Source organism: Amia ocellicauda, chromosome 17, assembly GCF_036373705.1.
Source record: "Amia ocellicauda isolate fAmiCal2 chromosome 17, fAmiCal2.hap1, whole genome shotgun sequence".
Taxonomy (NCBI): Eukaryota; Metazoa; Chordata; class Actinopteri; order Amiiformes; family Amiidae; genus Amia; species Amia ocellicauda.
In genome coordinates, this window is record NC_089866.1 from 4,386,202 (window position 1) to 4,522,346 (window position 136,145).

Genomic DNA, 136,145 nt, shown 5'->3' on the forward strand with positions numbered 1-136,145 from the left:
CAATCTCGGGGCTGTGCTGCCCACAGACTGCTTGCAACAGTAAATAAGCAATACTGATCAAAGGTGCTTTGGGTTTCTGGTCTGATGTGCAGCCAAATGGAGTTGAGGTGAGGTAAGGCAACTCAGTCTCTCGATGGAACCACACGGAGGGTTCTGGCTGATTTCTATGTAAAACACGTCATGGAGAAGAAATAAATATCCAAACATATGCACATGACGGAGATGGCTTGTTACTATTCACTCCCAAACCCCTTGTAGGTTTAATTACAAGCTTAAACCTGGAGATCCATGGTTTATGAGGGATGCGCGGCAGGAAGGCCATTACAACCCTGAATTTCTCACAGCGCCTTTGTGTAATTGGGAAGGAAAAGGATAACTGGGAATCGCCAGACCACAGACATCTCGTTCATTTAAACAGGGCCCCAGAGATATCTATGATGAGTGCCGGGCGAGAGTGTTTGTACGGTAAAGAATGACAAACAGGAAGGAGAGTGGGGGGGAGGTGTAGAGTGTCGGTCTCCGATACATATATTTTTAATAACAAGAGGCAATTAGATGTTCCTCAATCTCCATCGATAGGGGTCTCCTCGCAGTCAGACGTGTGAGGAGAGAGTGTTTCCCACAGACGGAAGAGCGCGGCGGTGTTCAGCGAGATGATCTGTATTAATTAAGCGATATACATTCCGATGAGTCAGCCTCACTCGATCAAGACTTTAAAAGCTCACGTCCAGGCTGCTGTAACAGACCAGTGGTCAGCAATAAGTATTCATAACATACTCGCGACTCAACGATCGGCATGGGGGAGGGGGTTGGCTTCTGCGTGTTCGAGAGAGGACAGATAACGGGGGTGCTTTGAAAATTCAAATACAGGCCCGGATGTAATGAGGCCTTGCGATTGCAGCGGGCGAGAGACGGAGCGGGAACAGAGGTGGTTTTCTCGGCAGATCCGCAGGTGACTAACTGGCTGTGTCTCTGCCGGCCGCCGATGGGAGACTGTGTGTATAATTGGGTGCGTGTGGAACGGTGAATTTAAGGGGCGAAGCCTGGATTTCAGAGTGATTAATGCTACAATTATTATCTCCTCCGCTGCTGCTGCTGCTGCCGCTATGACTCCTACTACGGCTAACAATTAAATCAATTTAGCCGACATAGAAATCCCTGCTGTATTAAAACGAGCCCAGAACAGAGACACCCTCTGCTTTACAGTGTATGAGCTGCTCATCGTGAGGTCCATGGTAATTATACAGACGATTTCAGCCTGCGAGAACGTGTTTCTGAATCCCGGCCTGTCACTAATTGCACGAGCAGCCTGTTTCTAAGCTTCGTTCGGGGGTGGATGGCCAGGGAACAGGAGAAGAGACTAAACACTTCTGATGCCAAGGTGAGACACTAAATCAGCGGGCCAGTAACTGCAGGTGAAAACTGATTTGCTCTCCCTGGATTGAGTTAAGAGGACAGGGGGAAAAGGCATCCCAAACATCGCCATGCTCACACAGACATGGCTGCTTCGGTGACAAGGAGCACAGTACAGACAGGAAACCTGACGGACAGGCCCACCTCACACTATTGCCTTTCTGTAAACAGACACAGATGAACACTTTACCCACATGCCTTTCCGTTGGCCAAATGCAGAAAAGGACAGCTTACTAGTTATATGCTGCCATCTGCGGGCCCGGTCACTGCTGGGTTGATGGCACGCATCGGCACAGAAACAAGGCAAAAGATTTACTCTGCATTTCTCCATGTAAAACATGTCGGGAGGGCTATAAACCTACAAGCATTCAAGATAGTGTCAGGTGAAGTATTTATGAAATGAATCACAGCTAATAAAAACATATCAGCGGAGCATCGAGAAAAAGTAAATACATAATAAATAAATAAATTCACACTTGTGCTGGAATTCCTTTGAAATCTATGACAGAATAATAAAACAAACCAAATCTCAGTGGATGTGGATGCTTTAAAGCATATCAGTATCCATACGCAGCCATAGAGGGATGACCACAGTCTGGTGGAAATGACCGCTGAGAGAAGAGGGTCACAGACAAAGTTTCAGTGAGATTGCCCAGATGCCAGTGAGAGAGATTGTCCCAGCACCCCCCATACAGCAGGGCCATATTGGCGGGACCTCTTGCCCCTCATAAACACCAATCTGTCCAGTTTTGTTGGTGCAATTATTGTATAGCTGTTTGGGGTTAGACATCAAGACCTATCCGTCTGGATTGATTGATCAAGAGACAGCTGGGCTTCCCTGCACACCGTGCACTGTCAGGGCCCTCTGAAATTGCGCTCATATTGCTTCAATATTGCAGCAATAACATGAAGTGACACTGGCCTGGTGAATTGGACCACGGCACAGCAGTTCTCCAGCAGGGGTGAGGAGCAGTGAATTATGGGAACAGCCAAGCCCCCTCAATCGCCCCTTCATGCCATCCAGCCCAACTCGACCTTCTCTGAGCAAACTGTGAACTACAACGCCACTGCAACACAAAACACAAGTTTGTGGGGGTGGGGGCAAGGAGCCGGCGGATATTTGTACTTCATGAACGATTCCCTGGCTTTAAACTATTGCAACATGCTCTAAACTTACCGCTGTTGTTTACTGAAGACATTGAAAGAAGCCTCTTAATAAGTAACTGTAAGTGCGTTCTGTTGGCCTAGAAAATGTAAAAGAGATTTCATTCATCCTTAACCCAGGCTGTTCCCACTTTTTTCCCCCTAGAGGTGTGTGCACCACAGCCTCTGTATTATCTAAATCCTTGAGTGATTAACATGCAATTCCTTCGACCACGCAAAATGAAACCCACACATGCACTTGTGCCGAGCCTCCTGGGGGACTGGACAGTTCATACCATATGCTAGTGTGTCAACTGATCTTGCCAAAATCATTGCTTCTCTGAATTATTGCACTCTACACAGCGCAGATTTAAAAATGAATATATCTCTGGAGAGGCACAATATATATTAATAATGAAAACCAAAAATTAAAAAAGGAGGCAGTGTTTGAAGTGAAATACTGCCTGGGAAGCCACCGGCATTCGGTTTTAAATAATTAGGAAAGAATGCAAGAGACATCGATGTCTCAGTCTGAGCTAGAGAGATCTCATTCTGTCCTCCTGAACTCATTTTACTGGGTCACTTTCAAACCGCCCGATTCATTCCCGTGGTGTATGAATAGTTTGGTGGGTATTACATCAAAAATATATGGAGATAAATAAATAAAGAGCTTTTAAATAAATCCCTTTGTGGTTTCAACACCTTGGCCAAAAGCACCTGTTGTTGATGAAATGAGAATTAATTTTGGTGGGGCTTTAGTACAGCAGTCTGCCTGGTTCCTCCTCCTTGAAGTGATGCTGCCCACTGCTGGCAGTAACCAGTCATTGTCAGCCATGAGTTTGTGCGAGCCAACCGGAGACCCGGCTGCTACTTCAGGGAAGAGAATGAGTCTTGACAGGCGCCCGTTATTTGGGAACGTAATATCCGTAGCAAACCGGTTCTACCGCAAGCAAAGCTCTCGCACCACAGAAGAAGAATCAAACAGGCGATTTGTTATGGATATAACTTCCCCAGATACCACCCTGCAAACTGAGTCAACAGCTTCACAGTTCGAGCTTCGGGGCCCGAGCCCTCCTGCTGACACGCTCTCCCACATTAGACAGTGTTGTCACGAAGCGCTGAGGTACCGGTTTCTCGTCTTATGCAGATCGTACCCCACCTGTGGCTCCGCCAGTCAGCAGAATCAGAGCTGACCGATTCAGCAGGCAGCAGGCCGGCGCAGAAGCATCGCTTACAAACAGTTCTTATGATGCATCTATGTTTTTTATTTTAGCCTTTTGTCTATCATTTCCCCTCCGTCAGAGTAACTTCCCGTTTCAAACACCAACAGCTGCTCGATCTCATTGGGACTTCAGCATACTGGTTGAGAGTCAGAGACTGACATTTGCATTACATTGCAATCAAGGCTAATTGTCGGCATAACGGCAAAAATTATTTACCCTATGAACGAAACGCAGATTTCCTTTTCACTATGGTCTCCTTTCCTCAAATCAGTGCAGGAACACATCAGCACAAACTTCCCTCTGCCTCCAACCACCCTTCCCCCCTTTTTATTGGAAATAAATTAACTGTTGTGCCCCAGAGTGCCGCCTACGAGACGATTGTGAGCGGCAGCACAATGGTCAGTTATCCTGGGACAGCAGTCTCGCAGCCAAGATGCCGGGCACCCCTTCCCTCTGAAACAGCTGTCCCGGCAGCTGCCCCTGCTTCCTGCACAGAGAGCTGGCTGTTTGAGTGACATCACACCAGGGACGTGGCAGCCTTCTGTGGCAGAGGGCACCGCAAAGATTAACCTCGAGGAGTCAGGTTTCAATGGGCCGTGTGGGCCCTGCACATCCTCTGGAGCAACTGTGAGAAACACCCCACCACACATGGGTGCCTGGCTGTTCTGACTTGACCAAGCCCAGTTTGCAGGACTGCTTAATTAACCATTGTAGCTTTGTGTATTGTACACGGCCCTCTTCCGCAAATATGACATCTGTTTGTACCTCGTGTCTTCCAGTGTACAAAGCTGTCCAGGGGGCGACTACTACTGAAAATGATCTTACAGTACAAATCATAAGTGCTCAAAAATAAATATATACTGTGTCTGTAGAATAAACCATAAACAGCAATCTGATCTCTCTGCCAGTGTCCTAGGGACACAGACAGAGAGCCACCATTCAACACAGTGTCTAAGGGTCACACTGTAAAGATTTGCTAATTTCCTGTGATTGCTTGGGTACAATCTCATGACCACATGCTCCTAAAGAAGACATGCTACCCTGTTGCTAAAGAGGTAACTCCCCGTTGGCAGATTTATAATCTACTGTAGTCTCTATATACGTAGACAAAACAAACCGAGAGGTGTTCCTCTTCAATCTATGAACAATTAAGTACTTTAGCTCATCTGCATTTTCCTGTCGTTTTTGTGTGTATTTTTCTTGTTCCAGATGTTATAATATTTGTTCCGTGCAATATAGTGCACTAATTGGTTTGATGGCTTCAGCCGAGTGTATGTTAATCTAATTTTAAATATCAAATGAATAGTTAATGAGTCATTACAAGACTAAACATCTACTTTACATTCAGATGAAAGCAGCAGCTATGCACCACAACAGTTAGAATTTATGCTGAAATTCATGTCTGTGAAAAAACGCATAGTTGAGTGCGACAAAAGGATTAAAATCATGTTGAATTAATGTCAACTGCAAAACAGGGCAGAAACCAATAAACATTTTGCAAATTCGGTAGAGAACCAAGTATTAGGACACTTCAGCATCTCAAATGCGACGTGCATTTTTGTAACCTCTCTGAAAGCTCTACATCAGGGTTGTGCCACTGGATTAAACTAGTTACAGAGACAGTCAGTAGGTCAGTAGAAAGAAAAGGAAAAGTGACCCTCATTTCAAATACCTCGTCATGCCCACCAATACCAGGCCTTGTCAACACACACAGACCCACTGTCTGAGGGGGGCAGGGAGTTGTCTATTCATGTCACAGGAGATCCTGGGGGGGCCCACAGACCTGACAGACAGGCCGCAGGTGCCGAAGAGACACAGACTGGTGTGACATGGGAGAACACAACAGCTGAGGCCGTTAAAATAGGTACCTGCTAATATCCACGGCACAACTTCACAAAGCACAAAAACCTCAGCTAACAAGTCCGCTCCAGCGATCTTAGCTACTCTCGAAGGGGAGCCACACACAGCGAATGGGTGTGAAATCCTGTGAAGTACTCCTGCTTGGCTGGGCCGCCCCCCCCCAACACACACACACACACACAGCGCTCATTGTTGGAGTACAGGAGCTGGCAGAGTTTCGCCAAAGTCAGCAGTGTCCTTGTCACCAGTCACCTGCCCACAAGAGGACACACACTGTGGGACTGACTGACGGACACACTACACCCGGGCCCCAGTCAACACCTGTTTTGTATTCTCTCTCATAGAGGGTAAATATATTGTATCACATTAACGAAATCATTCATATCAGTGGTTGCTTTGTTTGTTTGTTTGTTTGTTTCCTTTGAAACAATGGGGCGTTTGACAAGCTCAGCAACAATGACCCTGGCCCCGGTCAGGTCCTGTTCCAGAACACGACACAAAGGTCATCTCCCTCAGCTCAGCAAGCACACCTCGATTGTCCTTAGCTTTGAACTACTGCGCCAGGACTCAAATATCTCTCCAGCATGATGGAGGTTTCAATAATTTGTATGAATGTATTGCCATTTCCCTTTGCTAGACCAATTTGTAACCTTATTGAGTTTGGCAAATGTGAAAAGGGATAGAAATTAGCTTTAATCCTAATAGACTGAATGAGTGCTGGGGATTCAGAAATCCCCTTATTGGGTTACGTCATGACAAATCCTTATCCTGCACCATGCTTCACGCAGTGCTTCTCCCCCCCCACCAGTATCTTTATATCAGTAATTGGTAACCTATTAAGAGTGGTGTAGATAGCTATAGGGCAACAACAACCTATACAAGTAGTAGAGGCCAAACTGAAGCAAACGAGTCCTGAGATTTTTCTTTGCAGCGACACGGCGCAACGTACTGTATTAGTTGAAACAGTCCCGGTGCTGATGACATTAAAACAAAAGATCTAATTAAGACGTAATTCAATGAAGGCTTCAACAAATCGATAAACCCGAGTAATTAAAAGCTCAGTCGGAAGGAAAACACAGAGAGGCACGAGGGGCTTCTGTGAGGGATGACTGCAGTCCCCTCTGTATTTCATTTCAGCCGTACTGACTGGTGTGTAAAGCGACCTAGCCGCAGGTAACCGGGACACTTCCTCGTGTCCACATCTGCACACACACCCTCGGGGCAGTGGGGTGCTCCCAGTGGGACGCAGCACAAAGGTCACAGCATACACCGGTGCTCAGCGGTCACTGGGGAAGACAGGAGTCAAGGGAATGGGGGCTGGACAAGGACAGGTAGCTGAAGTCTCAGAGCCATGGCAGATAAACACTGTATATCCAAGAGCAAAGGAATGTCCTCACACATAAATCAGACACGTTTAAGATGAAGACACTTCTCGAAAGGAAAGATAAATACATTTTAAGTGCTGAAGGAGCTTTCTGCACTCTCCTCATAAGTGAACAACCAGAAACGTTTTACTGATTGAATGCCTTCATTGCTGTGTAATAGTTTGTTTGTTTGTTTATTTATTTATTTTAGAGGTTGTGAGTAGCTTCTTCGCAGATAACTCACTCATAAATCATTAAAAACATTTTGAGTAACTACGAATGACTGTAATTGGTGTCTCGTTAAGATAAAACCTATTGTGCTCCACTGCTTATTTACATAAAGAAAGCTTTCAGATAAATGCAGCAGCATAGTCACCTTGGATGCCAAAAACAGAGGCTCCCTGACAACATTCCCCTGGGTAAACAGACAGGCTATCAGCAGAAAGGGAGTCTTTCTTACCCCACACCATGAGTCACTCCTTAAGATGCAAACCAGACAGAAGCCACTCCATACTTAAAACCATGTCCTGACACCTGGCCTCAGGGCTCAACGGGGCACTGGAATGAATTTTACATAAAGGTGTGGGACGAGCGCAGGCAGCAGTGGATTTTATAAAAACGTCAGGGCAGGGGAGAGTCTCTCTTATGGGTGGTGTGTCCCTGATGGTATTCTGTCAGGCATTATGACACGGTGTTAAAGCGCATGATGTGAAGGGGTCTGTTCCCCAACCGGTCCTCGCATTCCCGCTGTCCTGGGACCTGAACACGGATTAGAAATAAGCCTGGGGTTTTGTGACCTGAGCGGGGTGGAAATGAACACCGCAGCATGAAAATGGAAGTGGCATCTCAGGATTTGCTTTAAACAAAACTATGTAATGGCTACTCGGCAGGAGGAGGCTTAAGAGACCCTGGAAAAGGGAAGGAAAAAATAAAGAAAATAAGAGAGAGAGAGAGAGAGAGAGACAGACACAATGTAATTGACAGCTACCAAGGATCTACATATGACCAGAATTTGTCACAAAGTGCTGAGTAACTTCCTCGGCTTCTTGCCCCTAAAGATTTGCCTGGGGATATTTCCTTATTTGTTTCGTGTGCCTGTCAATTACTCCCTCAGTATCGTGTTGTTTGTGGTCTCCTTTAATCACCTCGCCGTGGCCTGTAGGGCTGTTTTGACTGATATGGCGCTGCTTGAGGCCTGCAGTCAGAACGTGCTTACACCAATTAATGAAAAATTAACGGGTGTAAACGTGCCGTTGCTCAGTTCGTTATTTTCACATACGGCTACGTCAGGCTGGCAGTCAATTCCATTTCTGTTTTCCATGCTGTACTCAAATCTCACGTGAGAAATGTAATCTCACTTTGCATTGAACGGGATAATTACCCCTCTCTAGGTTTTATATCAGTGTCACATTTTGAATATTATTTACTGTTAACCAAACGCCTCCTTCACAATTCCACTGTGCTGACTATTAGCACATGTGAGCTAAAGGACACGTACCAAGAGATTGATCCCAAGAGAGCTGAGCTCAGACTGACAGGATCCCAGAGGACATGAGGAATGTCACAGCTGGGAGGGGGACATCTGGTCCATCTTGCTCAATTGATTGTTAAGAGCTTACTAAGTACAACAAACCCAAGACTATTTGAATACCCCTCATTTACATTTGTCCTGATGGTTTGTTCCAAACACTCATGGCCCACTCACGTATAATAAGTGCTAATAAATACATACATACATGAATAAATACATAAACCTTAAATCAGGTGTCCTCAGGGGCATTCATTTCAGAATTGGGGGGGACACTGTCAATATTGGGGGGGGTGCATCCTCTACATATATGGAGCCATGCAAACATTGCTGGGGGGGACAATTGAAAGTTCTCTGAACATTGGGGGAGATAGGTCCCCCTCTAAACCTACACCTGTGGGTGTCCTTGTTGTTTGGGTGGACAGACAGACAACTGTACCTGTCCTGCTGGAATCCCAGGCCTGTGTGAGGTCATAGTCAGTGAATCCTCTCATTCCATCCATCGGGATTGGCTGCTGAGCACTTTCACAGGTCGGTCCAGAACAGAACCGGTTTGCACAGGTGCACAGATCCACATGTCCACCGGGCCTTCCCAGATATGGTTCCCAACCCTCAGCACTCTGCAAAGCTCAGAGGAATGAATGATTAGCCAAGGAGAGAGGATTGCAGCGTTGTCCAACAAGAGAGATAATGGCCCTGTTTGGTGTTGCAGCTCTGGAGGTTTATATCTCTCTTCATTCTTACGCACGTCAACAGCATATACATGCACACTTTACCCCCTCGCCAAAAAGCAGGAGCTGAGTCCTGCAGATTAGAAAGCCTTTATTATTGGCACCATTTATTATTTCCGTCTTAACAATAAAAATATAGCCAGGCTTTTAGCTTAATTCTGAAAATGTTGGAATTGCAAAATTTCTCCCTCTCTCTGAACGAACTGCCTTGGAACATGCCGTAATGTATGAATTAAAATTAGCATACTGTGGAATATTTAGACTAGTGTGAGTGTCTTTTAAAATGCCTGATTATTTTTGGACCTTGCTTAATTACTCGCCTTACATAACACTAAACATGTGAAATTGTGTATTGTGTATTGACCATTTGTCCCATGCTTAGATTTCTAGAAACATTTTAAATAAGCATTATTCTAGTAATTAATTGCAACTTTACCGGTACCATTAACTGCTATAATATAATGTACTGGAAAAGGTCTCATGAAATCGTGGCATTTCCCCCGCCAAATATCACTTTTGAATCACTTACTGGAAATAAAATATCACCTGGCCTTTGAAGGCAAGTGTAATAACGGATACATACAATACAAGACATTACGCGTAGAGACAAAATACATAAAAGCAATGCAATTAATACACAAGTGTGTTGTGTATAGTGTGTTGTGTGTTGTATATAGTGTGTTGTGTATAGTGTGTGTGTGTATTGTGTGTGTGCGTGTGTGTGTATTGTGTGTGTTGTGTATAGTGTGTGTGCGTGTGTGTGTTGTGTATAGTGTGTTGTATATAGTGTGTTGTGTATAGTGTGTTGTGTGTTGTATATAGTGTGTTGTGTATAGTGTGTGTATAGTGTGTGTGCGTGTGTGTATTGTGTGTGTTGTGTATAGTGTGTTGTATATAGTGTGTTGTGTATAGTGTGTTGTGTGTTGTATATAGTGTGTTGTGTATAGTGTGTTGTGTGTTGTATATAGTGTGTTGTGTATAGTGTGTGTGTGTGTGTGTGTGTGTGTGTGTATTGTGTGTGTGTTTCTGAAGCTCGTGGTGTGTCGCTCTGGGGTCTAAAATTAACCGCCTTCTATTTTTGTCCTTTACTTCTTCAGTTTATTCCCCACTGCCCGCCATTGGTGCTCAGATACCGAGAGAAACGCTTAACAAAGTGCATTTGGTCAGATGGGGGTATCTGTCTTGGCAGTCCCCCTGTCGGCGGGCTGGGGTGTGTGTGTGTGTGTGTGTGTGTGTGTGGTGGGGGGTCCAGGTGCTGTTTTCAGCACCACACCACTGCAACCCAGCCGCCCCTCCGTGTGCGGGACTGGACCCGCGTCTCTCACGCTTCGTACTGCCGCTGCCCTGTGCTAATATATGTATTTAACCTTCAAAGATGCATCTAAACATTGCACGACAAACAGCATTAAAGCACAGTGACACACACTGCCCCTTTCATGAAAGATCATATTCCACAAGAGATGTTGTAGAGGCACAGTAGAACGATAATGCAGGATACCTACGTTAAAAACAAACTAGTATTATTATTAATAAAAAGGCGAATTCACTTGGATAATATACCAGTGAAACCATATATTAGTAGCTGTTATTTTGAGTGGTGTCATGTCTTCTTGATTCTAGGAATTAGTGAATCTACAGTGCAATTTAAGGCTCGTTTGCACAGTGCACGCAGAAATGTGCAAATGCTCATTAAAACGTTTTACGGATTTTTGCAAATGAAAGCAAATGCAAACAGTGTCAGTGGGATATAAACCTGTTTGCTCCCTGGAAGGAGGCGCCAGTTTTGACACGGTTAAAATTCCTCTTAAAGTCGGATCTCAAGTGGGGACAAAACAGCACAAAACAGCACAGACGCCCCAGAAGCACACAGCAATCTGCACCTCACTGAATACACAAAACACACCCAGATGATCAGAAACACTAACAAGAAGTGAAACAAAATCCATAATGTTACTGTCAGGATGAAGGGATCCAAGATGGCGTTTAGGGAGAAAATTGTCTCAGCTCTTTACATGTGAATTGAAAACAAACTTCTATCTAACGTCCGCTTTAACTACATAATCTTAAAAACGTGACTGGAAATGCATTGCAATGTGACTTTAAAGGTATGGGGACGTGTGGAGTGAAATAAGAAAGCTCGGGTTTATTTTGCAGTCGCTCCTCTTGCACAAGTTAGTGAACAAAAGGCTGTCATCAGTGCTTTCTATAATAAACCATGTGTGCAGTCCCCCAGTTAAGAGACCCCAGACGCACCAGTGCCTGCACCCCCTGAAACCAAGAGTCGCGTTTCTCCAGCACAGAGTGTCATCCTCACTGGTTTTACTGGTTGATTGAAAAATGTGATCTTTGAGGTGTTGGCAACTTTCCTAACAGCGGAGAAACCCCGACAGGAGCTCTGCCTGTGTTTGTGCAAATGACAAGTTTAGCTGTAAGGAACTGCAAAACAGCACACACGTCCGAGCACAGAATCGGGCGAAGATGCCCCACTATAAGGCATGTTTTCTCATTAACTTCATTTTTTTTCTCTTCTAATTTATAGTCCGTTTAATAGTAAATAATCCGAACCACGTCACTTAAAGTCAATGGCGGGGCTGTGTTAGTTAGCCAACTATATCGGTGCATTAAAAACAAAAAGCGGTTTTTTCTCCCCCGCACCCCGGTGCATCCGTGAGAGTATTGATTGCATTTGCCCGTGCTGGGGCCCGTCCCGTCCGGGGGTCCGTCCATTTGGGTCAAATTTGCCGGAATTGCGCAAAATTGAGCTCGGCGTGCTCGACTTCGGGGAGGTTTTCGGGGATTTAAAGTTTATCGGCGGCCGGAGGGATTCGCGACCCTGGTACGTCCGGGAAGCCCAAGGTGTCCACTTTCATGTGGGCCGGCTGTCCGGACCCCTGCGCGCCCGGACTCCCCGAATTCCGGCCAAGTTCGAGGGCGAAGAAACACAAACCGGACTGTGCGAGTTTCCCGGAGCCTGCTAGATCAGCTGCTGGCAGTTGGTGTTCTCAATCACGTCCGCGCCGAGGCTTGATAAACTCGCAGGAGCCGCTGGGCGAGCGAGACACATCCACAGTGGGACAGACGCGCTTGGACTTGTGGGACACGTCTCACTACAGGCAAAGTGGACCGTTTTGACAAGGAAGGGGGGTTCCGACAGTCCAAGACGGCGAGAGGAATACTTTGACACACAGTGTTGCTTTATACTGGGAACAAGAACAATTAATTAATTAATTTTTGTATTGCCTATATATATATTACATTTTGGGGGCAACTTTTTCAAACCCTGTTTTTCAAAAGGACACATTCGAAGAAGACAGACATTGTGTTTGGGGGATATTTAAAGTACTTTTTAGACTTGGCCATGGCAGAGACGGCGGCAGCAGCTCCAGCCCAGAAGGCGAAGAGGGCCAAAGCCCCCAAAAAGGCCTCCACGCACCCCAAGTACTCGGACATGATCGAGGCGGCCGTGCACGCCGAGAAGAGCCGCGGGGGGGCGTCCCGGCAGTCCATCCAGAAGTACATCAAGAGCCACTACAAGGTAGGGGACAACGCGGACTCCCAGATCAAGCAGTCCCTCAAGCGGCTGGTGCTCACCGGGGTGCTGTGCCACACCAAGGGCATCGGGGCGTCGGGCTCCTTCAAGCTCGCCAAGGCCGGCGACTCCAAGAAGGCGGTCAAAGCCAAGGTCCCCGAGAGGAAGGTGGTCAAGAAGAAGACCCCGGCCAGCAAGGCGGCCAAGCCCAAGAAGGTGGCCAAGCCCAAGAAGGTGACCAAGACCCCGGCCAAAGCCAAGAAGCCCAAGACGGCGGAGAAGAAGGTGAAGAAGACGCCGGAGAAGAAGAAGCCGGCGCCCAAGCCCAAGAAGCAGGAGAAGCCGAAAAAGGCCAAAGTGTCCAAAGCGGCCAAGACGAGCAAAGCCAAGAAAGCCAAGCCGACCAAGTCCAAAGCCAAGGCGAGCCCCAAGAAAGCGGCCAAGAAGAAGTAAAGACAGAGACTGTTGTTCGGCGCGGAAGAAAACACCTCAATGTAAATAGACTTCGCAGTTTTAAAACCATGTTCTCTTGTTTGCAGTATATGATGTTTTACTCGGACTTTACCCGACCTCTTTTCTAACTGCTCGCCCCTGCTGGTGCACTCTATACCCGGGACCCGGGCTGTGCGGGGACTGCTGTTTGTACATCTTTTACTGTTTTTCACTGTTCTTTAATATAAAAAAAGAAATAAGTTTACTCTGAACCTCTCTGGCGTCCGTGCTTTGTGACACTAATCTACAAGTGTAATTAATCAGCGGGGTGTGTGTGCTGTCAGTGCACATGACGGGCTTTGTGTGTAGCAGGGTGACGTCACAAAGCGCACACGGGTGAGACTCGGGTCAGCTGTCCGCAGTCCTGCGCGGCTCCACCAATAGGGTCGCATGAATCTGCAGATCTGCGCAGAACTGCGGACATCTGCGCTACACCAGCGCGACCTTATACTATTCCATTGAGGGGCGGGAGATCAAATGTACAAACCCTGACCTCGGGTAATTATATTTTTTCTTTTTTAAACGTAACTCCATTTTGTAAGAGATGCGCTTTCAAATGAATCACTTCTTGTAAAAACAAAAGGAATCTTCTTTATACAGCAAGCTAACAGTTTCTGAGCTTTATACCATTGTTTACCCCCCACCCCCCAAGTTGATATATTATGGGAGTATCTTAATAAACAACCGGTCCTTTGCTGTACATACATGGTTGAGTTGCTTTGTATTGGAAATTAACAAGCAATTAAAGAAATAAAGCGTATTTCTAAAAAAAATAAGTCTTGATTTCTTGAATTTAATGTTAGTAAATTATTGAGAGTAAGTGCGCCGTAAAGACACATTTTGTACAGTCTTCAGTGTATTTTAGTATGAGTGTAATGCACGGCTTTATTTATTAATTTAATATTAGACAGCTTCGTCACTCCGGCTCACTGATGGTATTTTCATCTTGCGGTGTCCGCGCCTGTCGCCCTCTTCAGGTGTTTGTCTGAACTGCATTGAAAGGATGGATGTTGACAGCAGCCGTCAGACTCAATTATAAAGGCATTGTAGTGCACATTTCCTTTGCATTTATTTTACCATGCAAGGTGCAGGACATATACACACACAAATCAGTGCAATCAGTGCACGATTTTCATGTTAACGTCATTAGGGGGTGAGAAAAGTCATTTCGATTTGAAGGTCAACATATTCACACACTTTTACAAGATATCCTACACGGAGAGGAGATGAAAGGATGTGGGTATAAACTACAGTAACAAATAGTTACTTATTTACTACAAATGCTGGTGACGTCATCCTAGCGCAACATCGGTAATGATTCATTAAATGGAAACCGCCTACAAACACGCCAATTACATCAATTCAAATGGGAAATAACAATTTAGTTACATTTACTGTGCAACAGATATAACCTCCCCGTCAAATTGCTCAATAAAATCAGTGTGATTGATGTGGAATAAATCTATATATTTTAGTTTTTTTTTTTTATTAAAAAGTACTTTGGATCACGTGAATCTACGTCATTGCTACGTCCTTGCCTTCAACCACGTGGCACAGCCGAGGCCCGCAACACCGCAGCGCATCCCGCAGCTCTGCGCGGCTCTCCACCAATGGGAGCGCTGGAATTCTGCAGACCTGCGACAGTCTGCGCTACAGGAACGTCAGGCCTCATCGGGTGACCGCAGCCCAGCCCGCTCGGAATAGAAAGAGCCGGTTCAGCGGATGGTTCAGTGTCCATCTCTCAGAGGCCATTCATGAAAGACACAAAATAACCACTTACATGTCCTAGTAACATTGACCCAAAACACAAACGTGCCCTTGCTATTGCCAGTTGTCCCAACGCGAGGGGGTTCTTCAAAACTAGTGTCCTCGAGTGAATCTATAAGCGGCCAGTCATTTAACTTTGCTTTATCGAGTTGTCCCTGCCCAACCATATATTTAACAGGCCTAAATATACACCAGTGGGATATCCCACTTACATGTGTCCCGCTTCAATTCACTGCAGAACAACTGTAAGTAACATTCAACTAACAGGTCTTGCTTTCGTGAATAAATATTTTGAGTAAATCAAATCTGACTTCATATTTAGGGATGTGGTTCCACTGGGCCCGAGCCCGTTAGCTTCATCAGAACTCACTGAGAATGATGTCATCATGAACACAAAACACGAACATCAGGTGGATTACTCTAAAACAGTCAGTATTGCACCTCCTCATGTGTAATTGCAGCGGTTACAGGTTATCTGTAGCATGTTCTTCGGATAATTGAAGTTCGTGAGGTGTATTTAATAAATACATAAAGAAAATATCTACCTCACTTTTTTTTTTTATCTTTGAGGGAAAATAAAAACCAAAACTCAAGCACAGGACCTGTAAACATGTTAGTTTATTTATTTTTAAAAAAGCTTCTCTTATCTAAAATATTATGGCTTCCACCTCATCACACAACCTTTTTGAAACCCACACTAGTACAAAGCAGGCTTTGTACACATACACAACAGGCGAAAAGGTTCAGGATATGTCATGGAGTGGGCTTGTGTAGAGGCCTGTCCGTGACCAACTACAGAAGGCAACCGATGGTACGACACACAAAGCAGGACATGTCTAACGGAGAAAGAAAATCCCTAGATGTGAACCCCATCGGACGCATTCATTAGGAGCAGACTGTAAGATCAGTAGAGCTGAGAAGCCAGTTGTAGAAAACAAAAATTACACAGTTTGTGAGCTCTGGGATTTGTTCTATTAGAATAAAAAAGAAAGAAAAACTAACAATAACATCCCCAACAATTGAGTGCTCTTGGAAAAAAAAGTACTAAACAGAGAGCTGGGGAGAGGTCCGGGTTGTGGCGTAGCAGGCCCAATCACAATGGTTTTTGATCCCTTGCACAGTGTGAGATGAAATTAACACACTCAGTGCGTCTTAGGCTGACGGCACCAAACCCTTTACCTCCGGGCCTATTCTGCTGTCACCACAGCACGCCTGCTCTCTGTGTACCATTTTGAACAAGGAAATAGATAAAGATACTCGGCATGTTCAACAGCATTCCTCACTGCACTCCACACAGCAGAACCCCCAACACTGGCCACGTGGTGCACAACAGGTAATGCAAACAAAAATCAATGTTAGACCTCCCATAAAACACACACAAAAAAAACTACAGAACTAGCAAGAAATATTAAAATCGAGAGCAATTGAAAGGCATTTTACGGTTAAAAAAGTGTTCACGCACACACACAAACACACAGAAGGATCTCTTTCCCCCTCAGTAGAGAAATAATGAGTCAAAATATTGTTTGTTGCCAGTTTTTAGTGGAAAAAAGGCAACATGAAGAAGCAGGGAAATTCTGTGCTGTAATGCAGAACACTGGTCAGAAAGCTGTAATAGAAAAAACAGACGGATCATGGCGGAGAGAGACAGACAGGACCGGTTTCATGATGACGCGCTGATCCAGGACCTCTTACAAAAGGGAGAACACATGGAGGTCACGAGAACAAGGCCGGTACATAATTATAACACCTTCACGGTCATTTGGCGAGAGTGTAGCTGGTTCAGACTGAAATGAAGACATATCCTGGTTATACCCTGTGGAAAATACATTTGACATTTTGTTTTTAAAAAACAAAACACAGATTTCTCAAAATCAAGCCATTCTTTTGTGGCTCGACTATGAGAAGTAAGTATTTAATAATATAGTAACTTGAACTTTAAACAATCTTCTGTGATGCCTCTATAATCTTTTTGTTCATGATTTTTACAGGAAAATGTACAGGAATGATTACAAATGATCTGTTCTTGTTGTTAACCAAGGCCCAGATTAAATCAAGATTAGCAACCCCCTGTGCTTGAAGGTGGCTTTCCTTTATCAGAGGCATCCTTGCACCCCCCTCTGGTGATCCACCTTCTCATACTGGGTTTTTAATTGGCCACTGGCAGGCGGGTTGATGTGTTGATGTTATCCGAGCCCGGCTGGATATTTAATCTACAGGCTGTGTGGTGTTCGTTCAATGGCTGTTGTATCGGCGTCTGTCCTTCGGTGTCACCACATCGGGCTCTGGTCGCTGGACGGAGAGTTCTGCTCACTTCACTGTTCATGCGGTGAAGCGGACAGAGACCTGAAACTGCTGGACTCCAGCTGCCAAGGCTACACAGAGTACGGAGGGGTCTGAATAAAAGTTTGATAATATCCCGTGGGGAGACCCTGCAGGTATCCGTCTCCCCCAGCCCTGTAGAGCAGGCAGAACAAGCTTGGATGTCTAGTCTGTGGGGCAACGGGAAGAGATGGGAGATAAAAAAAAAAAAAAAAAAAAAAAGTTCCTGGATTATGTTGCAAAAGGTCGGTTTGTTGAAATTCAGCTTCCACTTCCAGGCTGCAGAGAAGAACAGCCCACCAATCAAACACACAACGTGAAGCTCCTCTGAGTTAAACTGAGCGTTAGAACGGATGAACTAGGAAAAGAGGCAGGGGCCAGATTTGGAGAAGTGCGAGAGTGCTGAGGTCAAGGTGGAGTGAAGGCTTTAAAAATAATAATAAATAAACCAAAACAACACAGTCCAGGGTGTGCTTTGATCTGCCTGGTTGTTTTAGAAGTTCCTCGATCGTCAGGCTGCGGCTGAGAGGAAGACTAAGGAACAGGGGGCTTCCCAGTGTCTCCCGTCTCTGTGTTGACAAAGTCGCCATCGAGGTGGGCGAACTGAAGGCAACCATCGAGTAGTTTCCGATGCTCAGACCCTCGCGGATTCCTAGTCCCGGTCTTCCATCCATGTTTTTCTGCAGCTCGTCGATGAATGATTCCTGAACGCCGTGCAGTGTGGCTACTTTAACTCCTGTTGGGGGAGGAAACTGCCCTCACAGTCCTCTATATAGCACAGGCCGATTTCTGCACCACACCTACGTTCGAACGGCCTTTACCTGTAACACATCCGCGTTCTTTTGGCATTCCGGGAAACAAGGAGGAAAACATAAAATAAAAGAGGCAAAACGGTAAAAGCTGTACGAATCGTGGCTGTGCGGTTTCTGCATCGGACGGTACCCAACATGTCTAGGTTTGGCAAATTCCCGAGACTTGATATAAACTAAGGCTATGGGAGGGAAGAAACTCCTGCTCTGAAATGGGTTTTGCTTTGAAGCGGATCATGCCTTTCCGAGAATCCGTAGCTTAGTTCTGGCACTATTTATTATTACAGATATTTCTCTTTTCTCTCCCACACGACAGTCTATCCAGCTGCCAGACAAACCCCGGCATAGGTGTCAGTCTGGCCCGTCTCCGCGTCGCCGGCAGGGGGGGGTGCTATTTCTGCCTGTTGAAAGCTCTGTAGAGGGTGAAGCCCAGGACAGACACCACGGCTGCCCCCAGGGTCACGCGTAGCCAGAAGGAAGTGGCGCTCAGGTCCGAGCCGTTGAGGTGTCTGTGGGAAGACAACACGGAGGACAGTCACACAACAGACAAACCAACACTTATTTATCCCATCAGTCAGTCCTTTGTTTTGGCGATTTTTCACTTGAAGGAAGCCCCCCACCACCGCACTCACAAAAGGCAGCCATTCTGAGCTCAAGGTAGAGTTATTTTGTGTATTAATCGCACAGAAAATATCCCGACACTACCCTGGTTTAGACGTCACTAATTAGAAAAACGGAGGATTCTGTAAAATCCTTTGATTTCGTGGCACACTCGAGGCAATTACCAGCTTAGCTACCGCCGTCTCCCACAGGCTCAGAAATTAGTCTTCATTGGCTTCTGTGGGAAACGGCTTTCTAATCCAGACCAATTATTCAAATCTTTTATAAGGCTCTCATCTTAAATCAGTTCAGCGGACACAGGTGGACACAGGCGCGTAAATCACACGGAAATCCGAATTCGTGTCATTGGCGTCCGCCCCGGGAGGGAGATAATTGACGAATCTGTATACAGAACGATTCTCCTACAATCGAGGCCAGGAGGCACGTCCTTTACTCGTGTCCCCCTGAGAAACGGAACAAAATAAAACATTCCCAACTTCAACCCAGTCATTTCTGTGCCCCAGTTGACATGATCCCAATTCCAGCGCACTCACGGGAACATGGCAGCCCATGCCAGCTTGGAGTAGATGGCCGTCGTGGGGGCGTCCGGGCCGCTGCAGGAGAAGGGCATGGGCGGGGGCAGCCGGTGTTTGTAGCAGAACTCGGCGGGCGAGATGCCGTGCTGCTGCTTCTGCTCCTGGAGGTCCGCCTTGGATGCCACGACCACGCAGGGGATACGGCCATCCATGTAGTGTTGCTGTGGAGGACAGACAGTGTTTATTGACAGCCCGATTAAGCACAGAACCCTGGTCACACGTGTCAGGAGGAAATAACGTCACGTGTGACTGAGAAGCTGGGGGGCACGCTAGCAACTGTGTGGAGGGTGCTGTGCTAGAACAAAAATTCTAGCACACCACCCTCCACACAGTTGCTAAATTCACCGCAGCTCTGCCCCTGTAATCCCAGAAAAAATTAAGCTGCCGCCGACTAACCAACCGGAGGCGTTGAACTCCAGCAGGGACACAACCCACGATGCACGGGCCGGGGAGGGGAACAGGAGAATGCCACCCGCTCACCTTATAGATACTGGCACAGTAGTTGAAGGACTTGGAGTCGGTGACGTCGTACATAAGGCAGGCCACGTCGCAGGCGGCGTCCGAGGCTTTCAGGAACTCCGTGTCGACGTCCACCTCGTACAGCTGAGAAACACGGGCAGAGTCAACCAGAGGAAGGGGTCTCGGTCACGAGTAACGCGGCCGGAGCGTCACACGTTTCATTCCGGTTGACTGCTTCAGATAAACACTTTCCGAGGACACTGGTTTCATATTTGTCTGCACCAACACACACTTAATATTTGTATGAAAGTGCTTGATTACTTACAATTAAACTCTTTTCCTGGCTATTGACCTGCACCGTGTTGATGGTGTAGTAGGAGAACAGGCCTGTGGAGCTTTTCTGTTTCTGCAGGACAGAAAAATAACAGGACAAAACTATCAGAAACGTACAAATGAGCAGCTGTATCGAAGAGCAGGATTCAGGGAAATACACCATGACATGTCGCCACACCGTTCATATCCTGACACATTTATAGAGAAGTTATTAACTGACCGCACTCACTCTGTGGAAGTTTGTGTTTAGGAGACTTTAACTCATTATACTCCCAGCTACTGTTTCTGTTATTTTGCTGTTGATTTGTGTGTGTGTAGCTTCTTAAAAGTTTGTGCCATGTGCATTCATCTTACATCAAATGAAAGAAAAATGTGTGAACAGTCGTATTATAAAGAATTAATCAGCTGACCAAGAAAAAATTTAATAAACCACGAACATATACAAATTAGCCCCGTACACTCCGAAATGGCCGAAGGCACCCAGTCTCTATGAATGAGCCATGAATGTATTTACGGCATCTGTAGATTGTGTCATTTTAATAAAAATACAATTCATTTGATCCAAAAATAATAGGGATTGTAAAGGGTTAATAGAGAAAAGGGAATACAAATCAGAAACATGTGACGCAAGATGTTTGGTTAGTGGCAAAGCTGTGTGTCATATCAGATCCACACCCTGGACCCGTCCATCAACGCTGAATCACAATCATCTCTCAGGAACTGTTACTCACTACGGTTTCCTATTTCGTCATTTGTTTTACATTGTATTTCAGTTGTGCGACATCGCTATCCACAGGCACTGCCCCTCAGAGACGCCGATGCACCGGGAACAGGGAAGAGTAAAACACACCCGTGACTTCACGGCTTGTGCAGCGCGGCGGCGGGGTCTTACCGGCAGGCTCTTGCCGAGGAAGGCCTGCAGGAAGGCGGTCTTGCCTGTGCCGCGCGGCCCGATCACCTTGCAGAGAAACACGTTCCTCTGGGTCTGCCCCTTCTCCAGGTCCATGGTCTTCTCCCGCGTCACTGAGGACACAGCACACAAAAAGAGCACGCCCAGAGAATTAGCTACTTGATGTACACGCTCAGAGAATTAGCCATTTTATATACTCGCCCAGAGAATTAGCTGCCTCATCTAGCAGCAGTTTCCACTGTAAACCCCTCAGGTGAACACTTGTGAAAGAGGAGATGGTCTACAGGCTACAGGACTGAGGTCTTGGGTGTCTTAAAGGGATTTCACAGTGCTGGAGTCAGGTGTTTTGTACCAGCAACCATCAAAACACAGCCACTCGATGTCTCATATCAACACAGAACTGACTGAGGCCTGCGTTTGAGCCACGATGGTCCTTTTCACTTTGGCTTACAGACCAAAATAAAGATGCACCCGTGAAGTATGACTGAGTCTCCAAGGTATATGGCTAGAAAGCTCTGTTAAATGACTAACTATAATCCCCTCCTGCTCTGAAAGCGGCTCGTCCAATATTTTAATCCGAACGCACGGCTGAAAACTAAGCCTTGTTTGTTACCTCATTACGCATGGAATGAAAGCCTCACTCTCTCCCCAAGACAATGGCGGAGAACAGACGCTCCCGAACAGATGAGGCCGCAGAGCCCAGCCAGGCAGCCTGTTCGAGGGCCTGCAGCGATCGAGCAATTCATTCACTCCTCCCTCTTCATTAGAAACAGAAACAAAGTTTGCATTTACAGCAGCCGCTTGAGTTTTAAGCCCCTCTCACGACGTACGTTCAGCACGGGTCCCATGCGTGTGAAAGCTGAGGGCGGATGCGATTTCCATACAGCAGCGACTTTGTGATTGTTTTAATCTCCCCCTGTTCTGCTGTAATCCCCCCCATGATTGCGCCGCACGGAAAACAGGTTCTTTGATTTTGGACGTGATTTGAAAGATGTTTTTGAGCATTTGCGCACAGTCTGGGACATACGAGTGACCTGATTGGCTGCCGAGTGGCAAGGGAGCAGAGCCGCCCAATCACCTGTTATAGCTGCAGTCTGGGACTCCTGCTCTGTCAGGACAGGGTAGCCCAGGTAGCCCAGATACTCCAGACAGCGGTGGACATCCAGGTACGCCGTCAGCCTATTGGTGGAACATGGAAACATTAGGGCCAATCACAGGAGCAATACCAAACCCTAACCCTGCAATGTCACTAACTCACAAATCAGATATGCTAATAGTATTTTCCATAGGCAAAACCTCCAGGTTAAACTCTTAAACATTCTTCTGGAAGGAACCTGCAAAGGTAAAGGACAACTGCCACATTTAACGGCAGGTTCATTCATTTCTACAGCTGGAGCAGGCGAGGAGGGAGAGGGCCCACTCACGCCCACTGGCACAGGTAGCCGTGCAGGGATATGAAGCCGTCCGCACTGGTGCACACGGTGGTGTAGACGTCCGGGCCCCAGGGCTGGTAGGGGAACACGCTGAACAGATTCTTCAGCTCCGGTGGGGACAGCGCCGAGTCCTTGTCCTACAGAGAGATGGAGAGCCAGAGCGCGTTTCACAAACGGCCCCGTGAAAGCCCAATTAGAGCCTCAGTCCGACCCAGTCCTAGCGTTAACCCTAAACTAATCTCACAAAACAAAACCATCTGCCACAATCTGTAATTATAGTCATGTGACATTCTAACAGGAGAGCTATGCCTGAGCTCTACCCGTGCCAAACTACAAACGCCAGCAGCCGCAGTGAAGTTTCATTCATTTAACTTAATTCGACATCCAAGCGAGACCAAAACGGCTCGCGCACCAGATCACTGCGGCGAACCCGGATTGGAAACCGAACCCAGGCGGTTGGCGGCTGTCACTCACCACGTCATACTTCTCGAACAGCTTCTGCAGGAACTGGATGCCCAGGTGATTGAGCTCGGTGCTGCAGCTGGCTGGAACCCGCAGCCTGCGAAGGAGGGATGGGGGGGAGAGGGCAGAGTAGGTTCGTCAGTGTGCACGGCTCTCTATCTGTGTGCGTGCGTGTGTGTGTCGAGGCCCATTGAGCCGGCTGGCTGCAGAATAGCAACGCACTGAGGGTAGAGGTAGTCGTCTGTCAGCTCTAGCGAGTCGTCGTATCCAAACTTCCTCAGGATGGTCCAGGTGGTCTCGTGGCGGCCTCTCTGGATGAACAGGGTGTTGAGGAACAGGAAGCCTGGGGAGGGGGACAGAGAAGGACATCACTCTGGGCTCCATCACACCAGACCCGGGCCCCTTCCAGAGGGCAAGAGGTCCTGCCCCTGCCGGAGCAAGCTCCCCCCAAGCCCCCTGGAAGAGGGACCTCCATCAATCGCTTGCGGCTTTTCAGAAACAACCCCACACCCTCCCTCCCTCCTTCCCTCCACACCTCACTCTCCCCTCACCGTTGAGCGTGAGTCCGTTGTCCTGGACCCCGTCGCTGGTGTTCTTCCACACCACCGTCTTCACGTCCTCCAGGGCTTGCGGGGCAAGGGGGTTCCCGAAGCACGATTTCTGCCGGGAGAGAAGAGCGCATGAAGCCATGCTGACCACTGGCCCTCGAGTCTGGGTCTCACTGCCCGCTATGGAGGCTGGGGGTGCAGTGGGTTGAGGAATAATCATCAGAAAACCATGAAGCAAAAACGTACATCTGTGGGTTTCTTTCCTTGTCTTTGCTCACCTGGAAGCAGTTGAGCTCGTCATCGCTGAGGATGCCATCGTTGTCCTGGTCGGAGATGTTGAAGATCCTGCTCAGGGCTCGCACACACATGGTCCTCAGCTAAAACAGAAATAAATCAGAATTGCTGACTCCATTATTAAATCCGCCTATTCTGTATAAACCCGCGTTCACCACCACAAGTTACACCACTTCTGATCGACGGCACTCGACTGGGTGTCCAGTTTGCAGCCCGGGCACGACACCGGAGTGAAGACCGACCAGGACGGACTAAAGCACAGAACCTGATCTCTGAGTTGTTGTGAATAGAGCCGACGACAGCTTGCGGTTGTGAGGCGTGTGGAGCGGCCGGGGAGGTGCAAACCTGTTTGTCCTCTGGGTCATACAGAGGGGCGGTGGGGTGCAGCACGGCTTTCTGAGCGTAGTAGAAAAGCTCGGAGATGTTCTTCAGGTTCTTGGCTGAGCACTGCAGCGGAAAACAACATCTCAATGTGACGGAAAACACACTACAGAGCACCGCTTAGATGCTATCAATACGGGATGATGATAAACGAGCTGTGGGGTCAGCCTGGGGTCAGGTGATCGAGGATGGCTGAGCAGGGGGCCTCACCTCCACACACGTCTCGATCTCAGAGAACTGGTTCATGATGGGCAGGATGGACTCCATGGAGCTCCCAGACCGCAGGTCCGATTTGTTCCCCACCAGGATGACCGGGACCCTGCGGCAGGACAGAACACGGTCAACCCACAGCGAACGGACAGGGGCCTGGGCGGGGCAAGAGGCACACTCTGTGGTGGAGATGTCACTAGCAGGACACATACTCAAGAAGGCCCGGAAAGAGAGAACTATTCTGGGTGTGAATAAATGGACAAGCCCAGCAGCACAGCAGCCCTCGACACAGCCAGGGTACTGGGACCGCTTTAGCTGCCCGAAATAATGCACTACTGTACTGCAGGCCTCTCTGCTGCTGTTCAAGACTGTGTGCACTGTCAGTGAGCAAATAAATACATAAATAAAGGCCCCAGTCTAGTGTGTCCACTGCTATAAATACTGTTCTGTGCTATAAATAATGTCTTGTGCTGGACAGCTGCCACGCAGTGACTGGCTGCTTTATAATACGAGTGGCACGACTCCAGGAGGAGGGAAAGTGGCTTATTATCACTTCAACGTCATTTAAATAAAGCCTTCAGAGTTAATTAGAACATCCATAACATTAGAAGTAAGCAATAGTAAATCCAGGCCAGATTTAAAGTCAAATCCTTCCCCAGTGATGCTGTGACACGTACTTGCTTCCTTTCTCTGCCCCTCCGTTCACCAAGGGGATCCACTTGGTCCTGATCTAGGAAGACAAATACAGACACTGGTATAAAAGAAAGATAAATATATGTATAAACGAACGCTTTTACATTTGCAAAGCTATATGATACAGTATTAATATCAATGTAAACTGGAAATTGCATAGTATTAATAAAACAATAACCAAAAAGTACACAAAGAACTGAAATGTAATTTGGATACTACAGTGTAAAACGGTTTATAAGGGACAACACACATTTATACAGAAGATGATCCAAAGAGGGGGTCTGCTGCCCCTACTGGCGATGGACGTGATTTCGATTCCTCTGATTACCTTGTCAATGGTTTCCTCCTTGGTCACATCGTACACCACACAGACTACGTTGGCCTACAAGGGGACACAAGCAAACAGAGAGCCTATTAAACCTCCCGACTTTGGGGTATTTATAGTGAAATAATTACGGAGCGTGAATAATGAATGAAGCCACAGAGCTTTCAGAGTTATTGATTTATTTACAATCGGTTCAATCCACGAACAATTATGACACGAGGCAAAGGCAGCTCACAGTGACTCACACAGCTGGGATTCAGCTGAAGACACGCGGTGGAGAATTTGGGAGGGTGGCGGACAAACCTGAAGTGCTGTCGTTTTACAAAAAAGTGTCGGCGATCCACGCGCCCGACATTAAACTGCAGATGGAGGAGTCGTGTTGAAGTGCATTTTAAGCGTAATTACAGACGATCACTACTCTCCCACTGGACAACACTAATTTGCCATCTAACGGACTAACGGAGCGAATGATGCCAACCAATCTCCACCCACTTGACCGCAATTAACTGCACCATCTCTTTCCCGCTTCAAACAGAGGCACAAAAGCCAACCCATGGATGAAAGAAATACAGGGGAAAGGATTGTTGCAGGTACATATACACCTATATTTTAAGAACGCCAACAGATCCGAACATTGCATGTAGAAAGGTACGCTAGAGGTACAGCATTCCCTTCTGTTACCAAAGAAATGTTCATCCTACAAGCTGTCTTTTGCATTTGTTTCTTAAAGCCACACCAGCAGATGTGTCATCCGTATCCAGTGCACTGTGACAATGCCGGCGCAGCGCCAGACACACGCCTCCCCTCCAAGGCCTTTCACTCGTTTCGTTTAATTCCCGATAACCACATTACTCGAGCCAAGCGATCATCCACTTAAGACTTCCAGTGTGAAACCCGATCCCCAGGTCGATCTATCAGCCTGGCAGAGAGAGAGACAGCGGCCATGCAGGGCCCGAGACAGAGAGAGAAAGAGAGAGACTTTCTTTCATCAGTTCTTTCTGTCTGGAAGTCATAATAAATAAATCAATACATACATAAAAAGCCCCCAGTTTCCCTCGTTCCTGAAATATTAAGCACTTGAGTGTAAGGATTTTCCTCCCACCTGTGGGGGTCCAGGGACGCACACTGGATTACACCTCAGGCTAAAGACAATATCCCCATAAGCTAAACAGGCAGTTATAATCTTATTAGTCTGAAGATGAAGCGGAGACGGTGCCGTAGCTGTTATGCAGAGGTGTCAACAGGCCAGAGTAAAACACTCCTGACTGGCTTAAGAAGATAAGAGGAAATCATGAGGAGCACGATGGGATCTGAAGGGCTTATTTATCCAGGAAATCCACTGAGCTCCCAGCCGGCAGATTCCTCATGAGAGCCGGGCGAATCGGTTCCCTGTCTGTCTGTCAGCAGCACGAAAGGTTCAACTGGCCAGAGAGGGCAGGTCAGTCCCGGGGGCGTCTTACCTTGACGATCTCCTCGTGCAGGACCTCGTCCGTCTGCTCCGTCTCTGGAAGACAATGGAGAGGGATCAGGGCACAGAATGTCCCTCAGGCCGGCGCATTATCATCTCCTTCCACACCCGTTTGACATAGCACCATCAGTGGCGTTCGCATCGTTCTCTTCAGGGTGAGAGCACGGGTGTCTCAAAGAGGCCCAGTATGACGTCGCCTGGCCGGTTTAAGATCAGCTGCCAGGTCACAGAGGCTCAAGCCAACGAGACCGTTCACATTGTGCATGTCTGTGTAGCCGAGCCGTTCACAAGCATGAAGCATTTAAGCAAACGTTCTGCCCAGGCCAACAGACTCGGGAACTGCATCTGTTTCCCTATCTCGCAGTGCCATACCTGAGTAGTCCACAATGTGGGTGGGCACCTTCTCGGGCGTGACATCTGCAGGGATGGTGATCTCCTCAGCACGGGCAGGCACCTGCGCCAAGGAAGGAGCGAGAGAGACAGAGAGAGAGAGAGAGAGAGAAAGAGGGAACAGGGAGGTCATTCAACTGGTGCGTGTGCAGGAACGGCGATAGTGGGATCTGGATTCTGCTGTGAACACCTCTGAATACAGCCCAGGTTTTAAAAAGTAATCAGTCACATGACCCAGAGAGGTGGCGACTAACAGTTCCCTAGGCTGATCTTGGGACACAGACATCGGCGGGAAGCGTACGCACCTCTTCAGGAAACTCCTCCCCAACCAAAGACATGATCAGTGACGTCTTCCCCACCTTGGCTACGGAGAGAGAGAGGGACAAACTTCTGTATCGAGACATTCAATCAAGGCTGAGCAAAGACACCAGACAAATAAACTCAGCAAAAAAAGAAACACCCCTTTTTCAGGACACTATTTTAAAGATAATTTTGTAAAAATCCAAATAAGTTTACAGATCTTTATTGTAAAGGGTTTAAACAATGTTTTCCATGCTTGTTCATTGAACCATAAACAATTAATGAACATGCACCTGTGGAACGGCCGTTAAGACTCTAACAGCTTACAGACAGTAGACAATTAAGGTCACAGTTATAAAAACTTAGGACACTAAAGAGACCTTTCTACTGACTCTGAAAAACACCAAAAGAAAGATGCCCAGGGTCCCTGCTCATCTGCATGAACGTGCCTTATGCTGCAAGGAGGCATGAGGACTGCAGATGTGGCCTGGTCAATAAAGTGCAATGTCCGTACTGTGAGACGCCCAAGACAGCGCTACAGGAGACAGGAAGGACAGCTGATCGTCCTCGCAGTGGCATACCACGTGTAACAACACCTGCCCAGGATCGGTACATCCCAATATCACACCTGCGGGACAGGTACAGGACGGCAACAACAACTGCCCGAGTCACACCAGGAACGCACAATCCCTCCATCAGTGCTCAGACTGTGCGCAATCGGCTGAGAGAGGCTGGACTGAGGGCTTGCAGGCCTGTTGTAAGGCAGGTCCTCACCAGACATCACCGGCAACAGCGTCGCCTATGGGCACAAACCCACCTGCGCCAGCGAAGAGCCCAGATCTCAACCCCATTGAACACGTCTGGGACCTGTTGGATCGGAAATGTCCGGGAACTTGCAGGTGCCTTGGTGGGAGAGTTGGGTAGCATCTCACAGCACGAACTGGCACATCTGGGTCAGTCCATGAGGAGGAGATGCACTGCAGGACTTAATGCAGCTGGTTGCCACACAGATACTGACTGTTACTTTTGATTTTGACCCCCCCTTCGTTCAGGGACACATTATTCCATTTCTGTTAGTCACATGTCTGTGAAACTTGTTCAGTTTATGTCTTAGTTGTTGAATCTTTTTATGTTCATACAAATATGTATACATTAAGTTTGCTGAAAATAAATGCAGTTGAAATTGAGGGGACGTTTCTTTTTTTGCTGAGTATGTAACACAGACATGGAATAGCAAATACATAAAATAGGAAATAAGAAAAAATAATTCCATTAAAATGCCAATACAACGAAACTGAGAGAATGAAAACAAAAAAGGGGGAATGAGGTGAAGACAAGCAAAAGGGAGTGCCTAAGAAATGCTCAGTTAATATTTGAGCTTTGGAGGCCTTAGCTTAGGACAACACTAGTAACAAGAGCTTTGATCAGTGTTTGACTCATTCAGAGCTAATGCCAGCAGCCCCATAATGAAACACAAAAACTGAAATATAAGAGTTGCTTTATGTATTATCTTTTCACCCAGGAATGAATGGGTTAAAACTGCTTACAAGTAAAATGGCCAGATAGGTTATCTTGCCAGCTGGAGGCACAGGCCCCGCCCTGGGTGCCACCCTCCCCACGGGCGGAGGACGTGCCTGGGCTCAGGTGTGCGGCTCCACAGAGACGTGACCCTCGGCTTGCATTTCTTGGCTTAGAAGAACTTATTCATAGCAACTGGCCCAGGTGTTTCAGTGTACGCCACTAAACTACATGCATATCCAAGTCATGCACATGAGGTCAATGCACGCTTCCCTCATCTGAACGACTGGCTCTGCACAACTTCTAGTTATGTAATATGACAATTGGTGCGTGACATTTCAATATTGTGTGTGTGTTGCTCTGTATCTAAAGGGCTCTGGATCTCCTGCAGCACAAGCTAGGCTGGACGAGTATCTTGGTTTCAATGAATATATTTACTCAAACTGAAACTTCCTTCAGATGAAATCCCAACCCTCAATAAACAAGCAGCCCAGCTCAATCTGTGCCCTTCAAATAAGCATGCTCTCTCACAATACACATTGAATGCGTTATGCCATGCACACAAAAACACAAACGTGAATAACGTAGGCTAGACCCACATGTGGAAGACATGCACACTTAACGCTGCCCGATGCAAACACAAACACCAACACAGCGGCTTCAACTGGCCCAGCTAGACTGAGCACCAGTGCCGGGAGTTGGCGCTTGAATGAATTTGGGGGAACTGCTCTAACTTGCAAGGAAATTAAGAGTCTGGGGTCGTGTGCGTGTGGCGCCGACGTACGTAGGTCTGCGCGGCTCCACCAATGGGAGCGCTCGGATTGTGCAGATCTGCGCAGACCTGCGGACATCTGCGCTACAAGACCTCGACCCTCGTCTTCGCTCTGCAAGCTCCCGAGCAGCCCCGCGACGGGCAGATCCGCGCACACAGCCCCGCCGCGCCCCGGTCCGGCCCGGCCCGGTTTGTGGCCTCAGTGCGCTGTTTTAATCTCACACCGGCCCGGTTTCCTTTCGCAAAGTTTCCGCGCCGCACAGCCCGCAGTCACTCACGCTCCCCCAGCAGCAGGATCCGGACGTCTCGCTTCATGGCTGCCAGTCCCGCTCGCACCACAGCCCGGCGGTCCGATGAGCTGCTCGGTTCGGATGAGATGCAGAGGATTGATAATTGTTAAAAACACAGTAACTGGGTCTATTCAGGCTCTTGTGTGACCCATACCGCCTCCCTCCAAGGAGAAACGCGCAGAGCCGCTTCCGCTTCCTCGGGCCTGCTCGCTGCCGCCGCCTGCAGGCCGGACCGGGGAGCGCCTCTCCGCACCACCATCATCATCATTATTATTATTATTATTTTTATTTCTTGGCAGACGTCATTATCCAGGGCGACTTACAACATAAGTGCAAACAAAGTGCAAAAATACAGAGAAGTACAAGGCATCAATCATTACAAATTCAACTTGGCTAAAACATAGCAATTCAAAATAATACATTTTACAAATTACAATTACAATTTACACAAGTACAGTAAGTAAGTGCTGTCAAGATGTAGGGTTACAGACTAGGGCTACGGGAAAGGGAGCAAGGAGGAAAACAATCAGGAACGCGAGGAGCATAATAAGCTGAAGTGCTATCTAGCATGGATAGAGGACTAATATTACAAGTGCTGTCGGAAGAGATGTGTCTTGAGTAAGCGCCGGAATGAGGTCAAGGACTCGGCTGTTTTGACTTCGGTGGGCAGGTCGTTCCACCACTTAGGGGCCAGGGATGAGGAGGAGCGGCTCTGGAGGAAGGAGAGTGGAGAGGAGGCAGAGTTAGTCTTCCGGCACTGGAGGAGCGCAGTGGTCTGGAGGGGATGTATGGAGAGACAAGTGACTGAAGGTAGCTTGGTGCAGTGTGGTCGAGACAGCGGTAGGTGAGGGTCAGTGTCTTGAACTGAATGCGTGCCGCTATCGGGAGCCAGTGGAGGGAGCGGAGCAGTGGAGTAGCGTGTGCGAATCGTGGCAGAGAGAATACAGACGAGCCGCAGAGTTCTGGATGAGCTGGAGTGGCGGGTAGTGGATGCAGGCAGGCCGGCCAGGAGGGAGTTGCAGTATCCAGGCGGGAGAGGACCAGTGACTGGACGAGTAGCTGAGTTGAGTAGTCGGTGAGGAAGGGACGGATCCGGCGTATGTTGCTCAGGAAGAATCTGCATGTGCGTGTCAGCGTGGTGATGTGCTGGGAGAAGGAGAGCGCAGGATCGAGGGTGACTCCTAGATTTTTAGCGGAAGAAGAAGGAGAGAGTGTGGTGGATTGAGATGGGGAGGTCAGCAGAAGGTGAGGAAGAGTGGGGGAAAAAGAGGAGATCTGATTTGGAGAGGTTGAGCTTGAGGTGGTGCGAGTGCATCCAGGCAGAAATGGCAGACAAGCAGGAAGAGATGCGTGAGGGGATGAGAGGGTCAGAAGAGGGAAAAGACAGGAAGATCTGGGCATCATCAGCGTAGAAGTGGTAGGAGAAGCCATGGGAAGCGATCAGGGGGCCCAGGGAGCGAGTGTAGAGAGAGAACAGGAGCGGGCCCAGGACGGAGCCTTGGGGAATGCCTGTGAGGAGAGGTTGGGGGGTGGATGAGGAGCCTCGCCATGTCACTTGGTAGGACCGGTCACTGAGGTAATCTGGGGCTTATTACACTCCTGTTACAGACACACATTGTGCTCACTGTTGAGGAAGTTACTTTGATCAAATAGGATCTGCAAAAAGCACTCGAATACAGCAGCTGTCTAGGGTTACAAACATGACACAAAAGCATGCTCCACTCCATTTTCACAAACATTAAATTACACATATTACTCGATTTCTTTTTTGGAAACAACCCAGAAAAGCCCTTGAGAGCGTCAGAGCAGACGTGAGGTTTGACAGACAGTTGCCTAAATCCTACAACGCTCTTCCCACGCATGCCGTTTTACACCTGTCCCCGGTTTCATCTCCATATGATAGTAGCCGTGTCCAGCTGGGCTCCAGCTAGCTGGTCTGCTGCAGTTTCAGTGAAGGAACAATAAACACCAGGAAGTGATTTCTGTTTTCCATCATTTATTAGAAAGCATGTATTGTCTCTAATGTAAGGCACTGGAATACTGCAGTGTGTTTGGGGGGGGGTGGCGCAGTGTAAACACTTTGGTTGCTGATGGAATTTAATTTAAACAAATCAAGGTGTCCTTTGACAAACAAACACACGAGCAGCACATCATTTAAAACCGGTTTCTATTTTTAGATGCAGTTACCCTGCTTCTAAAGATAGACCCAGGCATGTTTTTCGTGAAAGCCTCAGGACTCCATGCCTCTCCTAACTGGACATGTAAACCAGGTAATGATTCAACAGGCACTGCACTCTCAGTTAGGAGAGGACAACGAGAAACCCCGAGTGTTGAAGTCTAAGATGGCTGGGGTTCTTCCATAACTAACCCCTGTAATTAAATGGAGGATTTTAAAAACACACAACATTTTGCAACAAAACCAGAGTAGCTGTACAACGGACGTACGGATTGTCTCTCCTGCCTCCCACAGGAGACGCACCAGGGTGGCTCGGTCCAGCTACGGGCAGGACAGAGCTGCTCGCGTGGCTTTGCTTCCAGAGCCAGCAGCCATCGCCCCAGGGAGAGGAGGCGTCGCGGCTCTTGAGTCCGCGACAAAATCTCGCTTCGGAGTTTGCAATGTGAAGATCTTTCAAGGTTTCGTCTCGATTCGTGCCGAGGCAGGGGCGGGAAGGTTTGGGTTACGCGGTTCAACCCGAGCCTCCCGCCCGTGGTGCGAGGGGGGCCGGGGGTCCCGCCGGCTACAAGCCCTGCACGTCCCACAGGAAGATCTCATTGTAGGCCGACGTGAAGAGGCGGTCCCCGGACGGGGCGAAGCCACACACGTGCACGGAGTCGCTGTGCGCCGGGAAGTCCTGGAACTTCCCGTTGGTGGACTTGATGAGCGTCAGGAGGCGCTCTAGGGAGGATAAGACAATGAAGAATTACATTATATAATGTCCTGAAATGTAATGTAAATAGTGTGATAAAGCAACTGTGTTTGAAATGAACGGAAGATGGACTGTTACCATTTGAACCAACTGCGAGGAGATGGCCTTTGGAAGAAACACTCAGACATGTCGCCCAGTGAGACAATGCAATCCTCTTGATGATCTGTGGCAATAAAAACACAGGCAGTAATTTACGGAAATGTGTAATTAGGCCCAAAGGAGACTGAGTAGTTTCTGTGCAGGTCTTTTTCAGTGAATGAGTGTCTTAACATCCACATCTAATTTCAGTTAAAATAGATATATTGTTTAGTCCACCGTGCTGCTGCGTCACCTGTTTGTGTGCCAGGCTGTAGAATGTGATCTCGCGCTCCACGCCGTACCCCACATAAAGCACCACGCCCGGCTCGGTGGGGGAGAAGGCAGCGAGGCTGGGCGGCAGGCTGTCTGCCTCCTGATGGGGAAGAGAACAAAGGCAGCCTGTCCATGATCCAGAATGAAACCACAGAGGGGCAGAGGCGACTTACTTACAGCCGTCGGAGCGGTTGAAGAACAGTTAGAAACTAAGGAATGATACGCTGGAGATTACTGGAGTCTAAAGCTTGTAGAAATAAAACTAAAGGTGAAAACGTCAACGTGACACCTGAGACGTGTGAAATGAGAGTAATCCAGGCTCATTTTACCTCCGTACACAGGGGAGCCGGGAAGGTGAGCCAATCCAGGAGGTCACACTTGTCCTTCGACCAATCGGATGCCCAGATGCTGACACGCCTGTCTGCGCTGGCAGCCAACCAGAGCTCATTTCCCTGAAGACCGAATTCTGTGTACTGAAGACACAATGAAATACACTTCAAAAGAGAGACCCGACTGGGAAACATGAACCAACCAGACATCAACTATCCAGAGTCACAGCTTATTAACAAAGAAATCTTAAAATAGATACACCATTCCCATTGCGGTCGAGATTATTAATCGATAACTGGTTTAATTAAGCAGACTACTTGGCCGCTTGGCATGAGGAGGGATGACGTGCAGCCACAGAACACAGGGCCCTGTTTCTCAACGCTGCTGACCTGCTTCTTGACGCACTGCACCGTGCTGATGGACGCCCCCCGGTGGTCACTGATGACGCGGATTGTCATTCCGGTCCGGGGGCTGCTGACTGCCATCAGGCCATCTTTCCCTCCGGAGATGAGCACCTGGCCTGGGGGAGAAACGAGGACCGATGACACACAGCCGCCGGAGAGCCACCCGAGAACTCCAGAGAATCAAATTCTGGTTTTTCTCGGCTTCCTACACGCTCTCGCATTCGGGGGTGGAAACCGTACACCCCCTGTGCCAGGACAAAATCCCTACCATCCGCGGAGTACCGGATGGCTGTGACGGCCACCGGGTGGGGGTGCAGCTTGAGCTCCATCTCTGCGGTGAGGAGGCTGAAGAGCCGCAGCGTGCCGTCGCTGTACCCGGCCGCGAGGCGCTGGCTCCTGCCGTCGTCCTGGGAGGGACAGGCTGGGCTCCAGGCGAGACACAGGCAGCTCTGCGGGGACAACAGCCAGAGTCATGCACTGCGTGTCCCAAACTGGCAGTTCACGGCTCTGTCGTCAGGCGCGGTGCGGTGCGGTCAGCCATACGGTGATTGGCTGAGCTGTGAGGGTGACACGGTTCTCACCTGATTGAGCACCTGGAACTGCACCACCAGTTCGTTGCTGGGAACGGCCCAGACCCGCAGGCTGCCGTCCTCCGCACACGTGGCGAAGTGGCTCTCCTCGGGGCTGAAGGCCACATCGTTCACCTGCGCAGACAAGGGAGCAGCAACTCCGATCTCAGCACCTCGTTCCTCAGCCCCAGCACGGAGCTCAAGAAGCCGGAGCTCCACCAAGACCAGGTCCCGACCGATACCTACTTTGTTCTTGTGCCCGCTGATGAGCCGGATGCTGGTGTTCTCCACCCAGTTTATGTACCAGACGGTGCCGGCGGTGGTGCCCACAATGCCCATGTCCATCACGTCGTCAAAGGCGGCGCTGACCACGGTGCCGTCCAGCACCATCTCCTGCTCGAGAAGCACCGAACCGCTCCTGGAAATGCTGGGTTCAGACATCACGGGAAATCAGAGAAAGGCAGAGAAGGGAAAAAAAATGCCTCCTTAAAAATCTGTGCAGATGTGAATAAGCAGGAGGTGGAGCTGAGACAGAGCGCCTCACCTTTCCCCTGAGCCCCGAGCCCCCGGTCTCATCCCCTGCACCGCCGCCACCGCCCACAGCCGGATCCGCTTAGTGTTGCTGCCCGAGAGGAGCCGGTTCCCTCGGCACAGCAACACCCCTGGAGAGGGGGGACAAAGAAGACACGGTCACTCCCTCGCCCCTTTGGCTGTAGACTCCCCGGGTATTTCCACTGCCCTCGGGACCTGACCGCAAACTCAGGAGATGCTGAACTAATGCATTCAGACCTTTAGATAAATTACTTTGGGATGTCCTAAACTTAATTAAGTTTCCCCTATTCCCTATTGGGAAGACCAAGTTCAAAACATGAAATACAAGCATCAACGCCGAGCAAAATATCGACTCCTGTACCTGAATTTAATAGCTTTTGTCCACTTTTCAGATAGCAATTCTCCCTACTAAACATCAGGTGAAAGAACCACAACATCTCATTTGCACAGGTCTACACAGAGTTTACACGTCCAATGACCCGAGAAACGCCGTCCACTGACCGATTTCGCCCTCGTCTGCCTCCCAGGTCATGAAGCAGCGCGTGCCGTGGCAGTCCCAGGCGCACACCTTGCCGCTGTTGGTGGCCGTGTAGAGGATGGAGTCTGAGCTGTAGCACAGCGCGGTGAGCTCCGCCGCCCCCACCTCCTCAGGCACGGCTGTCTTGCACACCTGGAGAGAGAGAGAGAACCCGACAGCTGTAAGAAACACACCTTCAACACCTGGTAACGACATTTATTTATGTCATGGTGGTGGATTACATGCAAGGTCAAATTTGAACCTTGTTTTTGTTCTCTGACTGACAAAGGTTTCTCTCTAGGCTTACCTGTAACTGTACGTCAGGGCCTTTGCTCTCGATGGTGATGAACAGGGCACTGCTGCTGCCCACACAGGCCAGCTGGCTGGCGGAGGAGTGGTTGAAGGCCACATCATGGACCGGCACCGAGAGGCTGACGCTGGATAGCAGCTGGTAGGTCCTGGTGCTCCACAGGGCGATCCCAGGGTCCGTGTAATCTCCTGTACAGTACAACAACCACATGCATCTTTCTTTGTTCTTCACTGAGAGAGGCGCCAAAGCATCTCTCTGATAAACTTCTGCACTGAGAACATCTGAGGCTATCAAGCGTAATGTATGGTTCCCCAACCTGCAGAGAGGAAGAAGAAGTCATCTCTGGAGTAGGCCATCGCCTGCACCTCCCCTCTGTGGTACGAGAGGCAGTTCCTCCGGGATCCGTCCTGCACGCTCCAGATGCAGATGACACTGCCAGAGCGTTGGCTGCCCCCGGAGGCCGAAGCCACCACCTGCGCAGGAGAGCCGACACAGACACGGGTGTGAAAACCACAACCTCCCACTGAGATGCACACTGTGGTTCCTCTGCTGGATTATAGTTTCAAACTGTCTTTTATTTCCCCTTAAACACAAAAATTATAACTCCAGCGCCATGCAACGTGACCTGGGCGTCGTGTGTGGCGGCGAGGGTGGAGATCTCCTCCGTGTGTCCGAGCCAGTGCTTCTGAGATCCCGTGTGCAGATCCTCCACCACCACCACACAGCCACATGAGTAGGCAAACAGACCTGGGGACAGGAGGACGGGCAAAGGCATCAGACCATACATTTAAAAAAAAAAAATTGCAAACCTACTTGTCCAGGAAGCAATACTTTACTTTGCCTCCCGCTCTGAATTCCACGAGAAATGCAGAGCAGAGACAATGCACACTTTCTAGGAGGATCACCTGTGTCCGGATTCCACACCATGTTCCCTCGTCCGTTCCCATTGTAGCCGATCACAGCCCGGAGTCTCAGGCCCTCCTCGCCGGACAGCGGGGCGGCTGCCCTCTGGAGAAAGGAGGGAGGCGACTGTTAGGTTTGAAGGGAATGTCCTACTGAGAGACTGAGGGAACTGAACCTTTTCACCCTGGAACAGAGGAGACTCCGTGGGGACTTGATTCAAGTCTCCAAATCATGAAAGGCATCGACCACATCAAACCAGAGGAGCTTTTCCAGATCAGCAGGGACACACGCACCCGGGGACACAAATGGAAATTGGGCTTCAAGGCATTCAAGACAGAAAACAGGAGACACTTCTTCACACAGAGAGGCGTCACAATTTGAACAAACTCCCCAGCGATGTGGCTGAAGAGACAATTTGGGAACATTCAAAAACAGACTGGATAGGATCCTTGATCACTTAGTTATTAATGGACACCAAACGAGCACGATGGGGCGAATGGCCTCCTCTTGATTGGACACTTTCTTATGTTCTTATGTTAGCACAGGGAGCTGAGACGAGGCCCTGTGAGACGCGGGGGCTGCCGGGCACAGTACCTGATCCAGGGCGGAGGTTTTAAAACGAGAGGTGAAGTGCTTGTAGGAGTCCGGTTGGACGGGCGTCTCATGGTCTTCTCTTTCCTGTAGTTCATCTGCACCCAAACCGACCAACAGAAATTCGACTTTAGATATAATGAAGGTGTTCATTGTCTACAGCTGCTTTCAAGGGAAGTCGAGGAATTTTGAAGGAAGGAACAGGCACAGTGCCATGCTTTCCTTACCAAGGTCAAAGAGCTTCCCACCATTAGGCTGCCTGTCGCTTCCTCTCAACGGGGATCTCTGTCTGCCCGCGGCCGGCGTCTCCGTGACCCGCAAGACGGAGCCACTCACCGGGGGTGGGGGCCCACTACCCAGGTCGGATTCCTCCACGTCGTTGCACAGAAACAGGGACCCTGCGCAGGGCGGGAGAGGGCTTCAGACACAAGGCGGCCATGACACCAGACGGTACGGAGACTGTAGCCAGTCACCGCACCCCGCTGACAGAACACAGGAGAACTAGGACTGAACTGATCGCCTCACCCTCGTGGCCGGTCCGGTTTATGGAGCTGATGTCCAGGCAGGGTGGAGAAGAGGAGGGCACAGGCGCAGTCTCACGGGGCATCCCACCGGACATCAGCATCCCACTGACACTCAACGCTGAGGCCCCAGCTGGAAGTGAACAGGGGGGGGTAGTGAACTGGTCTGGCCAAAGCTCAGCCTGTAATTATACTCATTCATGTCGTCACACAAGAGAAACTCCGGCCCATTGCTCAGAGGTGCATCTAGTGGCTTGAGCCAATGAGCCAAGACTTCAAGAGAAACCCGAGAGTGAAGGCCTACCTGCTCTACAAGGCGAGAGGGAGACGGCAGCGTGAGCCGGCCTGGAAGAAAGAGAGGGCACAGGGTGTGAGGAGACGGGGCCGAGGGCGGCTGCGATGGGAGGCAGTGTATTCTGTGTGGGTGGATACTGACGTTTTACGCTCCTGTATCTCCTGAGGATAAGCCAGGAAGTCCCAGTAGTAGATGGCGTCTCCCACAGTCACAACCCCCAGCTGGTCTGGAGTGAAGCTCACCTGCTGAATGGGCTGAGAGTGACCGATAAAGACCTGTGGTGTCGGGGGAAACAAACGCAGCATTAGCCCCCGCCCACTCTGCAGATTTCATCATCGCAGCTACAAGCGGCTCCAGGCGAGGGGGGGGTGGCAGTGCGTCACCTGGCAGTTGACGTCGTGCTTCATGTTGTAGTCCCACAGCTTGATGGCCTTGTGTCCCGCGGTCAACAGGAACCGGCTGTCGTCGCTCACCGACAGCGACGAACACACCTTCTTGTGCGTGTTGGGGACCTGCAGGCGGAGGAAGACGCAGAAGTGTCAAATAAAAAAGAACAGACATATTCAGCCAGATCTCTTTTGTTCTGGATCTTCCTATCCTTGACTTGTGTGTTGCGTGTTGATTTCAAGCTACACACAACTCAAAATATGTCCCACAGAAGAGTGCCAGTTGGTCTACGCGTGACACAAGCAGCGGCACTGTACTACCTCTCGCAGCAGCCGCCCGGTGGTGGCGTTCAGCCACAGGATCTTGTTGGCCGACGTGGTGACCAGCAGGTGCCCGGTGGAGACGGGGGGGAAGCACACTTTCACGGCTGAGTCCAGACTCGTACTGTCCAGGTCCAGGATGCTCACGTCTATCCGCATCAGCTGAGGAGCGGAACCAAGCAAACCAAATAAACAAGCAAACAAACGGATCACTATTGTTTTAACCCACTGAAAAAGCCTATTTGCCTAGAAAGGAAAATGAAAACTAGGCCCCAACACACTACACTGGTTAGCAGTACCTCGTCCAGGGAGCGGGCATCCATGACCGTGACGGTGTACTCCGAGGGGCCCACGAAGGCCAGGCTCCTGCTGTCGCTGCTCACTGCCAGGGCGTCTGGCCTGCGCTCGCTGCCCCGGGCCACCACGTTCCCTTCAGGGCAACATCGACAGCGATTAAGAACTCCACCACGCCACACCGGATAGTAAAGACTGCCCGGCGGCTCCCTCACGTCTAGTCATACCACGAAGGGGCTAAAGGCTTACCCAAGACTCTGAGGACGTGATGGTCGTCCTCGGCCGAGCTGTACAGCGCCAGGGTGCCCAGAGAGCCAGCGCTGTACATGTACTCCCCGTCTGGAGAGAAGGCCAGGCCAGTCACTTCGCCCCGGTGCTGCCTGCAAACAGCCAACGAGTCAATCGGATCATGCACTGAATTAAATGCAGGTTTTCAGAGAAATCCTGAGAAATAAATATTACAAAAAATCTCTAAAAATGGATTTGAATCATTTACCAAATACCAAGACACAATCAATAAATCCATGCTTTCCTCTGCCCTGTTATTGAATAACTATAGGACGCAGAGCATATGCATGGATCTGTGGCAGCTGGTAAACACATACGGATATAGCGATCGGCAGCCTGCGGGGACACTGATTTTATTCTTCTCAATGTATCTAAATTGACCGTGCCTGGCATTATACCGGATCTGTTGTGTTTGTTCTCCTCTAATTACCACACCAGGAGGACAGCGGCTCGGCGGCTTCATTAATAAACCGCTGTGTACAAAACGCTGCACATCAAAGGGCAGCTTTCATTCCAGTTGTGCTTCTCCCAGCTGAACACATCACATTAATTAAGCACCGCTTTGATGGACCGTGTCTCAGGAGTAGAGAATAAACACTAATACAAATTGCCATTGGGACGAAAAGGTAAACAATCACAGAAGGAAAGATGCAGCAGACAGGAGAGCCACAGAGACCATCTATCTGTTTACAATAATAAACTAAATTAGCGAAAAAATAAAGTTGTGCATTTAAGTAAGTGGAAGAAGAAAAGATCAACAGGCTTCAGGTAAATATGAACCTTATCTGAACATCACAGGAGTCCAAGTTCAGGCGGCCGTTGAGTGCCAAGCCGTTCAACAAGCAGCTTATACCAAAGGCCCCAGGCTCTTCCTACCTGTGGATAAACGACAGCTACGGCCCGCTCGGCTGTGGACCTACTTGTGCTCTGCTAGGAGGCTGGAGGTGGAGATCCTGAAGACCCGAACCAGCCCGCTGCCGAACCCACATGAAAACACCTGCTGGCTGGGGTGGAAGGCCACCGCGCAGGGGGTGTCCTCCGAAACAAAGTCATACAGCTGCAGACAGCAACACAGAACCAACAACTGGTGATTATGTCTTCAAATTTGGTGTCAGGTCATCAGCAGAGAGATCAGAGACAGCTGCTGTGTTTTAAAAGCTTTCCTCGGGTCCACAAGGTTAAAAAAAAAATCTCTTTATTACCAAGCGTACATTATTAGCAGATTCTGATCTTCAAGCTGACGTTTCTGTTACACCGCCTGGAGGCAGCCGTTGGGCCTAGGCCTTAAGCCGTGGACCCCCAGAGATTTATTTTCCCCTATAACTGTCTGTCATCCTGGATGAGTTTGTTTCTCTCTGCTCCGTGCCTAATGGTTGACTTTGACTTTTCTGTATTAATCACACACTTGCGTTATTGTTTGAATGTGGCGCTGTGGCGACTTTGCACAGGACGTTATACCGAAGACAGATTGACTGGGAAGCTCACCTGCTGCAGGGAGTCCAGGTTCCAGATGCGGATGCTGCGGTCCTCGGACACCGTGGCGATGTTCCTGCGGATGCCGTCCACGCTGAAGCCCAGCACGGTGTCGGTGTGCGACCTCATCAGGGTGCTGTATCCGCGGCTGCTCACGTCCAGGTAGCCCAGGGTCCCGGAGGCCGTGGAGGCCAGGACGTTCAGCCCCTCCGCGCTGATGCTGACCAGGCTCAGCGGCCCCTCGTGCTCTGGCAAGACACACAGACAGGTTGAACGCGGGAGTGAGCAGGTGAGGCGTTCGCTCACTTACAAACCGTGAAAGAGCTTTATTGTCACCTCAGACATCAGACCACAGACCACAGCACAACTCGCTGCAAAACAGAGCATCAGGACCGAAAAACAAACACACAAACTCTATTTTGTCCTTACCAGCCTCCAGAAACACTGTGGAGAAGTCCAGAGGCCACAGACGCAGGTACCCATCCTCAGAGCCGGTGGCGCAGAAGGCCGAGGAGACGCTTATGCTGTTGATGGCGATCCCAGGTCCTGAGAGGAACACAATGTAACACTTGTAAAGTTGTTTCATCAGTCGCCCAACATAAGGTCTTTCAGAGTCTGTTCTCACCCTCCCGTTTCTTAACCTGCTCTCACCCGTGCGCCTGGAATTATTACACAATTATTACACAAGACCACAAACAGGCTCTCCTCCAGATGCTGGAGATGAGACTTTAAAGCCCACCCCCGCGACTCTACCATGCTTCTAATTTGGCACAAACCTAAAGGGTCCCACTGCAACACACCTGCCGGGTGCGCTGGCCTGAACGCAGCTCCCACAGCCCCCTCAGAAGGTCTACCTGAGCAGAAGGTCTGTTTCTCTCTGCGCTGTGAGTGTTTTGGCTGAGATGGCAACAGTCTCCTCACGTTCCTGATCGCCATGCACTTGTAGTCAATCTCCAGGATGTGGCCACTCTTGCTGCTGGCAAACCTGGAAAGAAACCAGTAATATTTGTAATATCAGGTTGTGTAAATCTCACTGGGGAATCCCATTCTCAAACAGATGTTGAACCGGTGTGGTTATCATAGATTTACGAAATATCTAGGGAGGGACTCGAGGACTCACAGCGTCCGGTCGTCGGGCTCCCGGTCGGCGAAGTGCCCGTCCTCGAAGGCGATGTCGGTGTACTCCAGGGCGTGGTACTCGCCCAGGTTCACCGGACAGGACCGCAGGGCGCCGCTGCGCACTCGCCACAGACGGATGTTATCCCTGCCGCACGACACCATCCTGCAGGGAGCCGACACGTCAACAAGCACCCTTACCCAGAAGCCTGCTCTCTGCCAGGGAGAGGTGTGGCTTCCCTACATATCTTCAAACTGATCTGTCTATGCTGTGTGGATGGTGCGTCTGATCTAGTCGGGCCTTGCCTTTTGAAATGCAAGTTTATAAAGCGAAGAGCAGAAATGGATTTTGCATAGAATACACAAACGTGAATCGCACACTGAGCATGAAGGCCGCTTCGCACCTGGTGTCGTCGAAGAAGGCGATCTTCATGGTCTGTATGTCAACGTCCGTGTGGGCCTTGGCCAGCAGCACCACCTCCCCCCCACTCTTGGCCCGCTGCGTGTTCCACACCACCACCATCTGGGACACAGGGCACAGGGACCGCATGACTAACGTGTCCCGTGACCTCAGAGCACAGCGCACACAGACAGGGCCCCACCACGGATACAATTTCACTCTCACACCATCAGCAGGGGCTACTGTGGGCAGAAACTAATGTTTCTTGTTGAATCTCATCTTTGTACAGACTGTAGATTCAGTATTTAAATCCCTACACTCAAAAGATACATGAAAATGAATGCTCTAGTCCTGGCGGGCCTTCCTCAGCAAATACATGTACAATATATGAAATAAATAAATCATAAATAAAGGACTGAAGACCAAATGTAAATGAATGTGTAATCCACTGAGAGTGGCTCCCGTTGAATTGTTTCACAGGCTGTGGGAGAAATTACAGTGACTATATTATTGGAGGGAGCATTCGAAAGCATTAAGGCAGATGCCGTGGTACTCACACTTTTCCCATGGGTGTCCTTCCCCACGCCACACAGAACCCCACCACTGGAGGAGAAGCTGAAACAGACGAGCAGAACGAGGACGGTTCAGTGAAACGGGTAAGGAATCAGCTATGGCTGATGAACCCCCGGGGATAGTGTGGCATCTATACCCCGTCCTTGATCTGTACCTGAGCGAGGAGACCGAGTGCGCGTGGGTCATGGCCAGGCAGCTTCCCTTCAGGTAGTTCCACACACGCACCGCACTCAGGCCACCCGTCTGGGCCGAGGCCAGGAGGGTGCAGTTGCCGTTGAACGCGAGGGCGGAGACCTGCGGCACAGAACGGAGGACAGAAGCCAATCGTAGTAATGATAAGAACTGACAAGAAACCGACAGGAGGAACTTGCAAAGCGTGACACGGGTAATTTCAATTTGCTCTTTTGAGAAACCCCGCTGTGCTGCTTGTATACTGTAAACCCCCCCCAAATACCACCAAATTCAAAACCCCGGCCAGCCAGAGAGTAGATGTACCTTATCTGTGTGACCGATGAAAAACCTTTGCTCTTCAGAGGCGATTTTCATGGAGACAATCACAGCATGGCAGGCGTACACCACAGCCTCACCCGTCTGCGACCACAGAGCCTGAGAAATAAAGAAATCGACTCGTACCATATCAGTTACATCACCCAAACACCGGTGAACTTTGGGGAGAACAATTTCAGCAAACGGATCACAAATCATCCATAATTCATGCTCTTTTACTATAAAAATCCCATTCCGATTCCACAAACTAAATTCCACTGAGAAAAAAGGCAGTTTTTTTACCCTTAAAAGTGAGTAAACTCCAAATACATTTATTACAGTATTGAAACATATCCCTTCCTTTAGCTTTAGCAGAATAATATGTACATTAAAGTAAACTTACACATTTAGTGGTGCATCCTCCAAAGCCAATAATCTTTTTGAGTCTCAGTATGGGATCGGGCTGCAGTTTCTGGAAAAAGAAAAATAATAGAAAGAAAATGCTTTACTTCAAAATAGCTTAAATACGAAATTAGAAAAAGGTACAGAACACACACATCCTTACCGAGTGCTCAGCTACTTTCTTTGATGGTAGAGAAACCGGGCCTTGGACTTTAGTGCACACCGTCTAGAAAGAGAGCAGACGTATGAGACCTGCAAATATCAAAGGACGGATCCACAGTCACTCGAAACAACAAGACCTACCTCTTCGGTGTCGCTGTCGTGCCTGTGGACGGTGATGTCATCGTCCCGATGTGCGAAGATGTGGACGCCCCCGTCGTCGGCCGTGAGGAGCGTCAGACTGTCCCCCTCCGGCCCCCCGCTCTCCACGCCCGGCCCCCTGTCCGACACGCCCCCGGGCCAGCTCTCCGCCAGCTCCCTGCTCATGGGCGCGGAGGACACCAGGCCCAGCTCAGGGACACTGCTGGTCAACAGCGGGGTACGGTGTCGAGGGCGCTATGAAGAGACAGGACATCTTAGGTACCACTGAGAAGCAGAGAGCGCACACTTTTGAGGTTTATTATTAAAAACTAGAAGCGAACCCTCACTGTTTTCGGGGTGGTGATCTGCTGAATGAGGGAGACTCTGTCCTGCACTGGTTTGCTGATGCTCACACTGCGGGCCTCTTCTCGAACTGGACTTGCAGGTTTTGGAGCAGCTATGGAGAGAGGTAGACATTTAAACAACTACAACAACACAAATAAACACACATATTGCAAAGGCCTTTGTGTCAGTGAAGCGGAGGCTAGGGAATGGGCAGAAGGATGTAGTTGCATCACTCACCAGTACCAGGATGAGCCAGGCCCTTCTGAATGGAGTCGAACGGCATCTTGGCTCCATCTGAGGGAAACCTAGGGAGCCATTAGGAGTTAGACGGACCGTTACTTGTTGCTCTCCACCTGGCACAGATCAGTCCGTTGCCGTTTTGACCTCCATTCTGTCATTTACGCATATATTGTCTGTGCCGATATGTTTCAGACTTCCAGGTATATAATACTCACACAAAGCCCGCGATATGTGCCAATAGCTTTTGCAGACGCCCGGTGCTTCAAGCTGTCCCAGATTAGGCAAGCTGGTAGACACCATCCCCACCAGGGCACACGTTTATCACCACTTAAATCCCTGGGAGAAGACGGACAGTAACACCAACCTAATGAAGTCGTACAGATCGTGCCAGCTTCCTCCTTTGGGCACTGGGAAGCTCATCTCTCGTGGCATCGCGCTCGCACCTGGCAAGGGACCTGTTCCGGCTTTGGCTTCGCTGAAGGTCAAACCTTCAACAGACAGAAATATGCGGGGGGAAAAAACAAAACAAAAACAACTAGTTTCCTTGCTCTTAGCCCTGATGTTTTCTGCTCAGACTGTTACCTGTGCAGCATGAGGTTCTTTAACCACTAATTGTGAAAGCAGCCCCATGGGAATGCACTCCTGCTCTCCTGTTAAAAATAGTAGCTGAAAAGCAGTGGCTCTTGCTTCCTGGGTTCAGCTGATGGAAAAGCCGCATGCCAAGGGGGGATTTGCTGATCGTTCTCGGCAGACCACCTGTCGGGCTTCAGTGCTGCGCCCGCTGGTGCGTGACTGTGCCATTACAAGCAATCAAGACTTCTGTTCTGCTGCCGTGCTGTTGTGTAAATGGTGGCTTAAGACGTGTGTTCTGAGGAGGGACTCTCGGAGGTTAATGGGAAGAAGCGGCACAGAGACGGGGACAAAGACCGCTATCGTGAGCTGAATTCACCACGCACAAAGAAAACTGCGCCACAAAGAGCACGGTACAGGAATATAAGCACTGGTAAGAAATGAAACTGCAGGAATAAAGTATGTTCAGTGATTATTTTCTGTGATTAACCCCCCCCACACAAACACACACTCTCCGTCACCAGCCCACCTGGTTCACAAAGCAGGTCGCTGGTGAACATGTTCTTCACCGACATATTGGCACACAGCTTGACGCTCTTCAGGTGGCTGTGCCGGCGGTTCAGGTAGACCGACAGGACGTACTGCAGGTCCAGCATCAGGCAGGTCCATCGCACACTGCAGGGCGCGGGTCCCACCAGGCCTGCGGGGAGGGACAGGAGGTCAGGACACTCCCTCGGTCGTTATCAGCCACCTGCTTTCCAACCCTCCGTTTTAATTGTGTTTCAGCAGTATCGCAGGCAGGGACCCCCATGAGCAGGAGTGACTTTTTAACAGCCTCGTCTCTGGCTTTAAAGCCAGCAGGCAGGTTTTATGGACGGCTGTAACATTAATCGATGTGAATTTGGAGGCAGGAAAAATTATGAACCTTACAAACTTATTTGTGTTGTTAATGAAGCCTCCTGTACTCGAAAGAAGACATAATTTCCAGAGCAAGAGGGTCTTCTTTTGATACCATAGGAAATAATGACACAGAAAGGTGAAACCCAAATTAGTCTTTTTAGGAAGAGTGCAAATTTTTAAAAATTCCACTCATAGTTGCCTGGGCTGAGACCCTGTGCCATCACCTTATCCAAAAAAAGTAGAAGGAAAAAACTGTCCGTATTTGCCAACTCATTAAACGTGTATAAAGCAACAACACCATTTATTATTCACACAAAAAAAACTCAGCAACACTAACGGTCGCCTAAAGAGGGAAACAAAGTGATGAATTGGCTAAACGGGTGTTTTGATCACGGGGCGGTTTACCGTGGCGAGCGCTGTGGGCCGTGGTCTCGTACACGGAGCCCTTGGCAGCTCCACACAGGAAGGGGAACTGCAGCCAAGTGGCCGTGGATTTGAACTCCTTAAACAGGTTGGAAAACGAGATGCGGATGACCTGGCCTTCCTGGAAAGACAGAGGAAGAGAAGACATATGGAAACATTAGCCTCTTTTCCTTCCTATTTACATCTTAGAGGATTTGGTAACACAGATTCTCTAGTTCTAACACCACACCACTCATCCCAAGCAAAGGACTTATTGGTGACTACCGAAAAAACTGGAGAAACAGACGACAAGTAGATCAAGTATGTGTGGCAAGCCACTGTAGGCGGTGAAGGCTTTCTACTGGACATATCTGAAGCATCGCCCTTGTACCTCGGAGGCTACATCCAGATGGACCACGAAGTGCTTGCCGGGGCTGGGTCTGAACAGCAGGTACAGGTAGCGGCCGGTCAGCCCGAGCGACTGGGTGCTTGTTTTAGGGAGAAGGATGTAGTTGCTGGCCGGAATGGATCCCCGGATGCGATACACGGAGCACTTCAAGGTTTTGTCCTAACAGAAGGGGAAACAAACGCAAAAACTAAAACGACGCTCGTCACAGACTCCGTGCAATCCCACGCCTCGGTCACACGCACACAGTGACAGCGTGGGAGGCTGAGGTGGTCTTTCCATGGCACACGTGTGATGGTTTCAGTAATTCGCCGGAGCAGTGCCGTGAACTCTTTACCATGTAGGTGGTCACATCGCCCTCTTTGGTGGACTTCTTCCACTCCTCCATCCGGACGTGCTTGAACATGTTGACGTAGGGGTGCTGCCACACTGGGGACAAAGACAGGTTTCAGTGGAGTGGCTTCCTAAGACTCCTGCTCTTCTCACAGTGCCATGTGTCACTGCGGCTCAAGCATCATCACAATGACACCATCTCCATTACTTTTATTTGTTAAGATTAATAATCATGATTTCACGGGATTAGGAAAATATAAACTGATGAAGCACTTCAGAGCACAAAGCGTGCATTAGTTATGAATGAATGAATGCATGGTCTTCACCTTACTTCGTTACAGATTTATACAGTTGTTTTGATCCACAACTGAGTCAGATATACATCTATACGAGCAATCGCGTTACCTTTGCTGCTGGTCATGGTGACACTGAGAGGCAGCTGCGGGTCTCCAAAGCACAACTTTCTCGCCTGAGTGAAGCTGTCTCCTCAACCCCGACCTGCCCAGATGTTTGGAAATGGCCCTCAAACGGGCAGGCTGGTGTCTGTGGCCGCCGCAGCGCTCCGGAGCGGCTCCTGTCCTGCCGGGCTGTGTTTCCCGGGTCTGGGTGCCAGCAGAGCCTCTCCTCTCCGGTGTCAACAGACTCAATCCTCCCGCGGCGGCGACCGCTGTTTCCAACGGCAGCACGCAGCACGTTTCCTGCGCGTCGTGCGTCACTCCGCGCTGTGGCCTGATGGGAATTGTAGTTCTCTACGTGTCCTGGTTTTGTATTCCTCTGCATGTGAGAACATACAGTCTTGTATATTTGATATCATCCAAAGTGGCTGGTTTATAACCACTTGAAATTCCAGATCATGCCATTCGCAAACCAGAAGCTGACACTCAAACAGATACACTTAGTGACATTCACGGAGACATTGTTGACATACAGACCTAGTTTAATCAAGTATATAAGTGAGGTAATACATAGTCCAAGCAAATATGACACTGCAATACTTCCCTACAACAGCAATGTGTAGTGAAAGCACTCTGGTCTGATAAAGGATCTCCCTAGAGCCAGAGAGCAGAGAATCCATGAATACACACATACACTAGACACGGAAAAATAATAACACAAACATGTATATAGTTTAGTGGGAATAGACATATGACATCTTTATGTATATACTGATATTTACAGCACAGAATCTATACATTATGCACAAACACAAGATTTACCAAGACTAGCATCAATACACAGGAAAAACGAACAAGGGTGACTTTGAAACAATTTTAAATAAGATGGCATCGGCACAACCTTTTTGAAACACAACGAAATTACAGGTTTGAGTGTAAAAACACATACTATATCATTCTCATATCAGTGGTCTTAGAAACTGTTTTTGTAGGTTGAATAGGTAGGTAGGAAGGTTACAATATTCATAAATACATAATTACTGGGAACCTTTCCTTGTGAGAAAAACAAATATAAGAGGTGCAAGGACACACAGTAAAGGGATAAGCGACCATTTTAAGAAAATCAACATTCAAACAGAAATATTCTAAACATAAAACAGCTGCTACTAAAAAGGTCTCTAATGCTTACACTATGTTTTTTTGTTTTATTCAGGGCTGCTGAAACTCCCGTGACAAAGTCGTTAACAGCTTTTCTCCATTTAAATTAATTATGGCAACCTCCATGCACACAGCTCACTTTTAACTGTACACGTGGCAATTGAAACAGAAAAACAACACTAAAAGCAAGGCTTATACATAAATGCAGACATGCCGTCCCAGAGGGTGAGGGACTTATGATCTTCAGTTCTGTGCCTCCAGAGCTGACCTGAGCTGACATTATTACTGTGAGCCGGCACTGAGAGCCCCCTCTGATGAAATCCCAATGCCTTTGAAAACTTTCTCAACGTCAACTTCAGTGGCCTTGGGCAACAGCTATGATTTATACAGGATATTGCACACCTTTCGTTTAGTGTTTTTAAGATATTGGTTAATTCAGTGTTCTGAATCGGTGGGTGGGGTGGGAGGCGAGCTGCTATGCTGTGATTGAAACAAGTACAGATCAACAATGCACAATTAATGTTTGGTCTTCACGGTTGTGTATACTCTACTTACAGGGTTCTAAATTTAAGATCGAATCTAGCCTGACTGTATTGTAAATGTATGTAGCTATATTGGTGTCCCGAGGGAACAATTGTGCTGCATATCACTGCCTAAAACAGAGGAACGGTGTGCGTGTGACAGATGGCTTGGTATCTTGATGGTTCAGATCCTCTATTGATGTTCTCCCTTGGAACAGAAGGAGTTAGGGTTACTGTCTGCAGCCCAGGCCTCCCCGCTTCATCCTCCAGGTGCGCAGCTTCTTCTGCACTTCTGATTTCACCTGCAATACATTGTGGGGAGACTCAGTTCACAATGGCTCACATCATAGTCTACATAGCTGTTGAGAATACAGGTATTACATTGAATCTGCAGCACAGTAAACAGGGCAATTTCAAAATAGCAATTTGCAGATGAGACATTTGTCAATCTCCTTCTAATATTAGTAGTTTATGTTTTAATGTTGCTCCAATATATATCGGCCCAAAAAAGCTAACGTGGATATTAGTAGATAATAGATTTGTTCTGACCATCACACACTTGTCTCTAATACTTGATTTTGGTACATGATACAAAGTGCCTAATTTTTCATTGCAAATTTGATTTGAAAATCGAATTGGACATCTTTAATTGAAGCCGGACGCACCTCTCTGTTGGAGAAGCAGTACAGCACAGCAACCAGAAACCCCTGTGGGACAACAAGAGGGGATGAGAAGATGAGAGAGTGGCTGTTCAGAGGAGAGACACAGTGACACAGGGATCCCAGGCTGCTACGCTGTGTGGTCCCTGGCCTGCCCAGGTGGGCTTACCTGGAAGGAGTTGAGGAAGACGGTGAAGACAACTTTGACGTAGCGCAGGATGCCGGTGGTCTGTTCGTCCATTGCGAAGATGAAGACCACCTCATGGATGCCAAAGAGGGGGATGAGGGTCAGGGTTGCTTTGGCCAAACTGGAAGCAGTAACAGTGTTGCTTTTATAACAGATGCAGTTCAAGCAGCACTTAAGTCAAAACATTTACCTCATAAGCAGACCCATGTCCAGCTATCTCTCGGGCTGATTTGAGCTCTGCTGTCCAGTAGTTTCCACAAGGCAAGGCATCTCTCTGCTTCCCCAACCCTCCTCCCCCACTCACCGGAGCTTGTAGTAGGGGTAGCCCATCTGATTTGCACGCAGTTTGGAGAAAATCACTTTCAGGATCCTCATGAAGATCACCAGGTTGATCTGCAGACAGAGGGCAGGGGCATCAAGTCTCTGCCACATCCTGTCCACAGTGTGAAACTTCATAAGTTGTTATTTTAAGGAAACTCAGCAGTTGGCTTACAAGTGCAGCCAGCAGGATAGGGAAACGGATAATCCACCAGTAGGCCATGTTGTCATTTAAAGCCCAGCACCTGGAAACACACACACACACACACTGCTGTAGACATAGCACACTGTGTATAATCACCAGCTTCAATTGAGAGCTTAAAAATAAAATCACACCCCCTGCCTCTACGTTAAAAGACCCCGAGGTGATATTGCGGGCATGAAAATGTATATTCTGTTTACAGGGCACACGTGTAAATGTTGAAGACTGGACTCTCACTCTTTGTTTTCCTTAAGCAGCTTGGCGAGCGTCCACGGAACCACAAACACGACCGGGACTCCTGAAAGAAACCAGGTGAAGACAACGGACCTTGAGAAAGCTGGCAGTTTGATCTCTCTCTCCTACAGCTGCAATTATCTTGTCTCTTCATGTGGCCGAGGACTCATCGCCTGCTGTTGCCTTTCACAGCACTTTCTAAATTTCACTTTTTCGTTTTGTTTTGTTGCACCCTTGCTACTATCACAGTGCATGAAAACTCTCTGGCACCATCAGCTATCCCCTGGCCTTACTCTCCTGTCAGATTCCCTGTCATAGAAATAAGGAGATGTTTATTACCCCAGCCCAGGAACAGGTAGGCAGTGTAATTGCTCTTCCCTGAGAATACAGAGCCAATCAGGACTGTGTACAGGTAGATGGCTTCCCCGAAGAACCAGCAGTGATTGGCCAGAATGCAGAACTGTGTCACCACCTGCGCAATCCTGCAGCCAATGGCAGCCTAAGGATTTAAGCAAGGAAATAAAAACAACCACATGAATTCCACCACTAGACGCATTTGATTATTTACGAGGTTAATAGTGTTAACTTGTTATTTAATTCCTTTTGTGTTGATTTTTCTTTGTCTCCTGTTTGGCTTCATATTCACACATTTGTTTTTTTTTACTTGCCTAACTAATTAAGCTCAGCATAGAGATGGTCTTTTGAAAAGGCATCATATGACGGATGACACTTGAACTCCCTCTCGCTTTTAGCCCTGAAGAAATGGAAACAATTAATCGAGGCAAACTACAAACCACGCGACAAATTAGGCAATTTCACTACCTAATAAACATACAATCTCACTTCCACTGTATATTAAGTAATCGGTAAAATAAAAAAGGCTAGTGGATGTTGCAGGCATCTGATTATATAAAGATGATGCATTCATTTCAGATGTAAATGCGTAGAATAGCAGGAACTCCCTTGATGGAGCCAAAGCAAATGCCAACGAGCTTCTCAATTCTCTCTGCATTCCAGAGATTTCAAAGAAGCAGCATTTGAAATCAAGGAGGATGTATTCAGCGCTGCACCTCACAATCCGCTCCACCGGTTCGGTTTGAACTCTGCTCTAACCTTTTGTCCTCGCAGAATGCAGATGACCAGCACACCCGAAAATCAACTCCATTCAGAGCGCCTATTGTTTCATCGCAGGTTGTTCATTACCATGCAACATGACTGCTCTATGAAGGGGACAGATTTGAAAGAGAATCGGAAATCTAAAGGCCACTCCTTTCAAGTCTGTGATGTTTAATTCAACAGCAATAGACCATGAGTGTACAAATCATAAGAGCCCGGCATTTTACTAGAAGCTTAATTACTTGAACGACATGCGTGCAGCTGCCCACGCTCTGGTTCAGGGTCTTCACAGGGTCCAGAATGAAGCTATGGATCTACCCAGGACCTGTGGTTGGCTCACACACACAAGAGCCTACAACTCCAAAGACCCACAGAGTCCCAGAGCGCTGCACCGCGGGGGTCTGCCGGGGCCTGGTGTCTGACGGGGGCCCTGACCTGATGGCTGAGCATCTCCCCCAGATCGGCCAGCCCCACGATCTCCCGGCCCCAGTGGCGATCCAGCAGGGCGTCCCTCACGATGATGGACATCGCCCTCAGCACGAACGACAGAAACAGGTTGGCGTGGATGTAGTTCCGGGTGCAGTGCAGCTTCCTGAGGGAGACCCAGAGAAATCGTGTTACCATGAAGACCCTTGCCAGCTCCCACACAACACAGCAAATGCAGGTAAAGGACCACAATGGTGTCTTATGCCCTGAGAGGTAGATCAAGGATGCAGGGTTCAGCTGGTAACCCTTATTTGGTAAATCCACTGTAGGTTGTGTGCACTGTATAGTCTGTACACATCTTTTGTAAATGACAATTATGTGGTACAATGATTTGCTCCACCTTTTATCCACAACTTTATCTGCTCAGCATTTCCCTCCACCACTCTGTCTACACTCATCAAGCCATTCTCAAAAACATGCCGCATGGTTTACCTCCTAAGGCTACCAATCTGCTTTGCAATATGAAGGGTCTCGGTAATAGATGGAAAATTGCAGGTTTGTTTTTAAGCTTCTGTTTGTGTAAATTATGAGTGACAGCATTGCAAAGAAAACATATTTTGAATTAACATATTGCCAGTTCGAGTGTACGTCCAGCAAGGTCAGCAGAGGGACCACTGTTTGAAGAGCTGTTTCTAAATCACATCACACACGTCTGTGTGCAGAGTGAGGCATAACTGGTCAATAGTTAAAAACAAGTGGTGTGTCACAGTGTGTGTGTCAGGCCACAAAGGCTTTATTTAAGTGGCTTTCAGCTAACATGGAGGAGAAAGTGGGCAAGAGTGACAACTTTCTTCTGGGCTCAAGGACTGCATAACTGTGAGAGCAACCGAGAGAAGAATGAATCATACAGTAGTGAAAAGGACAGAGCGGGAGAACGATGGAGACAGATGCGAGAAATATATATCTCTGCAGCTCCTCTTACCTGAGGCCCAGCAGTACCATGAGCGCAGAGATGAGAGTGAAGAGAGACAGGGAGTATCCCACAGTGTAGATGACTTTGAAGCTCACCATCAGTTGTTTATGCCATATCTGCAGAGAAACACACTCACACATAAAAGCACGGCAAACAAATCACATCACATGAGCTCTTTCAGGCTCGGCGACTGCAGGGCGTGGCACTGTGCCCCTCTGACTCATTGATCCGGCTCCCAATCAATCCTCTCCCTTACGGAGCAGACTTAAAAGCAGGAGGAAAGGGATGTTAGGCATCACATTAACATTCAACTTAAGGACAGATGCCACTGCCCTAGTGCTGCTCTTTTACCTCAAAACACAGTAGCTACGAACATGGCTTCTCTGTTTCAACGACACCATTGCAGGTATTTGTACAAGCATTAGAGCTATTACATATACGTTGTGTTCTTGCTGACCACGTTGCCGAGTTGTCGTCAGTTGTTCACCCCTGGACCAGCTCTATCGCTAGTTGTTACCATGATTACCGTCAATAATGTTTCATCGTGAGGACCCTCCTAGGCTGTCACCTCCTTTATGACAGCTTGAACTGAAATCATCTACATTTTGCCAGTCTTTCACTAAGCCCCTGAGAGGCTACACTGTTGTGGATCACGGTGCCATTGGTGTGAATTCAAATCCTGTCCTAGAACGTCCCGGCATCCTCTTGACGTACCACTTTAGTCGTGACTTCCTTCTCCTCCTGGCACTGAGTGAGGTCCCTCCAGGGCAGCCCGCCATCCTGCCCGACCCACTGCCCGTCAGGACCGCAGCGCCGACTCGCCACCCCGCGCCTCACTGCAGAGCACAGACACTGTTAGAGCTTCAGTCAACGCCACCTTTTCAATGTCACCCCACGGGATAAAACAGTCGCTTTGCTGAAAATGGAAATCTGAAGAAACGAACGATGCTGTCACCTTTATCAAACCAGGGCAAGTATGAAGGGCAGGACACATTGACCAGACTCCCCGGAAGACCATCTGGCCAGCAAGCGTACATGTCAAAAGTTCGGTTGCAGTAGATGCCTAAAATGGAGAGACATCAAGCAGCATCTGTGGAATGAGTGTGTGGACCATGTCTGGTAAAAAAACAACTGCAACAACAACCCAAGATGGAAGAAAAGAACAAACAAAATACATTGTCTATTTTATTTTTTCACACCTACATACACATCGCTAAGGTACCTGAAGGGTAGGGCTCACTGTCGATCTGCTTCACACAGTCTTCCTGATATTTCAGCCACTTCCTGTAGGTATCTTCCAGGACCTTCCCCAGCACAGCCTGAAACGAGCAGCGTGTCGTTAGAGTTCACACAACCCAACCTGCCGGGAGCTCTGAGATAACAACAGCCATATTAGAGCGAACAGCGTTTGATGAGGCTGAGCAAAGGAAACATTGTTGTCCGGGACAATCATAGCCTTCAACTATCATTTAGGCAGAACATGAAATTGTACAGTAATGAGGCCTGGTCATAATAAAGATAGACCGTCCACAAAAGTAATTGCATTTGCTGTTAATGAATGTCACATCTGTGAAATAAGGGATGGCAGTTCAATTAAGACTTATCTGTCTTTTTTTAAATTTAATTTTCCTTTCGTATGTTTTGCAATCAGAACCAAGAAACCCTCACGGTCCGCAGTGATGAGTCATGTCCAATCAATGCTATGTGCTCCCTTTCATTGGCATTCATCATGACAGATCGGAAAGAACAAATAACAACAGCCACTGCGCGTGTGAAGGAGACTAATCTGGAAAAACTACTGTTTCAATTTGTGTGTCGTAGTCCTGGGGGAATAAAGAGGCGCCGTAGAGAATTATCTCTGTCTCATGGTAATTATGAAAAAAGAACTGAGACAATTCTTCAGGGCACGGGTGATAAGGGATTGAGGCAGCGTGAGCTCTCACCTGCAGCAGCAGCAGCCCAATCACGGCCTCCTGGAACACTCTGGTCCTCATGGCGCCATTCGCCAGACTGGCCCTGCAGAGACAAGTCCTCACACGGGTCTCTCCAGCAGCCCCACACATCTGCTGCGGCTTTAGAGATACATCTCCCACCCCTCCACTCACGCGTGCTCGGCACCACCAGGTTTAGAGATACGTGTCTGAGGCTGCTTTCAAAATAAGACCCCGGATTGTTTTTCCTGACGGAGAACAGATTGAATAGAGCAGCCAGGAACTCTCCAAGGATCTACTAGGCACCTCGGACTTATCCCTCAGGTTTAAAACACTAGCTCAGGAACTGATAGCGTTCTAAATCTGTCTCTGGTTTTCATACATCACGGTGCTACGATCGCACACCACCTTCTCTACAGGAACATTTTAGTGCAGGAATAAATGAGTCACTCTGGCTTTAGTGACACATCCAATTTGTGTGGCTTTAAGTCCCTTTAGAAACATTTTAATTCTAACATCGGCTGAAGTAAAGTTTGGGAAATAAAATCTTTTGAAGCGAAGGCAGCGGGATCTCGTTTTGCACAGCAAGGGAATATGTTGGACAGATGAAATAAAGAAAACTCAACCAGATAATGGATTTTGGTGGTGAGTAGGAGTGTGTGAGCACTCAATTACAGCTATTCTGTCCGTGATGGAGCAGGCACTTGTGAAGTATTAGGAATAACTGCAATCTCTTGCCATACACTGCCGTGGCTCTAATTCATAGCTCATTAAGTCTCAAGTGTCTCTGATGAAGTGAAGTTGGTGGCTGAGAGGGGTAACTGTGTGGTGGGGTTGCCAGTCCTGCGTTCCAACCACCAGGTGTATAAAATCCCCCAAAAACTTGTGCAGAAATCAAATTTACCTGGGGATAAACGTGCACCAGAATCCCATAGTGAGTATTGTTTGAAAGGTCTGAAAGTGTTTCAAACTAATACACAAACGCAAGCCAATCAGCCAGCCTGAGCGCTGTGTACCGCAGAGACGCCGGGGGAAGACTGGAAAGCAAATCGAAGAAGACAACACAATAGCGAATCAAATATAGTGAAAAAATGAAAAAAGGAGAAAATAATAGCTTCCCCCACCCAAACAAAAGAAGAAAAAGCAACAAAAGCGTCGAGGCAGGTCTGTGATTTATGGCTGGCCCAGCAGCAGCTGTCACCTGGCTGGCTCCTGATCGAAGCTGCAGGAGGGGAGGTGTCCTGCAGGAAGCCCTAACCTGAGGAACCAGGATTTACAGCTGCCAATCACTGTCACTGTTTCCCTCCCCGGCAAACACAACTACAACAATAACAACAACAGCGCCGGAGCCAAGAGTTGCTGCAGGGAAGCCGCCCGCAGGAGGCCCCGGGCTAACCCGTCTCCGGTGGCTGGCGCTGAAGCCCAGAGTGCCCCGTGGTAGTGGTGCACAGAACTTCCTTATGACCGACTTATGATTGTTGCACTTAAAAGCCAGCAAGGGACTTCAAAAAGGTCTCTTACGCGGCTCCTGCAGAACGCGGGGTCAGAACAGGGCCCTAAATCCCCAGTTTGCCCTGGCCCAGTCCAGCCGTGCCAATGAGAGCCAGAGACCCCAGCAACTGTACCCACACAGAAAGCACAATGCAGAGCAGGTGTGAGTGGGAGGGCGGGTGTATCTTCAGTTACCCTCACGCTAAACGGGAATCACAGGAGGGAATTGAGATGAATGGCAACAAAATATTCTAATAGGGGTACAGAAGGAGGAATTAATTTGCTAATCTCCTTAATCAATGCACACGCAGTGATCGCATAATGAATGCAGGCACATGCAAGGCAGGCAAGGCAACTTAGAAAGTTATTGAACTGGTAAGAACGAAGAAAGCAGGCAGAAAACGAAAGAGATAATGATTTTTACTCTTCACCGACATGGTTTTCTTAAAATCGACACCAGAACAATATGCACTTGCTACCATACATCCACACACACCAGGGGCTGACTATGGAAATTCTGGTCAATAAGGATTCTTGCTTTTGCAGGATCTTTTCATTGCTCATCCCTCCCTGAAGAGTGGGAGTTTTTGCTCCCAAATCTGCAGGATTTCTGCAGGTATCCTGTACTATTTTTATATTTGTCTCCTGTCATTTAAAAATAGCTGAGCTTTTGTGCTTTCCTGTGACAGACCACAGCATAACATCATTTTAAACCAAGACAGATCTTTTATAAACAGTTGTTCAGTCTTGTAACCCTTCAAGCTGATAAATCTCCACTAATTGACGAGAAGGCAGAGGATGCATCACAGAACAACACACAGCAGAGGCAAGATGCACGCTCAATTAACAGTTTCTTATGACACTGAATAGCATGAACTCCTATAAGTGGGTAGGGGAGAACACAGTCAAGACAAAAGCATAAAAGTACTCGCACACTTACTGCTTGCTGCTCCAAGGACAGTGACAAAGTCCAAAACAAGAAAGAAAAAAGGTTGCAATAGAGAAATCGCAGACACAGAGATCCGTACCTCTCCGACCGAGGCTCCAGTGGTCTGTCGGCATCTGCAGTTCGGGCTCTGTCCGCAAGAGGGCAGGGTAGCTTTTCAGCAATCATTAACATTTGCGTCAGTTTCTTGTGCCGAGGTGGTCCAATTATGGTCTAAAGACAATATGATTTGAATATTTCTATATTGACGTGTCGAAGGAGACAGCAGGTGTCCTACGGAACAATATTTGGCCCCTATCATATGCAGACTTATGCTTCCACTTTGAGAGCATGTTATGAAGAACCCACCATTATCTTCAATGGCAGTTTTACATTTATAATCGATAATTATTATTTGGACGATATCTGGTTAAAAAAGCACAACACTGATATATTAACCATGGTACACCATTTTTTTACCATTATACACTACACGTTACTGATGACCATGGTACACTATACTGCACTTTACCATGATTATGTTTTACCATGGTACACCACACCACACCACACTTCATTTTACTACTACACTACACATCATATTTTTACCATGCTTATGTAACCCAGTACTAATTACCTCAATCAATCCCACTGCTTCTCAATGGATTTGAACAGACTGACCCACTAACACTGGGGGACCTTCTTTCTGCTTGCACTGGCCAATTTGCCCGACTTTTCTTATTTTACAATAATCATTTAAACGTTTAAACTTCGACATTTACTTTCGAGAAAACAGTGATTCTCACTCAGAGGAGGGTGGAGCAGTAATGAGCAGTTCTTGCTTTAATGCATGCTAGAGAGTGGACTCCAGTAGTATTTCCAAATATGTACCTATAAGTAAGTAAATAAATAAATAAATAGTACACAACCAAAATGAAGTGCACATTGCCCTTTCTTTCTTTTTATGAACAACACCGCGTTTCCTTGATGGTCTTTCTCCGTTTCGCTTTGGTCCAGGTGCCCACAAGTTTGTCCTTTCCAAGACGCCGTACTTCAGATTTGTTTTGGGTTCCAAGGAGACGGAGAGAAGCTGCGAGCAGAAAACGGATGCAAAGTAGGCGACCACAGCACAGCACAATAAATACATAAACATAGAGATATATATATATATATATATAGTTTGCAAGGAAAATTTAAATAAATAAATACATAAACAAACGCTGCTGGGTTTAGATCTATCGCGATATCAGCACAATCATGTATAACCTTTATATAATAATAACGCTGTTGCGTGTTTGAAGCGATGGGTGGGTTTATTGGGGATAAAACTGCTCTAACTATTATATTTCTCTAAAACCCACTCGCTGTGCTCAGCTGTTCTCTGGCTAAATATTGTGCCGATGCGAGCAGTTCATGTAATCAGACACAGTTATTAAAGCGGGGAGAAGACAGGCGCGTTTGTGTACGAAGTGACGTGGTTAATGTATATATTCACACAGGGATCCATACAGTACACAGAACACGTATTCTATTGGATTCGTACAGGTTCTAGAATCCCTGGTTCCTGGGACATGTGACACGCCGACCCCAGTCACTCCGGACGCGCTTTGATTGGCCAGCAGAACCCACTGACGTCAGCGCTCCCGGTCCAGACACCATGTCCTACAGAGACCTGAGGAGTAAGTGTTGAATGAAAACGGCCACAGAACAGCTCTTCTTCTCAGAAACGTGCTTCCTCAGCATTGCTTTTAAAGATGTGCCAACAGCCTTTCTTTGCTGCGTTTGTAGATTTCACAGAGATGATGAGGGCCCTGGGCTACCCTCGCCTCATTTCCATGGAGAACTTCAGGACCCCAAACTTCACCCTGGTGGCGGAGATATTGGTGTGGTTGGTGAAGAGGTCGGTCTGTCCGTCGGCCAGGGGGCTCTAAACACTTTATCACTTGAACAACAACACCCTTAACAACACCCTAGGATGTTTGCTATTTTCAAAAATTGTACTGATTGTGTTACTACACTTGTGTACTTTGTACTGTGTAAACTGTAAGTAACCTAGATAAGTGCGTCGGCTAATTAATAAATAAGCAGAAGAATAAAAGGTCACGTAGAAATGTTAGGAGAGAACTTGCTTGGGCAGGTGTATTCTCACCCACAGGTGACTTTTAACATTTCGAGCGAGGGTCTCTTCGGTCTTAGCTAATTTTGTTTCACGTCCACAGATACGAACCACAAATGGATATTCCCAGTGACGTGGACACGGAGGCAGACCGCGTTTTCTTCATCAAGGCTGTGGTCCAGTTCATGGTAAACACAGATCGGGCTTAGGTGTTGTAAATAACCCCTGGGAATTGCAGCCAACGGGGCCTGAACAGGGCTATTGAGTAGAGTTCTAACTGGACCTGTGTAGGTGGCACTGACCCAGCCCCGGTTTCCCCGCAGGCCACGAATGCCCACATCAAGCTGAACACAAAGAGATTGTACCAGGCGGACGGGTACGCGGTCCGAGAGATGCTGAAGATCACCTCGGTGTTGTACCATGCCATGAAGACCAAAGGCATGGCTGCCGGAGACCAGGCGGAGGAGGACAGCAGCAAGTTCAAGTTTGACCTGGGGTCCAGGGTGAGGGCAAGGGGATAGTCATGTTTACAGTCACCTACATGATCATTTATAATCCATATTGGTAACTCTATTGCAGCGCCTGACCGAAGCCCATGTTTACTGTAGACCCTAACCAAAATGTAACCCTATTTCGGTCAGTAAATTTAAATTTTAGCTCTGGATTTTGCAAAATTACTGAAAATAATGGTCTCTACACAGAACCAATTCGTCCATTCCTACCTCCACCTGCATCCTGATTTACCTCGTTTGACTTTCTGTTTTGGCACCTCTTTCAGATTGCAGATTTGAAGTCCGCGAGGCAGCTGGCCTCAGAAATCACCTCTAAAGGGGCATCGCTGTACGACCTGCTGGGGAAGGAGGTGGACCTGAGGGTGAGTGGGGTGGACGGGGGACATAGACACAGTTAACTTGTTATTGATATTTCACATTATCCAGAAGCTTGGAAACCTCAGACAACCCACAGTAAACGGCTGCAGTGACGTGCAGCATCTCCTTGGCAGATGAGTGAGCTCAGCATGGACCTCGCTGTAGGATCACGGCCAAGTGGAAGAGTGAGGCGATGGCTGAGGTTTGGAGAGAGGAGTGAGACTCTGTGTTGTTCTGCAGGAAATGAGGACAGCCGCCATCGCCAGACCCCTGGAGATAAACGAGACGGAGAAGGCCCTCAGAACAGCGGTCAAGGAGGTCCTGGTGAGTTTTGGCTCCCGGCCAGCGTGTCTCAGAGAACAGTGCATGTCCCACAAGGTCACATCTTTTGCATTTTCTTGAATGTGTTAAAAACAAAGCTTTTATTTCATGACGGTTGGGTTTCTCAAGCACTGTTGGGAGAGGTCAATTCTGTACAACCCGTCTTAAAGTCTGTTGACTGGGTGTGTCGAATCCTGCCTCAAGAGGAGCTCAGACAAGGTGGCCCAACCAAACCTGACAGCATTTCTCTCCTGTCTTTTTACCCGACCCGCATTAGGAGCAAATCCAGAAGACCAAAGACATGTTGAACAACGTGGCCTCCGACGAAACCAGCCTGGAGGCCAAGATCGAGAAGAAGAAGCAGGAGCTGGAGAGGAACCAGAAGCGGCTGCAGACCCTCCAGACCGTTCGGTGAGAGTTGGCCCTCTGCCCTCAGTGCGACCCCACTCCCTCACCAGGGATTATCAACACCGTCGCTGCTCAGCATGCCTGCACTGTCCTCATCTCCCCTCCCTCTCCTCTCCCTCCGCCTCCCCACAGCCCGGCCTTCATGGACGAGTACGAGAAGATTGAGGAGGAGCTGCAGAAGCAGTACGACACCTATGTGGAGAAGTTCCACAACCTGAGCTTCCTGGAGCAGCAGCTGGAAGACCACCACCGGCTGGAGCAGGAGCGCTTTGAGGTGAGCGGCCCAGACGAGAGTCGGTAAAGAGAAATCGGCCTGGGTTACTCAAACGAGAAGAAGGAAGCGACAGAGTTAAAAGCCAGCATGGTTCCTGGTTGCCTCATAACCTCTCTTCAGGCGTGAGTGTCCACAGGAGAAGCAGTTCATTTGAGAGACTCCAGTTTTGTGTGAGTCCACAGCTGGGCTCCCCATGCCAGTGGCTCACGTTCCCATCATGCACCTCTGCTTCCACAGGAAACGGAGAACACGCTGCGCCTGATGCAGAACAAACTGCGAGAGGAGGAGCGGCGGCTGCTGAAGAGCGGGGGCGGTGAGTGCTCATGCTGGAGAATAAAGATCTGCAGACCCGCCCTTATGGCTTACGGTGTACAACAACCCTATGTCCCAGTCGTAGAATGTCCAATTGCATGTTGTCCTGGAAGTATGGCTGGGGTTATATGGGGGTTATACAGATGTTTTAAAGGCAACGACACAAATTCCACGGACTAAAAGCCAATACAAATGTGCTTTCGAAAATGGCAGCAGTGTCAATATGGGTCAGAACTGGTACAGACAGAATAGGCCCCCGGTACTGATCCATTGTGTCTGAGTGATTTATGCTCCTCTCTCACACTGAGCTATAAATGTAAATGGCAGACTAGTGGGGGGGCTGTTGGTAGAGCCCACTTAGAGAGGCCAGAGACCGAGTGGGAGTGACCTTTAAATCCACTGTGGGAGGCGGGGAAATTTGAAGTCGGATTCACCGTCGGTGGCGTCACTGAAGCGATAGTTTGAAACTTTCAGTGGGAGTTTGGTGATGCTGAGGCCAAAGGACAGGAGCACGAAGTACAGTATATTTAAAAAACAAAAGACAAACCCAGAGAGATGGACAGGCCCGATCGATTTGTGTGAGGCCACTTCATTGATCGTAATGTTATTTAATCGAGCGCCTCTGCTCTCTCCGTGTGACCCAAGGCAAAGACGAGGATTCGGACATGGAGATTCCAGAGGACGAGGGGTCGGACAGCGACATAGAGGACCGCAGACCACCCAAGCCGCGGCCCACCCGGGACGTGCCCGTTCCAGGTAGCTAGCATTGTGGCTGTACACCCAGAGACTGGAAAGAGACATCCAGGCCTTTGCTCTTACTGATTGGAAAATACTTTTCCTTGTGCGGCTCTCTCAAGAGGGTCACATGACAGGGGGCTTATCACCGCTCCGAGCCTCGAAGCAGCACCGGAGAGACTCCGAGTCGGCCAGTTTAATGGGCTGGTGGCGTCTGACAATATCACTGTGGGAAAGTTGTCTGTTTTAAGAGTGGCATTTATTAATGTAATCCTGTTCCCGTCTCCACAGGCAGAGCCGGCGCTCGGATCGTGGGTACGATGCATGGAGGAGACAGTGACGAGGTCAGTGGAACCAATTATAACGTTTTAAAGACGCACTTCGGCGTTTCAGCGAAAAAAAGAATATTCATGTTTTTGAATGTATCTAAAATTCCTAGCTTGGGGATACTTATCGTCTTGGAAAAAGTCCACCTTTTCAGAGGAGAAAATACCTCAACAGGCCTGAGATTGATTATTTAGTGGTTGACCCCTCTCCGTTCAAATCGGTGACATCCAGTGAACGCCCTGAGAGCCTCAAGGCCACAGGATCTCTCCGTTGCAGGGGATCAAACCCCTGTGTCCACTTCATCTCTCCCCCACCTCCACCCCCTTCTCTGCTCAATCTGTTTTCTCTCTGTCTCTCCACACCCCGGATGTAAAAGCGCAAATCGGCCGCTTTAAATTCCCCACCACGCAGCGCCCCGCGGAGGAAGAGAAAGGTGGGTCGGAGCGCAGTCTGAGTCAGACCCTGGGTCACCGCGCTGATGGCTCCCTACCTGTCCTCGTAGTGCACCGCTGACCTCTGCCCCCCCCACCCCCACCGCCACCGCCACCCCCACCCCCACCCCTAGAGACGCTGTAGATAGATCCACTTCCAGGAATAGTGCGCTTGCTGAGCCCCTACACCACAGAAAAAGCACCGGGTGGGTGTGTCAGTTCTGTCCCTCTGAGAAGATTTATATCTGGACTGTAGAGTAGTTCGGTGTTAGTTTCGATAGAAGTCATGTGTACCTGCAGGGCTGTAGTTGACCGCGTTTGGTCAAATTCCACAGGAAGACAGAATCGAAACAGACGCTTTGAAACGTAAGCCACAGAGATTGGCCTCTGGAGTGTGTCAGTGTCTCCTATTTATAGAGAAAAAGTACAACTAATTATTATATATATAGCTGTCTTTTTATCTATATCTGTATATACATCAAATATAATCTATCTATCTATGTGCCCTCCCCAATTAAAGACCAATTTGCAGAATGTCATTTCACCTGTTTAGAGAATCTAAAGAGAGTAAAAAAACAATACCCTGTCAGAAAGCCAAAAAAGAAACGTCAACAGAAAATGCCGCGAGCCAATTTGGGTACACTATGAGATGCGTGTGGAACTGTTTGCCAGCTGCGCTCTCGCTTGCTCACCCGGCAGGACGACTCCGAGGACAGCGAGATCGAGGTGGACCACGACGACGACGACGAAGACGAGGAGGAGGACGAAGACAACGAGGACCCCGGAGACGACAACGACAGCCTGGAAGGGCCTCCCCCCAAAGCCTCCCGCCACCCCGCTCGCCCCCCCCGCAGGACGGAGGTGCTGGAGGAGAGCGACAACGACTTCTGAGTCCCGCAGCGCATCCCACGGGTTGAGCGGGTTCATAACTGTCTTAACCCAAGAACAACAAGGAGCTGACCCACTGTGTACAAACAGTGCCCCACCCTCCTCATCCAGCTCAGACAGATCTGTGCCTGAAGAACTCGCCATCATGAGACTATTTTTGGATTCAGTCAGGAATCCCCCCCCACTCAAAAAAAAAAACAAAAAAAAAACACCTCTGTACAACGGGCTATAATTGCACGGCTGCTTCTTTTAGAAGGGGCTTTTTCAGAGGATGCCAACTTGAGAGCGATTCTGATAATGACTGGAAGGAAATAATGAAGCTGCCAATCAGCACAGGTTGGTAGTTTTCTGTTAGCTGGTGGGTCAAATGTTTTATTTTATTTAAATGTACAAATAATACTATTGTACAATTTTCACAAATAATGTATTCAATTCTATTCTTTCAGCATTAAAAATCCACTTGATCTCTGATGCGTCTCCTGCCTTCCTTTCCTACAGATATAATTTAAATACAACAGTCCCATAAGACCTGACGAGCTTCCTTTCCCAGGCAAAACACACACCTATTTTATCTGAAATCAAAGGCATGTCTTTAAAAAATAGAATCCACGTGGGAAACATTTCCATCTTCCAAAACGCTGGATATAAATAATGCAACAATAGTCATCTAATCAAACTTCATTCTGAATGAAGCAGCTGCTTGTGTTTAGTATGAAGCAGGAAAGACACCGCGTCGTGTGTTTCAAACAGAGCACGTGCGATGACACAAAACTGTCCGTGTCTACAGTGTATTGTCTGATAATTCAAAAGAAAGGTTTCATTGAAAAGACACTTCCTCGTCCAACTCGCTGTCCCGATACCAGACACCCTTGGGTATTTTTCATTTCATATTTCTCAATATTCAGACTGCGGTTGAGGTGTGAATGTTTTCTGACACATTTCGCAAGATTTGTTTCTTGGAAGTCACCCTAACAACCCTGTACAAGTACAGTACAGTAATATACTGGCCTCTACCCAAATAATAATCATGAGTAATCATTAAGTTTTACGGTCATATTTGAAAGATATATGAAGGCATGTCAATACCAGACTCAATTAATAGTAAATGGGTTTATTTCCCTTTCCTTTTTACACTTATAAAATGTATTACAGTACAATAGCTTGTATGCAAAATTCTTTATTAATCTCTCCTAGGTTTTTTTAAAGTGACGTTTTCTCTTCGTTGTCCTTCAGTTGTATTTTAGAATCGGAAATAACAGAATTAAATACAACATTATTTACCAACTCAAATGTCAAAAATGAACCCTGATCTATAATATACATAGCCCTAGACATGCTATAGAATATGCTGGCAACCGTGCCGAAAAGCCTTGGATGTGGCAGCGCAGCGTAAAATGGACACCTGAGGAATTAATACAGCAAGTTATTCAGTTTGGCTGTTATTAAAGCTTTTTTCTCTGTACAACAGCATTGATTTCAAAAGGGAGATAGACCCCCACAACAATACCGATTGTGAAATTAAATGTAACACTGCAGACTGCCACTGTGCCACTGTTTTTAAATAAAATAAATATATGAAATAAAGACCAACAACAAAAAGACTAAACCTAAATCAAGGTAACATTTAAAAAGACGCCTTTCACCTACAATTGGCCTGCATCGCGGGGTCCTGTGGTCGAGTCATATGTCAGAATTGTGAACTTTACATTCATACATGTAACGTAAGGTACCGAGGTCTGTGTACCAGTCAAAAATGTTTTCTGTATGCAGCTGGTACTGCCAGGAGACTAGATACGGTCTAGACTCCATCACTGGCACTCTCTCCATCACTTGGTACCCGTAAACTTCCAGAATCCAAGAGCGAATAAACCCATCCCAGCACACACGAGTCAACAGGATCTTTTGCTTCAGTGGAGGGTGCGTCTCCTCATTCACCCCAGGTCTTCCGAAACACAGACCAGTGCGCCCGAGGTATCTTCAAGATGGGACACCCATTCGCTCCCGACACAGGCTGGAGAGCAGAAGACACGTTGGCCGCCTCACAGCGTCTCTCTGGCGTTTCCAGGGTCAGATCTCCACCACGCAATCCGGGGAATTGGTTTTGATGGCGTCAGAGATGACCTTTGCCCCCGACTCCCCGATGCGGTTCCCTTGGAGGCTGCAGGAAACAAACACACACAGACACAAACAAGATTAAAGGGTCGATATGACACTAAAGCTGAAAAGTGGCTTTAAAATGTCAGTAGCTGTTAGTGGGTTGGAGAGATCAGCCGCCAGCAATAAGTAGGAGTTTATTCATCACAGTGAACTTTGCTGTAATGGAAAATGTTTAACTTTAGTCCTGATCACATCAGTAACTAAAATGGACGCCCACTCCTGAGCTGATGGACTATATATACCACTCCAGAACTGCCATGGACCCGAGTGGCCATTGTAAATGCTTTTGTGCATCGTATCTCTACACCTTCCCTGTTAACCCATCGCTGTTCAGACATTTGCCAACACCTACTTGATGTGGGTGAGCTTGTGGTTCCCGGAGAGGGCGTTGGCTATGAAGATGGCTCCATCCATGCCCAGGGAGTTCTCCTGCAGACTGCGGAGATAAGCCCAGAGATACGATCAGTCAGTGCAGTGCACCATCACACCCTCTCTGTGTCTTCCATTACACTCTGCATCTGTTCTGTATCACTTCTCAGACCTGACCCCTAGGTTGTAACCCACTGCTAAAATCCCAGAAGACCAAAGCCATTCTGAGCCTGGACTTCCTGTGACAAAGTTGCACTGTGTGTGTCATGTTTCATCACAATGACAACGTGGTTTTGCAAGCCTCCATATCTGCATCTGAAAAGCCCATGTGCTGAGCTGAGTTGTTTCTTATCTCTTGTTGGAAGATGGAGGAAGGGAGTCCAGGGCCTTACTTTAAAATCCTGAGGCTGGTGTTGGCTTTCAGAGCATTGGACATGGCCTTGGCTCCTTCCATCCCAATCGAATTCCCACGCAGGCTGGAAAGATCAAAGGGGAAACCAAAAAACAACAGGTTTTGGATTTTATAGAACAGAAGAAATTCACAGTACAGGTTCGGTACCACAGTGCGTCAGTTCATGGCCTCAGCAAAGCAGATGATGGCCCTAATCAACAAGACGAGAAGTGAGATTAACTTTCTTGGTCTTGGCTTAGATAAGGGAGTGATTGATGCAAGGTTTTGTCATTGTTGTGTCCATGTTCTGCGCATATTTTTCTGGTCTTCTGGTTTAAATATGGGAGGAAGGCCCAGAGTAAGACTTACTCGAGCGTGTGCAGAGTCTGGTTGGTCCTCAGGCTGTCTGCCAGGGCGATGGCACCAGTCCTGCCCATTGACACTCCCTGCAGACTGGACACGGAGACAGTAGTTACTAAGCACTCCCTGAAGATAAACTGATCGATTCTCCTCAAACTAGAAATATCTGCTCACAAACCAAACTGTTTACGACTTGAAAACACAAAACACGACAACAAGCACTCGAGAAAGATATCTTGAACACTCACTAGAGTTTAGAGAGGGAGTTGTTGGTCTTGAGGGCTCCTGCCAGCGCCACCATCCCCTCGTCCCCAATGGCATTCTCCTGCAGGCTGGGGACACACACAGGCCAGTTACAAAGCGCATTCAGGACAGACAGCCTCAGAGAAACAAGCTGGATATTAAAGCAGGTGGCCCCACAATGAGGGCTGAAGAACCCAGCAATGGGAATCATGATGGGGTACCTACTCCAGACACTGCAGGGTTTTGTTGCTCTGTAGTGCTTGAGCCAGGGCCTTGGCAGCTTTGGACTTGATGAAATTCCACTGGAGGCTTAAAGAAAGAAACGCCGTCACATTGAGACAGTAACCGATAGTCCCCTTTAATAGGACAGCTCCTGTTCCCACTTTAGCACGACCGAGGCACGGACAAAATCCTCTAAGAGCCCGTCACGATGATATTCATAGTAGGAACAAAAAACAATAAAAACACAGCATCCTCAAATCGGATGAGAAATATTTTCTACATTCCAAAATCCTAACTTCCAGTCTTCTAGTGTTCGTCCCCTGGGCTCTGAATTACATAACTGGGCTAATGATTGGATTGACTACAGCCCTGTAGGCGCTTGTCAGCTCTTCACATGATTTGAGGAGCCCTTCAACCCCGCGGAGCCGAGTGGACTGCTATGCTCGACGGACACTTACTGCAGGGACAGGAGAGCACAGTTCACCTTGACAGCCGCCGCGATGGCCTTCGCGCCCTCGTCATGAAGGAGGTTCGCTGTCAGGCTGAGAGGACAGACGGACCATTATAGGCAGGAATAAACATGAATCAAAACAACAACACTCACAGTGATTCAAGTTGAGGCTTGTCAGGTTCCAGTTCAAACATTCAGAATGAAAAAAAAAAAATATATATATATATATTACTTGTTGCATAATCATATATATATATATATATATATATATGATTATGCAACAAGTAAACTCAGTATTAAGTTCATGAGCTGTGCACACAGACGGCAGGGACAGCCCCACTGACAGCTCTGGTGTGAAGTCACACTCACTCCAGGTTTTTCAGTGTGTTGTTTTCTCGTAGTGCGTTGGCAATCTCCTTCGCTCCCTCCACCCCAATAGAGTTCTCCCGAAGGCTGAAAGACAAAACAGAGGATTGGGTGGGTTGGTTTGTCCCATGGTTCTTGCAGTTCTATGTGTTTTTAGCATGCCAATTGACCTCAGGGTCTTATTGACGGCTCATTCCAGTGACAGCAACCCCTGCTATAAGCTGACAAAGCCTCCTACATTTGGTCTTTTCCTTAACATGGGGTGGGCTTTTCAAACTGCACTTACATAGGCTCCCGGTGTCTTTAATACCTCTGCCAGTTCCTCTGAAATAAAATGCATTACCCTATTGGAAACATAAACATTTCTCTAACACACAAAAACAACATGTTGGGCGCTCATAACCGGAGAGTGATGCCAACCACAGCCCCTTCCCTCGTGCCACGGCGTGAAGAAGGAGACCAGTGTGGAAACCACAACATGACGCAGTCAGGCACACCGCCACAATGAGAGAGAACAGCGAGGAGCAGAGACAGTGTTTAGGCTTCAGCTGGGCAGAGAGTCTGGGCACACTCACTTCAGGGTGATGAGTCCTCGGTTGTGTTTGAGCGCGTGTGTCAGCGCTGTGACCCCCTTGTTGCTAATGGAGTTACTCCGGAGGCTGTAACAAAGGATAGGGACAGTTAACAAGGCCTGTTCTCATATGACTATTCTATATTGGTGACACGCCTGACTGCTCGGGTAGAATATTCAATTTGGGGTAACCCATCAGAGAACCACATGCTCTCCCCCGATGAACATTATAAAGAGACACTGAAGACGTCTTTCCCAACGTTCAGTTCTGAAGCAGTACTTCTCTAGAGAGCGGGCTTGCAAACCTGCATCACACACAAAATTGCAAACCTGCATCACACACTTAACCTGTTGTCAGCACTTTTTGTCATTTCATGAGTTATGATGCGGCAACAAAATGCATAATGGCAAGAAAAACAAAAGAAAGTATTAATAGGAGAGTACAGTTGAATGCGGAATCCCCAGCTTAGAATGAAAAGAGACCAACAATATAATCAGGACTCACTGAAGAGTGACCAGGCTGTGGTTTTCTGTCAGGGCCTGGGCCAGAGCCGAAGCCCCCTTGTCACCCAATTGGTTGCCAGAAAGCCTGAAGAAAAAAGACAGGAAACCGCCCAGCCAGACAAGTTAGACATATGAACAGGAAGGTAAGAGGTTGTGACACACTTAGTGAAGGCTAAAATAAGATACACAGTTCTAACTGTTGATTGCAACCATTAAAATGCCACTGCACCTCAATTTGCTACCTTTCTATTAAGACATTTATAATAATTATAGCTTTGTGAAAAGCCAATAATCACATCAGAGCTTTTAAAGGAGACTGAAGATCCCTCTCTCCATGCTACAATTGTCTTGCTGTGCATAAGCTCAGAGTGGTCTGAGCTTATATACTGTTTTCATCTGATTGGCTAAGTATTCTGGGTGGCTGTCCCTGATTGGTTCGTTCTCTCACATGAGTTCTTTCAGACTCCGGTTCTTCCTCAGGGAATCTGCAATCCGCCTGGCTCCCTCTGCACCAATGGAGTTCTTCTGCAGGCTGACAGGGGGACACAGACAAACATCAGAGGCAGTGACACGCAACGCCTCTTTCACATCAGAGTCCTCAAACTCAAACCTGACTGCACTTGGTCTGGTCCCCTGGAGCGTATCATTTTTATTCATAGACGGTTTGAGAGGACAGGCCCGGACACCAGTAGACTAAGAACAGGTAAGAACAGCTGGCTGAAGTACAGGCAGAGAGGCAAACCGAGCGGCAAGCAGCAACACACTGCTTCTAAACACCAGAGTTACTCTGGGCAGAAAGTCTGGAGGATACTCACAGAATCATGAGCAGCTTGCGATTGGTCTGCAGGATCTCTGCGATGGCCTTGGCCCCCTCGTCTCCGATGCAGTTGTTCTGGAGGCTGTAAGAGGAACCAGGTGAGGGAAAGAGCCAGTAATCTGTGTCTCACATATTGGACCTTGAAAACCACATGGAAACTGTGAGAATGCACACTTTGGCCGTCTTTAATTTTAAAGGGCAAAAGTTATTATTGGACTGAACCGAACTGAAAACTACATTCCTGTTATTCTCACCTGAGAAACACCAGGCCTTGATTAATCTTCAGCGCTTCTGCCATGGCCTTGGCTCCCTTGGGCCCGATGCTGTTGCTGCGGAGACTGCATACAAATCACAGAGGGACAGAGGTGGAATGAGAAGAACCTTAATGACGTCTAGCTTGCTTATGTAAGTCCTACTGCATTCATTTATTCCAGAGACATTGCAAACCTTCTCCTGCAGTAGCAATTGTTATCGCAGTTCTTTCACTGCAGTCACAGAATCTTAAAACATAAATCTCATTGCATATTCCCGACCACACACTATAAATGGCATATACAGACGGGTGAAAAATTAAAGGAAAAAACAACACAGTGTCTTGGTAAGGTTTTGGGCCACCACAAGCCACCAGAACAGCTTCAATGCTCTTGGCACAGATTCTACGAGTCTCTGGATTCCACTGGAGGGATGGACACCATTCTTCCAAAAGATATTCCCTCATTTGGGGTTTTGATGATGGTGGTGGAGAATGCTGTCTAACACGTCCATCCAGAATCTCCCATAGGTGTTCAATTGGGTTGAGATCTAGTGACTGTGAAGGCCATAGCATATGATTCACATAATTTTCATACTCATCACACCATTCAGTGACCCTCGTGCCCTGTGGATGGGGGCATTGTCATCCTGGAAGAGACCACTGCCATCAGGATAGAAATGTGTCACCATAGAATAAAGGTGATCACTCAGAATAACAGAATAATGTCATGATTTGCTGAGACCCTTCCCTCTGAGGGGACAAGTGGACCCAAACCATGCCAGGAAAATTTCCCCCCCAGCATAACAGAGCCTCCGGACCCCCTCACTGTAGGGGTCCAGCAGTCAAGCCTGTACCGTTCTCTTGGTGTTGCCGGACATGCACTCGCCCACTTGTCGAGAATATGGTGAAGGAGCAGGCCTACACAGACAGTGCTGTGCTTGAGTCTCGAGGTCCTCATCTACCAAGGACACTTCAAGACCAGTGCTTTTTTGTTTGTCCACCAACTACTTTTCCTGCCAGAATAACATGTTCTGTACTTACTCTAGAGCTGTGAGGGTCCTGTTGACCATGAGGGATCTGCTGATGGCCTTGGCTCCTTTGTTACTGATGGCATTCTCCGCCAGACTGGGGGGGTCAAAGCACATGAGCATCAGTTAGCAACTTTCTAGGAGGCATAATAAATAGCCCAATAAAAGCTTACCTATATACTATTCTTCTAGCTCAATGGAAATGTGTGTTTTACCATCAGCATGTTGAAAATGAACCCATCCTGGTATATTGGGTCTTTAAGTATGTTTTTTAGGAAGATGTGTTGTGTGCTAATTCAGCAGGACACATGCACATGATACACAGGGTAATAAGAGGTGTTTGGTGACATCTGGGTGACTCAAACACAAGCGAACAGACCAAGAACTTGTGTCATTGAAATGATTAAACTATTACAAAGCAAAAAGCTACAGCTGCTTTTTTTTTTCTTACTTTGTTTTTAGAACATGAAAGAGCTGGTTGTAACAATAGCCTGTACTGGAACTGACAGGAAGTATTCAACTACCACCCAGATGGAAAAATAGATCTCTGCATAAGCACTTCAGTATTGGAGGTGGGTGGCAGTGTTTACAACATCGAGGTTAATGTTTCTATGGCATTGTTTCATTATTAGGTGAGGTTTAAAGACCCTTTAATACAGGGCAGCGAGCGACCTTGAAGGTGGGTGACAATCACTGGCTCCAGCAGAGTGCAAAGAAGCACTACAGTTAGATTATAGTCATATACTAGTCATAGATTCACACAGAAGAACAAACAGCTCTTTCGCAAAGGCAGAGAAAAAACAATCTAACTGAGGCATTTGGTTTTGATATTACTCAGTGTATAAAATGACTGGCTATTCCTTCACACTGCTCTTCTAATGAGCTGTGGAGAAAACAACAGCAAGCAGAGATAATTGTTTGAGCTTAATGCCACAGCCTGCAGATAATTCACCTGTATTTTAGCTTTAATTAACTGGGTCATTATTTCATTTTTTGGTGTATACCTCATTAAGAGAGCAGAGGTTTATTGTTATTATTTTTAATGGCTTTTTACAAAGCCTAGCTGGACTAAAAGCTTGCGGATGTTTATAGATGGACATATAATTATTATTCAGACACAAAAACGCAGAGGGTAAATTATGTATGCTATAGATAGACTAGGAAAAGGATACACATTGCTTACATTTTCTTAACCCAAATGCCCCACTGTAAGCTCACTATAACCTTTACTCAGAAGATGTGCAATTGCCATGCTTGTAGGTAAAAATCTGTTTAGGTCCAATATCTTCAGGAATTCCTCACAGTAAGCAAACACAAGACATAGACGATGAAGTCAGACCTGATCTTCTGAAGGTGACAATCCTTGGCACTCAGCAAGCTGCCCAGTAGTTCCATAACATCATCCTTAAAGTTGTTGTTCTCCAGTCTGTGAAAGGCACAGAAAGAGATTACCACTTGAAGAGGACCCGCCTTAGCATTCAGACCTTTTACAAAAATTAAATCCTTACTGCTTCTTCCTGCTGACATTTCATCCCTGTTTAATTTGCACTCATCTACTCACTGCTCAGAGACAGCCAACCTCTCTTTGAGTACGACCACACTGCCCCCCCAGTCCCACGCTGGGTTTACCTGAGGTTGCTGCAGTAGAGCAGCTGTGGCAACAGGCTCTTGACGATGCTGTAGTTCAGGCAGTTGGAGAGGTTGGTCTCCTCCGCACACTCCTCAGACACCTGCAGCAGATAGGCCAGCACCGAGCAGTTCACCGAGTTGAGCTTGCCTGCAAGGTTGCCGTTCCGGAGCGACTCCTCCACGGTCCGTGCCAGCTCGGTGTGCTGCAGCTCCTGAAGACAGTGCACCACGTTCACCGACCGCAGCGAGACGGTGCAGCCCGAGCTCAGGCTGCTCTGCAGTAAGGAGATGGCGGGGCCTCTGTAGCCATTGTGCTCATCTCTGGCCAGCAACAGAAGCCCCGATAGTGGCTTGATCACCTGCGGAGACAACAGGCCTGAGAGGAAGCGGACAAAGATGTCCAGTTGACCATCCTCAGCCTGCTGCGACCTTTGGAGGGCATTCTTGAAGTGATTCTGGAAGCCAATCTTAGGCCAGGACATCCCACTCTCTGTAAAAAGGTCAAATATGGCCCGCTTGGAGGCTGTGTAGTAATAGGTGGCGGCCAGATATTCCTGGAGAGTGAGGTGGGCAAAGTAATAGACAGTGCATACGGGGGAGTCCTCTTTGACCAGTATGCGGCTGCAGAGGCTGCCTTGGAGGGAGGGCAGGTCAATCCCATAGGCCTTCATGTCCTGTTCATAAAATGTGTACTTTCTCTTGATCAACCCGTAAAAGGCCAACCTCCCCAGGCTGCCCATCAGTTTCCGGCTGCTTCCACTCACTTGCTCTATCTTCAGGGGTTCCTTGTCCTTGGAATCCCCTTCCACCATCATCTTAAAAAAGTAAGAGTAGAGCTCTGTCCAGGTCCTGGGCAACGCATCCTGTGAGCCATTCCTTATAAAGTACCCAAGAGTGGAAGCTACGATCCAGCAAACACAGGGCACATAGGACATGACCAGGAAGATTTTGTTGGAGCTCAGGTGGGACAACACCTGGGAGGCCACATCACCTTCCTGGAACATCTGACGCAAGAAATCCTGGATGTCTTTGGGCCCAAAACCCTGGATTTCAGTCATCCTGTCCACCAGCCCCCCAGGGATCTGTGCAGCTACAGTGGGCCTAGAAGTCACCCAGACAGAGGCCTCAGGGAACAGGTTACCCCTGATGATGTTAGTGATGAGGCTGTCCGTGGGCACCTCCTTTTTGGGGTCTGTACAGGAAACTGTATCTGAGAAGTCCAGAGGCCACTTGAATTCGTCTAACCCGTCGAATATCAGGAGGACACGGGTGGTGCCATTGAAGACGTGGCTCATCTCTGCGATGTGGGGGAAGACCAGCTTCACCAGCCGCTCTGCGGACAGTTTCTCGTAGGCGTTGAGCTCCCAGAAGGTGAATGGGAACACAAAGCTCACGTCCTGGTAGATCTCTCCTTTGGCCCAGCGGTGGATGAAGTGTCTGACCAAAGTGCTCTTCCCAATGCCGGCCACCCCAACCGTCAGCAGGATGCGAGGGGGCATGCTGACCCTGGTGAGGGGCAGTAAGAGTTTATCCAGGGCCAGCTGCCTGGCGTTGTGTCTCCCTGTGCCTTTGGTGGCCTCAACCTGCATGACATCATGTTCCTTCTGCTGGAGGTCCGAGAGTCCCTCCACCAGCAGGAGGTTGTTAATGCTCTCCAGGGACGACCTGCCTGGCTGCAGCCCCAGCTCCAACCAGGCTCCATAGCGGCTCTGCAGTATCTCCACGTGTTTTTGCACCATCGGGTCTACACACAAGGAGAAGACATACTTAGACTACATTTTTTTTTTTTTTTAGAAAAACACTGAAAAGTATTCCCCTTTCCTCTGCAAGACTGGTGGGACTTAAAACACATGACAAGATCAGCACACAGACAGGCAGTATAGACTATGCAGCTGCATTTTGAGTAGTTCATTAACAAAAATACTTGCAGGCGTGAGCATTTTTCAGAGAGCTTGAGATGAAAGGAAAACGAGAGAAACAGTAGGTAGTTGCCACCCCCCACAGGTTTGCCAGTGGCAAGGCTTAAAGACACGCAAAGGCTTTTTTTCCCACTGTGGCAAAACTGTCCATCTGATCTTCTGTGCAGCTGGCAGGTTTCCCATTGTAGAAACTCATGCTTTGGGAGTTTACCCCTTCTATGCTAAAAGGGGACTAATTAAAACATATCTTCTTTTGACTACCCCATACGAATAGATACATGGACCTCCACAGACTCCTGTGAGAGAGCACCACTCACCGTACAGCGTGATGAGGAGGTAGAGCTGCGAGTTCGTGGTCTCGATGAAGGCCTGCAGTGACTCGGAGCCCTGGGTGCCCTTCGCTGCCAAGATGTCGATGACAGTGCGGACCTTCTCAGACAGGAGCCCCGCTGCCTGGATCTGATTGGCCTCGTCCCTGCTCAGCAGCTCCACCTTCCTCATGTGACTCACGATGTTCTCCAGGAAGGGGCCCGAGATGGACCTCACAAGTTGCTTCCGGTATCTGTGTATCCAAACACCTGGGGGTGGAAAACACAGCCAGGGTTAGGGTTGACACCAGCAGGGTGAAAAGATCCCATTTTAAATAAGAACAAATTCACATCTACCTTCCATTTTCATCTTTGTCTGCGGATGGGAGGCGTCACACTGCAGCTCTGGGGAACAGCCGTGTTTCCATGTTCTCTCAGCACCGTAATACAGATCAAATGTCTCCAAGGTATATATGTCACAAGTCCACTCTTAGCCTTTCTCCATTGCTCTGCAAACAAGCACACAACATCCGTTTATAATCAGACAACTTTTGCGTGTCTTCAAAGGTGATCCTGCTCACACGATGTGAAACTGTCTGCTGCCCGAATGGAACACATTCTTATCAGATTTTAAACCATTACAGAAATTGAATTGACATTGACAATTGAGAATACTTAATGTGCGGCAATGCGTTACAATGAAGAGTAGGCTTGATTTTGAAAAGACCTTCTTCTTCAATATCAGTTCAACCCTTTTTTGCAAAAGAGGGATTTATTTTACAATTCTACCAGTACTTTTTACAAGTCTAATTTAATTGGCTTCTGTCACATCAGTGGAAGATCATTAATTAGGAGATCACTATAAGCAGTGCATTTAAATGACACATTCAGATCATTAATCCAATTGTGTTCCTTATTCTATTAGTGAGATTCTTCGATCCATTTCTGTAGAAAGAGGAATAAATGTTAAAATAACTGTGTCAAGTCTTACAGATGCCTCACACTGACTAATAGGCATGTGTCAGTTTACACAAGACAACTATAGAGAAGATAAGCAAATGCAATCCTTTATTTTGCCCTATAATGTCTTCTAATCACCAGCTTTCAGACTAAATGGGGCCGTGTTCCCTAGTTCTAATGAGAATATATTGCATGCATTTCAACTTGTCTCTAAATGTTGAGCAATGAAGATTCACAGTCTAGAAGAATCCTAAAGCGGCCACAGTGAAAACAGCTGACGCACAAACTACTGTTCTTAGACAGTTATCTCCACCTAATCACTCATATCAATGCACTGACATTCGGCAGCAACATCTACAGCTTATCGGTGAAGTAAAGGAGGCTATGGGACCACACTGAGATGGGCTGTGCAGTGTCTGCTTCCTACAGTGACAGTTGTCTGGTCATACTTTGCAAACAGAGGGGCTGCTGCTGCAGTAAACTGCTGCGAAAAAACCCCAAACCCACAAGTTGTAGCAGAAAGTGCAGATGCTACGTCACCTGGGCCCCTTCCATTGCATAAATATAATGGGTTTATTTAGTTTCTATGGTAATGGGACAGCGCACAGCTGGAGGTCTTTTTTTGCAGCATGTCTTCAAATAAAGTTAAAATTAGGCATCTGATTAACCAGTTAGAGCGGCCACAACTGGGGGCTGCTGCAAGGTCCATTACGGACACAAATGGAAAAAGAGCTTGATGCCGCTGCTTCTTTGTGAAAGTGTTAAATTTGATCCGAGAACTTATACATTCACCTAAAGGATTATTAGGAACACCTGTTCAATTTCTCATTAATGCAATTATCTAACCAAACAATCACATGGCAGTTGCTTCAATGCATTTAGGGGTGTGGTCCTGGTCAAGACAATCTCCTGAACTCCAAACTGAATGTCTGAATGGGAAAGAAAGGTGATTTAAGCAATTTTGAGTGTGGCATGGTTGTTGGTGCCAGATGGGCCGGTCTGAGTATTTCACAATCTGCTCAGTTACTGGGATTTTCATGCACAACCATTTCTAGGGTTTACAAAGAATGGTGTGAAAAGGGAAAAACATCCAGTATGCGGCAGTCCTGTGGGCGAAAATGCCTTGTTGATGCTAGAGGTCAGAGGAGAATGGGCCGACTGATTCAAGCTGATAGAAGAGCAACTTTGACTGAAATAATCACTCGTTACAACCGAGGTATGCAGCAAAGCATTTGTGAAGCCACAACACGTACAACCTTGAGGCGGATGGGCTACAACAGCAGAAGACCCCACCGGGTACCACTCATCTCCACTACAAATAGGAAAAAGAGGCTACAATTTGCACAAGCTCACCAAAATTGGACAGTTGAAGACTGGAAAAATGTTGCCTGGTCTGATGAGTCTCGATTTCTGTTGAGACATTCAGATGGTAGAGTCAGAATTTGGCGTAAACAGAATGAGAACATGGATCCATCATGCCTTGTTACCACTGTGCAGGCTGGTGGTGGTGGTGTAATGGTGTGGGGGATGTTTTCTTGGCACACTTTAGGCCCTTTAGTGCCAATTGGGCATCGTTTAAATGCCACGGCCTACCTGAGCATTGTTTCTGACCATGTCCATCCCTTTATGACCACCATGTACCCATCCTCTGATGGCTACTTCCAGCAGGATAATGCACCATGTCACAAAGGTCAAATCATTTCAAATTGGTTTCTTGAACATGACAATGAGTTCACTGTACTAAACTGGCCCCCACAGTCACCAGATCTCAACCCAATAGAGCATCTTTGGGATGTGGTGGAACGGGAGCTTCGTGCCCTGGATGTGCATCCCAAAAATCTCCATCAACTGCAAGATGCTATCCTATCAATATGGGCCAACATTTCTAAAGAATGCTTTCAGCACCTTGTTGAATCAATGCCACGTAGAATTAAGGCAGTTCTGAAGGCGAAAGGGGGTCAAACACAGTATTAGTATGGTGTTCCTAATAATCCTTTAGGTGAGTGTACACCTATTGTGCATGACTGGCAGGAATTGTCTAGAAGTCCATAACTGGCACGGGAGGGACCTGGTGACCTATCTGCCTTGCTGCACAAAGGCAGGGGGCCCGTTGAACAGCCACCACAGGCTTGCCTCCTGTTATCTTTAAGATAACGAGACATCATATTAGATGTCAGTTTGTAGCTCTTTCTCCCGAGCAAGCGAAAAGAAGAGCATCATCAGACTATCCACTGTCTGACAGGGAAGCTTTCTTTAGTCACAGAATGTAACTAAATTGGCCGGCTTCTGAGGTTCATTCCTTCCCCAACCTCCTCGCACAACAACAGCAGAGGAGTGAACTGCAAGATTAACCGTTTCATCTTGTGGTAGAGAAAAAGCGCCTCGCACCTCACAACCATTTTCTTCTTTGCATTACTGTCCAGGTCTCTTGAGACTATGTATATTTTGCCTTTTCCTCTCCAAACCTATGGAGTCTTGGATCGAGAACCGCTCCAGAGCAATTAGACTGGGTTCTGGTTGCTGGTGGAGAAGCCCGTAACAAGGTCATGACCTGACCCAGTCCTACACCCAAACCCCCGTCTACTCCCCTTCTCATCCGCAGGTGGATGAAGGTATACCAATCTGTCACCCTCGCCACGCGCCTCTGAGCGTGCCTGAGCAAAATCTCTGAGGTTAGGTACGACCGCGATCTTTGTGTCACGGCAAGCTACACCGCAGGACAAGCACCGACCCAGGGCTGCTGCTGAAGGGGCTCGGCGTCACCCATGCGTCGCCACTTCCTGTCTGCTCCCCTGCTGATGGGTAGCAACTGAAAGGGCTGCTTACCTTAGAAGGAAAATACAGTAGTGATCGATTTATCGAGAGCACATCCACACTGGTCAGATTTTTGAGGCTTTGCATCCAGCCGTGAAACAAATTATTTTGTATGTCATAGAGAAATGATTATAGTCATTTGTTTTTGCTAATTCATCATAGAGTTTCAAACAGGAAACAAATTCAGAGCTCGCACCAAAACAAAACCGACAAGAAAAAACTGTTTTGTTTGAGTGCGTTTGAACATGAAATGCTACTCGATCTGCTGTAAGAGTATGATGGTCTGAAACAATACGCCACTACAGCCGATTCCTGTGTTTTGGGAAGGGGACCAACACCACACTGGTGGAAAGTTCTGTGCCTTTTCCTTTTTATAGCTGTTTAAAATGTATGGCATGTGTGTCTTAGTGAAGCGTATAAAAACACCCAAAACAAAACAATCTTAATTCTAGAATAAATAATTCAGTCGCAACTTTTTAAATTCCAATATAGCCCTTGTTGTTTGCAAACAGAGGAATACTCCCAATCGGCCAAATAAAACTATTCTTCATAGATTTTTTGTTGTCCCTTTTTTCACACTTGGGCCTAGAGCATTGCCCTGCCTATGAATCACAAATCACATTCTCGTACCCAGCGGTTTAATTTATTGTCAAGCCACTTTCTACCACTTATATAAATAAACGCGTGGTCTGGTAAACGTTTGTAATTTGAGATTCGCCAGCAGATTTAGGCCATAGTGTGCAAGACTATACTGGATGCTGCAGATTGAAAACACAACATCACTGCTGTCAATGTCATGTTGAAGCAGGGATACAAACCGAACCACATAAAACTTACAAATGCATATTAAAATAACGGTGACAGCACAAAGTTAGACGTATATATATATATTTTTGTAAATGCATTACAGTGCAATTCACTGGTTTCTACCATAACCATTTAACTAAACACAAGCTAGATCTGATTACACTCAAGTGACACGTAAGGACGGCTGCTGTGCCAACATCCCTGGCAAAAACTTAGTCTGACCACAGGATTTTTTTCTCTCTACATTTTTCTTGGTAAGAGAAGATGAGTCAGTTTCCTGCATTAAAAAAAATATATATATAATATATATACACTGATCAGCCATTACATTATGACCACCTGTCTAATATTGCGTGGGTCCCCCTTTTGCCGCCAAAACAGCCCTGAGCCGTCGAGGCATTGACTCCACTAGACCTCTGAAGGTGTGCTGTGGTATCTGGCACCAAGACGTCAGCAGCAGATCCTTTAAGTCCTGGAAGTTGCGAGGTGGGGCCTCCATGGATCGGACTTGTTTGTCCAACAAATCCCACAAATGCTCGATTGGATTGAGATCTGGGGAATTTGGTGACCTGGAACTCGTGATTCATCAGACCAGGCCACCTTCTTCCATTGCTCCGTGGTCCAGTTCTGATGCTCACATGCCAATTGTAGGCGCTTTTGGCAGTGGACAGGGGTCAGCATGGGCACCCTGACTGGTCTGCGGCTACACAGCCCCATACGCAACAAACTGCGATGCACTGTGTGTTCTGACACCTTTCTATCAGAACCAGCATTTACTTTTTCAGCAATTTGAGCTACAGTAGCTTGTCTGTTGGATCGGACCACACGGGCCAGCCTTCGCTCCCCACATGCATCAATGAGCCTTGGCCGCCCATGTCCTTGTCGCCGGTTCACCGCTTTTCCTTCCTTGGCCACTTTTGATAGGTACTGACCACTGCAGACCGGGAACACCCCACAAGAGCTGCAGTTCTGGAGATGCTCTGACCCAGTCGTCTAGCCATCACAATTTGGCCCTTGTCAAAGTCGCTCAGATCCTTACGCTGCCCATTTTTCCTGCTTCTAACACATCAACTTTGAGGACAAAATGTTCACTTGCTACCTAATATATCCCACCCACTGACAGGTGCCATGATAACGAGATTATCAGTGTTATTCACATCACCTGTCAGTGCTCATAATGTTATGGCTGATCGGTGTCTATATATTCCTATTATTGGCCCACCACAGTCCCACACACAATAAGATTGTGATAATAGATGCCGTTGTTCTTTCCATAGTTCAAATGTTCTGGGATTTATTTATTTTAATATAAAGGGACAGTGATATGTAGGTGGGCAACACACAAAGTTAAAGCTATTTCCTCTGTCCACACAGCAGGTAAACCCCCCCAAAAGAACAGTGTGTGTTGTTTTACCATTACCCACAATGCCCCGATAGACAACATAAAAGACAGTGACTTAAAATGGTCAACTTTTCATAATATTTTCTAATGCCAGGTCCTACAGGATGAAGCAATCGTTCAGTGAGCAAAAGGGTAAATGCAAGATAGATGCATATCCTAGTGAGTCAGCAGTGAATTTAAAGAGGCTAAATGGCCTCCAGGGCCGGGAATGATCTTAAATGTAGTTGCCATAGCTGCAAGCAGTGAAGACACCTTAGACACACAAGTTCTGGCAATGTTACTAATGGAAATGTGTTAAATATGCATATTGGCCTGGTTTGTGTTGTTGTTGACGTTATTTGGTTTTATGCCTTAATGCTGCCGAATTCCCAGGGCAGGTTTGTCAGGGACTGAAGAAATGAATAGAGACGCTTCGGTGGCATATATAAAAAGCTTAATGGAGACAACTTCCTCTCAGTACTTTTGAATGGTTCAGTGTCTAATTGTCGGTATTAGTCAGTGTATTAGTATTAGTTGCACTTTCCTGGGCTATGAATTGTTTTTCACTTTGACCTGAAAGGCAGAAATAAACACCCTAATGGGAAACAGCTGGCTAATGCTGCTGCGGATTGTGTGGCGGCTTTTCTGAATAGGGTTAACCTCTCTAAAGCAGATCAGCACACAGCACCGGCACAGACACGGTAACCTAAATCATCTCAGAGCTCTCTTCACACTTCTCAACCAAAGGTCCTCGTTTTCTTTCATCTCAAAGGGTGTACGTGACAATCTGAAACATCTCCACCGCTGTCTCGACACTGACCAACAGCCGAAGAAAGTGATGTTATAGTTTTTGTCGTAGTTTTTTTTTTGGATTGACAAAATGTATGCTTGGCTGAAGATAAGTAGTTCTAATTTGGAAATAAATTAGCCAACGGATTTTTAGTTTAAGAACTAAGAAACTCCAGAGCTGCGATTTTGATCCGTTCACAGAAGGTTTCATTTCTAAAGTTCAAATACAGGAAAAAAAACACACTTACCCAAACTAATGAGTCCACTGTGTTGATAAATCCCTGATGGTTTTATCCAGGATCCAGGCAGTTTTATCATCCACGTGCTCTTTTGAAAGATTTATGATGGTGCTCAGCTCTTTGGGTACATCATTTCAAACTCCCTTCCTGGAGTGTAACACGACCCACCTCATTTGTGCATTTCCATCAGAGCCGTCTTCAAAAAGCAATGAAGACATGCTCCTGTAGAAAATACACAACCTGTGGCTCGTCAAGCAGTCAATTCTACTGCAGGGTGATGTACCAAAAGCAAAACCGAACGCAGACAAACAACCAGAATTAAAAGCACAGAAACACAACAACTAATTTGTCAGTTCGTCTCATTCCTCTGTGAGAGTAAGTCTGCAGCGCTGCGCTTTTCAAACTGCACCTCTTCCTGTCTCTTTGGTTTGTCTCTCTTCCTGCCAACTGTCTCAGTCCACTGATTTCAGTTTTGAATATGGTACTTTTTATTCGCTGCAAGCATCCGTTTGATCTCTGACATCTTCCTCTCTCTGGAAGCCAGGTACTCCATCACACAGCCTGGCTTCCGCGAGGGCCCGGGCTGGAGGTGTGAACAGATGCTGTGAAGATCCTGTTAATGTTTCTTGTAACGTTCAACTCCACATAGTCGGAGGCATGGAAATGAGTTTCACACACTGTCTGACCTGCTTTATTAATGATATTTGTTTAAGAGCTTGCAGCTTATCAAACCTGAAATCACTAAACAACAGTATTGTCATTTCCATCTCTGTCAACCGCATGTTTACCATAGTTTTCCTCTGTACTTTACACGCCCCATCCCTGCTTTATACACTTTATATTTGTAGCATCAAAAGCTAAATATGAACCCTTTCTGAAGTGAAGCACGGTGATAGCACGGTACACAAGCACGCCGTGAAGATTGGAGCCATGTTTCCAGTGTCTTCTTACTACCCAACTACGCAAGGTACCCTGTGTGTGTAATAAAGTTTAGTCTGAAGTGTTTTACAGTGTGCCATTTCAGCCGCAGCAGATCCATACTGAGGGCAAAATGAAAGAAAATCAGGCCCTGGTTTCTCACTGTGTTTATAAGGATGCTCCAAGCAGGTCCAAGGTTTTCCCGAGAGGCATTGTGAAAAATAATGGCCTTCATGTCTCCAAATAGCTTCAGTATGCTGCAGGACTCAAGTGGGGTTGTTGTTGTGTTGCTGCTTTTGATTGTTTGTGCAAATGAGAAGTATAATTGTGGCCGAAAGGGTTTGTTGCTTCATTTGGTGGTGTTTCGTTAACAGTGAGTGAGAACACTGTAGATCAGTCATTTAATTGCATCATTTCAGAATCAGTATGCAGAGTAAAGCTGAGAGAGAAAGAACAGGTGAAAGACTCAGACGAGTGGTTTAAGAAATCGTAAGACAGGAAGCAGTGGGGTAGGTAAGGGTTGTCTGCTTTGTTTGCGTTAGAAAGGCAGGGAGAAACACACAGGAAGGAAACATGGCTGACATAATGTCTTTGACAGAGAGAGAGAGATAGATGTAACCGGCAATGCAGGTAATGTAAGATCCAATCAGTAACAAAAGACAGTCACCTCCCTAACCTAGTTTCCCACCACAGTGATCAGTGAAAGGATGCAACAGTGTGAGGGAACTCAATCTGAACCAGGCCTCAGTCTTGGTCATTTTTTGGTTTATTTGTCACCTAAAAAACATTCCACTGTGGCATACGTGCAGCTCGGTGACCCATTGACCAAGCAAAAGGCAAAAGAGACCTTCATTCTGGACAGCCACAGTATTTGAAGCCCATGCAGATATATCTTACATCATAGTCTCTCATTCTATGCCTCGCGGTGCGGTTTGCGAGAGGCTAGTTTTGAGCTGCAGCAGTGTTTTTGCGGGGCGGCCTTTGCGCGCTGCTGCTGTTCCCTGGCTGTCTGATCTGAGAACGGTGCTGTTTCGGGCCCGATACAGGATGCTGACAAACCACACAGCCTCCCTGCGCTCTACACACTACACTGCAGAGCCGCACCGCAATGGCTACAGCCCTGAACAGCACGCAGCTTCCTTCCTGCGCTGAAGTTAACTCTGGAGCCTCCCAGAAAATAATAATAACAATCATAATCATAAATATAATAATTTGCATTTATACATCACTCTCATTTTAAGGATCCCATAGAGCTTGGAAAGGGAGGACGCTGTTAGATTAGCAGGGCACGGTGGCCTAGTAATGAATGATGGATATAATTGATTGATATAATATAATTGAAAATGGCCGTCTGCCCCAATTCTAACAGTGCTGAAGCTCAAACTCTCTGCTGACCTTGTTCTCTCAAGATCTGGGCATCCTAAGAGGAGCCGGGGTAACAGGTAACATCCTGAAGTCCTTAAGAGTTGGTGGCCTTCTGAATGTCACCTGCAGGTTGGCTTGGCACAGGACGACACGTGAGAGAGGCATGCTGCAATCTGGAGGAACTAGAGACTAGAACAACACTGAATGGAGGCATTTAGGAATTTATTGTACTGTCTTACAACGGGGATCCTCTACAGACAGAACCAAGAACCAGAAACGATGATCATATTAGTATCACATAGTGTAAGATATCTGTAAAATGTGCATTACACCTGTATCATCAGTTTTTTTAGTACCCTATGATTTCTGTGCTTAATAACTCTGTAATAACTATGTATTATGAAACATGAATACAAAATGATGGACTTGTCCTTGGAATGGCTTTTGATTTAATCAAAATGGAGATTTGCGTGTGTGTGTGAGTAAGAGAGAAAGTGAGAGGAAAGAGAGATGACAGGAGAAATTATTGACTATTACAGAGCAGAACAAAACACACAAAAAACAACCCAAGAACAAGTATCTTGCACACTGATAAACAGGGCTGACTGTCTGGCAGCTCACCTCGGCTACTGGATTTCACTGATGACTTGATTAATCAAGATGTGCAGGAAACCTTCAGCACATCGCGGTTCCAATTAAATTATGGCATTGTAAGGGCCACCCAAACCGCTCTCCCAGCTGGAAAAAAAATAATAATAAAAATCAACATTTCATTTCTGATCCCTATTTCAGCAAGCGCGACGGGTAGGTTTCAAGAGCTGCATCAGTCGTGAGCCAAGCGCATACATAATAAATATGGCATAATGGCTAATGAGTGCTTGTGCCCCAGGGACAACCCTAGGCAGGATATACACCCCATTGGTGAAAGGAAATCGTACAGTAAAAGCAGAACTTCACTTTCGGCCTGTTTTGACACCAGTTACACTTTATTTTTTCTTCTTTCTGCATTTCCACCACAGCAGACTGAGAGGGGATGTCTGTCTGGGTCAAGCAAGCACTTTCGTGTTTCTTACCAAAGAACAACTGGTTACATGAGATCACATTAATTCACATGAGAAGTGGAGTGGGGGGAGCAAAGGATGGGATATTAAAAAGTTTAAAGGGGAGTGGGACACCCTTACAGTGGATGTAAAAGGTTTCTGGTCATTCTGGTAAAGCATTTGATAGATTTTAATCCTACGAGGAGCTAAAAACTAAACATCTTGTAATTTTTCTCTTTGGTGATCGAGTGGTCAACACAATGGACAATGGGCTTCTGTCAACAGAAATTATGTGCACAGCACAGAACAAAAAAACTAAAAAAACATTTTATATATAAAACATTTATTTGCCATTTTTAGTGTAAAAAAATAACAATTGAAGAGTATCCTTTAACAAAGGTGCACAGAATATAAGCACAGACCTGTTTCAGACGTACGTAATCTTGGCCAAGTCAATGTGAATGGTGGCTCTTTGGCTCAGTTGTTCCTGCAGTTCCTACACACACCTTCTTAGCCAATGAATCACGTGAAATTTAAGTCCCACCAAACTCAGAGGGGAGTTATTTAAACAATACAAACTACACACCTGTGTAAACATACTGAACCAAAGCTGGTGGAAGTATCTCAATGCATTTAATTAATTGAAAGTGCAAATCAACAATGTACATTTGGTTGTGTGAAAAGTGGAAGTCACTGGAATCGCCGTCTACACTTTTGACCTGTATGGTTAGTGTGAACACTTTGAGGATGATCTCTCTATTCACAATACGTGAACTTCCACTGGGATTTACATTCAAGGGTGCCCTGACAACACACGCAAAACATCCCACACGCAGTGCTATAGTAGAAGCTTACAATGCTTCCCAACACAGTCTAATCTGTGTTCATTTATTCAACACTACAGTCCTGTATATGTGACAAACGTATACATAATGCACATTAAATTACAAAATGCCTCAACTTCATTCAATTGTTAATTTCCCCCTTTCATAAAAAAACCAACTAAAACATCTCTTAAAACACGTGAACCCGGACTTCCAAAATGTAAAATTAGTTAAAAACACAGTCAGCCTGTGTTACAGCAAACTAGGACTTTTCAACCAGATTTGCTCATCTAGTTAGTTCTTTCCTTAGAACACATGCCGGCACCAACCACCACATAGAATTTCTTAAAAAAACAAAGACACATCACAACATCTCAAACGTAAACTGATACACAAAACTGTACAACACATCCACAACGACATAAGTAGTTGACACTAATACAACTCGAGGTGACAAACACAAACAGGTTTATATAAGGACACTCAGTGTGTTACTGTGCCCCCTAAACTGTGTCTTATCTGGGCAGGGGAACGCATTGTTGGGAGAGAACAGTGCTGAACACGGAGGGTCCGTCTCCCTCCTGGGGTGGCAGGGGAAGCGCGACAGGCCCAGGCATGGGGCTAAAGATCCTGCCCTGCTTCATCACCTTGCTCATTCAGCTCAATGGTTGAATAGTTCAATGGACGCCTGCAGATAACAAAGCAAACACTTGGGTGGGTGACAGTTTTTTCTGGTGAAAGCAAACAAGTAAGTAAGTAAATAAGTAAGTAGATAAGTTCAGGCTATATTCTGAGGACGCAGTTGTAAAATGGTTCTGCCGCCAGGATCGTCTCACCTTTTTCTGTACAAGTAAGTCGCCAGGGCCGCCCCCAGCCCCAGGGCAACGAGCGTGAAGATGATCAGTCCAATCTCCCAGCCTAGCCCCACCGCTGACAACAGAGCAAACAAACAGGGGGTCAGAGCGGGGATCGCCACAGGGGTGAGATTTCACTCCAGCAGGAGGACTGAAACCGCTGTCTTTCAATCCAGTGTGGAGATCTGAGCCAGTTGTTCATCTCCTGTGCGTCGACAACCTGTTACCGTTTTTATTTCTGTCTGACTACCTGACAAATGAAAAATTATATTAATCCATCCTTTACTCTTTACAGAAGCATCAATGTGCTGAGTCCAGTGCTGAGGAAAGATCATTCCTTATTGTAATGCCAGTTATGACAGAAAAAACACACATTGAAGGACAAATTCCTTAAGTTCATCCCTGTTCTTTAAACCTGTGAGCTTTCAGGGCCATCTAGTGGACATACACTATATATGTTACTCTATAAAAGTAGCTTTAGGAGCTTTGTGAAACCCTTGTGTGATTGACAGCTAGGCGCAGTTGGACAGTGAGCTCCACTCTTACTTCCTGCCTTGGTCTGCTCCGTAATGGACGGGGAGCAATGGTGCGCTCCACTGCTCTGCAAGATGAGGTCCATCTGCTGTGCGGACAGGGCCAGCAGGGTCCCCCCCACTTGCAGCCATTCCCCATCACAGGAGAACTTGGCATCTGTAAGGAGCATTTTCCCAAAGGGCAGAGGAAGAGAATATTATCATTATCCTCCCACTGATACCTCACTGAGAAATAAAAAATTAAAAGCACCAGAGACCAAAGGGGACCAGAGAGTTTAACTACTCCACCTTTGTTTTTGTTGTGGGGCGAGATGGAAAGTAAAAATGGATCTGTAAGCCTCACCCTGCAGGTGCAGTTCAGAAACGCCGCAGCGGCAGGACTGCTCCATGATCACGGCCACCTCACGCTGAACCGCCTCCCTGCTGCCTCTCTGCTGCTTCCAGCTCTCACAGTCTGAACACACAGACAGGGACATTTTAGTCATGATTAAACATTGCTATGGCCTCCTGTCTCCTCAAAGCAATACATTTTAATTCATGAGAGTATTTCTGTAGAGTCCTCATGGGTGTGCTTCATGTAAAACAGATTTGCTGGGAGGTGAAGTGACATGTATGTGGGGCATATGTCCCTATGCTGCCACCTGGGGGTCAGGGGTCCAGGGTGAGAGAGCGGAAATAAAGATGACTAAAAGAGCATAAGAATGAGCATGGTGTCAGCAGTGGATACATGGCTGAATGAACACATGCATGTCTGTAATGCATCACATAACATAAGAATACTGCACTTTTAAGGAACTATGACCATAATCCCAGACCAGTGTTTCTCAACCGGTGTGCCATTAGGTTTGATAACCTCTGGGCTCGCCCCCCCCAGCATCTGCATTGACACTGACAAGTCCGACACTAGGTTAGGTTAGGTTGCATAGTGAACAATATGGTTTAACGGCAGGCAATGTTGCACTAATACACAGGACAGGTAGGTATTACCTGAAACGGGTTTCCCTGTGCCAGTCAGGGGTCTCAAACACATGTCTGCCTCACTGGAGAAGTTGGAGGAGGGACAGAGGTTGAGGTGACCGGGGGTCTGTTCTGAGGTGGTCCACATGGGAGGACATTGTGTGTCATTGCAGGGACAGCAACTCAGAGACACTGGTCCCTCAACAGACCTGAATCTCAGTAAGAGAGAGAGAGAGAGAAAGAGAAAGAGAAAGATGGGGGGAGGGGGGGAGGGGGGAGAGAGAGAGAGATTAATGAGAATTTATGGTCAGGGTTTCTTAGCTGTGACTCCTCACTGATCCTGTTTTAAATCAGATCAAATGTACAGAGTTTGAGACTATGGATCTAATCCAAAAAGGTCCCGGCCATCTCAGCCCAATTCTCACCTGGGCTCTGGGGTAACATGCTGCCCCCTGCTGAGAGCGAGGGTTCTCAGAAGCTCCTGGTCCTCACTGAACACCAAGGCATCTACCAGGATGTGGTTGGTCACTGCCACTCCGTAAGCACCCTGGTAAAGTGCCACAGCACCCCAGTGTGGCACCCCAGAGCTGACAGGCAGGACCTGGTCTGGAGACGACAGGTATAGACGTTACTTCACAGATAAACTCTCAATCCATCTGCACCGGAAACACTCTCTGCTATAAAGCATGCATAGTCATAATAGATCATTTGTAAACTGTAAATTGCTGTTAAGTTGAAGTGTTAGCGACTGGGAGCCATAGCGGGTTTTGGTCCTTTATAATAATAATAAAAGCAACTTTAATAATATCTTGCATGTCTCAATTAGAAAAGACGTTGACGCACACTTGCCTTGGGTTAAAATATTAAACTCCACCTACCCTGCTAGGTATTCAGTGTTTGTGTGCATGTGTGTGCGTGTGCTTGTATGTGCACTCACTGGCACCACTGACATTCCCGATGAGATACACCCCTTCCTTGCTGGCCGTCCCCGTCAGACGGAGGGTGAGGATTGGGCCGCTGTGGCCGGGCTTCAGCAGCACCAGGAGCAGCCCCCGCAGGCTAGCCAGGGGTGGCGACGCCAGCTCGATAAAGGACTCCTGCTGGCTGCGATTAGTCCAGCTGGCACTGGCCACCTCGCTGAGGTAGATGTGCTGAGGAGCTGGTGCCGAGGTGGGCTGGGGGGCTGAGGTGGAGGCAAGGGAACAGGCATTCTTCTTCAAAGGGGTTGGAACGGTAACCTGGAGGAAGAGCATGGTCTCAAAATGAAGAACAGAACTCATGAAACAATGATACTCTGTCAGCTTGTGAAAGGGTGAGTACAGCTTTCTAAACCGAAATATTCCAAACTGCCGGAGGTGTCACCAGCAAACAACGCAAAAATCCTCACTTAACAAGTATTAGATTTGTTTGAATAGGGTTAACTGTAATGGAGTTTATTCCAGGTGTGGTCTTTCGGGGGCAGCATGGGCAGTGGGTGACCGAGTGGGCAGATGCAGCGAACCTCACCCTGAAGGCAGAGAGGTCAAGGGGCTTCAGGCTGCCACAGCGGCTCAGAGACTCATCCCCGGAGCTGAAACTGGAGTCCTCGAAGAGGGGGATCTGCCAGGGAGTCAGCGCGTCACTGAGGCCCCGGGTCTGCTTGTCTGAGCCGCGCTGGCGGTACACAATGGCGTCCAGGAGGCCGTCGGTGGGGATGGCCCCTTTCTCCGCAGGCATGGGTGGGCCCTGGAGGCTGCGGTACAGGGCCACAGCATCAGGACCGTTCTGCACCATGTTGGAGGGCAGGGGAAAGGAAGGCTGGGGCGTCATCCTGTGACTGCCCAGGATGAAGTAGCCCTGAGCGTCGGTGAAGTAGCCATAGAGGCTGAACTGGCGGTAGTGCTGGTTGTTGTGGCCGCTGAAGAGGAGCAGCCAGATGCCGTCCAAGCTGACCCGCCGGCCGGCAGGGTGCCAGATCTCGATGAACTCTGCGTCCTCCGCCGCACCCGGCGTGTCCGCGTTCACTTCGTTAAGCAGGAAGTCCAGCGACAGGGACGGGTCCGTAGGGGAGGGGTTCGGCGGAAGCTGGGTTGGACTCACTGCGACGATAGGAAACCAGAGCCTAGATTACTGTCAGTACGAATTAAATTACATGAGTCACATGAGTTTCTAACATAACGTGCTCCAAACTGGACATTATTCTGTATTAGACACTAATTGCCCACCTAGTTATGTTGGTTTATACAGCTGTAAGAATGCAATTCAAAAGCTGAGAGTCAGTGTAAGCTTTTTGTGAGAGCACAGAAAACTGAAACAAATCCAATTATAAAAGTAGTTCAATAAGGAGCTGAACTGAAAAAACTAAAACAAAGGTATTCATCCCTGTAGGAAGTGTACTGAGGAGCTCTGGTTTCGAGAGAGAGAGAGAGAGATTAATGAGAATTCATGGAGAGGGTTTCTTAGATGGGACTCCTCACTGATCCTGGTTTTAAATCAGAGTTTGAGACTTTGGAGCAAATCCAAAAAGGCCTCGTCCACCTCAGCCCAGAACACGGGAGGCGAAGGAGGGTTACATGGATGACAGTCTTAGCTGTAGCTCAGTAGATTGTTTCTACACTTGCAGTTCGGAGAGATCGATCAATACTGGGCTGCACTGAGTCATGCCAGCCAACCTGCACTTCTCGTCTGAGAAGAGAACATGATATAAATAACCTCAGATGTCATTTCTATAAGAATAATTAACTTCATGCAACAAGCTGTGGAGGTAACAATTTATGATGTATGCAGGATCTGCCAGTTATGGCTCCAGGCATAAACCCCCCAGCATGCACTGCTCTGGCCTCTCCCTGGGTTCCCCACACTCTCTCCTGTTGGCAGAATGGCTCCACCCTGTCTTTTGCCCAGATCGGTTTCCAGAGATGTGTCTTTTCCACACACGCTCAACAAGTTGCGCAAGCTTAATCACGTACATTAAAACATGCCTGTGCGTATCCTTACAACAGAAGACACTATGCGAAAGTATCACATTCCACAGTAGAAACGAATCACATTTTGCGTGTGAATCTTCAATGTTAAATATTTAGAAATGTAATGAAGAAGATCAAGTAAAGTGTGCAGTGTAAATATTTGTAGTCAATCAAAGTAATGATAACTATTTTTGGACCTCCTACTATATTTAAATCAGTCTTGTAACATTTCAACATTTATAAATCAGTTTCCACTTTCTCCTTATTCTTACCTTCTTAATTTGGAAATTCAAGAAATGGAGGAATTTAATCACAAGGGACATTTGATTGAGTTAATATTGAATTCTTGACACCAGGCAGGCTCGATTCTTGGCTCACCTGGGATGGAAGGGCAAGGCAGCAACCCCGTGCATTGGTTTGCCTGGCCTGGAGTTTGGGGGCTCTCAGTGAAGGCCCCGGGGTCCCCGCTCCAACCAGAAACACCACAGCGGCTCAGAGACACATCCATTTGCAGAGACCTGCGGAAGAAAGTCCAATGAGAGCAGGGGCCCCTGGGTCAACTCACAGAGCTGATGGAGGCACGGTCACTGGCCTACCTGTTAGTCAGGTGGAAACCCTGCCGGCCAGGGGTCAGCGCGTCAGTCAGGTTGCCACTCAACTCTCCTGCTCCCCAGAAAACGAAGGCATCAAGTGGCTCCTCCAGGCTTACCGGTCCCCCGGCTGGAAAATCCACAGCTCTCCCGCTGTACAGTGCCACTGCCCCCGAGAGCGCCCCCTGCTGTAGCAGCACAGACTCGCCTTCAGGGGGCAAGACCACAGCATCTGTAAAGAACCCCGAAAGTGCCATTGTAAGACTGCGGTGCTTGAACTAATTCTCTGGCTGTCCTGGATAAGAAATTACCTATAAAGGATCTTGTGAAGATCCCTGTTTTGCAGATGGCAAAGGCTACCTTCTGTAATTAAAAATGTATAGTACATTCTGTAGGTCTGTGTATACTGGGAATTTGACCATGAATCATCTAGGAGAATGCGTTAAGAATTACAATAGTCTTATTATGATATACAGAACACCCTGTTGATACAGATCACTACCGATGTGCCTTCTTTTCCCCAGGCCTACCTTTTACACTGCTTCCCGCCGAGACAATAAGGAGCAGCCCTGTCCCATTGGCCTGGACGTCCATGCTGAACTCCACTGTAGCTGTGGTCCCGTTCAGGAACACCAGAGCCAGCGGGGTAGAAGGCTGGGGAATGCTGAGCTCCACGAAGACCTCTCCTCCAAGACTGAGCTCACTGATCTCCGCTGTCTGAGCCGCCTGCCTCATGCACGGGTTCCTCCTGCCCGGGGAGGGGACGGCTACCTGGAAAGTCCAACTCTGCCCAGAGAGCCAGCAGCGCTCTATGGACTCGTCACCTTCGAGGACGGACTCGTCTTCCAGGAAAACCGGGAACCCAGGCGTCAAGACCTCGGCCAAGCCCTCCCCGTCCGCGACGCGCCGGGATTTGTACACGATGGCGTCCACCAGGCCCTCGGCAGTCACGTCCATCCCCTCAGTGTACTGCCCGTCACCATGGTACAGCGCAATGGCGTCGGGTCCATTCTGCACGCTGTTGGGCGGCAGTATGATGGTGGGCTTGGGACTGATGGTGTGAGCACCAGCCAGGAAGAATCCCGTGTCGTCCGTGGTGTAGCTGCTCAGGTCCAAAACTTTGTAGGCGGTGTTCCCATTGCCATTGTAGAAGACCAGGGTGTAGCCGTCCAGACTCGCACTCTTGCCACTGCTGTGGAAGAGCTCCACAAACTCCATCAAGTCGTGTTGTGGGTTGTCCGGGTTTATCTCGCTGATCAGGAGACAGCTCTCAGCGATGGCGGCCGGCACCCGGACCAGAACCAGGAGCGTCACGCACAACCGCAGCACTTCAGATGTAGGGTGAAGCCCCCTCATGGTTCCGTTTTTTCTGCTCCTGGAGGTTGGGACTGGACTTCTCTGGAGGCTGAAACTAATAGTCTGTGGGTCCTGTGGGCTCAGAAGTGGCAATCAGATGGTTGGGTTGAAACGGGCCAACCACAGGACTTTAACCAACTAAAGATGGGCAGCTGCTCCCAATATAATGGTCCTAAACCCAAAGTTGATTTTCTAACATCTTCTTGAGAGATACAAATGAAACTGATCGGTGTGGGTGGTAACAATCCAGATCAAGTGACCCAGAACTTCGAGTTGTTTGGAAGTTCTAAATCCTTTCAATATTTGAGTGAGCTGTAAAACAAGTGGGGATTCACATAAGAAGGTAGTAGTATTTATTGTTCACACCAGAAGCCCATAGAAGCCCTCAATAACTGTACATAACATAATCCCAGCAATCACATTCATCTTGTGTGCACATATCCGGTCTCTGTGGATACCTCTGCATTACACTGTAGTAATCAGTTACCACACTTGCCACAAAACCACACTATTGACCCATCCCAGCTCTGACTTCTAACCATCCTGAGAACCTGCCCTCCAGCTGCCTGTCTGAACTGTTTCACATCTAAAGCCCACTTCCCACTCTCTCCTCCACAACAACCTGAGCAAATAGGAATGAATAAGATTAGAAGATAAGGACAAGTACAAGTAGCTGTCACAAAAGAAAATTGGCAATTATCAAGACAAGAACTTCGGTAAACAGCTTTGATTTCATTAGATATTGGGGGGGATGACTTTTGGAGGTGTGTCCAGAGCAGCACAGACTAGGGGAGTGGGGTTGAAGGGAAAGGAAGTGAGTCACAGATTTCACAAGAGCCAGGACTCCATCTCAAGGATAATCTGCACAAACTCAGTAGGCTATCTGTTCTGCAGCAAGAAAACACAAACCTATATAGTATATACATAGCCTGTATACAATGTAGTATTCCACTGGGAAAGGTGCCTACATGGGTTACATACAAATTATGTTATTATAGGTTAAATCGGTTATTAAAGACTGCATGGCACATATATACAGCTCCAGAAATACTCTCCTATGCCGACTAGAGTCATTATGCTCGTGTTAGAAAGCAACAACCCTAGACAGACAAAGACCTTCCTAGAACCAGTCTCTATCTCTTCAACTTTACAGGACACGTGCACTCTTATACCCCTCCATGCAGCTTTACATTCACAAGCGGCTACATTGCAATTGTTTTCTGTTGTTGTTAAACTACCAACTCCACTTTAATATAACATACAGTGTACCATTACTGGAAAATCAGAAGATATATATAGCGGTGTGCTTGAATAAGCTCGTTGGGTTATAAATGCATTGATCGTGGACTCGTGTGCCGAACGAATGCATTCAGACGTTATTTCGTATGAGCAATGGAGGAAAAATGAAGTTTTTAAGTCATACAAACAACAGCGACAATGGCTTCTGATAAAGCTGTTTAATACAACGTGCACACATGTATGTTCACCCGAACTACTTTTGCAGGACAAAAACGTTGTCCTGTGTTGAAGTGAAGACATGTAGAAAGGCGACTTTGATCAAAGCAGCAATAAACGACAGCCAGCCAGCCAGCCAGCTCAGGTAGAATTACAATAGCCACAGCATTACAATAGTTTCATGTTTGGTTACAACGTTATGGTTTTATTACTATGACGCTACACTTGCGCTGTTACACTTCTGCCGACATTAAAAAACAGGTAACTTACAGGATTGTCTTATGTGGACTTCCCGGAAACTCGTCTCTCCAATAGAATACTCCTCCCCGGCGCTGCGGGCTTTGGTTACTGACCCTCTCCCTCTCTCTCCCTCTCCCTCTCCCTCTCCCTCTCTCTCTCTCCCTCTCCCTCCCTCTCTCTCTCAAAGAGGCAACACGTTTCCTGCCAGCATGCCTGGAAAAACGCAATGACGTGCTGGAATGGTTTGGACGTTTTGGGAGATAGAAGAGAACCAAAGGTTGACGCCAATCACACACCATGGGCTCCTTCCAGAGACCCGTCCTGGCCCGACGGCGGTGTCCCGGGCGAGATGCTGGGAAAGCGCACACACTGCGCTGACACACAACGTTGTAGAGACAAAACCCACTAAGTTGTAGCAACGTTATATTGGTAGCTGTGAATCTGATGGGTTTATATTGTTAATTAGGAATGTGGTTTCGGTTCTCCTTCTGTAGTGAAGTAATTGGGTACAGCGAAAACATTGCACAAGCACTTTTATGAATAAATGGAAAATATTACCAAGGATACAAATTAAGGATTATGTGTACACACACTACTGTCATTTTTGTGCAACTCGACCTTTGGGTTTGTCTGCCCTATTGTTAGCTCGGATTAGTCAACGCCATTCCAAAATATTATAAAAATAATCAAGAGGCAATAAACCCAGAGATGAAAAACTGAGGCACCCAGACTAGGTATACATTCCCTCTCTTTTTTTATTCCCCGGATCATAGCAATAGTAACTCCTTGCTTGTTTTGCCATGGGCTGTGCCATGGGCTGTGCCATGGGCTGTGCCATGGGCTGTGCCATGGGCTGTGCCATGGGCTGTGCCATGGGCTGTGCCATGGGCTGTTGTGTTTATCAAGCGGATTATTATATTCACGCAGCATGGAGAGAGAAACACTTGAACAGTATGCACACAGCAGACAATGTAGATATCAAAAGTAAAATAGCTCTCCTGGCAAAGACTGTTTCTGTGGTTAGGGTATGGAACAAAGACATAGCAGAACAACATGTCACAGACACAATGTCACATTTAGTGTTAGCAGTAAGAACATAAACCCTTCAAAATGGACTTCTACAGAACTCTCATAAAAGCTACAGGTGTTAAATGGACTGTTTTATTGCAACGCTATAATAATATAATACTAATATAACCATAATGACCACATCAATGAAGCCTTGCCACCCACTGTTCTCTTTAATGTGCATTACAATCCAATAAAAACTCTCTTTAAACAGCCTGGAAGTGCTGACCTTGAGATTACTCTGGAATGAGTCACAACTGAGGACATCTCAAAGCAGCACCTTGGCTGGATCAACACAGACTCCCAGTGTTTGTCTTTCCAGTGGGGTTGTCCCTCCTCTGCCCGTTGTGTTGCCGCTGTCCTACCTTCACTGCACACGCGGTTTGTGCTGCTCTCCATTGCCTGTGCTTCCACAATGCATTCACTGCTGTGCTACACAAAGCACCGCGCTTCTTGCTCTGTAATTTATGGTGTGTTCAATAATAAAGCAATGCAATTATTACTGTGAGCCTTGGGAGTCAGTTCTAATAAAGGCACTTAAGAACAAATAAATAAACATGAAAAGTTGAATGCCCTTGTGTTAGTTTGAGAAGAGCTAGGGGTGTAAAGTAATGAAGTACAAATACTTCGTTCCTGTACTTAAGTACAACCCCAATTCCGAAAAAGTTGGGACAGTATGGAAAATGCTAATAAAAACAGTGATTTGTGATTTGTAAATGTACTTTGACTTGTATTTAAACAAAAAAACATATAAAGACAAGGTATTTGATGTTTCAAGGTAAACATTTATTTTTAAATTGATGCAAGCAACACGTTCCCAAAAAGTTGGGACAATTTAGGACTAATAGAGAGGGAACAAGTTGAAATAAGAAGGTGATGTGAAACAGGCGAGGCAATCGTGTAATCATAGTATATAAGGAGCCTCCAAAAAAGGCCTAGTCCTTCAAGAGCAAGGATGAGTCGAGGCTCGCCAATCTGCCAACAGATGTGTCAGCAAATAATCCAACACTTTGTGAACAACATTATTTTCAAAATTCACAAAGTAAAACATCAAATAATGTGTTAATGTGTGTTCAGTATCAAACAGGGTGAACTGAATTTTCAAATTACTTTTTTTTGCATTGTCCATACTGTCCCAACTTTTTGGGAATTGGAGTATTTGTACTTTATTATTTTCCCACAGCCGACTCCGTTACTGTTACTCACGTCGGTAGGTCATTAATTTGAATGTTAACCCGGCTCTGATCACTCTGCAATGCCACAGCACCATTCATACGTCACTCACACACAGTTTACCATTTGGCGAAGAAACGTATTTTGATTGGCCTTCACACAGTAGGAAGGCGGGTCAATATGACCAGGTAGGTTTGTTTCAAAGCAGTATGCCACAACGGGAAACGAGCTTCACCGCGCAGCTGCGTGAGAAATGAATAGCTAACATGAATAATAAAGGCTGTGCAAAATGAACAGTTTGCGTGCAAAACTGCGTCGCGCCGTGAGGTCGAGAGTCCCGGAGAGACAGGACACGCAGTGAGTACCGTGTAAAAGTATTGACTCGTAAATCTCGAAAAACTACTCCCTTCTAAATCTTTTGTAGTCATTTGTGTATTACTTTAGTATAAATGCATGTTAATTTGGATTCATGTTATTTTTGTCTGACTTTATTTTGAACGAAAAGACACAAATTCGCTCGTTTTCTCGTGGGAAATGGGTAAAATTCAAAATATCACTGGCCTGGTCACAAAAGCAAAGTTTGTGTTGAATAATAGCCATTTTCTATACTTTTGAAGCATAAGCAATGAGGAAATAACACGGACTACGCAGGAGCAAAAACAGGTATTGATCGGGCAGCGCATGCGCACTGCGTCCGACGGGGCCGCTTGCTTTCGCGATTGGAAACGCATTGTGTTGGAGGGGGGGGGGTCGTTGTGGTCATTAGCAGCTGCTTTGTGTCGCAGTAGACCGGTGGGTATTGTGCATGTAGCTGTGATGTCATAACGTGTTTTCCGAGCGGTTATGAATGGTCCCGGTTGTAAAGCGGTGCAGAGACCTGTATCCCTGGGCAGCTCCAGCTCTGCAGTCTCACGCATTGCCCTTCAAATCTTAAGCATTTGCCCCAGACATGTTTGTGCCCCCCCCCCCACCGGCTCCTGCTTTTGCCGGCGTCTGTCACCGCATTTGTTTATGTGACGCATCTCATGCATTGTCGTTTTGAAAAGTTGAGAGCTCTGCAAAGACATTGTGTGTCATTGTAATGTCGAGTTTTGTATCTCCTGTGTTATCATGGACCGAGAATAGTTGTGCCCCCGTTTAAGGACAATTAGCATCGCTCAGATTGAAACGGGCAGTTTTCTAGATTGGAAATAATCTGACCAATCAGAAGGGACGTCAACCCACGTGGACACACGCACAGTGCACGCATGCGCCCCAGAACAAACCGCGTGGACTACGAGAATTAATTAATGAGCTCCAGCAATATCCATTACTGTACATTAAAGACACAATGCGTGGCTGAACATCACAGCAGCTCTACTTTAATGACAGCTGTCCATATAGTATTAATAAATAGTATGCATACTTAAATGTGATTTTTACTTTACATAATAACTTTATTATTCACTTTATGATATAAATAGTACAATTGTATATGAGAAAAGATCCCGAAATCATGTCCATGGTGGTGTTTACACTTAATATACACTCACCTAAAGGATTATTAGGAACACCTGTTCAATTTCTCATTAATGCAATTATCTAACCAACCAATCACATGGCAGTTGCTTCAATGCATTTAGGGGTGTGGTCCTGGTCAAGACAATCTCCTGAACTCCAAACTGAATGTCTGAATGGGAAAGAAAGGTGATTTAAGCAATTTTGAGCGTGGCATGGTTGTTGGTGCCAGACGGGCCGGTCTGAGTATTTCACAATCTGCTCAGTAACTGGGATTTTCACGCACAACCATTTCTAGGGTTTACAAAGAATGGTGTGAAAAGGGAATAACATCCAGTATGCAGCAGTCCTGTGGGCGAAAATGCCTTGTTGATGCTAGAGGACAGAGGAGAATGGGCCGACTGATTCAAGCTGATAGAAGAGCAACTTTGACTGAAATAACCACTCGTTACAACCGAGGTATGCAGCAAAGCATTTGTGAAGCCACAACACGTACAACCTTGAGGCGGACGGGCTACAACAGCAGAAGACCCCACCGGGTACCACTCATCTCCACTACAAATAGGAAAAAGAGGCTACAATTTGCACAAGCTCACCAAAATTGGACAGTTGAAGACTGGAAAAATGTTGCCTGGTCTGATGAGTCTCGATTTCTGTTGAGACATTCAGATGGTAGAGTCAGAATTTGGCGTAAACAGAATGAGAACATGGATCCATCATGCCTTGTTACCACTGTGCAGGCTGGTGGTGGTGGTGTAATGGTGTGGGGGATGTTTTCTTGGCACACTTTAGGCCCCTTAGTGCTAATTGTCATCGTTTAAATGCCACGGCCTACCTGAGCATTGTTTCTGACCATGTCCATCCCTTTATGACCACCATGTACCCATCCTCTGATGGCTACTTCCAGTAGGATAATGCACCATGTCACAAAGGTCGAATAATTTCAAATTGGTTTCTTGAACATGACAATGAGTTCACTGTACTAAACTGGCCCCCACAGTCACCAGATCTCAACCCAATAGAGCATCTTTGGGATGTGGTGGAACGGGAGCTTCGTGCCCTGGATGTGCATCCCACAAATCTCCATCAACTGCAAGATGCTATCCTATCAATATGGGCCAACATTTCTAAAGAATGCTTTCAGCACCTTGTTGAATCAATGCCACGTAGAATTAAGGCAGTTCTGAAGGCGAAAGGGGGTCAAACACAGTATTTGTATGGTGTTCCTAATAATCCTTTAGGTGAGTGTAAAACAAAAGAACATAAAGTTTACCAACGAGAGGAGGCCATAAATATATATTTAGTAACATCCTGGGGAGTTTTGAGATTCAAACCCAGTCTCCTGCACCACAGTGCACTAGATTACATTAGAACATCACTACAGGGGTACATATTTTATATTGTGTTTTATTATACAGCTCTTTGGGATGTGTGTGTGTGTGTGTGTGTGTGAACAGTGAGATTGCTAGGAAAACTCAATATAGGCTATTATATAAATCCCCCAATGTTACCCTTTGTTAATATTGAATACAAATGAAAGTATTTTCCAGATATGTGACTTTTATTTTTGTTGGACGTGGTTTTCTTGAAGATAAAATTGAGGAGCCATAAATATGCTACTTGAGTACTCTTGAAAGTAGCTACATTTTAACTTTTGCTCAAGTACTGTTTGAATGGGAGACTTTTTACTTTTACTGGAGTAAGTTTTTGATAGAATATTTTTACTTTTACTCAAGTATGACTTCCAAATACTTTTTACACCTCTGGATAAGAGGACTGCATAACCCAGGAAGTGTGCAGCAGTCAAAACATTTAAAATTGCATTGCTGTTTATTGTATGAATACAGGAAGTAACAATAGTTAGCATTCGAAGGAAACTAGGCAAATACACAGAAACAGTTTTTCAAGGCTAAGTTCCCATGGTGCACCCTGATGAGAGCATGTGACGACACACTGGAATGATCCTCTCCTGACATTGCGATGGGTCCCAGGGGTCTCTCCAGGCCAGCTGTACATTTTCATAAAGATTTCGATTAAGCCACAGTAATGTTGTTGTTGGAGCAGAGACCTAAATTAGACACTGAAACATTAGCTCTGTGAGATGGCTGTCTAGCATTCTAGTATATACTTTGTTCATTAGGAGCAGTTAGCATTGATTGAGTTGGGGGGGGGGTGGAGGAGGCATTGATTTTTCCTTTGTATTGGTTGTCTTTTAATTTCCAATTCACAGCTCTAATTTGTACTTTACCTTTCCTTTCCTCTACAATGTTCCTGTAAGTCCCTACAAATTCCTGCAGCCATCCTTTTGTTCAGTGTACATCACAGTCGGGGTTACACTTCTCTGCCCTCCTGGAAAACAGTTAACATACTCTCTCAGCTGTGGATTCGTCCACGGCTCCCAACTCACCTGTGGCCCTCAGACAGGGAACCACAAGGTCCGGATGGCCGTGACACTGGGTTTGGTCACAGTACAAATGGAAAGACAAGCCACAGTACACTTTATGTAATTCATGAAACAATACTGATAATAAGAATTCATTTAATATATTAAAAACAATAAAATCTCCTTTTAATATATTTTAAAAAATAGTGTAGGACACAGATGACGATGTGTTAGTGTAGATGTCTAAGAGCAAGTGCCATATCCTGTGAATACCGATTTCTGGAAGTACAAATGATTTGTGAAAGCACTGTTGATTTCTCTGCGCAGACGATTAAGACGTTGGCGTTTTTATATTCCTCCCTGTTCTGCCTGTTCAAAACTGGCCGATCCATTTCATAAGCTGTGAGCCTAAAGGCAATACTGTACTGCTACCGACAGCAGTTACAGCAAGGAATGGGTTAATTCGATCTGCATTAGCTCGAAAAAGCTCAATATGCATAAACATTTTAATACCTTTATAATAGAAATTGATGGAAATCAACTTCAGGCATCGATTCACAAGCTTATCTGTCTGGTACAGTATGTCAGAGTGTCTGTGAACTTTGCTGGAGGTTATTCTCTCCGTGGATGCATTTCAAGTGCCACAGAAATCACATCGCACTTATTAAAACAGTTTAAACAGTGACTCGAGAGACTGACAATGAAAATAAGATAAATCTTTACCTCTTTGACTTCCCTAGGCAATGATCATAGTAAGGCTGCGACGTGGTTTGGGAAGGTCTCTGATCATTTTTCCGGGTGTTTTTGTAAATCTAGTTTTGAGAACAGGCTGTGTCTCATTTGAAGGTAAGAGGCTGCGTAATCTGGATACACAATCAGTGAGAAGAGGGGATCTTGTTTCATTCTTCTAGGCTGCTTATCAAGAAGAACACACGGTAGCTTGCTTTTGTATTTCTTTTCTTCTCTCTGATACTTGCTCTGCTTTATAGAGAGATTTCCACGAGGGGAAACTGAATCCTGGCGTTGTACATTGACAACACCAACCTCGAACCACTACTTGACTGGGGGAATGTGGAAAGACTAGACTTGTACATATGATGGCGATACAGGCACTCAAATCGGAGGATCACCCCCACTAACGACAGCTCCAAAACAGCACTGATTATCAGGGTCACCCAGTTTCATGTGGAAGTTCATAAATGACCATCTGATAATGACTTTAAATTACAAATTCAAACGCTCTCATTACATTTAATCCTGAAAAAACTCAAATGCTCATTAAGGACAGTTCAGCCCCTTCTCAAAAGAGAAGCTGAGGTGGTGGCAAAATTATGTTTATACATTTTTTTTTTTTATGGCAACAAAATTCAAAGGTTTGTATGAGGAGAGGGAGGAAGAGGGTACAGTATTTTCATACGAAGCTCCAAGGATAAAAGGACTCGAGCTGGGGCAGACTTAGGACATCAGGTATGAGGCACTTTTTTCTCCGCCTGAAAAGCAGCAGATATCAGGATTGGGCTACCTATAGTCCGAGCAGATCCGTCCAGACTCCTCCGGGACCCACAGCGTTGACGGCTCACGAGCCACCGGGGGCAAAGCCAATCTCCCACTCCTGGCTGCCCAGTTATCTGTGCTCACGGTTCCCCAAGTGTGTCTTTGTGCTGTCAAAGGCCGAAGTGAAGCAGTAGAAAAATTAGTGAATCTATCTGGTTAAAAATGTGACCTAATTTCCATTCTAGTTAATAATACTGTATTGAAAAGTGCTTTTTATTAACAATTTCATAAAATGTTTCGCATATTATACTCCTTTACTGCACTGTCCCCGACCCCACAACTTCCTTCCCAGTGGACTAGGAGAAAAGCTACACAATTAAAATGTTAGTGACGTGTGTTGGGTTATTTCTTCTCAAATACCAACAAGGGAGAAAAACAGAAACCACAAACAGGAAAAGCACAGCTACAGAGCGAGTTGGAGACAAACCACAGCTTCCTTCTCTCTCTCCCTCGCTCCCCACTCAAACCTGGCAGGCGTGTGTCCGGAGCTTGTAGGAGTAGGTGAAGCTGTTGCCACACTTGGTGCAGTGGTAGGGCTGCTCTCCGGTGTGTGTGCGCTGGTGCGTCTTGAGGGCGGCCAGCCAGCCAAAGCTCTTCCCGCACTCGCCGCAGTGGAAGGGGGTCTCGCCGGTGTGGATCCGCTGGTGGGCCTTCAGGTTGCCCTTGTTCTTGAAGCTCTTGCCGCAATCCTCGCACTGGAAGGGTGTCTCCCCAGTGTGGATGCGGAGGTGGGCCTTGAGGTTGCCCAGCTGGCTGAAGCTCTTCCCGCACTCGGTGCAGGGGTACGGCGTCTCCCCGGTGTGCGTGCGCCGGTGCCTCTTGAGGTTCTCCAGCTGGCTGAAGCTCTTCTCGCAAAAGTTGCAGTGGTAGGGGGTCTCGCCCGTGTGGCTGCGCTGGTGCAGCTTCAGGGAGCCCAGCTGGCTAAAGCTCTTGTCACAGTCGCCGCAGTGGTACGGCGTCTCGCCCGTGTGGATGCGCTGGTGCCGCTGCAGGTTCCCCGACTGGCGGAAGCTCTTGCCGCAGTCGGTGCAGATGTACAGTGTGCCGCCCGCGTGCGTCCGCTCGTGCTCGTGCAGGTTGCGGAGCTGCCGGAAGGCCTTGCCGCACTCGGGGCAGTGGTAGCCCCTCTGCTCGGCGTGGAGGTGCTGGTGCTTCTTCAGGGTCCTCAGCTGGCGGAAGCTCTTGCCGCAGCCCCCACAGTGGTACGGGTTCTCGGCCGCGTGGCTCTTGCGGTGGAGTTTCAGGGAGCTGGACTGGCTGTAGCTCTTCCCACAGTCTGCGCAGGTGTGCAGCGTGGCCCCCAAGTGCGTCCGGTGGTGGACCTTCAGAGCCCCCTTATGTGTGAAGGTCTCCCGGCACACGACGCAGTGGTACAGCGCCTGGGCCGTCTCCGTCAGCTCCCCGCACTCCCCGCTCGGCTCGGCCGGGCCGTCCGCACACAGGAACGTCCTCCGGCACTCGGGGCAGTGGTGATGCGCCTGCCTGCTCCGCCCATCCTGGGGCACACTATCTTGTAGCGAAGGGGGCCGGACAGTGGAGCTCAGAATGGGCAGGCCGAGTTCTCCACGGCTCTGCGGTGACGGGTCCGCCCCCCGGCCTTCTGTCGTTGAGTCACCCCAGTGTTTCTTCAGCAGGTGTTTGTGCAGAGCCTGCTGCCCCACGCATGCCAGGCCGCACTGGGGGAAGAGGAACTGCTCTGATTCGGATTCTAGACAGAGTGAGAGAGCGAGAGAGTGGGAGAGATGTCACCGCCAGGCTTGTGTAATTGGCACAGTGCTGTCAGGATATTTCACAAGTGCTTTTTTTCCAAAGGAGATGAGTATTCCAAATGCAGCACGAAAGGAAAAACCCGAGAGATTTCATCACAAGGAGGAAGTACATAATCACACAAATTCCTGCCGGTATGTGATGCAACGACAGAAAAGTGTAGTTTCATCAGACTGGATGAAAGGGTATTATAATAATACACAATATACATAATAATAAGGAACGGATTCAGTGTTTCAGAGGACAAACAAAGATCTTCCTACATAAACACTTTGTGGAGGTTGGGGTGAAAAAGCATTTTGGGCCACGCTAGGTTAACCACCCACTAAATACAGAAAGAAAAAGGACAAATTATTTGTGATGAACAATTGTGTCTATAGGGGCTCTTCAATAAGGCTGGGGGTGTTGATTTCTCACTAGGATAAGAAAACTGGTGGAACCACAACAAGGTGGTGAGTGTTTACTGAATGTGACTAAAAGCATCTCAGTCTTTTCTAGAAGAAATGGGATCAAGAGAAAGAACAGGAGAGGATTCCATGAGCCGATAATTAGCAGATGTGTTTGTATTAACAAACAGAGAAACATACGACATGTATTATTGTTATCCTTAAGTATTTACCCACAATGCACTGCACTTTCCTTATGGCGCTTATGTCCTACACAGGCATAACCGGTCAACCTACAGGACTTTTGTGAGACACACTAACAGTGTATAATGTGTCATATAATAAAGACTCGTGCCTCTCTTGTTGGGGAACTTGCCTGCGTTGCTAGAATGAGGAGACAAGGGTCTTTCGTAAACGTGACACGTGTTTCCCAGGTCGTCCTTGATCACCACGCACTCCATCTGTGGAAGGTCACCGGGGGGGTGTCCGGCGCCGCCCCGGGGGTCTGCGATGCAAGACCCCTCCGAGCACTCCTCTTCCACCGCCTCTTCCTTGATCTGGATCATTTCCATCTCTGCGTCCATATCAGACATGAGCCCCAGTGCTGTTCAGGAAATTAAAAACATTTAATGAATGTTGCTTGTTACACTTTTCGACATCCAAGGTCTGACCGGGGCAAATAACATGGGTTCATGCAGGTCTAATAAGGGGTGGGTGAAGATTTTACTTTTGCTAACATATCAGATCATCTGTGATTATGGTTAGTAATAATCATCATCATCATCTTCATCATGATTATGATAATAATATAATCATGATATTGACATTCTTGTTCCTGTGGCTGAGGTTTTGCTGGATTGAAGGACAGTGAGAAACTCTTTCATCCATCAATATAACTTTTATTTTATCTAAGCATATGGCAGTTATAAACGTTACAGTTATAAAATAAGTTACAATGTGCGGGGTTTGTTTCATATATACCCTACTTGTAAGATGCATTTATTTCCATACTTTTTCCACCACAGGAGGCTTTAAGCTATTGTATTTTGTGTTGTACCATATTGTATATTGTTTAAGAGCTTTGGACAGATGATTTTGTATTGCGTTGCTCGGTGAATCATTGGTCCAGATGTGTTTAAAGTATTAGAGTGACTAGACAAGATAACAGATGGGTAAAAATGAACAAAATCCAATTTTACAACAGAGTGCAAGTGTTTTCAGGACATGTATGTTATACCCTACACTTGCTATACAAGCTGAATATGGATATACATAGTAGTAGTAGTAGTAGTATATTTCTCCCCTTATCCAGGGCGACTAACACTTGTTACAATGTATCACATGGGCTCTAATACTCCTCTAATCACTGTGCTAATCACTGGGACTGAGGCAACTACTACATTTATTTAAATACTTCTTTGTATGTGTGTCATGTCAACTTCTCTATGCAGGGCAGGAGGAGGAGGTGGCGACAGCAGAAACAAAGATGACATTGTGTGTCATTTCACAACATTGACCTTCTCTCCATAGCATGGGTTTTGGTGGTAATGTTGAGAACTTGTCTGATGTTCGGTGTATTCTGTGTATTAAATTAGATCGTACATTTAATTTGTATAAACTAGTCGGCCGCCCTGGATGAATGCGTCTGCTATATGATTATACTCCCTCTACATACATACACATACATTCATTCACATTTACAAACATTACTCAACAACAACAATCCTGCAAGAAACACCACTCTGCTCTCACATGCACACTAATACTAATGATACATATTCAGCAAGACAACAGTATTGTGCACCTCGCCACATGCACATGAATAATACATTAAATAACTTGCCTAAACAAACACTCCCCCTAACTGCACTATAGTGACTTAAATGAATCAGAAATAAACACCTAGGCTATACACTGCGTCATATAAAAGGCTCCTACTAAAAAAACATGATGGGGTAGTTGTATCCTCCTGGTTGTCTGTAAAACGAGTTGTAGTGTAAATAAACCAGCTTTACCCTAACCTGGACTCCCCCACTGCCAGCTCCTAAACCCCCTCTGTGGGCAGGAGCGACGCCATGGAGGAGCCGTGGGAATATTCAGGCTGGGGGCATCGGGCCTGGCATCTGCGGCTGCGGTGCCACTCCACCGGCCAAACACGACCCCGCGGGCAATGCAGCAAACCCGCACTGCCACCCGGGCACAGCAAACCCGTGCTGGGCAGCGCGGACCCCCGGAGCACTGCGCCGTTGCTGGGCTGCGCTTTTGTGCGCAGTGATGTCGGCGCAGTCTTACCGTGAGAGAGCCGTGCTGGCGCGGTTGTCCTCCCGGCTGATCGCTGGGCGGTGCGTCCCGGCCCCGCACCGGGATCCGGATGCCTGTCAGTCAGTGCCCCGCTCGGGTGTCCCCTCCGCGCCGCCTGCCCGCTGCCCCAGACCCCGCTGCTGTGTGTAATGGCTGCTTAACCCAATCGCAGGCTGCACGCTTTATAGCACTGCCATCTACCGCTGGAGCCCAATTCTTCACCTTGACAAAGCCAGTCTGACACGAGTGATGGCTGGGGGCTTGGTTTGTGCAGTTAGCATCTGTGTGGGGTAGAAGTTACGTTTGCATCCAAAGTGACTGATAGAAACCTTTATTAAGTATCATATTGTCTAGTCTAATATATATATTAGCATGTATTTTGACGCGTGGTTAACTGCAGACCTGCGTGGTGACGTCAATGCATTAATTGTGCACGTTTTCTATGTAGCAAATTGTATTTAAAAAATCAAATTGATATTTCAATGTAGCTAGAGATGGTATTAATTTCTAAAAGAGGCTGAGGCCCTTCACGGCGCCCGGCTAGCTCAGTCGGTAGAGCATGAGACTCTTAATCTCAGGGTCGTGGGTTCGAGCCCCACGTTGGGCGTAAGTTTTTACTTTTTTTTCCTCTTGTTTATTATCATTATTGTATTATTTCGTCATAGAAAAAGTAACAGTCACCCCCCCTAGAATCCGTTCTTATTTCAACACTTTTGTAGGGATGACCGAGCGACGCCATCACTTTCCAATTTCAGTCTTCGCTCGTCTACAAAGATGTGGTTTATCATTATAAAGACCATTATTGTTATTGTCATCATCGATAATCCGTTTATGACGGAAGAATTCACAAATAAAGTGATTATCGGATTGATTGAAAGACAACCAGCAGCACTACGGTGTCCACCAGAGATTGTGCTTCTGCGGTGAAATTCATCGGTGCATTGGAAAGCATTGCGGGTTTACATACATCAAACCCCATGACAGAAACAGTTTTTCATAATAATTAGATCTAAATGCTTATTCGCAAATTTCTGGAACACATCCCTGCGACACTTTCGGCTGATAATTCACGACCGACCCACTCACGCTCTTCCATCTTTCTATAACCACCCGCGAAGTCGCAGAGCCAATCGGCTGCCCGTATTCATCCTTTCCAAAGATGGACAGAGCCAATCGGCTGCCGTATTCCTCCTTTCCAAAGATGGACAGAGCCAATCGGCTGCCCGTATTCCTCCTTTCCAAAGATGGACAGAGCCAATCGGCTGCCCGTATTCCTCCTTTCTAAAGATGGACAGAGCCAATCGGCTGCCCGTATTCCTCCTTTCTAAAGATGGACAGAGCCAATCACAGGCTTGCTGTGCGCGGGGGCGTGTCTCGGCGCAGGACTTGTTTGACTGCGCAGGCGCGCGTCGCTTTTCAATGAAATGACCCTAATGGCCGCGTGTAACGTTACAGCAGAGTGTCGTGACGAGGGTCGTGATTATAGCTAGACTCACTAGCACTGCCAAGAAATACAATAAAATAATAATAATAATAGCACGATTCTTTAAATCCCAACCGATATTTAAAGTGGTGGGCTGCTCGCACTTAAGACAGGCAGGATTGTATATAGTGTATATATAGTCTTTTGTATATAGTGTATAGTTTTTGTACTGTATATATAATATTCTGTATATAGTGTGTATAGTTTTTCTAGTGTATTTATAGTCTTTTGTATATCGGTCTAGTCTAGTTTTTGTACTGTATGTGTGTGTGTGTATATATATATATATATATATATATATATATATATATAGTAGTTTGTGTATAGTGTGTATATAGTTTTTGTAGTGTATAGTTTTGTGTATATATGTATATATTGTATAGTGTGTATATAGTTTATCGTTGTAGGTTATTTATATAATAAACATGTTTCTACATTTATAAGGCCTTGAGATTTCAGTTCTTGTTCATACTCCACATTGCTTTTTTTAACCAATCTTTTTATTGTTGACAGAAACAGACAATACAAACTATACTTTTTTAAACTTCCCTCCCCAATGCCCTCCCATGTCCCCCCCACCATCCCAGCTGTAATCAGTATAATAAACCTAAAATAGCTGTGTAACTCTACATTAAAAACAGAAATTAATAAATAACGAAAGTTAAAAAATGAAATGAATAAATACTCCAAAAAGAAATATGTAAAAAAACCAATATATATATATATATATATATATATATATATATATTTTTTTTTTTTTTTTTCTATTTTATATATGTATTTATTTCTTTCTATACTTATGCATTTCGTATTTTATGTATTTAGGTTTTAATTTTGTCACACGTTATCCATAGGAGGCGGCACTCCAACCGGTACCTTCGGATCTGGGCCATCCTGCAAGACAAAATAAACAGAATTGACATTTTCTGCAATTTCCAGAAAATTCTCTGTATCAAATCACTATTAACACTTGGAATTCCGAGGGAGCCCCTCAATTTCTCTCTTTCCTTTCCTTTTTCCTGAATATACTGAATAATCATAAATCTCGAAAAACTTCTCACTTCTAAATCTTTTGTAGTCATTTCTGTATTACTTAAGTATAAATACATGTTAATTTGGATTCATATGTTTTTCAGACTTTATGTGAACGAAAAGACATCCTCATTGGAAATAGTTACATTTCAGAATATCAGCGCAGAATATTACCTGGGTAGTAATAACACTTACTACCCAGGAACAAAAACTGTGTTATCATTATTGATAAGTCATCTTTCAATCAGTTTATAATGGAAGAATTCACAAGTAAAGTGATTATTGGATTGCTTGAAAGAAAAAATAAACACTGTACTTTGTCCACTTGTTGTTTGACTAGTTTGACTTAGCATTGCTCATTTTGTTTTAAGTTTACCTTAATTGAAGTTAGCATTGTCTGTAGTCAAGTCAATTCAGTTCAGCTGCTGAGTTGGTGAAAGTTAACAGGTTTTAGAAGGGAGATTTTGTCTAGGACTAGCAGGAATTCTGTTGCAGGAGCCAGGTGTGGCTAGTTAGGTGTGAATTGGGGGCAGGTAGACAAAAGCTACTTAAAGCAGCTGTTGAGAAAGAGAGCTGTTTTTCTCGGTTGCAAAAAGTTAAGCAGTTGACTAGGGATCTGAAATCAAGAGACTTAATAATTAAAAAAAAACAAAAAAAAAAAAAACATTTAGAAGCATGTTGTCACTACATTGTCAGGTTTGCAGAATGATTGCCTTCCTGGACGAACTCATCCAAGAAGGTTTCATTTGTGAACGTTGTCAACAGGTTGAAATCCTAGAGATCAAGGTTCGTGATCTTGAGGCTCAGCTTGTTGATCTGCGCTGTATTAGTGATATAGTAGAATTGGTCAATCAGTCCATGAGAGAGATGGTGTGCAGCCAAAACGTAGGAGAGTTGAGACCTCAGAGCAGGACAGTGTAGAGAACTGCTGGGTTACAGTAGGTCGTAACCGCAGAAAAGGGTGCACACAACACCTAGAGACACCCCAGGAGCTTGAATTGCCCAACAGGTTCCAACTGCTGGACACCGAGTTGGACAGTGACAGTTCAGAGAGTGATGGGAGGACAGTTGAGCACCAGAGCACCATGGTGTCCACCATTCTACTGTCCACTACCCTCAGAAGAGGGAGGTAGTTATAGTAGGAGACTTGATTCTTAGAGGTGTAGATCACACAGTGTGTTCTAGTGATAAGGAGACCCGCATGGTATCTTGCCTGCCTGGTGCTCAGGTTGCAGATCTCCCTAAACTAGTAGACAGGCTACTAGCCAAAGCCAGGGGGGAACCACTGGTCATGGTCCACATTGGAACCAATGACATAGGAAAAGGTAGGGCAGAGGTTCTGCAAGACAAATTTAAAGAGTTAGGAACAAAACTAAAGAGCAGAACCTCCACGGTAGTTTTCTCTGAAATACTTCGGTACCACATGCCAGGCCAGGGAGACAGGCAGAGATTAGAAAGTTTAACACAAGGTTGAAATTTTGGTGTAGGGAAGAGGGTTTTAGGTTTATGGAGCATTGGTCTTTCTTCTGGGATAGATGGGACCATGGTTTAGATTACCCCCCCTTCTGTTTGTACAGGTACAAACCGGATGGTCTACATCTAAACAGAAGGGGGGCTAATGCATTGGGAGAGCGTATGTGCAGAGTAATTGAGAATCTTTTAAACAAGGGACCAGCAGGGCAGGGAGCTCTGACAATGGGACATGTTCTGCTAAGGAAAGAAAACAAAGGGAAACTGCTAGTAGGAAAGTCCAGAAATGTTTGTACCTCAATGCCAGGAGTATAAGGAACAAGATGTTGGACCTAGAAGCCACAGTGCTGGCATGTGATTATGATGTTGTAGGAGTGACAGAAACATGGCTTACAGAAAATGATGAGGATGAATACAAGTTGAAGACAAGACAGAGTCAGAGGGACACTAGTTAGAGAACCAATGGCAAACTGTGATCACAACATGGTAGTTTTGAGGCATTCTTTCAAAAAAACAAGGTCCAAGTCTAAAACAATGGTCTACAATTTTAGAAAAGCAAACCTTGAAGGTATGAGGCGGAAGAGTTAGACTGGAGCACACTGGATACAGATTCAGTTAATAATGGATAGTTATATTTTAAGAATATACTACTTGAGGCTCAGGAGAAATTTGTACCAAAACATAGCAAATTGAGGACCAACAAACATTGGTCAAAATGGTTTAATAGAAGTATGCAAAGAATATGTTGAACTGCAAAGAGATCTTAAGAAAGGGATCAGGAAAGCAAAGAGGGAAATGGTAAGAAACATAGCTCTTGGAGCTAAAACTAATGCTAAGAGCTTTTTTCAATACTACAACAGAAAGAGGTCAATAAAGGAGGAAGTGAAACAGATAAAGGGCAGCAATGGATGTATCTTGGAAAACAAACAAGATGTGGCAAATGTTCTAAATGAGTATTTCACAGAGGTTTTTACAAACCTGTGGATGACATGCCACAGGATAACAAGCAGTCCAGTCAAACCATAAGAGAGATCAGGATAAATGAGGAGGAGGTACTAAAGGGACTGTCAGAATTAAAAACCAACAAATCACCTGGGCCAGATGGGATATTTCCAACAGTACTTAAAGAAATGAGAGAAATTATTTATAGGCCGCTAATTCAAATATTCCAAATGACACTTAGAACAGGGGATGTACCAACTGACAGGAAGACAGTAAATGTCAAACCAATCCACAAGAAAGGGGACAAAACTGAGCCAGGAAATTACAGACCAATCAGTCTCACCTGCATCACCTGTAAAATGTTGGAAAAAATGATCAGACAGATAATAGAGGAGCATCTTAATGAAAACCTTATTCTTAGAGATAGTCAACATGGGTTTAGACGAGGCAGATCATGTCTTACTAATTTATTAGAATGTTTTGAACATGCAACTGTGCTGTGGATCATGTGAAAGCATATGATATGATATACTTAGATTTCTTTTGATAAGGTTCCACACCAAAGACTGATCCTCAAATTGGAAGCTGTAGGCATTCAGGGTAATGTAAGTAGATGGATTATGAGCTGGTTGATGTCTAGGAAACAGAGGGTGTCGATTAGAGGAGTCGCTTCTAACTGGAGTGAGGTTGTTAGTGGAGTTCCACAGGGACCAGTACTAGGGCCTTTGCTTTTTCTAATCTATATTAATGATCTGGACTCTGGGATAGTTAGCTAACTTGTCAAATTTGCAGATGATACTAAAACAGGTGGCTCATCAGATGTATTGGCAGCACAGGCTATTCAGAGGGACTTAGATAATATTCAGTTGTGGGCGACACCTGGCAGATGAAACAAAAGAAACATTAAAACATACATCCCTGAACATATTTCCAAAATATGTTTACATCAAAATACCAAACTTATAATAAAGGTGATGCATGATGATAAAATCTATCTAAACTAGAAACAAAATAAGTAAACACTAACCAATAGTATGAACCCCCTCCCATGTCAGCGATAAAGCAACCCAGGTCTCTAAAGTCCCTTCCCAACATGGCCTCTGTAAGTTTCCCTTACTTTTCCCCAAGATGGCTGCTCCACAACCCCACCCCAGGTAAGCTTTTGTTTGGAAGGTTTTGGTTGTTCTTTTCCAAACATCTTAACAAAGGGATGGGCCTACTCCATCACATCCACTATAGTTACACTATGGGAGAAACAGAATTAGATGAAGTAACGCATGAGAAAGACCTAGGAGTCTACATGGACTCCTCACTTTCTCCATCCAAACAATGTGGGGAAGCAATAAAAAAGGCAAACAGGATGTTAGGGTATATTGTCAAAAGTGTAGAATTGAGAACAAGGGCAGTGATGTTCAGACTGTACAATACACTAGTTAGAGCTCATCTGGATACTGTGGACAGTTCTGGGCTCCACACTTCAAGAAAGATATCGCTGCTCTAGAGGCAGTTCAGAGGAGAGCAACCAGACTTATTCCAGGTCTGAAGGGAATGTCCTACTGAGAGACTGAGGACCTGAACCTTTTCACCCTGGAACAGAGGAGACTACGTGGGGACTTGATCCAAGTCTTCAAAATCATGAAGGGCATCGACCACATCAAACCAGAGGAGCTTTTCCAGATCAGCAGGGACACACGCACCCGGGGACACAAATGGAAATTGGGCTTCAAGGCATTCAAGACAGAAAACAGGAGACACTTCTTCACACAGAGATTCAAGTGAAAATTTGGGAACATTTAAACTCAGACTGGATAGGATCCTTGGCTCACGATGGGTCGAATTGACTTTTTTCTGTTCTAATGTTCACTAGAGGGAGCAATTGGGCTTCTGACTCGCTACATTGTACCCACTGCGGGCTGTGAAAGCCACTGATTGTTACTGTAACTTACATTAGTTAATTTGAAAGCATTGCAAGTGTTTTCTTACAAACTCGGACATATGATGCAATTGCAGTAAAATAAATGCATACATAAAACACAATGACAAAAACAGTTATTTCATATGGAGTATTTTTATTTATTTGTTACATAACCCCAACACAGAATAATCAGAATCATCTTTATAGCAACTCCTATGAAGTCCTTTGAACCCAGGATTTGTTTCACATACAACATTAAATGCGCTTCAGAGAGGACTATACATATTTATATCATGTCAGCAGCAGCTCAGTGGTCACGGATTCCGGCAGATTTGATATTTAAAGAGCTGTGCTGTGACTGTCAGGTCGCCGGTTCAAATCCCGCTTTGCTCAGGGATGTGCTGTCCTGAGGCAAAAACCTGAACACGAGTCAGCAATTGTGCTTTGATTTATGTACCTATTATATTTTTTTATTTACTATTAGGATTTTGACTTTTTGTTTAGCCTAAGAACTCTAATTTAAGGTTTTAAGCATGAGGCAATATGAAGCTTGCCCATTAACTTGGGGCAGTGTAATTATATCTAAATTCTTATTCACAAACATCTAGGAACACATCCCTCGCGAATGTTGAGGTGCTGGTGTATATATACATATATATCAATATATATAGTTACTCTTTGAAGCAATGCAGGGAAGGCTAGTGTAACTATCGAATAAATGTAAACAAGAGCATCAAGAGTTTATGACCTCTGGGATAGAATCGACTCTTGAAAAAGCCACATGGGTTAACAACACTACAGTATTACAGTATGGGTGATTCCTGGTTAGCATTAAAAAGAATAACAACAATACGAAGAGTCCATTATTCTAAGTAGTGTATAACCATAATCTCAGCCTTGTGGTGAAGGACTTAAGAGGACGGTTTGAAGCTCCCATTACAGATTCTCCAATTCTAGACACAACGGGCGCTGGAGGGGGGGGATGGACGATCTAAAGCATGTCATTTCATTCTGAAAGTAAACGTCTGAAGCGATCAAGCCTTTGCTGTGCGTTGCTCTCTCTGCTCTATGCTGGAAGCTTCCTTCCCTTCTACCGCTAAGCCTTTTCCGAGTTCATGCGTGGCTCTCGGGTCTGCTGTCAAGGCCTCCATGTCTTCCGTACCGTCGATGTTTTATAGCCATTGATTCGTTGCTTCTGTTCTCTGAAGCCGAGCCTCTATTTCCTGGAGAGAGAGAGAGAAAACACAAACCATCGAGCGGAGGCGTTGAGATGCTTTCATGGGGGTATTTGTAAGTGAACACTTATAGCTGTGACACCTCAGCGTATAAACTGGCGTGCCTTCAAAAGCAGGAAAAACAAAACCATCAAACTTGTGGCAATCCATACTCTCTTATCTTCTCTATACTCAAAGCGCTTAACTTAAGGGACTGCCACTGGGGATTACAGAAACACAGAACCCACCTTAATCATAGACGCACACACATTTTGTTCTTACTTGATCACATTCAAAGGGAGCAAAATGCCAAACGAGTCCCAATGCACAGTAGATTTGAAGAGTCTGTATTGTATACATTCATTTCAGGTACTGACTATTTAATGTTTATTACATCTTGTAATGTTTCAAGCACCTGTGACATACCTTCTCTCATCTCCACTCACATATTGTCTCCCTCTCCAGCGATGTCTTTGGATTTTATCTCGGTTCTGCAGCAAAAAAGAACATAAGAATATCCCTTGTTACACGACGGCCGTGTTGAGCGAATGATGACAGTAACAGCCTCTCTGAGAACGAGTGGAAGTGATGGAGGTTTGTTTAGTGTGCTCCGGTGTCTAATCAGACCAGAGCCATGTCAAGTCAAGGGATTTACTGATGTGAGAAAGAAAAGGGAGAGAGACAGGGAGAAAGTGAATTCTTAAATCAACCACAGAGAAACCCTCATCGCCGTGCTTGAGATGCAGGTTGATGATAAAGTTGGCCGTCTTTAAGCAACACAAAAAGAATGCATGATCACAAATCGGAAGGATTTTATTGCTATTCAGGTAATTGGAAAATTATCTGGGGATCTGTACCGTCTCCCATTACACTTCTCTCTCTGTGTGTTGGTGTGAATTTTGAAACATCAGATTGACAAGGGGTAGAAGGAAGGGTGAGGCGATATGAGAGGCCAAGCTTGATCAAGTTATCGAGGAAGAGGAAAGGAAAAGTCAATTTAATTTAACTTAAAGACAACTGATCAGTATTCATTAAAATGCATTTGGAGTTGAAATGAACAAGATGTTTTATTCAGATACTAGCATAATGAAAATCTCGCCGCAGAGAAAGCAGTTCCCAGTTAGATAAAAAATGAGTTATTACTCCAGTCCACAAGTTGTTTGCTTTCAATCTGTAAGGTGCTCTGTGGCTGCCTTGCGAAGGACGCTATACTGAATCAAAACAGATGGATTGCTTGAACAGTGCGGCTGATTCAGGGGTACCCCAGGCCCTCCTCACCTAGTTTCGGTGAAGGTGGTCACGTACTGTCTCCTCCGGGATCTCCGTGCGTCTTCTGGCTCCACCGTCTCCTGCACTGCTTGCTCTGGAATGAGATTGGGAAGCAACAGGAGATGCATTCATACGTCCCAATTGGGGAGTCCCATAAAGATCACTTCTCTGTGTCAGTGTCTCTCCAAACCTGGCTGCACGGGCACTGTCCTCTGACAGGGGATGTTCATGTTAATATTTTCAGTAGCACTACCGATTCTGCATTCAAGCCTACAGGTGATAAAGCTCACAGAGGACCACACTGGCTTGAAATGGGAGTCGTAACTGCCATCGCTGCAGAAGTCACTATCGACCATCTCTAGTTTTAGTATTTTCTCCCTGTCGTACATCTATCTTTGAACAGCTGGTGTTCACAAGCCTGCTGCAACAGCCAACAGAAATGACCCTGGAGGGGCTTAAATTTGTCTGACATATTTAATTGGTCTTCCTGGTGGCTTCCACAAAGGAAACACACTTTTGAACACTGTTTGGGAGACATCGCACCCGGCCCTTCCAGAGTGTCTTGGATCAGTTTCTCGCGGAGAGAGTGGCATGTGATAATGTCAGGTTAATTATGGACTGGGTATTAAAGTGTGGAACAGGGTATATGAATCGGCATTCAGCACACATGTATAAATACATACTCAGACTTTTGGTCTATTGGTTTATTCACGGTCTAGTGTCTGATATTAGAAGCACCCATACGAAAAAGCCACGCTTTCTGATTCTTGAAATTCCCTCTGCTTTGTGTTTGTGTTGGGTATCTATTGCTGCCTGATGCAGTGTTTCTAATGGGATCACACTTACCTAGAGGCATCTCAATCACAGCTGTGTGTATTTCATCAACGGGGGGCAAAACACTCACCGATCTCAGACAGGATGTGCTCAATCTCAGGGGGCTGCTTTGCAATCTCCTGGGGGGACGGACGATGACATTTAAGTCATTCATTCTGTATGTGCTTTACTTATTGATTGTCACACACTCATTGAAGATACAGCACTTACTAAGAAACAAACACACCCCAAAAGCTTGTACAGATACCTTAATGTTAACTGTAATTCTCCAGAAACAGAGGCGTCTGATGGGGGCTAGTCTCCGCTGAGGAAAGTAAACTGGTTCGCTGTTTGTTTTTCTCTCCTTCTGTTTATTAGAGTAAGACTTACAAGCGCTTGGGCTGATTCCATATGCATCTAGGGCACATGGTGTGGGAATTGGGTCTCTTGCAGCATCTAAAAGCAGATACTCTTTGTGTCTTTGTACTGATGAATGCAGGACAGAAGCCCAGAAACCAATTTGCCAATAAAATCATGAATGCAACGGGACATTAGGACACACAACAACACTACTGTATTTTATGTTTCAAAACGTCTGTGACATTGAGAGGAAATGCAAGGTAGATCGAATACCTAAGATATAAAACAATCTTCCTTTAAGAGTCAGTGGCAGCGCTCTTCAGATCTGAGGTCAGGTCCTGTAAATAAAGCCGTCTTCGAGCTGCAGACTGGCCAGAGTGTAGAGTGACATGAACCAAATACAGTCTGTTGTGACTGTACCCAGTATTACATATCACCCTGCATTTTCCCCAGGTCCTGGTCGTAATTTTAAACCGTCTTTCTCCGGGCAGAAGGACACAGCTGCTCAGTGCCAGCACGTACATGAGACAAAATCCTTTTCTAGGGCCTTTTCTAGGCCAGTCAGATTTCCTCCTGTTATCATCATCTGTATGTTTAAGGGGGACACGCAATGTTTCCAGGCTTTAGCTCTAACTGAACTCTTAATTAACTTTGTGGATGGTGTTGGTTGCCTAATTACAGCAGTTTCCCATGCTCCCCTGGGAGATTAATACCACATGCTGGAGTCGGACACTTCTGGGACAGGAAATATGAGGAAATATGGTGCCAAAACACAAATGACTGCAGTACAGATGACCTCTGTTACAGAGAGACAACTCTAGCCCTTCTAACTCAATCTTTGCAGGGATATCTTTCCAGAAGAGAGCCGCTATATCTTTCCTGGGCCCCAGGAGTCCCTGAAACCCAATGCCTTCCTGGCCTGCCCCCCTGCATGGCAACAAAGTCTGCTCTCCATTGAGCTGAGTTTAACCCTGCAAAATGACTCGGTGGAGCTTGGGCCCTGTGTGCCACCAGCCCGGCATCTTCTACACGTGACATCAGTCAACCTGTAGGTCTAAGGTATAGGTTTATGCATGCATTTAGCCTTAATGCACATAGATAGGTTTTAAAAATACAAAATGCTAAGAGAGACATGCAGTAACAGTGTCTTTCTTTCACATCTTCAAAATATTGCTTTGTTTGCCCCTTTTTACAGGGTAAACCCATTCTTATCCACTTGATGTCACTACAAGCATAGACACAGTTACCAAGTGCCATTTGTAACCGAATGATAACAATGGCATTTACTGCAATGCTTAAATAGGAACACAATATCTGTTTATCAGGCCATGAAAACCAACAGAAAGAGGTCTGATGGTTGCAATTCCAGGGACATTGTAGAGGTGAAATTTGGTTCAAACACAATGCAAACCCTCGCTGACTCTTCTTACGTCTTTTCAATGTTGAGCCATTTTCCCTTAGCATGGCCTTTGGAATAAAGGTCATCTTTAACCTTTAAACTTTTACATTCTGTAGTCGCGGTGTGTGGGTCTGACACAATGTGTGATGAGTTAAAAAAACAAAGTCAGGGCTGGAGCTGTGGCTAGCTCTGTCAGAACCGAGCCATGGAGCAACAACCCTGTTTCGACTTTTTGCATTTTGTTTGAATGCGCACAGCACCTTACCGAGCCAGGCTCGTTCTGTCGTGGGGTTTTAGGTACAGAAAACTCTGTTGCCAAGGATGACACGTGACAGTGGCGAGCCGAGGTCAGAGTGATACGATGCTTAGTAAAGCTTTCAAATCGTCCTTCTTTAAATGGAACGATCCCCTTGGGAATGCACACGTAGTGCCAGTTCCGACTCTGCGCCAGTAAATAACTTAATACAACCATCACTCTTTACTTTCAGGACGGGGCGCAAAACTGGTTTACAGAAAGCTGACACTACAGCTTCTAAATGGGATGGATGGAAATGAAGCTTCACGCAGGATCATGAACCGTGCCCCTCTTTTAGGTGTCTGCATGTCTCTTTTTGTTTTGTGCTGAGTTTTTGTTGAGGAGCAGGAATTAGCAAGTGAAGTGTGTATGTGAAGAGTGAATGAAGAGCACTTTGATTGTTATTAACCACTCACAAACTATTCTGACTATTCCAGTATGTCTTCCACAATGTGTCTGGCCGTACATACAGAAGCAAAAACCCCTCTTTGCTTTCAACAGCAGCTCACAATTAAACATCTAAAGTATCCTCAACAGTCTACTACGAAGAGCACAGAAAAGCCAGATATCGCACTCAGAGGTGCAGCTGCCTCTGGTGTGGAAAATGGCTGCCACTCTGTCCCCACTTCCCGTAGAAATGAAGACGGGGCCAATGAACAGGTGTTCTCTACGCACCTAGCATAGGAAAGAGATGGCATTTGACTCTGGCATTACAATCAATCGCCTGTGGGTAACAAATCAAAAGTGGGTAACGTACCTCATGCCAGTGTCCACTCTCGGGGGCCCCAAGAGGGGAGGAGTAGCTGTGGATAGCAGGCGCCGGCTGGTACCGTGTTTCCTCCGAGAACCGGGTCCTGGAGGGGGCCGCTCTCTGAGCCTCTTGGCTGTACACCACCTCCGTCATCCGGGCCAGGTACCGGTCGAGTTCATCCTCTGAGAACTCCAGGCCTTTCCCCCCGCCTCCGCCGCCGCCGCCGCTGCTGCCACTGGACTGCTCCGCAGCAGGCTTGGTCACTTCCTTTTCTTTGGTGACATCTTCTTCTCTGGTCTTTTTCCGCACCGACAGAATGGTCACCACGATGGCCAGCATGCTAAGACAGAGGGAGATGACCCAGACGACATCCATGGCGAAGAAAAATTCACTTCCCAAAAAATAACCCCACAAGAAGAACGATTGAAAGTCACTGTTCTAGGTTTGGTAAAGGTCTGCTGAAGTGAAGGAAGGGGTAGATGTGTTGGTACGTATCGGTGGATGTCTCCAACCCAGATTTCAGTGCTGGCGGGGAAGAGAAGAAGAGAAGTTATGGGATTAAACTGGTGCAGGGATCTTATCAAGAGCTTCCCTAACAGATGTGATTTAAGTCGACTTCACTGTGCCTTATCTTCTTCAAGTGTTGCTGACATCTAATTCCTCAGCTACTGAAGCAAAGATACCAAAACCAACAGAAAAAAAAAAAAAAATCAACGACAGTGGAATATCTTCCTCCAGTGAAAGTGTGATGAGAAACTCTCATCTGAGCTGTTCCAGCGCTGCAGAGCGGAAGTTGCTTAGTGGATGTTTTTGTATTTTTCAGTTTCCTTGTTCCGCTGTTCTATAACAAAATTCCTCAAAAGCCACCTTTCTTCTGCAGTTTTTTTTTTTTTTTTTGCAGGCTGGAAAGAGAGTTTGACTGAAACAGACTTCAGTCAAAGGCACAGAAAGTGCAACTGCCTTCCACTGGCTTAAGTTACTATGAAAAATAACACCAGCCTCATCAAACAGATCTATTTAAATCCTCCTGAAAGAGAGAGGGTTTATTTGGCACAGTTTAACATCTTTCTTCACCGTGTGGACGGCCTCCACATCTGACAAAGTCATTACAGTGGGACTGTGGCCCCTGTGAGGTGAGAACAGCTTCAACCAGACGCTGACTTGCGATTGAACATTTAAAAAATGTGACACACAGAAATAGATGGAAAATAATTGGACTTTTTATGTAGAATATAGAATTTCTACAGGATTCTAATGATTCTGCCTATTTCTTCTGTTTACATCACAGGGTATAGCAAACCAACTGTTTTTCGAGTTTTTTAAGCTGTCTCATTGCTGCATCGTCACTCTGACCGAGGGAAAGCGGACACAGCCTTCAGTCGGACGGGCATCCTTCGAGACAGGTGCTGACAGTAAAGTTGTTGCCCCTCAATTTTACACTAGGAAAAACAAAGTCTTGACTGACACACATCAGAGAAAGCAAGCCCCCCGGCCCACTGGTGCGCCCCCAGATTCTCAGACCCAATCCCAGACCGATCCCATTTGGGGAATGTGAATATTTTGTGTTGCCGGCTGGGATTGATCCTCATGGGCTCCTGTACAGAATGACACAGACACAATATGATGTAGTAGGAATGTAGTATGTGTAGTTTGTGTAGTATTCAGTACACCCCCTCCATCCAGAACCCTGCACCACCCTCCCAGAGCCCGAGCCCTGTGGCCGCCCTACCCTAAGGCAAGATCAGTGAAGTATGTAGAGCAAAATGAATCTCTTCATGGCAGTTACTGGCGCTGCAGTGGGATCCGTGTTCTGTGCCAACCTTCAAACACCAGCTGTTCAGTGTGTTACATGGATGACAAGATCAGGCAATCATGTTATTAGGTATGAAAAGGGCTACAGACTAATCCCTAACTTTCAGCCGGACATGGCATTTCACCCGAGCCCCCCGCCTCCAGGACAGCTGTGGTGAAAGAGGGGGAATCTTAAAAAAGGCTGGGAGTCTTTCTACTGCTGTTATGTAAAAAATAAGTTTATAGAAATCAATCAACAACAACAACCACAAAACTCCTGCTTCTTGGCTGAACAGTCTTGCCAAGTTCTGAGCGAAGGGATGCCAGGTTTCTGCTGCTGGTGAGAAAACCAAAAAAAAACAACAACACAAAAATAAAGAAATTAGTCTAAGACATGTAAACTCTTCCCACACAGGTTCCGTCGAGCGCCAGAACACCAGGCCTCTGTCTCCCCACAGTGGGAGAGCCGCAGTCAAAAATAATCTCATCCCATTTCATCCTGCCTGCCGAGACACTGAGCTCTCGCCGCTTCTGCCATTACACAACACAAAGCCACTCAAACAGCCTGGCTACAGCGAGGGAACGGAGGCTTTGTTCGCGTACGTTTCAGACGTAATAATTTCCGTGTCTTTGGACTTGGACTGCCAGGTGGAATTGATCCTATACGCCCTTTCATACAGACATCTCTCACTTCACTGTTCGAGCGCCTCGATTCACTTAGAGGGATGACAGCATCGAAGACCACAACACGCCTGATTCCCTGATTTTGAGGACAGAGGATGCCAACTGTCGTGAGCAGGACGTCCAACAGGTGGCAGTAGCATCACAATGAGAAACCGTGGCTGCTCTGCCAACGTTACTTGCACTTTTCTACTGTGTAAACATATTTTATGCCATTCTTGAATCGGTGGGGGGGAAATGGAAAGAAATGCACGTGTCCCCAATTATCTTGAATACATTTTTATGATATTTTATGATATTATTATGATAGTAGCCTTCTGTCAACAGGCAGTCCAGCACTACATCAAACACAACAAGCCTTAAACAGAACTGCCCGAAGCTGAAGCTCTTCCATCTCAGTTTGCGTCGCAGGGTTTTAAACATCCATATATATGTACATTTTCACATCGCACATTCAGAGGCCAAGAGCATCTTCCGGGGGAGGAGCTTAGCTCGGCTGATCACAGCTGTATCGTGACAGAACAGCTTTTAGCCGTTTGCAGCTATTAATACTTCAAAAGTACATAATTAAGGCATTACGGAGATCATAATTGGACATCTGAATGTGTGAGTTAAATGCAATTTCCACTTTACATGCACTTGGCCTGCAACCCCGGGCAATTCATTAGCCAGATAGCAGTCCTTATGCTCCTTTTCCCTCTTATAATGCACTTAAAAATTCATATACATCCCACTATTCCATGCACCATGCTCGACAATGGACGTTGCACCACCCGGGTCTTCGGCTGCGTCGACACACTCTCACACTCATTAGCAAACGGATCACTGTGAGGAGTCCCTGCTCGTCCAACCTGTACACGAAAGGGGCACCAACAGGATCTGCTTCGGGGAGTCTTATTTTTTGTTACAGGTTCATTTTCACCCTCCCCCACCGGTGTGTCCCCCCAGCGCTGCCCACAGTGCACCCTGCCTGTCGGTTCCTGTCACACTGCGCTGCATGTGCTGCACTCTGGCAACGTCCCCGCGTGACACCGCAGGCCTCAGATGGCCCCCAGGGGGAGACGCACACTTCACACCTCCCGCCGTGCTTCCAGGCAGGCTGTCGATCCCGTTTACCCTCCGCACGGTTTCCTCTCCTGAGGGAAGACCGGCGCATCCCACGGGGCTGTCGCAGCTTGAAACGTCTTTTCAGTTGTAGAGCAGATGACAGGGGACATATCGGCCCTAGACCAAGCCCTGACCTGTGTTTTATAAGTCTGACTGCCTGGTCTTTAGATGGAATTGATTTTCTTATTGTATTTTATTGAAAGCGTTTCTCAGATATCAAGTATCACACACATACACATTTCTCTAACCGAGTCGGGGATACGTTGTAAACAAAGGGAATCGCAACACGCTGGGAATACTGAAAATGCAGAGAGCAACAAACATGTCCATCTCCTCCAGTTTAATTCGAATAGTCTCCAAGCGCTGACCGAGTATGTGAAGAATATTCATCTTGATGCTTCCACTCAAGCAAACATCCCAGATATTTTTATTCTATTAAAACACACACACACAAAGCATCACTGTATTCTTCATAGTAAATGCTCCGTCTACCCTGACATAACCTTCTGGAAACCAAGCTGTTTTAACTGCTTATTTGTGAGGTTTTTTTTTCCTGTTTTTTTTTTTTTTTTTTCAGCTATCAATGACTCACTTTATAAGTGAGTGAGGAAGTGAAAAATGACAGCTATTTCTGTTTACCCCTAGCGACTGTGTCTTCCAGGAAAATGGCTTTTTCCAACTGCCAAGCTAGTGTGAGCGATACATATTATATCAAAAAAGAAGCTTACGGAGAGAAATGGGTCAGTCCTTCTGTTAGCTTCACTCGCGGGTGTCTAATGTGATTTGTCATTGACACCCTTGTACCTACACTTGAGCAAGAATGCGATACAGTTCTGATTCAGAGGTTATCCATAAAGGTGTACAGAACTATTGATAGTGAAACAATTTGAGTCTGGGGAGAAACAGGAGAACGAGTGACTGTCAAAGGTCAGCTGGGGTTTTGCAGGATGTTGCTGTGTTTTCAGTCGTATCAAGAGAGCGAATGAGCTCTGGCGGAGACTCTTCTGTTTTGATCAGGTATCAACACAAGCATTCCTTCTTTCGTCTGTTTCTTTTGCGATCAATCAATTCCACTGTACCTGGCACTAAGGAACAGTACTGTATCACATGCAATAACTAGACTGGTCGGGTTATGAGTACACAAGCGAAAAATCTCCACTTTAAGACTGTCAACTAATATAAAAGCTCCCCCTCTGACAGTTCATTGGAGAAACGGAGACCTGTGTGCCAGCCGTAAAACTATACCTTCTGGCAATCTGAATGGCTGGTAGACGAACTGCGAGGAAACAAAGCCGGGGATATACACTCACCTAAAGGATTATTAGGAACACCTGTTCAATTTCTCATTAATGCAATTATCTAACCAACCAATCACATGGCAGTTGCTTCAATGCATTTAGGGGTGTGGTCCTGGTCAAGACAATCTCCTGATCTCCAAACTGAATGTCTGAATGGGAAAGAAAGGTGATTTAAGCAATTTTGAGCGTGGCATGGTTGTTGGTGCCAGACGGACCGGTCTGAGTATTTCACAATCTGCTCAGTTACTGGGATTTTCACACACAACCATTTCTAGGGTTTACAAAGAATGGTGTGAAAAGGGAAAAACATCCAGTATGCGGCAGTCCTGTGGGCGAAAATGCCTTGTTGATGCTAGAGGTCAGAGGAGAATGGGCCGACTGATCCAAGCTGATAGAAGAGCAACTTTGACTGAAATAACCACTCGTTACAACCGAGGTATGCAGCAAAGCATTTGTGAAGCCACAACACGTACAACCTTGAGGCGGATGGGCTACAACAGCAGAAGACCCCACCGGGTACCACTCATCTCCACTACAAATAGGAAAAAGAGGCTACAATTTGCACAAGCTCACCAAAATTGGACAGTTGAAGACTGGAAAAATGTTGCCTGGTCTGATGAGTCTCGATTTCTGTTGAGACATTCAGAAGGTAGAGTCAGAATTTGGCGTAAACAGAATGAGAACATGGATCCATCATGCCTTGTTACCACTGTGCAGGCTGGTGGTGGTGGTCTAATGGTGTGGGGGATGTTTTCTTGGCACACTTTAGGCCCCTTAGTGCCAATTGGGCATCGTTTAAATGCCAATGCCTACCTGAGCATTGTTTCTGACCATGTCCATCCCTTTATGACCACCATGTACCCATCCTCTGATGGCTACTTCCAGCAGGATAATGCACCATGTCACAAAGGTCGAATCATTTCAAATTGGTTTCTTGAACATGACAATGAGTTCACTGTACTAAACTGGCCCCCACAGTCACCAGATCTCAACCCAATAGAGCATCTTTGGGATGTGGTGGAACGGGAGCTTCGTGCCCTGGATGTGCATCCCACAAATCTCCATCAACTGCAAGATGCTATCCTATCAATATGGGCCAACATTTCTAAAGAATGCTTTCAGCACCTTGTTGAATCAATGCCACGTAGAATTAAGGCAGTTCTGAAGGCGAAAGGGGGTCAAACACAGTATTAGTATGGTGTTCCTAATAATCCTTTAGGTGAGTGTATATGAAACCAGTGCAACCTGCTCTACATCACGCTGCATTAAAATTACATGCGATCAATTTATAAGAAAGAACGAAGCACCTTAACACTAAAAGCCCGGCTTGTAATGTATTTGTCTCTCTAGGGGCGAGGACGCCAAAAGATTTTATTACAAGGCAGCCTATGTCGATCAAATTAATAATTTACGGGGATGCAGAAGTGATTTGTCAGAATAATGAGTTACTAGCCTAGAATAAATAGAACTGGAGTTATTCTTTAGTAACAAACCTGTATGAGTATTCTCCTCTTGCTATCTAACACATCAATTAAGCCATTTTGTCTCTTCATATGCAGTCCGTTTTGGGCACAAATTCTCATTAACTTCAATTAGTATGTAAAATATGCAGACAGCAGATTCAACAGACCTCATCTGGCCGTCAGGAGTACCTTGTTTGGCTTTAAAAAAAAAAAAGATAGTGTCCCTGGTAATTAATAGTACATGGTAGTAGAGCCACTGTGTGTACGCCCTGGACACCTGGTTTGAAAGGCACAGAGTGTCTGTTTTCGATGCCTAATGTTTTTGTTCAGTGCTACTAGGAGATGCTGTTCAATCACAACTCTCAACAACAGCTTCTGTAGCTGATGAGCAAATACTTGTCACACCTGCGCGGGGCGTAGGGCTTTGGGACGATTATTCTTCTGTGCACCGAAGCCTGCGTCCCTTCTGTCCTTCCCATATTGATCCGGCTCCGCGGCCTACCGCCCTGGCCAGCCCGACACTCGCGTCATATCGCAGCGAGCAGGCAGACTTTATTAATTTATCAGGCTAGGTCTGAGGAGCTTACTCATCCTTCTCATCACAGGGGTGTAACCAGAGACAGGCTGCCGGGGGGTGTGGGGGGGAGGTCTGACCGCAAGGCTGAACAGGAATATCATAGGAGAGGCAGAGAACTCCACAGCAATGTCAATTCAACAGCAACTTGAGAGCAGGCGGGAGCAATACCAGGCCAACACACCACACCACACAACAAAACACAGCACAACCCACCACAACACCACAAGGAAGCATTCAGAGGAGATGCTCGGCAGATCTCAGCGGTCCAGCTTTGTTTCTCAAAAGCCAAACAGGCGAAGACAGCTGGAGAATTGAAACCGAAGCCATTTGCTTTTTTGTGTGCAATTATTACATTCAACGCTTAATGAGCAAAGACTTTTATTTCAGAAGCTAATGAGTATTCTTCACTCCCCTGTTCAATTAATTTCCAGGACTGGCCCCCGTCGTTTACCACTAAACACTTAAGCCTCAACCTGCTAACAAAGGCAACTAAATTAAAGGGATTTAGAAGTAACAGACATCGCGTCTTGCGCTACAAAGCTGCAGAGTTAAGAAATCAAAACATTTAATATTCATAGCAGTGAGTCTCATTGTCACCTTGTCTACAAAAGGAAATGAATTCCCTCGTACGGGCACGTAGCGCCTCCCGAGGTGGACTCTGAGCCCAGTCCATTAGCCTGATTGACAGCTGCCTGGGTGGCACTACTTCCTTCGTCTCCATGTCGTGGCACATTTCTGTTTCATGCATATGCTAAATGCTATCATTATGCCACCACCAGGAAGAGACCTCATGAATAAGGTGTATTTTTAAAAATAGTTTATGCTGAGGACAAATAATTTGCTGAGGTTTGAATTCCGTGCAATTAGTGCCCGCTGTCTGAAAGGGCACATGTGTGGACAATGGCAGCGTCTGAGAGGGGAAGCATGGGGACAGGGTCTGAAAATGGCCAGAGGAGATTTCTATCTGAACCTGTCAGAGCCGCTCACACTGCACTCATTGTTGAGCCGCTCAGAAGTAAATTAAACTGTCAGGCAAGGTATGTAAAAAAAAAAAAAAAAACATGGAAATGAAAACAAAAAAAAGATAAAACACTACATGAAATTCATGTTTCCGTCTGATGAAAACAGGAACTGAGAGGAATCTATCTTTATTTTAGCTATAATCAATAGATCAATTCTGTTAATTTTGAAAAATAAACTCTTGCCACTCTCCTGCTACTCCCATTACAATCTTTAATTTTTTAACGGGAATAATAATAATTTATTCATAAAAAATCTTCAGTCTCTGTTAGCTGTAGTCATACTTTATACTGCTCTTACTTTTTAATGTTTTTTTAATTAGTAGCATTATTCTCCAAAGCCATTGTCTCATTAAAAATAAACAAATAAATGAATACAAATTTGTGAGTTTCCTATTCATTTTTTACACTTTGAGACACTGAGATGCTGTTGCATGACAATTGTAGACGACTGCAGTCTTAATGGTGGCACACTTTCAGGGCCCGAGAGCTCCGTCCTCACATCACTGCTGCCAAAGTTACCTCTTAATGCACATCCTGTGCTCTGGCACACTCTGCCTACCCTCTTATCTCTCACCTGCAAGGACCTCGGCATCTGTCTCTGAGAATCATTGCCTTCCGAGCTGGCGGGTCTCTACTGGACCCACCGTACACGATAAAGCCATTACAGTGCTGAGAGGGGCTGCGCTGACAAACCCCTTTTGACAAGACCACTGTCGGGAATCAGCAGCAGGAGCAGTGGGCTTTGATTTGGGGAAAAGACCCAAACATTTGTGTCTCTTCTTCAGTCCCGTCACTGTGGTGGATTATTAACATACGCCGGCAACTAGTTCACAGCTAAAATATGCATGATCCCCCCCCAGCCTGCCAGCCAGCCCAGTACATGTGAAATAGTCGACCTGCGGAGGTCAGACTCGGGATGAAAGGATTGGCAAGGTGAGCCCTTCTTCTTGCAGCACGACGGGTTGAATCGAAATCGATCTCCCCGGTCCCCGATCCTCTCCACCCAGCGCAGGGGACGGTGCTAGAGAAGAGATGGCACACAGGTCAATCTGTATCGAGTTCAAGGAAGGCCGAGAGAGAACAAACCCAGAGAGACAATCAATATTGACAACATTGTCTGCTGCCTGACTGGAAACTCTCTTTAAATGCATTCGGTGAACTTTACAAACAAAACAAAAAGAAGAGGCCGTGTTATATCTATCTCTGGTGCAATTTTGGCTGGGAGATTTGTGGGGGTTTTGGCAATGAGGGACTCGGCGTATGGGAGACGAGAGCAGCTTTACTAAACACACAAACATTACAGAGCCATGTCTTAATCCTCCAGCTGTGCAGTGTTTCCACCGCAGTTTGATTGTGAGGAAGTTATTAATTCAGAGATCAGCTGACTGACAGTGATAAATGGCAATTAAAGACCGGTGGGAGAAGCCTGGCGCTTCGCGTGGCACGTGAGCCTTGTGTTCCGCCGTTTAAAAGGCCTCAGCCGGCTTCATCAGCATTCAGGGCACACCCAGCGAGCGTTGTGTGTGTGTGTGTGTGCACGCGAGTGACTTGATTTTCTTCAACTGCCGAAGATGCCAATATGTTGTTTTCCAAGGTTTCATCCAAGGATTTCAAACATTAAAACTGCTGCCGCTGTCGCTTAACAGATCAAAGGGACAAGAGCACACATGTCAATGCACGCTATCTACTCTGCTGATCAAATGAAAATCGCTCGCTAAAGATGCACGGGAAGACACAAAGGAAACGGCATATTGAGAAAACGGGGGGTGGAGGGATTAAAGATATCCTTGCATTCTCTTTTGGCTTCCCAGTCAGTTTAAAACTGGTTATTGTGACCACACCAGAAAACACAGGCCTTCAGTGGTGCTTTAGTCACTAAAATCTGTGTCACGGAGACAAGCTAGACAAAACTAGTCTGTGTATCAATGCACATTTCCACTCTTCTCCTAAAAACAGCCCTTCTCACCTCAGTGTCCATGGGTGCTACAGGTTCTGGGGGTGACAGCTTTTCTCTGCACAATCCTGCTTCCCACTGTAGTACTTTCAAATTATTTCTCATAGTCTGCATTGAATTGTGTTCTTCTGACGGCTTCCACAATAAATAATTCAGTTAAACAAATCTTAAAAGTCATAAGCTGAAGGCTTTTTTAGAGTTACATAAAATGTTGTATAAAAAAAACCAAAAACAAAACTTCCGTCATTAAATAGCTGAAAAAACTCTTTAAGCTTTTTTTTTTCGAAGATCACTGCTCTCCGTATCTTAAAGAGCATGCCAGTGTTTGTCTATGATTTATTTTATGGGATGTTCTGCGTTTCCTGGCTAAGGTTCTCCGTTGTTTTGTTTGCTAACATTATTATTTGACAAACGACTTCTGAGAGACGCAGACAAGGAAGGGACACATTAAAGTGTTGCGAATTCCTGAGTGACTAATACTTAATTAATGGGCTTTCGAGATGCTAATTTGCATCACTTGTACACTATCTATCAAAAAAACATTGCTGGGGTAAAAAACAGAACACAGAGCAGCGTCAGAATAAAGTAGAATAGAATAAACAATGCATTCATGGAATATAATGTATTTAACATATACATTCTATTGTACATATTATATTATGTAGTCTCTTATGTAGTGAACAAAATGCCCTGAAGACACTTCTAGAGGACTGTAGGATATCCTATAAACTTTATACACCCACCTGCTTGGAAAGATAGCAACTGCAACAAAGTCAATCACGGACAAATTAAATCGTAAAAAAAATAAAAACTGGCTGCAACAGCAACCCCCCACAACAGTCCTATAGTTAGCCTATAGTTAACTATAGGCATTCAATGCTTTGCTCTTGCACTTAATAATCAAATACATCCAGTCACTGGTCTGGAGAATGCAGAGTACGCCTGTTCGCCATCAGAGCACATTAAGTATTGAGATGCCCCGGGTACTCCTCTGCCCTTTTGGGTCGCTGTACCCCTCGGCAATCTGCCCGTAGTGGCACACCAGAGAGTCTATACCACGGCCTGCAGTGAAGCAAACCACGGCTTCATCCCTTGGTTCATGTGCTGCCCTCTCCCGCCACAGCCCAGTCCCCCTCGGTGCCCTCACTCTTGAGCAGCAGCGCTCTGGTGAAGGGGCCTCTTGCCCTCATAGTCTACTGGGGGCTTGTCTGCCATGGGGGCCTTCCCTCACTTTGGTTAGTGCTGATGAAGGCGGCAAGACTGTGGGGCTGGGTTTTGTGGTTTGACATTGCCTCCGGCGGAGAGAGCAGCGAGGGGGTTTTAAAATGACTCCCTGCGCCTGGCCCGCTGCCCTCCCACGAGGCCGAGACACAAATCATGGGGACGAACGGGAAAAACACACAGTGGCTGTCTCCTGCAGGGCTGTGTCAGTACAAGAGCTACAGCCTTTCCATGCCTGAGCAAGCCCCACTTCCCTATCCATTTATGCGTGTATCCCAGAAAATGCCACAGAGTAAGAATTGGCGTTTTTTATTCTAGCACACCATGCAAGCGTGTCCAACTGGGACAACTGCACACGCACACTATGGGAGAACAGGACCGGAGTCATGATAGGAAGTGAAGAACGATGGCAAAAGAAGCTGCTATTAATGACATAGACGGTTCTATTCGTTCTAGATCTGAGCTCACAGCTTCCGGTGTCAGAGCGCCGGTACAGTTTGTACATGAAACCTCGGCAGCCTGCAGGAGAACGAATACAAAAAGCCAGGGACACATTTTTGGTTCATGTTCAGGCTTGAAATATATTAGAAGTGACACGAGACGTCAGGTATCCGTGGCGCGTTGAGGGCGGATGCTCCACTGTCATCTTGTTTTGGTCCGGGGAGCGTTGTTTCAATTACATGTGACAAGGGTTCCGCTCCAGCTGAAAATCGTTCTAATGGAGCGGATAATTAGACGTCAAATTTTGTTTACGTTTTGTTTGTTCTTTTGTTTTTTTAATTGGGTAAATAGAAATGGAACTGAGGATTATTCGCATGAATATTGTGTAGATTTCTTTTAACTGGATGTATACATTTATGTACTGAAACATGGAAAATGGCCTATTGCAAAAAACAAAACAAAAAACTGTGAAAACAAGAGGAACACACATCCCAACATCTGAATTGTGTATTTTACTTAGAGTTGGAATTGAAATCAGAGTGAGAAGACAGCCATCCTCACTGTAAACCGTCCTCTAGATTAATTTGCAAAAATCTGGGCTCTTTGTCTGCAGCGGCGCTTGCTCGGTATCAACACACAATACTGTCATCTGGGATTCCCTGGGCACGAAGGGGTTAACTGGGCATGTGGAGAAATGACAATAATGAGATTTGAGCAGAGCAGCACAAAAGGCGGGTTTGCTGGGAGTCTTGCAGACATCTTTGATTTCAGTTCCCATGGAAACTCTATTAACCATACTGCACCTGACCTACATATATATATAGTGTGTGTGTGTGCGTGTGTGTGTTGTTGTTACCAGTCTATCTGAGAAGCAGTTTATTTTGTGATTTCATCCACAGTGCCTGACAGCAGAGTAAGTCCCCTACATTAATTGGCTATCCCAGCAGGAAAGCAGGCATTCAATGCTGCCGTTAATGATACCTAAGGGTGGCGAGGAGCAATTTTGCCTTCTTGCTTTCTTTTTAAATCTTATTTAAATGTGCGAGACGTTTCTCTCTTATGTAGAAAACAGAAAGACCAAGTGGAGACAGTAGATGACTTTAACTGGGGTAGCTTTTCAAAGGGGAAAATGTTCAGCTGCATTTCAGGCAGAAGACATTTCTGTTTTCACCATCTTGAGATTGTATTACTGTTCTGATTTCCTGCAGTTGAGGCTGTGGATACATTATTGAGGTATACAGTGGATAGAAGAGGAATATTTTTTAATAAAACATCACTGGGTTAATTGCATCACTTTCCCTGCAACTGGAACGTTCTTTTTACGTGAATTCATCACCAAAAGATACATCAAAAATATATTTTGACACAAGGTTCATAGTTCTATTTTCAACTACTCTTGTGGAACTGAAGCATTATTAAAAAAGAGGCGGTGAGAGAGAAAGAGACCGACAGAGAGGAAGAGAGAGAGTTGAGATATCATACATATTCCAATTTTTTATGCCCTTAACAAAGCCTTAAAAACGCACACCATCATCTCTTCCACGTAACAGTTGCAGAATCTGGCGATTTGTTTCAATTGTTCCTGCAGTGGTGTCATTGGTGACCTTTACTGGTGGTGTCTTCCACCCTTGCACAAAAAGGGGAACGCAGGAAAGTAGAGGATATAATTGGTATAGCTGGGATTGAGGTTATTATTCACTAATTGGCTGCCACACCAATAATAATTGTATCACATTTAGAAATCTTGGGTTTTATGTCCGTCTCTCCTCACAGATTGTGGCGTGTAATTAGTTACCAGTTAAAAAATAATTACACCACTTGATAGGTTTGCTTTCTGACTGCACACAATGATTTATGAAGCTGCACTAAACAAACACTGAACCTCTAAGGACTGGATCACAGTGCCAGTGCCCAGAACTGTGCTTTGATCCGGTTTGGTCCTGATAATTATACAGCATTATTTGGACTAAAATACAATAAATATTTTTGGCCGATCATAATTCTCACCCTTAGAATTTCAATGCAGAATGTTTCAAATTTGATTTCAGTTTTTTGGGGGTTGGGGATCAACATAATATAATAATTTCCAGTACATTTGAAAAAACGTGTGAAGTATAATGGACTGCCACCCCCCCCCCCAAACATAGCTTCATATATTTGTTATGTGTAATACAGAAACATGTTAAGAGAGAAAGCTTTTCCATTATAAAGAGGCAGGATATTCGTGGATGCACCTGAACCAGATAGCAACATGTTTTCCCACATTCTCTGAACGCTCTGATTTGATTCACTGAACCTAGTATTTAATAAGATCAGTTCATAGGAGAACAATTCAAATAACACTTAATACTGCACAGGATGTTAAAAGTCTGTTAATTATTACTACAGAAGGGACTAACAAAAAAATAAATTTAATGCTCGCAGCCAGGAAGCGAACCATGTTTAATTCATCCACATGACAAACCATCAGTCCCATTTTTCTGAAATAATACAGAGGGGATTAGGCTGATAGGATGTTAATCTGAAAGCTTTTGAAGGATAATTGGCTAAAAAATTCAAGAAAAAGATAAATCCTTGAATGCATCAGTACAGGTATTTGAAACGGCTTCGGTCGAAAAGCTAACTGTACACAATACTTGATTTATAATGTGCAATTGTAATTTTATTACATTTAAAAATATCTAAGCTTTTAAAAGCAGGTTTTAATAGGTCTGAGAGCAGAGGCACGTTCATCACGAGAGGTGTCCCTTGAAGGCAAGCCGTGCGATCTGATATTCGCATTTGAAGGAAAATCCTCCTGTTCCTACATGACAGAACAGGCCCTATCTGACACTATCGGGCGTATTATAAAACCTTCATAACTGGCATTAGGGCCCATCAATCCTAATTTGAAATTGCCAAAGGAAAACACATTTTCTGTAGCGACACACACAGAATAAATTAACCACTTAATCAAAACCACAAAAGTGGGAACTGAT

At 46.4% G+C, this 136,145-nt stretch overlaps 7 protein-coding genes, 1 non-coding gene and 1 pseudogene across 8 annotated transcripts; 3 read left to right on the forward strand and 6 right to left on the reverse strand.

Moving 5' to 3' along the window:
• Nucleotides 1–12,301: 12,301 nt before the first annotated feature.
• Nucleotides 12,302–13,495, forward strand: h1-0 (H1.0 linker histone). The gene has a single exon (XM_066689531.1). The coding sequence runs from the start codon at nt 12,621–12,623 to the stop codon at nt 13,242–13,244; it is 624 nt and encodes a 207-aa protein (XP_066545628.1). The 5' UTR covers nt 12,302–12,620; the 3' UTR covers nt 13,245–13,495.
• Nucleotides 13,496–15,650: 2,155 nt separating this feature from the next.
• Nucleotides 15,651–30,368, reverse strand: rhot2 (ras homolog family member T2). The gene is made up of 19 exons (XM_066688956.1): nt 30,152–30,368; nt 27,589–27,647; nt 27,266–27,347; nt 26,886–26,929; nt 25,429–25,482; nt 25,085–25,137; nt 24,408–24,516; nt 24,162–24,263; nt 23,801–23,899; nt 23,526–23,634; nt 23,197–23,317; nt 22,987–23,071; nt 22,504–22,649; nt 22,158–22,258; nt 21,062–21,192; nt 20,162–20,242; nt 19,858–19,980; nt 19,336–19,538; nt 15,651–18,690 (listed from the first exon to the last, which is right to left on the reverse strand). The coding sequence occupies exons 1-19, from the start codon at nt 30,186–30,188 to the stop codon at nt 18,573–18,575; spliced, it is 1,857 nt and encodes a 618-aa protein (XP_066545053.1). The 5' UTR covers nt 30,189–30,368; the 3' UTR covers nt 15,651–18,572.
• A 1,774-nt stretch (nt 30,369–32,142) lies between these two features.
• On the reverse strand, nt 32,143–48,327 carry wdr90 (WD repeat domain 90). Its single transcript, XM_066689423.1, has 43 exons — nt 48,074–48,327; nt 47,673–47,764; nt 47,321–47,497; nt 46,933–47,071; nt 46,157–46,327; nt 45,422–45,545; nt 45,055–45,122; nt 44,820–44,929; nt 44,476–44,727; nt 44,336–44,398; nt 44,174–44,242; nt 43,780–43,890; nt 43,439–43,578; nt 43,269–43,326; nt 42,716–42,834; nt 42,316–42,477; nt 42,050–42,180; nt 41,625–41,741; nt 41,208–41,443; nt 40,643–40,779; nt 39,684–39,814; nt 39,440–39,570; nt 39,141–39,302; nt 38,817–38,945; nt 38,575–38,708; nt 38,443–38,483; nt 38,143–38,271; nt 37,845–38,015; nt 37,621–37,715; nt 37,029–37,131; nt 36,749–36,870; nt 36,440–36,596; nt 36,121–36,311; nt 35,798–35,966; nt 35,289–35,406; nt 34,991–35,171; nt 34,757–34,879; nt 34,444–34,624; nt 34,161–34,291; nt 33,771–33,914; nt 33,422–33,541; nt 33,169–33,253; nt 32,143–33,059 (listed from the first exon to the last, which is right to left on the reverse strand). The coding sequence occupies exons 1-43, from the start codon at nt 48,087–48,089 to the stop codon at nt 32,902–32,904; spliced, it is 5,598 nt and encodes a 1,865-aa protein (XP_066545520.1). The 5' UTR covers nt 48,090–48,327; the 3' UTR covers nt 32,143–32,901.
• A 289-nt stretch (nt 48,328–48,616) lies between these two features.
• On the reverse strand, nt 48,617–57,843 carry LOC136713011 (glucagon receptor-like; annotated as a pseudogene).
• Nucleotides 57,844–59,231: 1,388 nt separating this feature from the next.
• Nucleotides 59,232–65,356, forward strand: cluap1 (clusterin associated protein 1). The gene is made up of 13 exons (XM_066689275.1): nt 59,232–59,318; nt 59,750–59,883; nt 59,993–60,104; nt 60,424–60,508; nt 60,644–60,823; nt 61,099–61,194; nt 61,430–61,513; nt 61,788–61,921; nt 62,051–62,192; nt 62,430–62,505; nt 63,150–63,260; nt 63,531–63,583; nt 64,697–65,356. The coding sequence occupies exons 2-13, from the start codon at nt 59,862–59,864 to the stop codon at nt 64,886–64,888; spliced, it is 1,287 nt and encodes a 428-aa protein (XP_066545372.1). The 5' UTR covers nt 59,232–59,318; nt 59,750–59,861; the 3' UTR covers nt 64,889–65,356.
• Nucleotides 65,357–65,980: 624 nt separating this feature from the next.
• Nucleotides 65,981–83,976, reverse strand: nlrc3 (NLR family, CARD domain containing 3). The gene is made up of 19 exons (XM_066689274.1): nt 83,473–83,976; nt 76,831–76,982; nt 76,483–76,743; nt 74,247–75,990; nt 73,957–74,043; nt 72,631–72,714; nt 71,591–71,674; nt 71,335–71,418; nt 70,968–71,051; nt 70,521–70,604; nt 70,020–70,103; nt 69,448–69,531; nt 69,086–69,169; nt 68,631–68,714; nt 68,411–68,494; nt 68,172–68,255; nt 67,804–67,887; nt 67,395–67,478; nt 65,981–67,043 (listed from the first exon to the last, which is right to left on the reverse strand). Exons 2-19 carry the CDS (start codon nt 76,841–76,843, stop codon nt 66,953–66,955), a joined length of 3,288 nt encoding a protein of 1,095 aa, XP_066545371.1. The 5' UTR covers nt 76,844–76,982; nt 83,473–83,976; the 3' UTR covers nt 65,981–66,952.
• Nucleotides 83,977–87,112: 3,136 nt separating this feature from the next.
• On the reverse strand, nt 87,113–96,677 carry LOC136712633 (uncharacterized). Its single transcript, XM_066689311.1, has 12 exons — nt 96,571–96,677; nt 94,020–95,157; nt 93,496–93,721; nt 93,278–93,417; nt 91,461–92,032; nt 90,892–91,192; nt 90,380–90,560; nt 89,985–90,163; nt 89,341–89,451; nt 89,011–89,154; nt 88,447–88,540; nt 87,113–88,298 (listed from the first exon to the last, which is right to left on the reverse strand). Exons 2-12 carry the CDS (start codon nt 94,843–94,845, stop codon nt 88,232–88,234), a joined length of 2,841 nt encoding a protein of 946 aa, XP_066545408.1. The 5' UTR covers nt 94,846–95,157; nt 96,571–96,677; the 3' UTR covers nt 87,113–88,231.
• A 5,412-nt stretch (nt 96,678–102,089) lies between these two features.
• LOC136712836 (zinc finger protein ZFP2) lies at nt 102,090–109,034 on the reverse strand. Its single transcript, XM_066689630.1, has 3 exons — nt 108,661–109,034; nt 106,745–106,972; nt 102,090–105,923 (listed from the first exon to the last, which is right to left on the reverse strand). The coding sequence occupies exons 2-3, from the start codon at nt 106,959–106,961 to the stop codon at nt 104,677–104,679; spliced, it is 1,464 nt and encodes a 487-aa protein (XP_066545727.1). The 5' UTR covers nt 106,962–106,972; nt 108,661–109,034; the 3' UTR covers nt 102,090–104,676.
• A 169-nt stretch (nt 109,035–109,203) lies between these two features.
• On the forward strand, nt 109,204–109,276 carry trnak-cuu (transfer RNA lysine (anticodon CUU)). The gene has a single exon. It is a non-coding gene; the product is annotated as a tRNA-Lys (tRNA).
• The last annotated feature ends 26,869 nt before the right edge of the window (nt 109,277–136,145 follow it).

What these genes read in the sequence shown, in the direction of transcription:
- wdr90 (XM_066689423.1), bottom strand. An exon ending in ACCTGGACTCCCTGCAGCAG is followed by an intron (nt 40,780 to 41,207) that starts GTGAGCTTCCCA and finishes TGCTGTCTGCAG; the next exon opens with CTGTATGACTTTGTTTCGGA. An exon ending in CGGCTCCCCTGTGTACGGAG is followed by an intron (nt 33,542 to 33,770) that starts GTAAAATGAGCC and finishes CTTCCCCATCAG; the next exon opens with GAGGCAGACAGCCTGCCGCC.
- LOC136712633 (XM_066689311.1), bottom strand. Translation starts at nt 94,845, where the DNA reads ATGAGGGGGCTTCACCCTACATCTGAAGTGCTGCGGTTGTGCGTGACG. An exon ending in TTGACCTCTCTGCCTTCAGG is followed by an intron (nt 91,193 to 91,460) that starts GTGAGGTTCGCT and finishes CTCTTCCTCCAG; the next exon opens with GTTACCGTTCCAACCCCTTT. An exon ending in GGAGCAGACCAAGGCAGGAA is followed by an intron (nt 88,541 to 89,010) that starts GTAAGAGTGGAG and finishes CTCTGTTGTCAG; the next exon opens with CGGTGGGGCTAGGCTGGGAG.
- LOC136712836 (XM_066689630.1), bottom strand. Translation starts at nt 106,961, where the DNA reads ATGTCTGATATGGACGCAGAGATGGAAATGATCCAGATCAAGGAAGAG. An exon ending in TCCTCATTCTAGCAACGCAG is followed by an intron (nt 105,924 to 106,744) that starts GCAAGTTCCCCA and finishes CACTCTGTCTAG; the next exon opens with AATCCGAATCAGAGCAGTTC.
- nlrc3 (XM_066689274.1), bottom strand. An exon ending in AGGACCCTCACAGCTCTAGA is followed by an intron (nt 71,675 to 72,630) that starts GTAAGTACAGAA and finishes ATTTGTATGCAG; the next exon opens with TCTCCGCAGCAACAGCATCG. An exon ending in CGCAAGCTGCTCATGATTCT is followed by an intron (nt 71,052 to 71,334) that starts GTGAGTATCCTC and finishes TCCCCCTGTCAG; the next exon opens with CCTGCAGAAGAACTCCATTG.
- rhot2 (XM_066688956.1), bottom strand. Translation starts at nt 30,188, where the DNA reads ATGAAGCGAGACGTCCGGATCCTGCTGCTGGGGGAGC. An exon ending in TGTTCGAGAAGTATGACGTG is followed by an intron (nt 22,650 to 22,986) that starts GTGAGTGACAGC and finishes ATCTCTCTGTAG; the next exon opens with GACAAGGACTCGGCGCTGTC. An exon ending in GCATGGGCTGCCATGTTCCC is followed by an intron (nt 18,691 to 19,335) that starts GTGAGTGCGCTG and finishes GTCTTCCCACAG; the next exon opens with ACACCTCAACGGCTCGGACC.
- cluap1 (XM_066689275.1), top strand. Translation starts at nt 59,862, where the DNA reads ATGTCCTACAGAGACCTGAGGA. An exon ending in TGGAGCAGGAGCGCTTTGAG is followed by an intron (nt 62,193 to 62,429) that starts GTGAGCGGCCCA and finishes CTGCTTCCACAG; the next exon opens with GAAACGGAGAACACGCTGCG. An exon ending in CCGGGACGTGCCCGTTCCAG is followed by an intron (nt 63,261 to 63,530) that starts GTAGCTAGCATT and finishes CCGTCTCCACAG; the next exon opens with GCAGAGCCGGCGCTCGGATC.
- h1-0 (XM_066689531.1), top strand. Translation starts at nt 12,621, where the DNA reads ATGGCAGAGACGGCGGCAGCAGCTCCAGCCCAGAAGGCGAAGAGGGCC.